Source organism: Salmo trutta, chromosome 32 (genome assembly GCF_901001165.1).
Source record: "Salmo trutta chromosome 32, fSalTru1.1, whole genome shotgun sequence".
Taxonomy (NCBI): domain Eukaryota; kingdom Metazoa; phylum Chordata; class Actinopteri; order Salmoniformes; family Salmonidae; genus Salmo; species Salmo trutta.
Genome location: NC_042988.1, coordinates 14,023,239 through 14,167,417, shown reverse-complemented (window position 1 = coordinate 14,167,417; position 144,179 = coordinate 14,023,239). Strand labels below are relative to the sequence as shown.

At 40.9% G+C, this 144,179-nt stretch overlaps 1 protein-coding gene across 2 annotated transcripts; it reads left to right on the top strand.

Annotated features, from left to right (window-relative positions):
• The first annotated feature begins 43,870 nt into the window (after window positions 1–43,870).
• LOC115171156 (protein ELFN1-like) lies at window positions 43,871–127,043 on the top strand. 2 transcript variants are annotated; one of them, XM_029727697.1, is made up of 3 exons: window positions 43,871–44,107; window positions 87,247–87,342; window positions 123,179–127,043. In XM_029727697.1, exon 3 carries the CDS (start codon window positions 123,568–123,570, stop codon window positions 125,974–125,976), a length of 2,409 nt encoding a protein of 802 aa, XP_029583557.1. In that variant the 5' UTR covers window positions 43,871–44,107; window positions 87,247–87,342; window positions 123,179–123,567; the 3' UTR covers window positions 125,977–127,043. The 2 variants fall into 2 exon arrangements, with proteins under 2 accessions (XP_029583557.1, XP_029583559.1); XM_029727699.1 differs by lacking the exon at window positions 43,871–44,107 and adding an exon at window positions 44,865–45,175.
• The last annotated feature ends 17,136 nt before the right edge of the window (window positions 127,044–144,179 follow it).

Below are 144,179 nucleotides of genomic sequence, written 5' to 3'. Positions count from 1 at the left end.
TTAACTCTTCTTAAACTGCACTGTTGGTTAAGGGCATGTAAGTAAGCATTTCACGGTAAGGTCTTGTATTTCGCGCATGTGACGAATAAAGTTTGATTTGATTTGAAACCAGCAGACCCGCAGGCTAAAGCTAGTTTGTCACAAATCACCAGATCAGAATTTGCGAAGAAAGATTATACTGTATATGACATTCTTGGAAACTGCTTTGCATCATTTCAGTTACTGTCAATAAGTAATTAGCACATATTTCAAGATCATATAACCTGCAGTAAAATAACCTAACCTATGACCCGATCCAACGTTAGAGACGCATATTAGGTCTAAAATCTATCGAGTCAAGATGACCCTTTTCTATGCTCTGGGTCCATTTTTGTGAAAACATTTTGACAAAGTAGGCAACTGCTGGGCATTGCAGCGAGGCAACAATATTGTCAAAAATACTATATTGGCATCGATATCCCCCTTTTTACCCAAAAGAGTCACCCTAATACCTTTAAAGTGGTATTTGATTCAAAGTTCACAAACATTTGAAACTGATCTAAAGGCATCCTGACCTTTTTTAGATGGTTTGACTTTATCTTTTTCAGATAAAACTCCCTTAAGGCTTGGCATTTGAGATTCATAGATTATATTGCTGCCTGTAACAATGCCAAATATTGTGATGATTCTCAGATGTTGGTATATGTGAAAGGAACCATTTGTGTTAAAAGTGAGACGTGAATAGTGTCTCAAGCTGTTTACATTTCACAGTTTGTGTGATGCAATCACAATACTACGGTAGTGTATTTGTTGTCCGAAGGTAACAAGTGATGTTGAAAATCCCTCCTGTAATTTGCATGGATGCTGTGTGGCACACAATATCAAGTTAACACTGTGCCAGGTTTCAGTAGAATAAAGTGTTTACAACTGTATATATTTCACTTGTTATTTTCAGAAGGGAATATAAGACCAAAACAATTCTAAAATCCTATAAACACATGCTTTATATACCTCGGTTCAAGAGAATAACAGGTGCAAAGTTTGCACCAGAGAAATGCAGGGAATCAGCCCCCACGGCTCTTAACATTTAATTAGAGCCCCTCAATAATAAAGCCACGCTCATGAATAATCCATTGCTCTTCCCATCTCATCTGCTATAGAATAAGATAGCACGCGCTGCCATCAGGAAGAGCATCAGTTATGTTTCTTATATTTTGTAGGCGATGCATATCACCCTCTGCTATCCACCCTCTAATACAATCTGTCTGTTTGTAATGGATTAGTTTCCCTACAGAAGTCTCAAGAGACCAATACGTTAGCATACAGCTTCTTGTCACTACAAATCAGGAGGACAGGTTGGAACTTGTGCACTCAAGCGGATTCCTATGGCCTTTTTTTTTATCATCTCAAATTTCTTCCGATTTTTTTCCCCCTGTCCCTGATAAAGAATCCAAAGGTTGAGGGGCCTACATGCCACATTTGAGAGCTTTCATCAGATAGTCCTGTATTTATTCTGACCCCATCACACCATGTGTGTAATGGAATGTCTGTTGCCCGCTCTTTTTTACCCATGTCTCATCTCAATACTCCGCTAATATTTTGTGATGTGTATGTTTTTTTCAATTTGGTATCCACGGAAGTTTTTAATTAGACCAAATGATTTGTCTTTGAAACGCTGAATCTGTCTCTGAGAGTGGTTATTATTATTATATCTCAAAGACAGCTGCATTACCTGAGTCCATTGCGTCAATGTGGGTTGTCTTGAATAATTTGGCATTGTCGACTGCTGCTGAACATACATGTTAAAAGATACTGAGTCATATGTGATAAGAATAAGTTAAAAGATGTGGGTTGCTATGGTAGTGGTAGAAATAACTCCGGTGGTAAACGCCTCAAAATAAATATATAATAGAAAGTTAAGTTGAACTGACGTAGGTGGATTGAACAGGTTCTAGCTTGTTCTCTGATGAGTCATGAAGATAACCATGATGAGGACCATGGGGTAGCAGAGGTTCTAGACCTTGACTATACTCAATGTAGCTACTATGATAACAACCCAGTCTGAACGCTAAGCAGATCATGTATTTTCATGGTTTAATGTCTGCCACTCTAAAGTAAAAAGATAGACAAGTCACATGCAAGCTGAACTGGGTCACGTTTATAGTGTTCCTATATATAAAAAAAGTACTTCATCACGGTTTATACTTTGGTACATTTTTAAAATAGTAGCTTAGTATCTATTTGCAAACAACACTCCTGCCTTCAGAGCCAATCTGTAAACTTAGTTTGTGTAACGGAGCAACATGGTGCTCCAATAAACGTTGAGATCAATAACTGCACACCCATCACATATTCTAAAGATGGACATTTACCCTGCATATGATTAGTAGCTTTAGTATATATATATATAAAATAATATAAACTGCCATATGAAAACAACAATTGACCATGAAAGAGATTTGCTTCTCTCATGTACCTTTGAATAAAGAATAGCAGAGTACATTTCTGTGTTTCCTCTCCAGGGATCCCTGCGTTAATTATTCAGTGAATACATAACTCTGGACACCTATTTCTTCCGCTCACTGAGTGTGTGTGTGCAATGGCGTACCGACACCCCGCAAGCCCCAGAAGGTGGGGGGCCCATGTCTGACATCGATGTTTATTTATAAATCATTTTGACAGTAACAATCCAAGTCGTTCATAAACCTTTTACGTTTCCATATTTACTAGGAAGCTAAGCATTTGTTTGTTGCGCTTCAAGAATGAGACTGATAAAAGTGCCTCAGGCCTTGGAAAATAAATAATTTAACTGATATTGGTAAACAAATGTTGTGTTCAAGGCTACGATGACGCCACTCGCCAGTGCAATGAGTGGAACTTACTCAGGTGTTCAAAAAAGCATATCAGACCGAGAGCTTAATGCTTCTTAAGTAGTTCTTTGTGAGTTTTAGTTTAGAGTGTGTTCGTAAATTCACACTGGAGTGCCAGAGTGCGCTCTGGCCAATCTTAAATTCAGAGCATTGTCAGATTGTCTGTTTGTAAATTCAGAGCTTTTCGCTCTTTGAACGTTCTGGACGCTCTGGCTGAGGAGTAGGGTTGATCCGAGTGTTCTGACCTCACAAGGCAGTCAAGCACCCAAGCTAGGTGGCCAAAGTTGGCTAGCTTGCTAGCTACTTTCAGACACAAATGAGAGAACACCTTACTCTGACCATTTTACTCGCCCTAGCAGAGCTGGTTAGGCTGTTTTCATGTTATTTAGAGTGTTTGTGACTAACTGTGCTGATGACAACAATTTAATTCCGTTTTTTTTTTCAGACGTTCACTGACACCGGTCATATTCAACAGGTGTTGCTCGTTAGTGAATTAATCAGTTATTCTGCGCATTGGCACACTCAGACGAGAGTGCTCTGAAATCGGAGTAGATAGCCTGAGTGAATTTACGAACGCACCCTTAAACAATTTCTTCGCAGAAGCGACAGTTACAGGGATCGTTAAAAACAGCTTGATTGCCATAGCAACATCAGGGAAACTGGGTAGAAGGAAGTGGTGCTCCAAATACTAATTATCCTTAATTGCCGGCCTCAACACGTTACGGAAAGAGATTAACTGTATAGGAAGCTATGGGACAGACCGTCTGGATACTGAACAGCCAATAAATTAGCAAATGCAAACAGATTATCATCTTTAGCCGACAACAGTTCTTGAGGGCTCAAACTAAAAAAGAGGTTTGCGATTTTGTTCATAATGGTGAATCTGCATTTGAGTTGTGTGATTGCAATATCAACAGTCCCTTATCTCTGGTAAATCTTGGCATGCATCATTCAGTTCAAATTGTGTGCAGTGCAATGGACATACAGTGCACAATGTCTCAGGAAAGACTGTCTGGGTTGTCAATACTCACTATAGAAAACAGTCAGGCCTGCAACCTGGACCTACAGGCCGAGGTGAAAACATTTGCACACAAAAATGCAAGGTGACGCAGTCAAATACTGTAGCTACTATAGGCCTCTACATAGAATAAAGAGAGATTGATATTAATAGACTGGTTTTACGCACAGCAACTTTCTATTCAAGCTGGGAGAGAGCGCGAGGACTGCTCATGTCATGCAGGTTCAGGTAGGCTAAACAGGACAGGTGTGTGTGTGTGTGTGTGTGTGTATACAGTGCATTCGGAAAGTATTCAGACCCCTTCCCTTTTTCCACATTTTGTCACGTTACAGCCTTATTCTATAATTCATAAAATTGATTTTTCATGTTTTTTTCCTCACAATACCCCATAATGATAAAGCAAAAACAGATTTCTGGAAATATACACTGCTCAAAAAAATAAAGGGAACACTTAAACAACACAATGTAACTCCAAGTCAATCACACTTCTGTGAAATCAAACTGTCCACTTAGGAAGCAACACTGATTGACAATAAATTTCACATGCTGTTGTGCAAATGGAATAGACAACAGGTGGAAATTCTAGGCAATTAGCAAGACACCCCCAATAAAGGAGTGGTTCTGCAGGTGGTGACCACAGACCACTTCTCAGTTCCTATGCTTCCTGGCTGATGTTTTGGTCACTTTTGAATGCTGGCGGTGCTTTCACTCTAGTGGTAGCATGAGACGGAGTCTACAACCCACACAAGTGGCTCAGGTAGTGCAAATCATCCAGGATGGCACATCAATGCGAGCTGTGGCAAGAAGGTTTGCTGTGTCTGTCAGCGTAGTGTCCAGAGCATGGAGGCGCTACCAGTAGACAGGCCAGTACATCAGGAGACGTGGAGGAGGCCGTAGGAGGGCAACAACCCAGCAGCAGGACCGCTACCTTCGCCTTTGTGCAAGGAGGAGCAGGAGAAGCACTGCCAGAGCCCTGCAAATTACCTACAGCAGGCCACAAATGTGCATGTGTCTGCTCAAACGGTCAGAAACAGACTCCATGAGGGTGGTATGAGGGCCCGACGTCCACAGGTGGGGGTTGTGCTTACAGCCCAACACCGTGCAGGACGTTTGGCATTTGCCAGAGAACACCAAGATTGGCAAATTCGCCACTGGCGCCCTGTGCTCTTCACAGATGAAAGCAGGTTCACACTGAGCACATGTGACAGACGTGACAGAGTCTGGAGACGCCGTGGAGAACGTTCTGCTGCCTGCAACATCCTCCAGCATGACCGGTTTGGCGGTGGGTCAGTCATGGTGTGGGGTGGCATTTCTTTGGGGGGCCGCACAGCCCTCCATGTGCTCGCCAGAGGTAGCCTGCCTGCCATTAGGTACCGAGATGAGATCCTCAGACCCCTTGTGAGACCATATGCTGGTGCGGTTGGCCCTGGATTCTTCCTAATGCAAGACAATGCTAGACCTCATGTGGCTGGAGTGTGTCAGCAGTTCCTGCAAGAGGAAGGCATTGATGCTATGGACTGGCCCGCCCTTTCCCCGGACCTAAATCCAATTGAGCACATCTGGGACATCATGTCTCGCTCCATCCACCAACGCCACGTTGCACCACAGACTGTCCAGGAGTTGGCGGATGCTTTAGTCCAGGTCTGGGAGGAGATCCCTCAGGAGACCATCCGCCACCACATCAGGAGCATGCCCAGGCGTTGTAGGGAGGTCATACAGGCACGTGGAGGCCACACACACTACTGAGCCTCATTTTGACTTGTTTCAAGGACATTACATCAAAGTTGAATCAGCCTGTAGTGTGGTTTTCCACTTTAATTTTGAGTGTGACTCCAAATCCAGACCTCCATGGGTTGATACATTGGATTTCCATTGATTATTTTTGTGTGATTTTGTTGTCAGCACATTGAACTATGTAAAGAAAAAAGTATTTAATAAGATTATTTCTTTCATTCAGATCTAGGATGTGTTGTTTAGGTGTTCCCTTTATTTTTTTGAGCAGTATATTTAATTTAAATCCCTGAAATATCACATTTAAATAACTATTCATACCCTTTACTCAGTACCGTGTTGAAGTACCTTGGGCAGCAATTATACACCTGTAGTTAGAGAGTTTCTCCCATTCTTCTCTGCAGATCTTCTCAAGCTCTGTGAGGTTGGATGGGGAGCGTCGCAGAACAGCTATTTTCAGGTCTCTCCAGACATGTTTGATCGGGTTCGAATCCGGGCTCTGGCTGGGCCACTCAAGGACATTCAGAGACCCGAAGCGACTCCTGCGTTGTCTTTGCTGTGTGCTTAGGGTCGTTGTCCTGTTGGAAGGTGAACCTTCGCTCCAGTCTGAGGTCCTGAGCGCTCTGGAGCAGGTTTTCATCAAGGCTGTCTCTGTACTTTGTTCCGTTCATCTTTTCTTCGATCCTGACTAGTCTCCCAGTCCTTGCTGCTGACAAAAATTCCCACAGCATGATGCTGCCACAACGTGCTTCACCGTAGAGATGGTGCCAGGTTTCCTCCAGACGTGACGCTTGGCATTCAGGCCAAAGAGTTCAATCTTGGTTTCATCAGACCAGAGAATCTTGTTTCTCATGGTCTGAGAGTCTTTAGGTGCCTTTTGGCAAACTCCAAGCGGGCTGTCATGTGCCTTTTACTGAGGAGTGGCTTCCATCTGGCCACTCTACCATAAAGGCCTGATTGGTGGAGTGCTGCAGAGATGGGTGTCCTTCTGGAAGGTTCTCCCACATCCACAGAGGTACTTTAGAGTTCTGTCAGAGTGACCATCGGGTCCCTGACCAAGGCCCTTCTCCCCCCATTGCTCAGTTTGGCCAGGGGGCCAGCTCTAGGAAGAGTTTTGGTGGCTCCAAACTTCTTCCATTTAAGAATGATGGTGTGCACTGTGTTTTGGGGGACCTTCAATGCAGCATAAATGTTTTGGTATCTTCCCCAGATCTTTGCCTCGATTCAATCCTGTCTCGGCGCTCTACGGACAATTCCTTCGACCTCATGGCTTAGGTTTTTGCTCTGACATACATTGTCAACTGTGGGTCCTTATATAGACAGGTGTGTGCCTTTCCAAATCATGTCCAATCAAGCTGTAGAAACATCTCAAGGATGCTTAATGGAAACAGCCTGCACATGAGCTCAATTTCGAGTCTCACAACAAAGGGTCTGACTACTTATGTAAATAAGGTATCTCTGTTTATTATTTTGATAAATTTGCTAAAATTTCTAAAAACCTGTTTCTGCTTCATCATTATGAGGTATTGTTTGTAGATTTCTGAGGAAAATGTTTTATTTAATTCATTTTAGAATAAGGCTGGAAGGTAACCAAAATGAAAAAAGTCAAGACCTTTTGCTATGAGACTCGAAACTGAGCTCAGGTGCTTCCTTTTTCCATTGATCATCTTTGAGTCCACATGTGGTAAATTCAATTCATTGGACATGATTTGGAAAGGCACACACTTGTCTAAATAGTGGCCCACAGTTGACAGTGCATGTCAGAGCAAAAACCAAGCCATGATGTGGGATGAACTGTCTGTAGAGCTCCGATTCAGGATTGTGTCGAGGCACAGATCTGGGGAAGGGTACCAAAAAAATGTCTGCAGCATTGAAGGTCCCCAATAACACAGTGGCCTCCATCATTCTTAAATTGAAGAAGTTTGCAACCAACAAGACTCTTCCTAGAGCTGGCCACCTGGCAAAATTGAGCAATTGGGAGAGAAGGACCTTGGTCAGGGAGGTGACAAAGAAACTGATGGCCACACTGACCCTTCCCCAGATCTGTGCCTCGACACAATCCTGAATTCCAGAGTTCCTCTGTGGAGATGAGGAGAACCTTCCAGAAGGGCAACCATCTCTGCAGTACTCCACCAATCAGGCCTTTATGGTAAAGTGGCCAGACAGAGGCCACTCCTCAGTAAACCGCACATACCAGCCCATTTGGAGTTTTCCAAAAGGCACCTAAGGGACTCTCAGACCATGAGAAACAAGATTCTCTGGTCTGATGAAAAAAGCCTGAATGACAAGAGTCACGTCTAGAGGAAATCTGGCACCATCCCTACAGTGAAGCATGGTGGTGGCAGCATCATGCTGTGGGGATGTTTTTCAGTGGCAGGGACTGGGAGACTAGTCAGGATCGAGGGAAAGATGAACGGAGCAAAGTATAGAGAGATGCTTGATGAAAACCTGCTCCAGAGTAATCAGGACTTCAGACTGGGGTGAAGGTTCCCCTTCCAACAGGACAACGAACCTAAGCACACAGCCAAGACAACGCTGGAGTGGCTACGGGACAAGTCTCTGAATGTCCTTGAGTGGCCCAGCAGAGCCTGGATTTGAACCCGATCGAACATCTCTGGAGAGACCTTAAAATAGCTGTGTAGCAATGCTCCCCATCCAACCTGACAAAGCTTTTACAATCTGCAATATTTCAATTTACAGCTTTAATTACTGAACAAGTAATTACTGCGACACCATATATAGCTTTGTGAAACGTTAGGCTTAACATGAGAAAATTGTGACCAAACTGGTCTACCAATAAACATTTACCCATTAGCTAAAGCAAAGCTACAGGCTGCATGCCACATGCTCTGGCATCACAGAAAGCCTATCATCGATTCAATACGCAGCTGCATAGACATGGACATTTCAGCACCATGGACAACGATTGGTAGTCTATATTTTGGGAGTGGCTGTCTTGCAGATGTATTAGATTTTATCGTGGGGGTCCAGAGAAACTGCGTTATGCCAGTGTGTGTGTGTGTGTGTGTGTGTGTGTGTGTGTGTGTGTGTGTGTGTGTGTGTGTGTGTGTGTGTGTGTGTGTGTGTGTGTGTGTGTGTGTGTCTAGCTGGCGCAGGACAGCAGATATGAGTAATCAACGTATTTTACTCAAAATACACAAATACAAAGCAATATAGCGAGCCCACAATAACGGACCAATTTACAACGAACAATTACTCACAAACAAACATGGGGGAACAGAGGGTTAAATAATGAACAAGTCATTGGGGAATTGAAACCAGGTGTGTAAGACAAAACAAATGGAAAATGAAAAGTGGATCGGCGATGGCTAGAAGGCCGGTGACGTAGACCGCCGAACGCCGCCCGGACAAGGAGAGGGACCGACTTCGGCGGAAGTCGTGTGTGTGTGTGTATAAGATAAGTGCAATGGAGTTGCCAATATTTTGTATACAGTGGGGGGGGGAAGTATTTGATCCCCTGCTGATTTTGTATGTTTGCCCACTGACAAAGAAATGATCAGTCTATAATTTTAATAGTAGGTTTATTTGAACAGTGAGAGACAGAATAACAACAAAAAAATCCAGAAAAACACATGTCAAAAATGTTATAAAATGATTTGCATTTTAATGAGGGAAATAAGTATTTGACCCCTCTGCAAAATATGACTTAGTACTTGGTGGCAAAACCCTTGTTGGCAATCACAGAGGTCAGACGTTTCTTGTAGTTGGCCACCAGGTTTGCACACATCTCAGGAGGGATTTTGTCCCACTCCTCTTTGCAGATCTTCTCCAAGTCATTAAGGTTTCGAGGCTGATGTTTGGCAACTCGATGTTTGGCAACTGATGTTCAGCTCCCTCCACAGATTTTCTATGGGATTAAGGTCTGGAGACTGGTTAGGCCACTCCAGGACCTTAATGTGCTTCTTCTTGAGCCACTCCTTTGTTGCCTTGGCCGTGTGTTTTGGGTCATTGTCATGCTGGAATACCCATCCACGACCCATTTTCAATGCCCTGGCTGAGGGAAGGAGGTTCTCACCCAAGATTTGACGGTACATGGCTCCGTTCATCGTCCCTTTGATGCGGTGAAGTTGTCCTGTCCCCTTAGCAGAAAAACACCCCCAAAGCATAATGTTTCCACCTTCATGTTTGACGGTGGAGATGGTGTTCTTGGGGTCATAGGCAGCATTCCCCCTCCTCCAAACACGGCGAGTTGACGTCAAAGAGCTCCATTTTGGTCTCATCTGACCACAACACTTTCACCAGTTGTCCTCTGAGTCATTCAGATGTTCATTGGCAAACTTCAGACGGGCATGTATATGTATTCTTGAGCAGGGGGACCTTGCGGGCGCTGCAGGATTTCAGTCCTTCACGGCGTAGTGTGTTACCAATTGTTTTCTTGGTGACTATGGTCCCAGCTGCCTTGAGATCATTGACAAGATCCTCCCGTGTAGTTCTGGGCTGATTCCTCACCGTTCTCATGATCATTGCAACTCCACGAGGTGAGATCTTGCATGGAGCCCCAGGCCGAGGGATATTGACAGTTCTTTTGTGTTTCTTCCATTTGCGAATAATCACACCAAATGTTGTCACCTTCTCACCAAGCTGCTTGGCGATGGTCTTGTAGCCCATTCCAGCCTTGTGTGGGTCTACAATCTTGTCCCTGACATCCTTGGAGAGCTCTTTGGTCTTGGCCATGGTGGAGAGTTTGGAATCTGATTGATTGATGGCTTCTGTGGACAGGTGTCTTTTTTACAGGTAATAAGCTGCGGTTAGGAGCACTCCCTTAAGAGTGTGCTCCTAATCTCAGTTCGTTACCTGTATAAAAGACACCTGGGAGCCAGAAATCTTTCTGATTGAGAGGGGGTCAAATACTTATTTCCCTCATTAAAATGCATATCAATTTATAACATTTTTGACATGCGTTTTTCTGGATATTTTTGTTGTTATTCTGTCTCTCACTGTTCAAATAAACCTACCATTAAAATTATAGACTGATCCTTTCTTTGTCAGTGGGCAAACGTACAAAATCAGCAGGGGATCAAATTCTTTTCCCCCCCACTGTATACTGTACCATATGGCAACTGTATGTACGAGTTGAAAGTCACAGTACAGCAGGTGCGTTTGCTTCTCTGGAACAAGAGGGTACTTGAATGAAGCATATTGAGGGTTTTCGTGGCACCCTGTTGTATACGAGTAAGTAATACATGACAGTTGAGCGGCTATTGACAATTACAGTGTAGCGTGTTGGTTTTAAGATTCCAGCTCTTCAAGGAAATAGACACATCATATTAGATGACATGCTGTGTTTTGGCCTATGAGTATGGTTCCCTTGTGTTATTTTAAGAATATAGAGGCCTCCAAAACAAACTCCCCGGCACTCAGAATGATTAGCTATTGCATAACCTGTAGCCATGCCAAAGGGTTAAAGCCCAGTTTTAATCTAGTTCATGCATTAATGGGTTTCAGTAGATTTGTCGGGCTGCAATCCAAGAGGACAATTTAAGAGAGTTATTGGAGACACGTTAACTTGTCAACGTAACCATTCCTTCCCCTGAAGGCCTGAAGTAACATGTTATTAAGAGGAGAGGTGTACCAGAGCCTCCACTGACAGCGGAGATAGTTGGATGTCTGGAATAAATAGGATAGAATGTGGATTATGCATTTGTTTACTGTGTTTTTTCTGCCACACTTTTTTCTTTCTTGTTTTGAAGATATTTTGGTCCTTTTTTATCTCACTGTCTTCTTTGTCAACATTTTTTTTTTATTGCGCTTTCATTAAGGATCTGGCTGTGTGTGTGGGTTTCCATACGGTGTCAGTTTGTGTTAATGATAGAGACAACATGCTCTACAGAGTAATCAATGATGCATCCTCCAAACCTAGGAGGATTCAGATCATTTCCCAGTTCTCTCCGTTGTTTATTGATCAGTCTCAAATCGCGCCTCAGCTTGACATCCATTACAGTTAATTAGTGATCACAAATTGTTGTGTTATGACATTGGCATGTTATGATGATGTCATGAAGTCTCAAAATGGCAAGGGGTTCTAAATAGTTTTGTATTCAAACTTTTTGCACATGGAGCAGTCTGTGCTTTATAACTATACAGCTAGTGATGGGACATATGTTCTACGCGAGATGTTTATGGAGACGAGCAATGCTGTAGCAACCTCATTGGGACATGATCATTCACTGCCAGTTATGTCCTCTGTTTATCTTCATGCTTTGAATACCATGCATTTTACACGTGCATGATAGGCTTTTATGGAACATCACATTTCTCTTTATTAACCAAATCCTACTTCCCTAAACCATATGTGAAAAATAAAACCATTTAGGCTCACACCGTTCAGTACAGCTCTCAAAAGACAGTATGTTTTATTGTCTGAATGTCTGTGTTGTGGACCAAAGTATGAAGCCTTAAATGGGGAATTATAATGTAGATAATAGAGGCACTAGTGGGAGTTCCCCATAATAGATGTTTCCAGATGATTGTTATCTCCCACACACTTGTGCTAAACACTGCAGTGTTTACTTACTGTATGCTTTTAAACTTACACTGGAACACATCTCGGCTGGATTTAAACATTGAAGCCTTTGAAGTCACTGTGGAGGAGTTTGATGGTTTAGTTCCCCTCGCAATGCACTTTCATGGAGACTGCAGTAAACTGTCATTGCAAGGCAAAATTATCTAAACTGAAAGTGTCACAAAGTGCAGCTCGTGAGTTCAGTTAGGAAATGGATGCCATGAACTTCTCCTAAATAAGGGGGCTGTTTATCAGAAGGGCTACTTAAAAAACATGAGTCTTCCTTTTGGGGAACTGGACAAAGTCTGGTAGAGTCTTCCGTAATGTAACTTGCAATCTTCTAGTCAGTATCTCATGCCTCCCACCCCCATCCCACCAACCTCTCAATCCTCTTTGATACAGTGTCCCTGGATGGATGAGGGCTGTGGAGGAAGTCAGACCAAGTGAGGGATTTGACAAAGAACCCAGAATCCATCTCTCAGGAGAAGTTATATTGGCAGGCCCACACCACCCACGGCATCCATGTTAACTTGAAGCTATACAGTATTATGATTGGATAGGGACTGATACCATAAAATAACATGTGTCCATGTAATTATTAGACTGCAGTATCTGGGAAGCCATGAGGGATCATGGAAATATTTAAATTCTTCTGATCATTCTGTAACACTGCTCTTAGTCTCCCTTCATTTTTATGTTCTTTTTTTAATACTATGATGTCTAAGAAGTAAATGACTGATATGTGGAAATTGTTTTAACAACATGATGAAATGTACAGCATGTGAGTTACACTAATTTTATATACACTGTATCAGGTTTCAGGTAAGACCCAGATTCAGACAGTGTCGAAGTAACAAGAGTTTATTACTAGAACGGGCAGGGAAATCGACAGGTCAAGGGCAGGCAGAAGTCAGTAATCCAGATAGAGTACAAAAGGTCCAGAACGACAGGCAGTCTCAGGGTCAGAGCAGGCAGGGTCAATGATCCAGTGTGGTGTGGCAAAGTACAGAACGGCAGGCAGGCTCAGGGTCAGGGCAGGCAGAATGGTCAAAACCAGGAAAAAGTAGAAAACAGGAACTAGAACAGACAGGTGCAAGGGGAAAACCGCTGGTAGGTGTCCCGAAACAAAACAAATCGGCAACAGACAAACAGAGAAAACAGGTATAAATACACTGGGGATAATGGGGAAGATTGGCGACACCTGGAGGTGGGTGGAGATAAGCACAAAGACAGGTGAAACAGATCAGGGTGTGACACACTGAGTCATAGCAGAAATGCCTTTGAAACATTCAAGAAGGAAGTAGGGCATGGATCCATCCATGTTTGACAGCGCAACACTGCGCTTGCCCTCTTACAGAAACCTAACAAAACATCCCATTTACAGGTCGATTAGCCACAATCTATATTCTTCCTACTTCATTCTGTACTTCATTCTGTTCCCTAAATGCATTAACTCTAATTAGCCGTCCTAAGAAAACACATTATAACGTCAAACAAACATTGAATTCATTATCAAGTTATGAATATTACAAGGACGATGCTCCAAATCCATTATGGACCACTTTAGTGTGGGCTAAGAGGCAAGCTAATTAATAAATCAATGAAACATTCAAAGTTTCTCACCATTAATGTAAAGGCTAATGTGTTTGTGTTAAGGGCTTGCTGTTCTGTCCAAGCTTTTTAGTAAAATAGCAGTGGGTATTGCAATTCAAACAATCCTGTGTTGCTGTGGTTCACTTTAAATGGGATTGATGCAATGCCAAACCAAGGGGGACATTACAGATACACTAGTAAACCAGATATGACAAGATTTACTGAGGGGCATACTTGCATTTCCTCAAAATATTCCTTTGTCCACAGATGATCAGTCAATGGGTATTTGACACAAACAGAAGGCATTTTCAGAAAATATGACATTAGTCATGTTGTTAGCATTCCCATTGACATTGGCTGAAGGTTTTTGTATGTTCACATTCTGTATCATAGTTTTCATTGTTATGGAGAGTTTTTTTAAGTACACAATATGCTTCCATATATTTTAGTAGTACACCAAATTTCATATACATTTTATTAAGGATTTTTTTATTCCAGGGACCTGAGCATTCATCAGATTCATCACGATGTAGTAGCCTGAACTCCTGACATTTGTTACCAAATCAAATGTTAAGTTCCATAACAGTAGTCAGTAAACCAGCTTAGCTCTTCTCTTGACTGCAGTTGAACATAATCATCAGTGGCGAAAGTACATAGTATATTTTCATAATAGTCTCTTGCTTGAGAAATACCTGAGGCACCCTCTAATCTCAAAGCAGCACGTGGTTCAAAGTAGGGATTTAATGCTTACAGGTCGAAATTAAATTAACTCTGCCAAGGGTTCCAACCAGGAATCAAAGACCTACAAAATACTGTATGTGTCCCCTTGTATGTTTTCAGTTTCCATTCTGTTTCATGTCAAGTCGTCTGATGTGTTGTCCATCCCAGCAACAGTCAGGGGAAGAAGTGGGAGGTCGGAGTTCTTCCCCTCTGTGGCAAGACCTGTTCATACCTGTTATATTCTGATAGGAATTAAATACCTCTGAACGTTTATCAGTCAACTTCAAACACCCCATCTGTTCTTAGTTTTAGAAATTGGCTATTTATTTGCTAAGGGACTCCTACTAGTGTACTTGTCTGATTCAGTGGATACTTATAAGGTTTGTTGTGTAACCCCTGTTGCTATGGTTGCTCCTGTGTAAGCCTCTTGTGCCATGTGTGTTATGTTCTGATTTCCTCCCTGGTCACATCCGGTGAGGTTTCATGTTAGTGGCCACGGTGTGTGGAGGTACTTGAACATATCTGAATCCGATCAAGATTGTATTCAGCATGACCACAGCCAGAAGTTGATGAGCAACCACAGGTCCATGTTCAACCCATTTTACTTGCAGCAGCTATGACTCAGATGACATTGGCAATAAAGTACATTGCTGTGGTTCTGAGTGAAGGCCTTGTCGGGAAATAGAGGAGCTGTCAAAAAAGCACTGTGTTCTTATTTATTTTTGTGTGTGTTTTCAGGCACCCAGCTGCGTTACCTAGGAGATGAAAAGGGGTGAAGGTAGGCAAAAGACATTTGAAACCGGAATAACCAAGTGAATGTTTGCAAAGGCAAAAAAATAAAGAACACTCGCACTTGACTTTTCTTACTAGCACTGACTTGGCTGATAGCTACCTATTGAGGGAAAATGTGCTTACTATGACTGTGATTTGTGGTTGTCTCTTATCTACCTGAGATGAATGAATGAAGAGCATCTGCTAAATTACCTAAATGTAAATGTAAAATGTACTCTGAGTTAAATGGTCTGTATGCATATCAGATAATAAAACATACACTGCACAGAGATGCTTGTTATCTTGTAAGTCAGGGAAACAGAGCCTTGAATATATGCTTATCATTCTGTAACCCGAGGTAAATGTTAATCAGACAAAGCTCATCATGGTCATACATTAAAATGACAAAATGTGTTTTTCCGCATAAAATTATCATTCTTAATACCTTCATATTCACAGACCCACTCACCCTGCTGACCCTCACAAAAGAGTAGAAATGCCCTCTGAATTTTAAAGCACCAATAGTAAGATCTTGTTGTGAGAAGGTCAAAAGGCTTCTATTTTCATTTACCAATTGAGTGAGTCCGTAATTGTTGCATACTGGCCAGCAAGTCATGATTCGAAAACCAACTTGAAAATAGTTGGTAATAAATCCCTAGTGCTATCAAATGTATTTGATGTCATTCATGGACCAAAACTAACTTTGGCTTGTTTTGCCAACCTATTAAGTATTTATCAAGTTATATTATTAATTTTGAATTAAATGTGTCATCTGTGTGATAAAACTTGCATGGCGTATTTATTGATTAAACAGTATACACAAAACAACCTTTGAAGTAAATAAGCCATTTTTAATGCACATACGTTTTCAGGATGCATGTCATTTTGAGTGAGCTGCATTGATATGCCATCTTCTTTGTGTAACTATCTTAATATTTTCAGCTGTAATGCTCCAGGAGCTGTGGTTAACTTGTTTCTATAGAGAAATCCCATGTTGAGCTGCAGTGAATGACAAAAATGAGTGTATGGTGATGAGGAAAGGGATAGAAACTGGGTTTTAAGAGCTATTCTCTTGCTGAACGGCAAATAAAAGATGCCCAACGAAAATTCTGTGCAGGAGCCAGCAGCAAATTTCAATTACTAATAATGTAAATTTACTGCCTAATTGGCAGCACACCATCTGTTTCTAAGAAAATAATGAGTCTGATTTTTTGGCCATTCAGAGAAAAATATTATCTACTTATTTTTGACAGTGCAAGCTCATTTTTCATTTGCTAGCTTTAAAGATCTGTCTTAAGCACTCTCTAAGGGATCCCTATACAGAGCATCCAGAGTTTCCAGCTTTGAGAGTTTTCAAAAGAGTGGGAAAAAGTTTATAGAGGAAAAAAACAGACAGACTCTCCAAACCGATGACAGACTGAGTCATTTCCCATCTGGTCATTCGGATCCGCATACTCTTCACTGGGGTTCTGCTGTGTCCTCATCCTCCACTTCTTAATGGCTGGCTGCACAGTTTGATTGTATGTAGATGAGGGGACCTGATGAAGTTATTACGTGTGCAGTCATACCTGCAGGGTTTCAGCTCTGCCACTTGAGTCCCACTTATTAATGATCTGTGGGAGAGGAATACTTACCTATCTATGCACTGAGCAATACTGAGCTTAATAGACTGCCTTTCTTTCAGAGGTAAAGTAATCGATGCAGCGAAGGAACGCAGGAACTGGTGGTTAGACTAGAATCTATGTTGAGTGTCAGGGATGTATGGTATCAGCGTTTTTAAATGTTTTGAGTTTTTGGATAACCATTAGCAATGTAATATGTTTTTGTTCGTTATTGAGGTTACATCTGTAGATATGTAGCTTCTAACTGAGGTCCTTTTAGTTTTTTTGCACCTAATTAGCAGACTTTACACAATGTCAAGGAAGGCAGTGGAACAATGCCTACTTGGTACTCTCCGGGGCTAAATACAAATATGAATACCTCAAGTAACCCACTGAGCAAAACAATAAGTAAGAGCTGCCAAGTACACAGCCTGCTCATTGCACTACTGATTTTATTGAAAAAGTGCATTTGAATTTTAGGCTGACTTTCAAAAAATACATGCCAAAATGTACTAAGACCTACAGTTTTGTTTTTAACTTACATGGTAACAATAAATATTAAAGTGTACTTTATGAAGAGTTTTTAAAATAACCTTAATTTAAAGTGTTACCATTTACTACATAAGTGATAGACCGACATTACAGGGATGATCCAAAGAAGTACATGATGTCACTTAAAGGGAAACTTCAAAATGTTCTACTTCATAGTCATCATCTCCAGGACCGCCCCAACATCAACATATGTGGAAATGGTTCATTTCTATGTTTTGTAGTAAAAAAAATAGAGGAAGATAAGGGTTTCCAATGACATCATCGGTGTGCATCGTGTGATTTTGACCAATTGTGAGTAGGCATTGCCTACAAATTGGTTGATGATGTCATTGGAAACACTTATCTTTCTCTATCTTTTGTACTACAAAACATAGAAACACACCATTTTCACGTATGGTGATGTTGGGGTGGTGCTGGAGATGATGAATATGTGGTCGAACATTTTTGTCATGTGAACAGTAAGACTAGAGGCAAACAACCACCGGCAACAAACGGACTACTGTGGTTCCTACAGAGAACTTTTAATTTGCATATTAATGAATGTTTATGTTTTATTGTGTGGTAACACTATTTGAACTGTCTTTGAAATGGATAGTTCCGGTGCTTTGTACCCCTGCCATTTGGCTGTTAATCATAGAGAATGACTTTGAGGTGACCAGAGTGACAGAAAAATAATGAATAACACTCTCTCCAATGCAGAACTTCCCATTAATTCATTTGAACATGTCTCTCCCTCTACTCCTTTGGAGTGTCACAGCTGATGGCAGCTGTGGAACACTACGTGGGTGCAACACTCGTTAACTGGGAGGAATAAAATCCATTCACAGTTGAAAATATCCAATACAATTTACACAGAAGTAAAACTAGGACAGGCATATATTCTCTCTCTGCGCTTTTCTTGTCAAAGGAACCATTGTAACAATATTGGAGTGTTGAATCAGACAAAATGTGTTTAAGTGTGTGAGAACTGAGTTTCAGATTTATCACTGCTAAAAATAAATCCCAGTTTGTAAAGTCTCGCATTTAGATAACTTTAGATTAAAATGTTAAATCGTACATTTAGATAACTTAATTTCTAGTCACACAACATAGCTGATCAACTGTCCAGTCTGCAGCCTCAGTGCCGTCTCCTGTTGCTCAATGTATTCAGGAAGGACTGCGGTTTGCCCTTGACCTCAATGAAATATTCAATGAAAGGCCACACACATTCAGCCATCCCTCTTTATTGAGAAGTACAGGCACGTCTGGCCCTACTTTTGGACGGTAACTATCGGACACGTTCATCTCCCGCTGACAGTGCTGTAGTCACAGGGTCACCGTTGTCCGACTCTGAACTCTTCCAAGCTGCACACAGACAGACCTGAATCATATGAATGGTCTCATTCACACATTCTGTCTCAGAAACATTAGAGAAAGGACTGAGATTTGCTCTGTCCCTGGACAGTGATATGTGTCTGGCTAGTGAGGTCATATTGCAGTGGTGTGTCTCCTGTCCAGTATCCAGTATCCAAGCTTGTGCCACTATGAGCAAAGCACCTGTAACCTACACCTAATGCTTTTCCATTATGAAAGAACACAATCAACACTACAGTGTGTATGGCCTTACAGTTCATTTAGATGCTAAAGCCCTCTGTTATGCAGCTTTTCGAAGTGCATATATTAGCCGTTGATATGTACAATTGTACTAATGCACTTACCAATTACAGTAGCAGCCCTGAAGAAAACACAGCCAACGGATATGTTATAGGAGCAGTATCACAGGTATACATGGATCAATACATACTTTGCATATGTCTCGTTTCAACCTGATTCAGTCTGCAGAACTCACAGCACTGCTTGGGTACTTGGAGATGTGATCTGAAAACTGAAACCCTTGAGTCTGCAGAATCGTGATGTACTGCACTGGCTCGATACGATTCAATTAAATGCATAACAACAAACGCAAGTATTTTTTGTTTATATTTCTTACAATTAAGTTTGATGTGATGTCATAACAATGAAGAATCCCTGTAAGTAGCCTAGTTCAGATCCATATGTCTGGTACGGAAACAGAGATCTGTGTCATCTTTGCTCAGGCACCTGGTTGGCTTTTCAGTCGACTGCCTCCATACGCTGTATTTTTCACACATGAGAGCCGCGGGCCTGAGACAGGACAGGAGCTGCTCTCAGCGGGATTGGCTCCATGCTGCCTCCTCTGTCTCTGGGGCTCCACCATGCACATATGTGAGGGCTAATCCATTCAGAGCACTGGAAACTTCTGCCTCACATACTGTACCACACACAGCCAAGAAGCATGTGTTTTCAAATCATCATACAACTGGCAGTACAAGGCAAAGAATAGGTTGTTGTGCATGTGTGTGTGTGCATGCACATTGTGTGTGCGTGTGAGTACTGGACAGGGGCCAAGGTCTGTCTATGTTTCTCTTTCTAAACTCAGCAAAAAAAAGAAACGTCCCTTTTCAGGACCCTGTCTTTCAAAGATAATTCGTAAAAATGCAAATAACTTCACAGATCTTCATTGTCAAGGGTTTAAACACTGTTTCCCATGCTTATTCTATGAACCATAAACAATTAATGAACACGCACCTGTGGAACGGTCGTTAAGACACTAACAGCTTACAGACGGTAGGCAATTAAGGTCACAGTTATGAAAACTTAGGACACTAAAGAGGCCTTTCTATTGACTCTGAAAAACACCAAAAGAAAGATGCCTAGGGTCCCTGCAGATGTGGCCTGCAGATGTGGCCAGGGCAATAAATTGCAATGTCCATACTGTGAGATGCCTAAGACAGCGTAACAGGGAGACAGGAAGTACAGCTGATCATCCTTGCAGTGGCAGACCACGTGTAACAACACCTGCACAGGATTGGTACATCCGAACATCACACCTGCGGGACAGGTACAGGATGGCAACAACAACTGCCCGAGTTACACCAGGAACGCACAATCCCTCCATCAGTGCTCAGACTGCGCAATAGGCTGAGAGAGGCTGGACTGAGGGCTTGTAGGCCTGTTGCAAGGCAGGTCCTCACCAGACATCACCGGCAACAACGTCACCTATGGGCACAAACCCACCGTCGCTGGACCAGACAGGACTGGCAAAATGTGCTCTTCTCTGACGAGTCGCAGTTTTGTCTCACCAGGGGTGATAGTCGGATCCGCGTTTATCGTCGAAGGAATGAGCGTTACGCTGAGGCCTGTAGTCTGGAGCGAGATCGATTTGGAGGTGGAGGGTCCGTCATGGTCTGGGGCGGTGTGTCACAACATCATCGGACTAAGCTTGTTGTCATTGCAGGCAAATCTCAATGCTGTGCGTTACAGGGAAGACATCCTCCTCCCTCATGTGGTACCCTTCCTGCAGGCTCATCCTGACATGCATGACAATGCCACCAGCCATACTGCTCGTTCTGTGCGTGATTTCCTGCAAGACAGGAATGCCAGTGTTCTGCCATGGTCAGCGAAGAGCCCGGGTCTCAATGCCATTGAACACGTCTGGGACCTGTTGGATCGGAGGGTGAGGGCTAGGGCCATTCCCACCAGAAATGTCCGGGAACTTGCAGGTGCCTTGGTGTAAGAGTGGGGTAACATCTCACAGCAAGAACTGGCAAATCTGGTGCAGTCCACGAGGAGGAGATGCACTGCAGTACTTAATGCAGCTGGTGGCCACACCAGATACTGACTGTTACTTTTGATTTTGCCCCCCCCCCCTTTGTTCAGGGACACATTATTCCATTTCTGTTAGTCACATGTCTGTGGAACTTGTTCAGTTTATGTCTCAGTTGTTGAATCTTGTTATGTTCATACAAATATATACACATGTTAAGTTTGCTGAAAATTAACACAGTTGACAGTGAGAGGACGCTTCCTTTTTTGCTTATTTTATATCGGAGCACCCTATTGTAAAGCTGTCAGGAAAATACTCTCTTAAAGGTGCAGACCCTATATACTGTTGCCTTGTAAGCAGCTTTGTGCTTTTACTTCAGCATTCAAGTATTCATCATTCAGAATGGTAGATTATGTCTCTCAGGAAAATTGTCATTTTCCACAGGCCATGAAATGCACAAAGCCAGCTGTGGAGAATGAGGGAGAGACTGCAACAAAGAGTGAGAGGGTATTTGAAAGACACATTAAAGTGGTGTTTCACAATAGCTGTAGACAATGAGTTACAAGGAGCAAGCAAGAAATGGTAAGGATTATCATCGATGGGAGATGCGTTAAGTGTCAGCTGTTTGGAGTCCTGATCCCCCAATCCAACCTCCTTACTAGACAGTGGGCTGGGTTGTAACATGGCATCTGTGGATGTGTTAAAATATAGGCTAATCTAACTATGTTGACTTGTTGTGTTATGTAAATGTTGTGTTCTAAGTCTCCATGTTGAATACCCATCCTCATCACCCATCCTCCTCAACATCATTATGAATACAATGCACTAAGATGTTCAATTACCTGTCATTTTTATAATGTGAGATTATTGAAAATGGTTAAGTATTCACAACATTTCCAAATGTCTTAACCTTTTGGGCTAAATCAGGGCCACACAGAGTGTTTCTTGGTAGTCTTAAACAACTCTATTTTGAAACAAAAGTACCCACCTCACACATATGATTATGGACTTTAGAAAAAGAAGACACCTGTACCATGTCAGATAAAGAGTTAAAATGTATTACATTTAGTTTGCATTCCAATATTACACTTTATATACATCCCAAAAGATTGAAATATAACAAAACGTTTTGACATAGAAACACCGGCTTTTCGGCAGCTTTTAAAAAATAATGTTTATTAATTATGAAATTATATATTTTTTAAATTTGCATTTCACACATGAGACCACTAAATAATTTGACTGCAGGAAAAGGCTACATATCGTTTATATGAAGGTTATGAATGTCTTTTTTGAGATCATAATTCTCCAATTAAATCAGTCTCTGATCATTTGCATGAGAACCAAAGGCATAGGATCGTTTTAAAATGCAAATTACTAGACATAGATATGTCCCCAAATGTCATTTCAATAATCTAAACTGCTTTAAAATATATAGTATTGTGCTCTTTTAGCCTTCACTTGCTTGCTAATGCTAATCAGTGCCATTGTCTCATAATGCAAATGTTTGTAGGAGGCCAGAGTGGAATTCATCCCTTAGATACCACACAAAGCCGATTTGTGTCAAAGCACCGGGGCGCATTACTTTGCAAATGAAATGCAGGGAAAGCACAGATTATAATCCAGTTACCAGGAGAGAGGGGAACTACATAATAATAACACAGCAGACACATACAACTGCACTAGTTCTCTCTAGCATTGAATGTTCTCTAGCATTGAATAGTTATCTCGCATTGAATGTTCTCTAGCATTGAATAGTTATCTAGCAATGAATGTTCTCTAACATTTAATATTCTCTAGCATTGAATAGTTATCTAGCATTGAATAGTTCTCTAGCATTGAATAGTTCTCTAGCATTGAATAGTTATCTAGCATTGAATAGTTATCTAGCATTGAATAGTTATCTAGTATTGAATAGTTCTCTAGCATTTAATAGTTCTCTAGCATTGAATAGTTCTCTAGCATTGAATAGTTCTCTAGCATTGAATAGTTCTCTAGCATTGAATAGTTATCTAGCATTGAATAGTTATCTAGCATTGAATAGTTCTCTAGCATTGAATAGTTATCTAGCATTGAATAGTTATCTAGCATTGAATAGTTATCTAGTATTGAATAGTTCTCTAGCATTTAATAGTTCTCTAGCATTGAATAGTTCTCTAGCATTGAATAGTTATCTAGCATTGAATAGTTCTCTAGCATTGAATAGTTCTCTAGCATTGAATAGTTCTCTAGCATTGAATAGTTCTTATGAAAAGAGTGGATTTCAATATGTTTCTTCAAGGCTAGTTAACAAGTTCAGCTGAGCCCACAGATATATGCATGTAATTAGTGTAAATCTCTTCAGTGTCATTAATCTATTGCCTGCCTGCCTGCCTGCCCATGGGCGCTCATACTAGTGGAGCTGGTAGATTGCTAGAAGCCAATCAATGGCTATATTTGGATATGTTCAAAAGCAGGACCTTTTTAGAAACAAGGTAAAAAGTTGAAAGTTAAGCGATGATGTGGAATGTGAAGGAACACACTGTGCATGTCCTCGAACTCATATTACATTTTTGAGTTTGTGGTGAATGCTCGAGTGAGATATTTCAAGATAAGGTTGTTATTTGTTGCAGATGTTGGGTATATCTTGGACCTTACGATATTGTGAATTTAGGGCAATTGTTTCCCAACTCCACAATATATGAAATGCGATATAACATTTACATTTAGCAGATGCACTTATCCAGAGTGACTTAAATTTATGCTTGATCCAAAAATGTGGTTGGAGGCTCCGTATGGAGGGTGTGACGTAATTGCTAAATGCAGAGGCCAAATCGAGCTCCATACCACTTCACCGTGCGCCTCCCAAATTCTTTAACAATGCTGAGGGCTGCGTATAGCTTCGCATTGACATGATTGGTTGACGGTAGATGGGGGCGGGAGGTCCTGTAGAAACACAAACTCGCTTCGTTGACAACTTCCTTCACAACAGCTCTGTACTTCAGCAGAGGCCATATCACCGTAAGTGCTGCACGCCCAATGCAGACGTCGGATTGACCATGCGGTGCCCTTTACAGTAATGGGTGCATATGACACGTGTCTTTTACAGTAATGGGTGAATATGTCATGTGTTTTTTACAGTAATGGGTGCATATGGCAGTGTCTTTTACAGTAATGGGTGCATATGTCACATGTTTTTTACAGTAATGAGTGCATATGGCAGTGTCTTTTACAGCAATGGTTGCAATTGGCATGTGTCTTTTACAGTAATGTGTGCATATGTCAGTGTCTTTTACAGTAATGGGTGCATATGGCATGTGTCTTTTACAGTAATGGGTGCATATGTCACGTATCTTTTACAGTAATGGGTGCATATGTCACGTGTGCCTGCGGCTCTATTTTGTCATTTTTATTTATTACGTTATGTGCTTTATTTTGAATGTATTAACCTTGAAGTGCTTTCAATATTTATCCTATCATGTAAATAAAAAATTAAACCAAATTTTGTATTGCTGATTCAACTTGTTAGCCAGGGTTCATGAAGATAACCAAGAATTTACAACTTTCAGATGAGACTAAATAAGGTGACGATTAAATATTGACTGCTACTGATGAAAAAGATTACTAGGTCTTTAAGAGTTTTTGCGGTAGTTAAAACCTGTCTGGGATAGGGGGCAGTATTTTCCCGGCCGCATAAAAAACGTACCCGATTTAAACTGGTTACTACTCTTGCCCAGAAACGAGAATATGCATATTATTAGTAGATTTGGATAGAACAACTCTGAAGTTTCTAAAACTGTTTAAATGGTGTCTGTGAGTAAAACAGAACTCATATGGCAGGCAAAAACCTGAGAAAATCCAAGCAGGAAGTGGCCTGTCTGCGAATTTGTAGTTCTCCTTTTGCTTCTCTATCGAAACTACAGTGCCTGTGGGGTTATGTAGCACTTTCTAAGGCTTCCATTGGCTCTCTAAAGCGTTCAGAAAGCGGATTGAGGCGTCTCCTGTCTCTGGGCAGAGTACAGGAGCACAGTTTGTCAGTGGACTGCCTGGTGACTAAGAGATTGGAAATGCGCGTTCACGAGACCTCGCCATTTTTTCTCTTCCTTTTTGAATGAATACAGCATTGTCCGGTTGGAATATTATCGCTATTTTACAAGAAAAATACAATAAAAATGTATTTTAAACAGCGTTTGACATGCTTCTAAGTACGGTAATGGAACATTTAGAATTTTTTTGTCTCTAAATGCGCTTGCGCGTTACCCTTTGGATAGTGACCTGAACGCACGAACAAAACGGAGGTATTTGCACATAACTATGGATTATTTGGAACAAAAACAACATTTGTTGTGGAAGTAGCAGTCCTGGGAGTGCATTCTGACAAAGAACAGCAAAGGTAATCCAATTTTTCTAATACTAATTCTGAGTTTAGTGAGCCCCGAACTTGGCGGGTGTCAAATTAGCTAGCCGTGATGGCTGAGCTATGTACTCAGAATATTGCAAAATGTGCTTTCGCCAAAAATCTATTTTAAAATCTGACATAGCGATTGCATAAAGGAGTTCTGTATCTATAATTCTTAAAATAATTGTTATGTATTTTGTCAACGTTTATCATGAGTAATTTAGTAAATTCACTGGAAGTTTTCAGTGGGAATACAATTTCTGAACATCACACGCCAATGTAAAAAGCTGTTTTTTGATATAAATATGAACTTGATTGAACAAAACATGCATGTATTGTATAACATAATGTCCTAGGAGTGTCATCTGAGGAAGATCATCAAAGGTTAGTGCTGCATTTAGCTGTGTTTTGGGTTTTTATGACATATATGCTTGCTTGAAAAATGGCTGTGTGGTTATTTGTGTCTATGTACTCTCCTAACATAATCTAATATTTTGCTTTCGCTGTAAAGCCTTTTTTGAAATCGGACAATGTGGTTAGATTAACGAGGGTCTTATCTTTCAAATGGTGTAAAATAGTCGTATGTTTGAAATATTGAAATTATAGCATTTTTTAGGTTTTTGTATTTCGCGCCACTCTCTTCCACTGGCTGTTGAATAGAGTGGGACGCTAACGTCCCACCTAGCCCATAGAAGATAACAGCTCTATAAACATTCTTTCATGGTGCCCCGACTTTCTAGTTAATTACATTTACCTGATTAGCTGGCATACGCAAAGACAAGACACCCCATTTTTTTTATACTAAGAAAATAAAGATCTGTAGACACTGACTGTCTGGTATTGAAAGAACTTACTGATCCCCCATGGGATTTGTACCCACAACCCTGGGTTTGCAAGCACCATGCTCTACCAACTGAGCCACACGGGCTAGATATAAGGCAACTTATTGGAAGCTTTAAGCTAAGGACTCCATGAGGAAGTCATTTTAGGACACATTAGCATCACTATTGCAGCGAGCTGAAAGTGAAAAGAGATCTCCTGGAGCCTATTAACAGTCACTGGGAGTTCATCCATCGTTGAATTTAGAACAGCATAGATTCAATCTTTTGGGGAATATAAATTGTAAAATTTCCCTTAAGCCGTAAAATATGGCTGTCAAAACATGGCAGCAACATTTTGAATGAAAAGTCTGAGTCTTCATATTGAGGGGAACCCAGCGTGTACAGTTTATATTGACTGAAGTAGGAATGTGCAGGGAACTCTACGACCACACATATGTAAAGAAACGTATCTAGTTCTAAAACAAAGATGAGCCAGTTAGTTGACAGATAAAAAGTAATGGGAGTCTTAGTAAATAATGGACAGGGTGAATTAAATTGTCATTCTCTTCTAGGGATGGGAATGATTTCTCCTAAACAGGAGATCATGAAAAGCAGACTGTATATAAAGGCAGGTAGTGATGCAGGCTTTTGTGAGGAAACGATGGACCAAGCCTTAAACTGAACTGGAGTGCTCCGTCAGCAGAACCCCTGGAAGCGGTTTCCCAGCCTACCTTGAAATGGATGAGGCTTGATACCTCCACAAACTGCAGGAGTGACGGTTGGATTTTTAATTATTCTTAATGTAATAAAAATACTGAAACTATGAACATAAATTGACTGTCAAAGTCGATATTCTGGACTCTTTCACTCCGTTTTGTGCACTGTACATGGTAAAGTGCACAGTACAAAGTAAATCTTAAGCATGCAAATCTTTACGTAATTGAGAATGTAAACGTTTTACTAACATGCTATTTTAACCCCTGACCATTTATTTTTGGATACTACATATTTATCAATCTTTTTTTTTGTGGCTGTGACTCAGAATGGTACACTATGAATATATACGGTTATGCCATGACACATTCACTACAGTCCAGTCACTCTGCCCTTTGAAAGCTTTGTTGTAAATATTGCATTTAACTGGGTAATATTTTAAGTACGGTTCAGCGCACTAAAATGTATTTCTGGGTCATACCTTACTAAAATATTTTGGTTTGATAAAAAAAAAGGCCCTGTCTTAATGTCAATCTTAAATCTGCCCGCCAAATGAATCATTTTGCATCGACCTTCAGCATGTTTTTGTGTTGCGTAATATCCATTGCTAACATTTTATCCCTGTTTAACGTATACCAAATTAATTTCAAACATACTCTAGCGCAGATGGTGTGAAGAAACACCGAGGTCTCAAAAGTATTGTAAAGAAAAGAGAAAACAGTAAGTCTCAGGAGTATTGTAAATAAAAGAGAAAACAGTAAGTCTCAGAAGTATTGTAAAGAAAAGAGAAAACAGTAAGTTGTGGTAAGAAAAGTCGATTACAACTGTAGACACATGACCTAATGTTGTCTGCAACATTCTACACTGACATAGTTCCCTCAGACTTGAGCAGCTGTGAAGCTATTAATATCATATGATTTCACAGCAGGTAGCTTAAAAACATTGTTTCTATGTCAAATCATCAGTGAGTTTCCTTATCCATCAGGAACATCACCACTAGCCTTTAAGATAGAGCTTTTGCACAACCGTTTTACTCTGAACTAAAGCAAACGACCCTTGAAAGCACATCAACAGACTACAGAAGATCGGATCAATGCAATTTAGAGATTTAATATCAGGCTGACATGGCACATGAATACAAAACGCCAGGAGGAGCCCAGGAATTTTTACCTGCATAAAGCATCACCTATTACTAAAGCTGTGTATACGGGAACACAGCAGTTTGAAGATGTGTTAAATTGTGAAGGACTGAGGTGGGAAATAGCTCATGCATCCTTGAGAGACCTCTGCTGAGAATGCGAAAAGGAAGCATTCATGTCACTTCACATCTCTCTTAGATATCAAGCCTCAGACAGAATCTCATTGATACAACTCTGGAATTTCAATTTCAGATGGGAATGGAAGTGTGTGTGGTGGTTTTGAGTTGGAGTGTTAGTCAGCATGGCTCTGGATGAAATGCAAGGAGACTCTCTCTGGCGTTGAAGGAGGGGGATGATGAGGGTTCAGGAGAGGAGAGGCCATTGTACTGACTGCTGTCTGTCCTGAGGACCATGTACCAGGACAGGAGGATTTCACAGCTCAGATCTGATGTGAAGGACTATCTTCCTATCCTGAGAAGCTAAAAGGGACTCTTCGGGATTTTGTGAATTGGAGGTAGCATATTGTTAGCAGCGGAATTGATGGAATTCTCTAGGAACTACTAGCCAGCTCCTCTCAAAAGCAGGGAAATAGAAATTCTAACTACAACAAAGCTGGGTGGTTGGTCATTTATAATCTTACAAAGTTATACATAGTAATCAATATTTAAAATATGTTTTAATATGAATAATAATCGTAAGAAACAAGATTCTATCCAGTTCTTCATATTTGGTCAAGTTGTTGCATAAAGATATAGAGATCGCAACATTATATCTGTCTCAATGGCGCTGCCCATACACATCAAACACATGGTTTCCATGTGGTTGATACCATTCCATTGACTCCATTCCAGACATTATTATGAGCCGTCCTCCCCTCAGCAGCCTCCACAGGTCTCTATACATCTTTATGCGACAATGGGACAGAATATGAGGAAGTGGATAGAATCTTGTTTCGTACAATTATCAGTAAAATTAACACATTTATTGAATATCAATTACTAGGTATAGCTTTGTAAGACTATAAATTAACAACCACCCAGCTTTGGAGTAGGTACAAGGTCTATTTCCCTGCTTTTGAGAGGAGCTGGCTTGTAGTTCCTGGAGAGTTCCAGCAATTGGGCTAAGCTAATGATATGCTACCTTCAACTTCCTTAAAACTGCACTCAGAGACATAAAACTGGTATCCATGAGTTCGTCTGACTCTGGGTAAGTAGGAAAAATAATTCCCCAAATCCCAAAGTATCCTTTAAGGCACCTCCATAACCTCTATGTGCTAACAGTCAAGTGCAGACATTTCCCTTCAATTTTCTACAGATCTAAATGGCTCAAGGTTATTTTTGTCTTGATTTAAAGGAAAGTGTTAAATTAGAGAGCAATCTTCTTCAAGTGTGTCAGTCTACCCTCGAGCATCTGTTACATAGAAGAAACCCAGACATAAATTGAAACTCCATTTCAAATCCGATGGTAAGGCTTGTCAATTACAAGGAATTATAGAAAATTAAACCAACAGTTTATAAATGGGTATATTAAATATAACAATTGTGTTTTAGTACCCTCATTATGTAACAGAAAGCACAGTCCATTAATTTTAATACACTTTAGTCATATGTTTTGCTCCCAACAACTCAACCGAGCAGCAAATTGTGACAAAAAGTAATTATTACAGCTTAGACTGAACAGCTTTGAAATATTAACATTTCAAACTGCAATTTTTAAATGAAGAAAGAATGTAATTATTCTGAAAAGTTACAGCCCAACAGGACTTCATAAATGAATTCATGTCTTAATGAACAGTGATTATCAAGGCAAGCTAATGCTCATGCGGAATTTAGAGATTGTGGTTAATGGACACATCAAATCCTGATTAAACTTTCAGCACCGTTGGATCACCTTCAGAGGATTACCAAACCACAACAAGAAGTGTTTGTGTGTGAGTGTGTGTGTGACTGTGTGCGTGCATGTGTGTGTGTGTAACCTGTGCATTAATCCACTTTGAACCTGTCTTAGCTGCTGAGAAGTAAGTGCTCCCAGGGCACAGGGTCAGAGACCTTTTCCTCCACAGGCAAGAAAGGCCTTTCAACTAAGTTGATTGAGAATCTTCTTTTACCAACAACGTATAGGCATTTATTAGAAAACAGCATATCACTTTTGTAGACCTAAAGTCGTGGGAGTATTCGAGTAACCCTTAGATATTCAACAACATTGCTTCCAACTTCCCGAGAGACATTGTGCAAAAACATAAAAAAAGTTGTCGAGAAAATGAGTCAGGTATTTTTCAAAATCACCACCCCCTCCCTATTATCATGCGCCACTCAATCTATTTGATTTTTTTTCTCTCCACTGCTTCGTGAGCTGGGAATCACTTGGCCAGCAAAGCGTAGGCGGATGTCCCTTTTGTTTGTGCACTGAGCGTCTGCGTGGGAGGCCTGCTGGGCTGGGCTCTCTCATGGAAGGGCCACAGAGAACCACACAATCCCAGGCTGCTGCTTCTGCTGCTTCTCACAGACAGATGCATACTGGTGGGCGCCCCGAAGGGAACTAACCGCCTGCAGTCAGAGACAGACAGAACCACAGTCCATGCCAATATAGAGTGATGTAAAGAAGCTCTGGAAATGGATATAAATATGCATGTGGATCTTTCTAACTCAAGCTTTGCTTGCCTTTTGTCCCCTGACCCCAAGTAGTAGCTAACGATATACGCTTCAGGTCTGGTATTTGTCTACAACGTCTGTGGGAGTAGAAGAATTACATGAGATGTGAGAGAGTGCACATTAATGTTTCATCTTAAAAAAACCTTTGAATGAGTAGCCTGCACTGTGTCAGATAGATTCCTTAGCAGTGGGTGTTCGCAGTGCACGATGAGTCTAACAGTACTTGGACAGGACTTTATTGAAGAGAACATCAATGTGGACCGTGATTTATGGTAAGTAAAATCACAATATCACAACCAGGTGCATCATGGCGATGTAAGAGAACATGTTTGAGAGATCTTTGGTAAGTGTTCACAGTATCACATGTGAAGCATTCACTATACTGTATATCAATAATGACATTTTCTAGGCCTGAATAATTAATCCAGTTTCTTTAACTCTCTTGGGCATGAATGAGGTGCCAGTATGTGTGCAGACAGGTGAGAGGATTGTGGACCGCATAAACGACTGCACTGGCAGGGAGTCAGAAGGTCCCATGGTTTCACAGGCATCAGCCAAGCTAGCTAATTAATGACTTGCTTCTTTCTAGCCGTATACCACGTTTAAATGCTGCCTGCTGCTTTCAGATTTCTATGATCTAAACCCCCAACATGTGAAGGCTTCGTCTTCCTTCTCGATTCTTGATCAGTATATGCAACATTATTATCCCTGCAACGACACAGTCAGAGGAATGATCTGAAACACTTCCTCGTACACTGCCTCAACTTTCTTGGGTACTGTATTTTACACTTGTCTTTGGAGATTTTACACCTTTACAAGGGTGTCAATTAATGTAAAGGAACCTGCACTAGCAAGCATTTCCCCCCTCAATTGTTACTGTTCACAAAACCCTCCTGCTAGCGAAACATTCCGTTTAACCCCTTCCTGCCAGAGACTCACATGTCTCTGTCAAATACAGCACATCTCAAGCCTGGACAAGTCAAATATAGACCCTGTAAATCTCTGAACCATGCAGGACAGGAAATTCTCAGCTGAGTTATCAGGGGATGCGTGAAATTTAGCCGTAGCATATGCCATATTTTCCCCCCTTTGCTCCACGGCTAATGGAGAGAGGGAGCAAGAGGAAGGTAAAAATGACCAAGGCAGTGCGCCCAGGCACTTGGCCAATTTTAATTATGTATGGTCTACATCCGCTGTCAAAATAACCATTCTGCTTGTTCCTTATAAGTGTATCAATCTGAGGCTGGCACTATTTCCAGACATGGAGTACTGCCCCCACCGGGAGCCCCAGCTCCTGCTTCAAGCTGCAGCCCAGAGGAGCTTCAAGAGCAGAAAGCACAGACGTCAGGCCGTTTCGGACGGTTTTCCACTCTCCATTTAAGCCACAAATAAGCCTTGTTCATGGGGTAGAGGCAGCATGTCACAGCTGTTTGAAAAGCCATGTGTCTTTTGCAAGGCTTGTAGTGTAGGTGGTGTGTTTATCCCAACGGCCAAGCCGAGGGAGCCACCATGGGGCCCCACTGTTCCTTACTGAGTGAAGTCTGACTGAGTTAGCCCACGCTCAGCTCTCCACTCCTGTCCTCTGAGCCGTCTACTCATGCTGTGCTGAAGCCTTCAAAAGCCTGTACTGTAAATTTACCGGGGAAAAAATTATTTGCACTAAATAATAGAGTGAGTTTCACCCCTGCTGATTCACTCAGGGTTGATGAATGATGATGAAAAAAATGGACACCTCCACTGTTTGATGCTTAGCATAGACATAAGCCATTTAAATAAATGTAAAGTATAATCCAGGAAACTATTAAGGACAATGCACTGTAGAAGGCAAGTCTCTAGAACGCTTTTTTACTCTGCTGTATCTTCTATATCAATGATGGATTGTATTGTCTACATGTTAAACAGTAGGGATAAACCATCTTGGGTTTGCATTTTGCTTGACAGATTTTCCTTGAAACAGAACCATGTAGCATCTCTTGTGTTTTAGTAGGTGAATGGATGCTGGATATTCTCCTCAGTGAATAAATTCCTTGACTAACTTAATTTAGAAACTTTTCTAAACTTATAGAGAGTGAAATGTGAGGTTAAATCTGAACAGAGACACTGTTGTTCATAGAGTCTATCACTTCAGACAGCATATTTAAATGAATTCAAATGGAACTCCCACGAAATAAACTGCTTTGGCTCTGTGTCTGAACCCAGCCCCACTCATTGTAATACCTAGTGTTTATGTAAATCATTCCTTGCACCTCATCTAACTACCCCAGAGTTAGTTGGCTCATTTCAATTCTTTGGTCGGCGTGGTAAAGGTTCCATTAGTTGCTGCATAAATCTTTTAGCCAGAGATTCCTATGTCTGTCTGTTTCTCGTTACCGTTTCATTGTGCACTTTGTAGACTACTTTGTAGTCTAGAATGTTCAATGAAGACACTTGAAATAACTCTGGTTGTCTCACTTTTTACTTGAAGCTGTTAGAGTACCTATGTTAGCCTGTCTGTGTCTCACACATCTATGTTTCCTGTTAATAATTCTTTAGAGGCCTCCCGAGTGGTGCAGTGGTCTAAGGCACTGCATCATAGTGCTAGATGCATCACTACAGACCCAGGTTCGATCCCGAGCTGTTTCACAACCGGCCGTGATTGGCAGTCCCATAGGGCGGTGCACAATTGGCCCAGCGTCATCCAGGTTAGGCGAGGGTTTGGCTGGGGGAGCTTTACTTGGCACATCGTGCTCTAATGACTCCTTGTCCTCCCGCAGCAACTGGCCCAAGCCCCCCCTGCTTCTCCTTCACCCAAATTCAGACAGCTGATGTTCTGATAGAGCTGCAAACTCTGGATCCCTACAAATCAGGTCTGTTCAACCTCTCTTTCGTATTGTCTGAGATTCCTAAAGATTGGAAAGTAGCCGCGGTCATCCCCTCTTCAAAGGGGGAGACACTCTAGACCCAAACTGTTACAGATCTATATCCATCCTGCCCTGCCTTTCTAAAGTCTTCGAAAGCCAAGTGAACAAACAGATCACTGACCAATTCGAATCCCACCGTACCTTCTCCACTATGCAATCTGGTTTCCGAGCTGGTCAAGGGTACACCTCAGCCACGCTCAAGGTCCTAAACGATATTGTAACCGCCATCGATAAAAGACAGTACTGTGCAGCCGTCTTCATCAACCTGGCCAAGGCTTTCGACTGTGTCAATCACCGTATTCTTATCGGCAGACTAAACAGCCTTGGTTTCTCTAATGACTGCCTCGCCTGGTTCACTAATTACTTCTCAGATAGAGTTCAGTGTGTCAAATCGGAGGGCCTGTTGTCCGGACCTCTGGCAGTCTCTATGGGAGTGCCACAGGGTTCAATTCTCGGGCCGACTCTTTTCTCTGTATATATCAATGATGTCGCTCTTGCTGCGGATGATTCCCTGATCCACCTCTACGCAGACGACATCCTTCTGTATACATCTGGCCCTTCTTTGGACACTGTTAACAAACCTCCAAACGAGCTTCAATGCTGTACAACTCTCCTTCATTGGCCTCCAACTGCTAGTAAATGCTAGTAAAATGAAATGCATGCTCTTCAACGGATCGCTTCCCGCACCCTCCCACCCGACTAGCATCACTACTCTGGACGGTTCTGACCTAGAATATGTGGACAACTATGAATACCTAGGTGTCTGGCTAGACGGTAAACTCTCCTTCCAGACTCATATTAAGCATATCCAATCCAATATTCAATCTAGAATTGGCTTCCTATTTTGCAACAAAGCCTCTTTCACTCATGCTGCCAAACATACCCTCGTAAAACTGACTATCCTACCGATTCTTGACTTTGATGTCATTTACAAAATAGCCTCCAACACTCTACTCAGCAAATTGGATGTAGTCTATCACAGTGCCATCCGTTTTGTCACCAAAGCCTCACCACTGCGACCTGTATGCTCTTGTTGGCTGGTCCTCGCTACATATTCATCGCCAAACTCACTGGCTCCAGGTCATCTATAAGTCTTTGCTAGGTAAAGCCCTGCCTTATTTCAGCTCACTGGTCACCATAGCAACACCCACCCGTAGTCCTCACTCCAGCAGGTATATTTCATTGGTCATCCCCAAAGCCAACACTTCCTTTGGCTGCCTTTCCTTCCAGTTCTCTGCTGCCTATGACTGGAAGGAATTGTAAAAATCACTGAAGTTGGAGACTATCTCTCCCTCACTAATTTTAAGCATCAGCTGTCAGAGCAGCTTACCGATCGCTGCAGCTGTACACAGCCCATCTGTAAATAGCCCATCCAACCAACTACCTACCTCATCACATATTTGTTTTGGTTTTTCTGCTCTTTTGCACACCAGTATTTCTACTTGCACATCCTCATCTGCACATCTATCACTCCAGTGTTAATTGCTAAATTGTAATTACTTCGCCACGATGGCCAATTTATTGCCTTACCTCCTTACTTCATTTGCACACATATACAGTTTTTTCTATTGTGTTATTGACTGTATGTTTGTTTATCCTATGTGTAACTCTGTGTTGTTGTTTTTGTCACACTGCTTTGCTTTATCTTGGCCAGGTCGCAGTTGTAAATGAGAACTTGTTCTCAACTGGCCTACCTGGTTAAATAAATAAAAATACAATTTTGGCGGGCCGGGCACTTGCAGGCTGACCTCGGTTGTTAATTGAATGGCTGGCTTCCGGGTTAAGCGGGCGGGTGTTAAGAAGCGTGCTTTGGCAGATTATACTTCAGAGGATGCATGACTCGACCTTCACATCCCGAGCTCATTGGGGAGAGACAAGATCGAAATTGGGGAGAAAAAGGGGGTAAAATAAAAAATATTATTATTTAGAGTTGGGGGGGTGATAAGCTAACATAAGGAAATGTTTTAAGATGGTCATAGTATGGATCATTTAGCTATTTGATTTTGAATTTTAGGACCCCTTTAGGTATAAAAAAATATATACACTACTACACTACTACATTCTAGAATAATAGTGAAGACACCAAACCTATGAAATAACACATATGGAATCAAGTAGTAACCAAAAAAGTGTTAAACAAATCAAAATAGATTTTATATTTGAGATTTTTCTGATAGCCACCCTTTACCTTGATGACAACTTGCACACTCTTGGCATTCTCTCAACCTGCTTCACCTGGAATGCTTTTCCAACAGGGATTTCCCACATATGCTGAGCACTTGTTGGCTGCTTTTCCTTAACTCAGCGGTCCGACTTATCCCAAACCATCTCAATTTTGTTGAGGTCGGGGGATTGTGGAGGCCAGGTCATCTGATGCAGCACTCCGTCATTCTAATTATTGGTCAAATAACCTTTACACAGCCTGGACGTGTGTTGGGTCATTGTCCTGTTGAATAACAAATGATAGTTCCACTAAGCCCTAACCAGATGGGATGGCGGATCGCTGCAGAATGCTGTGGTAGCCATACTGGTTAAGTGTGCCTTGAATCCTAAATAAATCACAGACAGTGTCAACAGCAAAGCACCACCACACCTTAACACCTCCTCCTCCTCCATGCTTTAATGTGGGAAATACACATGCAGAGATCATCCGTTCACCCACACCGCGTCTCACAAAGGCACAGCGGTTGGAACCAAAAATCTCAAATTTGGACTCCAGACCAAAGGACAAATTTCAACCGGTCTAAAGTCCATTGCTCGTGTTTCTTGGCCCAAGCAAGTCTCTTCTTCTTATTGGTGTTTTTTAGTAGTGGTTTCATTGCAGAAAATCGACCATGAAGGCCTGATTCTCCTCTGAACAGTTGATGTTGAGATGTGTATGTTACTTGAACTCTGTGAGACATTAATTTGGGCTGCGATTTCTAAGGCTGGTAACTCTAATGAACTTATCCTCTGCAGCAGAGGTAACTCTGGATCTTCCATTCCTGTGGCGGTCCTCATGAGAGCCAGTTTCATCATAGCGCTTGATGGTTTTTGCGACTGCACTTGAAGAAACTTTCAAAGTTCTTGAAATTTTCCGTATTGACTGACCTTCATTTTTTATTATTATTTTTACAAAAACATTTCACCTTTATTTAACCAGGTAGGCCAGTTGAGAACAAGTTCTCATTTACAACTGCGACCTCTGACCAAGATAAAGCAAAGCAGTGTGACAAAAACAGCAGCACAGAGTTACACATCAACAAACGTACAGTCAATAACACAAAAGAAAAGAAAAATTGAAAAATCTATGTACAGTGTGTGCAAATGCAGAAGAGTAAGGAGGTAGGCAATAAATAAGCTCTAGAGGCGAAAATAATGTCTTAAAGTAAAGTTGGACTGTCATTTCTCATTGCTTATTTGAGCTGTTCTTGCCATAATATGGACTTGGTCCAAACAGGGATATCTTCTGTATACCCCCCTACCTTGTCACAGGACAACTGATTGGCTGAAACGCATTAAGTAGGAAATAAATTCCACAAATAAACTTTTAACAAGGCTTTACCTGTTAATTGAAATGCATTCCAGGTGACTACCTTATGAAGCTGATTGAGAGAATGCCAAGAGTGTGCAAAGCTGTCATCAAGGCAAAGGGTGGCTACTTTGAAGAATCTCAAATATAAAATGTATTATGATTTAACACTTTTTTGGTTACTACATGATTCCATATGTGTTATTTCATAGTTTTTATGTCTTCACTATTATTCTACAATGTAGAAAATAGTAAAAATAAAGCAAAACCCTTGAATGAGTAGGTGTGTCCAAACTTTTGACTGGTACTGTAAGTGAATTTGTCCCAATACTTTTAGTCCCCTAATGGGGGACTATGTACAAAAAGTGCTGTAATTTATATGCGGTTCACCCAATATGGTTGAAAATACACTTCAATTAAAGCTGACAGTCTGCACTTTAACCTCACAGTATCATATTGAGGGATGGGAATGCTCTGTAGTGGTTGTTACAGATATTGTGCACAAGGTTTCAGTGAATGTTAGGAGAACATTCCAAGGATATAACCAATGTTTTTTGTGAAAAAAATGTTCATTTAAATATCCTTGGAACGGTCTCCTAACATTCACTAAAACGCTGTGCAAAACATATGTAACAACCACCACTGAACATTCCCCAAACGTTCTCATTAGGTTTCCAGGTTATTTACAGACAAAATGTGTTCTGAAAACACAACATCAGACGAATGTTTTATACAAATATTGTATAATCATCAGCACTACTGGACAGTTTTTGTGTAAGGGGAACATTTGCCTCACCCTGACGAATGTTTTGGGAGCTATCACATAATGATTTCCATTGTACTCGTTAGATGGTCTGGAATCTGCAATATTTTTTTCATGTTAGAGTACACATTCATTTTCTATTAAAAGCACTGTCAGTGTCAAACAAAGATATGCTTTGGTTATATGATTTTTTTATGTATCTGGATTAATAGCTTTATCTAGCTTTTTCTACACTTCCATTCGTATTTACATATTAACAAAGGCAAACATTGTTTTATGCTTATGAATACTGTCATACTAGGCCAGTGCATAATTCATGTGATTTTCATAAGAAGAAGAAGGGAATGTCAGGACAGCAGAGTGATACGTTATCCTCACTGACTTTACTGAGCAATTATGATTTAGGTTGGATCAGATGGATTACTTGTGTTGGTCCTTTAAGTGAAATACAAGTTTGAAAATGTCAAGGGTTATGCCCCTCTGTATAGAAAGACCCTCCTTTAATCTGTTGCATTTTTATTTTTTTATCCAGTGAGATTTCCATTCCTAAAAAGAGGCCTTTTGGTCACAGGGCTCAAACCCTCTAATCCTCTAAACATGGATTTACTCAATCCAGTTTAGACAATACGCAATACTGTGGGGCAATGAAATCAAATATCACTCATTTAACATTTAGAAAAGGGCAAATATCATTTTTGGTTGCTCCCACTCTTTTACGACGAGACAATCCCATCCACTTCAAAACCTGAATCAATACATTCTCCACTGGGCTATATCAAAGGCGTCGTAGTACTTCATCTGTTACACCGGATTAATGCTTTAATGCAGAGACAATGACAACCATGTTACAGGGGGTGTTTAAACAAACAATTCAAACAACCTTCGAGTTCATGGGATCTCATTTACCTTGACGCAACACCATCAATAAGAGAGCTGCTGCAGTAGGCGTCTGTCCTAGCGACCAGATGTTAAGATGGATCTGGAGCATTCAGTGTCAGCAGATGCTCCACTATATATTTTTATTTTATTTCACCTTTATTTAACCAGGTAAGCCAGTTGAGAACAAGTACTCATTTACAACTGCGACCTGGCCAAGATAAAGCAAAGCAGTGCGACAAAAACAACAACACAGAGTTACACATAAACAAACGTACAGTCAATAACACAAAAGAAAAGAAAAATAGAAAAATCTTTGTACAGTGTGTGCAAATGTAGAAGAGTAGGGTGGTAGGCAATAAATAGGCCCTAGAGGCAAAAATAATTTACATTTAGCATTAATACTGGAGTGATAGATGTGCAAATAGAGATACTGGGGTGCAAAAGAGCAACAGGGTAAGTAATAATATGGGGATGAGGTAGTCGGGTGTGCTATTTACAGATTGGCTGTGTACAGGCACAGTGATCGGTAAGGTGCTCAGACAGCTGATGCTTAAAAGTAGAGAGGGAGATATAAGACTCCAGCTTCAGAGATGTTTACAATTCGTTCCAGTCATTGGCAGCAGAGAACTGGAAGGAAAGGCGGCCAAAGGAAGTGTTGGCTTTGGGGATGACCAGTGCAATATACCTGCTGGAGTGCGTGCTGCGGGTGGGTGCTGCTATGGTGACCAGTGAGCTGAGATAAGGCGGGGCTTTACCTAGTAAAGACTTATAGATTACTTGGAGCCAGTGGGTTTGGCGACGGCTATGTAGTGAGGGCCAGCCAACGAGAGCATAGAGGTCGCAGTGATGGGTGGTATATGGGGCTTTGGTGATAAAACTGATGGCACTGTGATAGACTACATCCAGTTTGCTGAGTAGAGTGTTGGGGTCTATTTTGTAAATGACATCGCCGAAGTCAAGGATCGGTAGGATAGTCAGTTTTACGAGGGTATGTTTGGCGGCATGAGTGAAAGAGGCTTTTTTTGTGAAATAGAAAGCCGATTCTAGATTTCATTTTGGATTGGAGATGCTTAATGTGAGTCTGGAAGGAGAGTTTACAGTCTAACCAGATACCTAGGTATTTGTAGTTGTCCACATATTCCAAGTCAGAACCGTCCAGAGTAATGATGCTAGTCGGGCGGGAGGGTGCGGGCAGCAATCGGTTGAAGAGCATGCACTTTTTTACTAGCATTTAAAAGCAGTTGGAGGCCAATGAAGGTGTGTTGTATGGCATTGAAGCTCGTTTGGAGGTTTGTTAGCACAGTGTCCAAAGAAGGGCCAGATGTATACAGAATGGTGTCATCTGCGTAGAGGTGGATCAGAGAATCACCAGCAGCAAGAGCGACATCATTGATATATACAGAGAAAAGAGTCGGCCCGAGAATTGAACCCTGTGGCACCCCCATAGAGACTGCCAGAGGTCCGGACAACAGGCCCTCCGATTTGACACACTGAACTCTATCTGAGAAGTAGTTGGTGAACCAGGCGAGGCAGTCATTAGAGAAACCAAGGCTATTGAGTCTGCCGATAAGAATGCGGTGATTGACAGAGTCGAAAGCCTTGGCCAGGTCGATGAAGACGGCTGCACAGTACTGTCTTTTATCAATGCGGTTATGATATCATTTAGCACCTTGAGCGTGTGTCACAGGATCCAGCGAAAGTGGCGCCTCTCCTCGGTCGGGCGGCGCTCGGCGGTCGTCGTCGCCGGCCTATTAGCTGCCACCGATCGTTGTTTCTGTGTCTTTTAGTTTTGTCTGTCTGTTCCGCACCTGTTTTGTGTCTGTCATTATGCACATGTTGCTGCAGGGGGTGCTGAGATGTTGGCCAGGGTAGGGGTAGCCAGGTGGAAAGCATGGCCAACCGTGAACAAATGCTTATTGAAATGATCGATTATCGTACATTTATTGGTGGTGACAGTGTTTCCTATCCTCAGTGCAGTGGGCAGCTGGGAGGAGGTGCTCTTATTCTCCATGGACTTTACAGTGTCCCAAAACTTTTTGGAATTAGTGCTACAGGAAGCAAATTTCTGTTTGAAAAAGCTAGCCTTAGCTTTCCTAACTGACTGAGTATATTGGTTCCTGACTTCCCTGAAAAGTTGCATATCGTGGATGTTTTTGTGCTGGTCAAGGGCAGTCAAGTCTGGGGTGAACCAAGGGCTATATCTGTTCTAAGACCCAGTACGCACACAGGCAATGAAGCAGTGATCGCTCAGATCCTGGTTGAAGGCAGCAGTGGTGTATTTAGAGGGCAGGTTGGTCAGGATGATAACAGCCGGGGTGTTAACCATGTCCCAGTTTAGGTTACCTAACAGTACGAACTCTGAAGATAGATGGGGGGGCGATCAATTCACATATGGTGTCCAGGGCACGACTGGGGGCTGAGGGGGGTCTATAACAAGTGGCAACGGTGAGAGACTTGTTTCTGGGAAGATGGATTTTTACAAGTAGAAGCTTGAATTGTTTGGGCACAGACCTAGATAGTATGACAGAACTTTGGTAGTTCTATCTTGTCGGAAAATGTTATAGTTAGAGATGGAAATTTCAGAATTTTTGGTGGCCTTCCTAAGCCAGGATTCAGACACGGCTAGGATATCCGGGTTGGCGGAGTGTGCTAAAGCAGTGAATAAAACAAACTTAGGGAGGAGGCTTCTAATGTTAACATGCATGAAACCAATGCATTTGCGGTTATAGAAGTCAACAAAGGAGAGCACCTGGGGAATGGGAGAAATGCTGGGGACTGCATGGCCTGGGTTAACCTCTACATCACCAGAGGAACAAAGGAGGAGTAGGGTAGGAGTATGGCTAAAGGCTAAAAGAACTGGTCGTCTAGTGCGTTCGGAACAGAGAGTAAAAGGAGCAGGTTTCTGGGCGCGGAAGAATAGATTCAAGGTATAGTGAACAGACAAGGGTATGGTAGGATGTGAGTACAGTGGAGGTAAGCCTAGGCATTGAGTGACGATGAGAGAGGTTTTGTCTCTAGAGGCACCATTTAAGGCAGGTGCGGTCACCACATGTGTAGGGGGTGGAACATAAGGGCTATAAGGCATATTGAGCAGGGCTGGAGGATCTACAGTGAAATAAGACAAGAATTACTACCAAAACAGAAATAGACAAGGCATATTGACATTAGGGAGATGCATGTGTAGCCGAGTGATCATAGGGTCCAGTGAGTAACTAGGTGAGCTGGAGGCATGGCGATTCAGACAGCTAGCAGGCCGGAGATAGCAGCAGGCTAGCAGATGGGCCTCAGGGGGACGTCGCAACAGGAGAGTCTGTTGAAACCCCCTTTGACGGTTACGTCGGCAGACCAGTCGTGATGGATCGGCGGGGCTCCGTCTCGGCAGCAAAGGGTCCAGGCCAATTGGCAGAAGAGGTATTGAAGCCCAGGAATTATCTGATGGATACCAACTGCGACTCACCATGTCCTGCCCTGAATTATAACTAGCCCTGTCGTCTCTTCTCCTCAGCCCCAAACAGGCTTAGCCAGTAAATGGAGGATTTGAATAAATAACACCCGACATTCCCACCTTGGCCTGCTTCGCCTTCTTTCCCCCAAACTCCATTTACTGACATTAAAATATTCTCTTTCGCATTGAAAGCTACTTAAAATATTTAATGTTGGTTTTACATGCTTAATAAGCAGTTATTCCTAGAACCTGTACTGTATTCCTCAATGCACATTGGTGTCAATGTCCTGAACTGTAGGTTTTGATGGACTGTGCAGAGATAACAAACAGAATTGGGTATGTGGTTTGTGGTTTGTGTATTAATTTTCTATTGGGGGGCAGAAGTCATCCCAGGTTCAACCTAGGCAGGGTACAACCTAAATTAATTATTTCTGCCTGCTGAAACAGAATAAATTGTTTTTACTGGAAGCCAAGGGAGGATAGAGGAATAACCCAAATGTCTCAGAGAGAGAGAGCTGTAGCCCCTGATGCCTGACTGAGGAGTGGGGCGTGTGCAGCTGCTGCACCAGGCCCAAAGACATCCAGGCAGCTAGGCAGCACTACAACAGCCAGGGCCAGGGAAACCCAGCCCAGCCCAGCAGCAGGCTTCCCCCAGTATCATAAAGATATTAGTGAGAGTGACACAGTGCTCCTGCCAACCCCAGTGCTGCAGAAGCAGAACCATGCTGCCCTGCCGTCCGCCTGCCTATGTCCAGAGCCTGAGTGCTGCAATGAGACAGGGGCAATGCAGCCTCCTGCGCCAGCTCCTCACAAGCCCACTTCCTCACTCTGACAGACAAGCATCTGCAGCCTGGCCAGCCGGCCGCACCGGTCATCCCCCATCCAGCCTACGTCACCATAGAGGACATCAGTCTGCACTCTCTATAAATCAAATGTAAGAGCTCTCATGGGAATCAAGGGCTGACAATATCCAGCTTCAGGAGTTGAATGACCTGTGGTTGTTATAGCATGGCCCAAGTAGTACTGGATGATCTTAATGTACAGTTCATTTCAACCTCTTTATATCATTTTCAATAAATGTATGTTTGTATTTTGGAAAGCTATACCAGCTTATCTTTCTGACAAGTTGACAAACACAAAATTAAGGGAAAATATGATGTAATTAATTTATAAAAAATATATACTTACTACAAAACAGTGTCCCTTTAAGTATTTAGTAAAATAATGTACCTCAGTATGAATAAGCACCATGTTTGCATACAAATGAACCATGCCTATCAACATTATCTTGAAGTTCCACCATAGAACAAATATGGTGATAACATTTTTCTACATGAACATGTTGTGAGGCCAGGTTAAATATGTAGGCCCTATAATATATATGGCTGATCTATACTATATTTAGAGGTGCAATGGCACACTTCAACAAAAGGATTTACAATTACCCTCCAGACTGTGTTGAACTCCACCATTTATAGCCTTGCGGTGACAAACAATCTTATTATGAGATTTATCTTCACCCCAACTGGGCTTGAGGATCAACATGCTTCTTCTCCTTCTCCTGCGCTTCCCAACTGAAATAATAACCCGCCGATTATGGTTAAAACGTGGTGTCAGACCCGATATGATTGAAAAAAGAGCCCTGTCGCGGCATAATGGAAACTCTCGACTCCGGTTCGGGAATACATAAAGGCAAGGAGTGAAAGAGATTTCGATCAGGGCTCTCTGGCTTGAATTAATCACTCACTGTTTAATGGATCTTTGAGGCTTGTGCTTGACGCAGTGAGGAGCTGCATTTCTTGTATTCCCGAGACCAACAGAACCCTGGATTTTTCATCAGAAATCTGCTGCCTCCTTGAAAATGTCTTGGGGTTCATGGTGACATAGGGTTCCAGTTTTTGATCGGGAAAGGCAAGAGGGATTCTGCTCCGCTGTTGTAAGCAGGTAAGCGCTTAAATGTTTCTGGTTAGTGGAGGAATGCTGTACTTTAATACGCTTCAATGCCGCAGCAAACACAATACGACTTAATTCTCTAACATATTCAATGTGCACGTTTTAGTCGTGTCTTTAAATATCGGCACAGTACATGAAAGTCAACGATGTAAAAGTGATTGCATGTTATTAGCAAGAATAGTTTTCACACATGAGCCATATTCCAATGGCTACGTGTATTGGCAACACATTGTAGCATATCACTTATCCTTGAGTTAGCTGTAGAAAATGTAGAACTGGTTTGAAGTTGCATATGCATGCATAAAACTTAAACACATTTTGCACATGCCTTTATGGTGACATGCACAGTTTAAGTTGTTTGGAATGTGTTTATTTTATCCGTGAACGATCAAATCTAGGCATTTAAACTGTAGCACGTTAAAAAATTATATTCACGTAGAGTGGTTTCGAAGTTATTTAATATAGCTAGCTTTATAATAATCTGTCCCATATAGAGAAATACACAACCATGTTGACTAAATAGAAAATCTGCTTTTCCATCCTTCCATCCTTCCATCCTTCCATCCCCCAAACATCTTGATCTTATCCAATGTCATGTTCATTGTATGTAATATGCAATTGTAATGCAAAAGTAAAAGGGACGCCAACATAGAAGTAGCCACTATTGCCTGTAATGCATTTCAGCACCATGGACAGCGAACGGACACTCTTTACCGCTAGAGTTCGCCTTGAACCATAGAAGATATTTCTCTCATGGCTTCGCTTCATGGGTTTTCTGAGAATTATATGACAACTGTGTTACTTTCCTATTTAATTAAATTATGAAAAATGTGCTTAATGTACACTGGTGCGCAGATCCTTGCTGACGTCAAGGCGACACCTTATCGGATAATTTCTCAGAGGTTTTAAACGTTCAGAATTTGAGTTTGCGTGCAGGATGGTAGGTTACAGAATAAGCAACATACTGTATGACATCCAGAGTACAGCCCGATGTGCTAGGCGCGCCAGGGCCGTGAGGACACGAGGAACTGACCCAGTCAACAGGGCTAATCTGTACCGGTGAGTCTACATGACATACCCTACAGTACACATAAATACTTAGCCTACTGTAACATATTCCTGCACCATGTGCAGTTAAATATCGCAGGTATAATTAATCCGTGACTATGTAGACTCTTGGTCGCATGCCTTTGAGCATGGTAATACATTTTGTAATTCATGTGAAATAAGGGTTGGTGACGTGTATAAACACCCAGGCAGGCTAAGTTTGGGTTTGGATTTATCCCCATAAAAGTAACATCCGATGATTGAATTATCTCAGAGATTTTGGAATGCAGTTGATTTTATTCAATGACAAATATTTGTTTATATCCTGTGATTCATATCCTATGCCACAAATTCATATGGTTGAAGTCAGACCTACACAAACAACAATATGACCCTCTATGGATATAGGCAGAGCTAGTGCATGGGACAGGGGGTGCAGCCTACATCTACTTGGTTGAATATAAGGCGTCTTTGCTATTCATCTTGTATGCAAATGTATATTGTATAGCCTAGGTGTTTGAAAATATTGTTAACAAATCTTGTTGCAATATCTGTCTATCCGTGTTTTTTTGTGCCAATCTTCTTCTTTTTTTACCAATATGCAAATATTGTATATTGTATTATTTTTGTGGATCAATTGCACCACTTTGATGAATGTGTGACATTGATAATGAAATTCTACATTGATTCACGATATTGAGTAGGCCTTATTTGCATGAGGGCTGAGAAAGTGGTGGTTCGCTTACAAAGGTTGCCATGACAAGAGCCTAATGCTCAGCTGACACTCAGCCAAACATATTACGACAACAGCTTGAGCTGTTGCGTATAGTGGTGCGTAAAACCCTCGGCTTACACAGTTGACAAGTAAAATAAAAGGTATACTCATCTATTACGCGCGCACCTGGCACTTGGCACAAGTGCTATATCAATATGTTGAACGAAACATGTATGCATAAAGACAGTTGGCTACGAAGACAATAATTAAAACAAATCGATGTTTTTTTTCTTCCTCTTGTTTACCCCTCATTTTCATGACACCATTTACTTTCCACGTCTTTGTAAATGGTGGTGGGATGAGCAACCTAACTTGATATTTGCAGCTAAGCCGGGAGAATTTTGACGATTTTAAAACATCCTCACACAGTTTCATAGCTGCTGTCGCTGGAGCTTTGCCTCACATTAGCATCCCACATCTCCCCTTTCCTGTCCCCGTTTTTCTTATCTTGATTATGCAGCTTGAAGATTGAGTCAGCTATTTTGTATGCACGTTGCCTTAGCTTGGTTATTTGTGGTAGAGAGTTAGATCGTGCTGCGGATACTGAAAAGAATTACAGCTTCTCATGACGGTAAGGAGTGGAGGAGACGAAGCTGTCCTGTTCGATATTGCCATTAGAAAAAGACATGCAGTACCTTCAAAAGTATTCACACCCATTGACGTTTTCCACATTTCGTTGTGTTACAGCCTGAATTAAACATGGATTACATTTTGATTTTGTGTCACAGGTCTACACACAATAACCCATAATGTCAAAGTGGAATTAGGTTTTTTGAAATGTTTACAAAGTAATACAAATGAAAAGCTTGTGTCAATAAGTATTCAACCCTTTTGTTATGGCAAAGCTAAATAAGTTCTGGAGTAAACATTTGCTTAACAAGTCACATAATAAGTTGCATGGACTCACTCTGTGTGCAATAATAGTGTTCAACATGATTTTGTACCTGAATCTGTGTTTGTGAATTTCAAACACAGATATAACCACAAAGACCAGGGAGGTTTTCCAATGCCTCGCAAAGAAGGCAACTATTGGTTGAAAAAAAGCAGACATTGAATATCCCTTTGATCATGATGAAAGTATTAATTACACGTTGGATGGTGTATCAATACACCCAGTCACTACAAAGATACAGGTGTTCTTCCTAACTCAGTTGCTCGATAGGAAGGAAACCGCTCAGGGATTTCACCATGAGGCCAATGGTGATTTTAAAACAGTTACAGAGTTTAATGGCTGTCATAGGACAAACTGAGGATGGATCAACAACAATATAGTTAGTCCACAACACTAACCTAAATGACAGAGTTAAAAGAAGGAAGCCTGTACAGAATAAAATACTCCAAAACATGCATTGTGTTTGCAACAAGGCACTCAAGTAAAACTGCAACAAAATGTGGCAAACAAATTCACTTTTTGTCCTGAATACAAAGCGTTATGTTTGGGGCAAAACTAACAAAATAAATTCACTGAGTACCACTCTTCATATTTTCAAGCATGGTGGTGACTGCATCGTGTTATGGGTATGCTTGTGATCGCCAAGGACTAAGGAATTTTTTAGGATAAAAATAAACAGAATAAGCACAGGCAAAATCCTAGAGGAAAATCTGGTTCAGTCTGCTTTCCAACAGACACTGTGAGACAAATTTACCTTTCAGCAGGACAATAACCTAAAATACCAGGCCAAATCTACACTGAAGTTGCTTACCAACATGACATTGAATATTCCTGAGTGGCCTAGTTACAGTTTTGACTTAAATCGGCATTAAAATCTATGGCAAGACTTGAAAATGTCTGTCTAGCAATGATCAACAATCAACTTGACAGCGCTTGAAGAATATTAAAATTAATAATGGGCAAATATTTTACAATCCAGGTGTGCAACGCACTTAGAGACTTACCCAAAAAGACTTACAGCTGTAATCGCCACCAAAGGTGTTTCTACAAAGTATTGACTTAGGGTTGTGAATACTTATGTATTCAGGCTGGAACACAACAAATGTGTAATAATTTAGGGGTATGAATACATTCTGAAGCCATTGTAAGTAGTGATGCTTATGAGGATGATGATGAGGATGATAATGAGTCTACTGGTGGTGATAGGTTGTCAATTTAGTCGTAGAACCAAAGTAAACTCATGCATTACTTTGTGAGGACATAGTACCTTTAATCCGGCATGGTAACTGGTGATTTCCTGGACAAGGCAACAAAGCATTATTCTCTTGTTGAAAAAAAGTGATATAAAGTACTACACAATAAGGAATCATACTGAAGATAAAAGAAAACATGACTGTCTTGTAGAAGGCGTCCATGCTTTGTTTCAGAATTGATTGCAGTAGATGCGCTGCATGTTGTAGAGAAGTTACCTAAGCATGACATACTGACGTGCTCAAACCCAGATGCTCTGGGTATATGGTTAACAATGTGTAAAGTGTAATCAAAGAGACCAGTCATGCTTTGTAGACAGAGCTAAGAAACATATGGTACAACAGCATGCCAAAATCTGCAGTTACAATACCACAATACTGTAGCGGCCCAAGCATCAGTACGACATCAGTATCCTCCCCAATAGGGCCTCTTAGTGGAATGTCTTAAGCTTCTACACACCACGCAGACGCAAGATTCAGTATTGCAATGCCGTTTTTCATCACAAAAGGGGAAGCTCCTTGTAATACATGAAAATTGAGAGTGAGACATGCCTTATTTGACATGGAGAGGTGGGAAGCTAAAAAGGCTAGCTAGCTTGCTATGTTTTTAGCCAGGCTAAAGTCAGCTAGCCAACTACTACTAGCAAGGGAAGGCGACTCTTTCTTGCTTTCACAAAATGAAAATACAAAAATAAAAAACTTTGCTATCGCTCCCTTGTGAATGTGAGTGGGAACGGCAAGGATTTCATGTTACCAAAAGGTTTTCGCTACTCCAAATATCCCACTCCACCCACGTGTATGCACGTAGACCAACGGAGTGAAGCGTGTAGTAACCTTTAGGTGTTGGATTGGCAGCTGCGAGGTCATGGAGTCCCATTTGGTCTAACCCTACTAAGAAGTGGGTTGGTGCTGCTGTGAGAGCATCAGTACGGGGCCTTGGCCTGAGGGACCATCACGCAGAGAAGCATAGGACCTGCAGCGATCACAGCCTCAATACAACACCAACGATCTTGTCAAGAGGTTAAGACCTGTTGGTATTATAGTTTATAGTACTGATCACTTTGAGTCCAGTTATGGCTACAATACGATGTCATGAATAGTGTTTGCATTGAGTATTGACTAGTATGTGGACAAACCAAGAGGTTTTGAGTGAGACCAGCATAGCCCAAGTCAGCCTCATCACCAAGAGGTGTCTTGGTAAATTATGCAGTAACACCAGCTGGAATCTATAGGAATCAGATTCGTTTTTTCCATATTAATGCAGTGGGCATAATACGTTGTTCGCTTTACTTTGCATATTTCATCTCACCTCATACGGATGAGGAATAGGATTAGGCCTGCTATGGAAAATAGATATCTGAGCAGCTATCATGTGAAACATGTTACGTGGCAGGATTATGAGAAAAGTTGGTGTAATTGTGAAATAATCATCTTTAAAATTCAGACAAGATAATTAAATGGCACATGCGAGGGAAATGTCTGTGGTGCTAATAAGATATCAGCTTGAAGTAGCATATGTGCTGCAATTCCTCCCTCTCCTTTGGGATAACAAGCATCCCACTGGGCACACTATGTCATTTCAACGTGGGTAATTGGGTCATATTTGGTTGAGACGTTGATCAATGAAATTACAACCTATATTCACCCGTTCAAAAAGACAGCCAAAAGTTAGTTGAATGTCCAATGTGTTATCACTATTCTTTCAACCATCTAAAGCACAACCAAATTCAAATGGACCACAATGTCGGATTTGTGGTTTAGTTGTCACCTAAATGTCTATCCCTGTGCTTTCAACTATTATTTAAACCAATCATTACATTTGAAATCAACCAGAGCTTGACTCTGAAACCCTAGGCCTATTGTATTGTCTATTTCTGGTTGAATTCTGGGTTGAAATGAAACAATTGCTGTTGATGACTTTGCAAATGCTATATAGGCCTAAATAGCATCATTGATGATATACTGTAAGTGATAAAGTGTCGTCACATTTCATTTGCTCTGTTAAAACCTACCCTATGGAATGACTTTGACAGCAACAGTGAATCTATTCAGTTTGAAATGTTAGAGCTTTCAACAATTATTCTCAAAATAGCACATTGACAATGGTCAGTGACACATATCTTAGCTAAACAGGGCTGGGCTTGGTTTAAAACCTGGATGGGAGACCAAAGAGTCGCTGTAGATATATCAATTCTCTTGTAGGAGTTATTTTTTTCTGATAGTGGATATAATGCTGAAGATCTGACGTTGTTTTAAAGGTGAACATGACGTGTTTTAAAGGTAAACATTAAATATATTTTATCAAAGGTTTGTCTACTCTGAAATGCTGTTTACCATGATGACATAATCACTCTCAAAACAACCGCTTTGATGACTTTTTCAAATCCAATGTATTTTCCATGTCACAATACGTTGACAAATTACGTCGAAACAACGTTGATTCAACCAGTTTGTACCCAGTGGGACGTGCCTTTGATAAATGTCTCTCATTATCATACGCAGACTGTAATCTGTTTGTTTGAAATGGATGGAAATGATTGGTGAATTAAATTGTAAATGTTGACAGTGTTTAAAACCCCTCCATTATAGTCAACATCAAACCCTGTCTCTTGTCATTTAAAGACAATGAACACGGTGACACAGGCATTGTACCACACTGTGGTGGCATTTGCTAGAGTGAGCCACAGTTCTGTAGTCAAACTGCATCCGTTTAAATGAGAGGTGAGATTCCAGTTTGCAAATCCCAACTGAAGAAACTGCGTAGTTCTATACTATAAAACACAAGTTCAACATTTCATTGAAACATAAAGGGTCTATAAATGCCTCTGATTTGAAGGACATGTTTGTCATATAGGCATAGTCTGAATTGTATCTCGGGACCATTGAAATCCAAAATAAAGTCTATTGACAGTCCCTGAGCATTCAGTGGCAAGAAACAATATGACTGAAGGTTGAGGACTTTCTGTATCTAATGGAGCCTGGAAGTTGCAGATAAGCTGGAAATACAACGCTGATGTCCTAAAGCTGGATGGTTGCCCTTGGGTGCTGTCGTATTTCAATCCTGCAAAACAAAGATGGCACAATTGCCGAGATAGTATCTTTTAGAAAGCATACAAAATGGCATTCGCAAACTTCACCTTGAATCAGCAGCTTGTTTGACTCATTAACTGTGTATGGCGTTTACTGAGCTGTGACCTGGACCCGTCCTAAGAAGAAATGTGTCGGCGTTTACTTAGGAGACTTTATTGAAGGTGGCAGAGATGGCCATTTAGATCCCTGATACATTTAGAAACAAATGGGACCAGATGATGCAAAACATATTTTGCTTCCTGTGTCAGTTCAGAGTGTTGTTGGGTTGACGATTAAGTGCTGTCTCCAGTTCACAAAGGTCTAATTTCCTCAAGATCACTGTTGTTTAAAAGCAGTCGAGCCCCTGATCATGCTGTACAACCCTGCTGAAGAAGAGTGTCCATGTGAAAAGGAGACAGATAAATTATAACAGGAGTCTAATTGTTGAGAAGATTTCCTTCGCAGGGGTTGGCTCGGGGGGTAATTTTAATCAGTCACAACTCATATACGAGTGCACAAAGATGAAAATCGTTCTGGTGTGCCAGGCATGTAGTTCCTCAGCCTCATGCTGACTGCTTTATGACGGAAGAAAACCTTTAGCAAACAAGCATCACACAAGTGGCACGGCAGCGAGGCATATTGAACGTCCCTCTCCCCCTCCCCCCGTCCCCCTCTCCCTTGCCATCTTCTCTGCAAGTAATTACAGGGCAGGGCTACAAAATACCACGGGGGCTGTATACCTGCAGGCTGCAGCACCGCACGGGTTGATGAATATCCTGTGCATGAGAACCCATTAAAACTGGCGATACATAACGGGTTTGTCAATGTGCTCACTTCAGAGGCTTTCTTATTGATCTGGCTTTTTTGAGTGAGAGTACAAGAAAAGTATTTCCTTCCTTCACTGAATGACATACTCTTGGATGACGGAATGTGCATACGAGGCACACTGCAGAAATTCAGGGTGAAAAGGTCAACCGCATCATACAGAGGAAAGATAAAGCAATGTATGTACATGCCAAGAAACTGTCAGAAATAGTAACAATAATAGCAAATGTATTCTTTTAAAAACATATTCAATCAGGCATAACAATACCACATAATCTTTTTTGTTCAGTTGTTTTAAAAACCTGTCAAAAACATTTTTCTTCAATACATTATACAGTAGTCCTATGCATACATTTACAAATGACATGACCATTGCCGTTTTGAAACAGCACACTGTCTGTGAAGTCTCTGCCCGAAAACATTGAGTTGAAGTTGAAGCCAAATATATTGATGTTGTTCATGTTGTTTGGTTGTATAGCAAAATATGTGTTCCACTAGGTATGATGCTTGAGTCTATCATTCACCCTTAAGTGAAGGTGGGACCAACACACACACACACACACACACACACACACACACACACACACACACACACACACACACACACACACACACACACACACACACACACACACACACACACACACACACACACCAGCACCATCCTGTTCAATGAAAAAACTGGATACCAACCACTTTATTTAGAACCTCTGTGAAATACAAACCTCAGGAGTAAGACCCACAAGGTCCAAATAATTCTGGTTCCTCTGTAGCTACGAAATAAATTGCATGAATGTATTAAAGCGGCAATATGTGACTTTTTCACATAGAAGTGTGTGTTATAGATCTGTCATTCTCATTGAAGCAAGTTTAAGAAGCGATATCTGTTCTATGTGCGCTATTTCGTTTTTGAGTCTTTTATTTTAGATTTTGTACACAAGCTTCGAAAAGCTGAAAATGTTATTTTTGGTTATGGAAAATATATTTCACAACGGTTTAGATGGTACAATGATTCTCTATACTATACCTGCTTGTTTTGTCACATAAACTGAAATGAAGCGACTTTTAGCAACCACAAAAAAAGGTTAACTGTAAGTAAGTCTTAAAAAAATGTACATTTAGAAATGCAGTGAATTTGCTATGTCTTACTTCAGGAAAATATATCTGTATTGACTGAAGTCTAACATATCCACTTTAGATGAGATTGGATTCATGATAGTTTGATAATTACAGGAAATGCATGTATGGTATGAGGTGTGCGAATCAGAACTGTAAACATATTATTTAATATAGTCTATTGTCTTTACAAAGCAGCAGTCTCTCAGCAAGATCATGTAATAGATCATTAAGATAAACACTTGCCTACCTAGATGGATTTTCCATACAGAGTTCCAACACAGTGTAGGTGGGTGAATCACTTTGCAGTAATGGCTGAGGTTCCAGCGGAGAGGTGAGTGTGCACTGCCCAACCCCGTGCTGCATGTTTTTACTGTAGCCGCCTCAAGCCGTGGAAGTGCCAAACCCTCCTCACCATAATCAATACTTATCTCTCTCTCTCTTTGAATGTCAAGTGATCACATTGTCTCAAATCTGCCCCTGTGCATGCTAATGCTGTGGATAGATGCTTGTCTTTGCCTGAGAGAGATTCTATGATGGATCAGATTGACAGTGCTTTCAGTTTTTAAGTGAATTATTAAGAGATGAAATGCAATGTGAAATCCATGCAATAGCATATGTCTTTGTGGTGTTTAGTATGGGTCTATGTGTGTGGGCTTTTGATGATACACACCCTGTAAAGCAATTGGTATCTGTTTTTTATGATGCAGAGCATTACTCCCATTGGTATGTACAGCCAAACAGCTGAGACAACAGGTATGTTTTAAAAAGTGAAGAAGTGAAGTCAATGGAACAACTGTGATTTGATGGAGTCAGCCACACTGCCATCTGCAATGAAATACTTCCTGCCCCTTGGATTGTCTAATACCCTGCTTATCTAATTAATAATGTGCTTGTCTGCTAAACAGACAAGGAAAAGTTGCCAAAATATGAATATTACACACTGTAATTCTGTCTATTCTACTGTGGGAATTCAAGACAGCGAAGGAGAAACCGAATTGAAAGGAACTCATTGCCTTAGAGAAAAGTCCAAATTGGCGCTGCCGCCGCCGCAGCACAGCAGCAGACAGACGCGGTAACGTTTTCCCCCTTTTGATATCATGTAGCTGTACTTCCACCCATATGTAAGGCTCATTTACACATGTTGAGCCTGGCTTGTTTATCAGTACAAATTATACTTCCGCCCCATCTAACAAATCACAACGGGTTATTCTTTCAACCTCCGTTTTGCATCTTTGCACGGCCATCGCTGATGGGTAATCTGGCGCCTGTGACTATGAAGAAAATACTCTCCCTTTGATTTCAGAAGATTTCTTATCTCGCCGTCGTCAGGGAATGAAAGGTAATGCTTTACCCATAAGGGATCGTAGACGGATGATTGACTTAGTTCATTGCCCTGCACATTTAAGTACCAACAGAGAAATTCAAGGATAACTCCTGGATTAGGGACATTAAAAGTCAGGAGATTTCAAAGATGTTGGTTCCTTCGGGACAGTGGTCACAAAACAATGTTATTTTTCCTTTCATGAAGCTGTGCCATATCCAAGTCTCTAACGTCTTCATTTGAATTGTGTGATTGCTATATTTAAAGAGTTGCAGTTGTTGATCCTAGATGGAACACATCCCTTTGTATCAAAGTGTTTTATTATGAGTTAAGCATTTAACTGGATTAGTGCGTTTTCCTAATGAAGAGTAATGCTACACAGGTGGCTGTTGGTGATGAACCATTTCATCCGATGGCAAATGCTTGATTCCTCCGATAGGCCACAGTGCGACTGTCGAGGCAGCTTCAATCTGGCAAAAAAGAGAATAAATCATCAACATCTGCTGTGCGAGGGTTAAGTCCAGCATCTGTTCAACTACTGGGAGCCCTCTGGTGTAGAAGGTCTAAGTGGTTTTCCCTCTCTCTTAAAAATGGATCTCCAAACAAAACAAAACTATGATTCATGAATATTCATTTGGAGCACCATCAATAGTGTCTGTCCTGGTCCAGTGAGGTGTGGATGGGCGTGTGGCTAGATGAGCACCCCTCTGATGGATGAGGTGAGGTAGGAGGCATGGCAGTGAACAGTGGTGACAGCGCCGCTAGAGCCATGCCATCATCAGTCATAGGTAATGTGAGCAGGGTCGTGAAGCATGACTTCTATGTTGAGCCTCTATGAGTGACCTTTGACCTCAGACATAGCATCAGTAACCACAGTGTCCCACCAGGCCAGAGAAGGGGGATGACACTTGACATCAATGCCTACGTCATTTGAAGAAAGATGATTGATAGCTTACAAAGCCATGGACAGGGAGCTACGTTTTCATGTGCAATATCCATGTTCTCAATTCAGCCCCATTTTTAGGGGCACCATTTAGGACCAAAAGTCCCTTTTTAAGGCAGTGAGATAATTAAGCAAAATGTATTTTAAATTATATTGACTGCAGACTGGTAATCAGCTGTAGCTTTAATGCATCTCTCAATTTTTAAGGGTCTCTAAGCACTTCTGTCAAGATGCACCATAAATTAAAATTCTTGCCCGCTGAGGCTTCGCAATTACCTAAGCTCAAGTATCGATTCATAATTAAAGACTTTTAGAGTTTTAAAATCATTCATGCAATGTCCGCATTTGGAGTTAAGATAATCACTGTTCCCCCCCCCCTCCCCCCCTGCCCACCTAGACCCCCCCCCCCCCCCCCATGGACATTTCTATTTACATTTATTTGTATTATTATCCATGTTTCTTTATATATATATATATTTTTTCAATGCATTGTTCGAGTTTGGCGCTCAAGAATTACATCTGCAACTATATACATGTGACTATTAAACTAATCTAATCCAATCTAATCTAAACTCAGGATTTCCATCAGTATTACTGGAGGAGTCTAACGGATTGTCAACAAGAGAGTGAAGAGATAGCATTGTTACCATAGAAACTGCCTCTAAACATACTAGCATCTACTTATTAAAATGTGCCAATATTCACACCGTTTGCTGGCCACAGTGTATGATAACAATTATGTTGGAGAGCATGCTTTACTTACTTGTCCTCCCTCTTCCTTATACTGTGTGTATGGAAAACATGTCATTACATTATAATGTAGTCGTCTTTCAACTGCATTTTGCCATTGGTAGCGCATATGAAATAAAACATGATTTGCACATGAATTTGTTTGTAGAACAGTAGTGCTGTCATGATTTGCAGTACTGTCAAGTATTGTGTGTTGAAACCCTTGAAAAAAAATGTAAATAAAACTTAACTTTGGAATAAAGTAATACTTTTTTGTCCTAGTTTAGAAACAGTTTCTGTTGTCACTATTGTTTTGGCTGAGGTCTTTAAGAGCATGTAGACCACAGCCTAGTCATTTCCAAAGAAGTGGCCGCCCAGATAATGATCGATTGCAGAGTAATGAAGGTGGACACAGCATTGGGCTTTCAGGGCAACAACTTCACAGCAACACCAAATGAATGAAATACATTTAGCTCACTATATGTTGTGTGCCCTGAGCAATGAAGTCGATCCCTTGCCGTGCCAAGTTTGTAGAGTGGCGTTGCACAGAGCCATGCATCATGATTCAGATCAGACTCCAGATTCCTCTCAGCAGTTGCAGGGCCTAGTGAAAGCCTACCCACCCCTTGCACAGTCTTCACATTTTGCTGCCGTGAAATGTTACCTTAGGAATTACATTCGATTTATTTCCTACCGATGTACACAACCTACTCCACAAGTGAAATAACTATTATAGAAAATTGTCCAAATGAATACAAATAATAAACATGTATTGATTACTTATATTAGTACTTGGTGAAAAAAACATTTTGCAGCCATTACAGCTGTGATTCATTTTGATGAAGATCCTACCAAATTTGCACAACTCTCAGGGCAACATATAACCATTGTTTTGGTCAAAATTGCTCAAGCTTAGTACATTTGGTTGGGAATCATTGATGGACAGCAATATTTAAACATTGTCTCTGATTTTCAAGTCAGGACTGGGACTGGACCATTCAGGAACACTCAACACCTCTTTATCATTACAATCTGTGTAATTGTCCAGATGTACCTGTACAACTCTATCCCGGGGTTAGGTTTTCAGAAGACTAGGGTGGGTTTTCCTCTTTTTACCTGGGCTTTGTTACTTTCATATTTATTTTGATTCTGAAAAACTTCCCAGCCCCTGCCAGTGACGGGCATACTGTATGTATAACATAATGCTGCCACCACAATACTTTAAAATACAGAGTATCAACCACATTGCATTCACTCCACATTACTGGCCTCCATGACAATATCAAAATAATGAATCCCCTCCAAATCATCTGTTCTGTTTGCAACAAGGCCATTAAGTAATACTGCAAGACAATTTGGCAAATAAATACATTTTTGGGCCTAAATTAAAAACTACAGGTTTGGGACAAACCCAAAACAAGACAACACAGAGTGAAAGAATTGTGGTGGCAGCATCATGTCAGTGACAGGACGGGAGTTTTTCAGGATTTCAAAAAGTTAGAGGAAAACCTGTTTTAGTCTTCCAAAAACATAACCCTGAGATAAAAATTCAAAATATCAGCGGGACAATTATTACATTTACATTACATTTAAGTCATTTAGCAGACGCTCTTATCCAGAGCGACTTACAAATTGGTGCATTCACCTATAATATCCAGTAGAACAACCACTTTACAATAGTGCATCTAAATCTTTTAAAGGGGGGGGGGGGGTTAGAAGGATTACTTTATCCTATCCCAGGTATTCCTTAAAGAGGTGGGGTTTCAGGTGTCTCCGGAAGGTGGTGATTGACTCCGCTGTCCTGGCATCGTGAGGGAGCTTATTCCACCATTGGGGTGCCAGAGCGGCGAACAGTTTTGACTGGGCTGAGCGGGAACTGTGCTTCCTCAGAGGTAGGGAGGCGAGCAGGCCAGAGGTGGATGAACGCAGTGCCCTTGTTTGGGTGTAGGGCCTGACAAGGGCACTGCGTTCATCCACCTCTGGCCTGATCCAAATGTTAATGCCAAAGACACACCAGAATGGCTTTCCAAGAGGTGTTGAGTGTTCCTGAGTGGTCCAGTCTCAGTCCTGACTTAAATTAGATTGAATATTGCTGTACATCAATGATTCCTAACCAAATTTACTGAGCTTGAGCTATCGTTGCATAAACAATAAACATATGTTGCCCTAAGAGTGCAAAGATGTTAGAATCTCATTCAAAATGATTCACCGCTGTAATGGCTGCCAAAGGTGCTTCCACCAAGGTGGTGTGAAGACATATGCAATCAAGACATCTTCGTTTTTGTGTTATTCATTTTGTAATAAAATAAAAACAAATCTTTCACTTTAAAATTGTGGAGTAGGTTATGTAGATCTTTAGAAAAAACCATCTAAATGTAATTCCTTTTTAGATAACATTTTAAGGCAGCAAAAGACTGTGAAGAGTGTGCAATCGGTGTGTAGACTTTTACTAGTCACTGTAACTGGTGCATGTTCTGTAGACAGGAGCCACACACATTTCAATATTTACATGATGCAACCGCCATGAGCGAAGCCATGCAGTGTCACTTAACCAGAGGAAGGAACAACATCTCTATGTATATAACTTATTTTCCTTCCCGCTCATGTGATGCAGGAATAGACAAACATCTTGGCAGCATGCTAGGTTCTTTGCAAAGATCCCTTTTTTAATGATTATTATTCAGGCCGACAGCTGGCAAGAATAGTGGTGCTTCCACAGCTGCGGCGCATCAATCTGACGGTCCACCTGTTGTCTCCTCACTCACACGCCCTGCGCTGCTCGTTAAACAGTGCTGCCTTTCAGGCTGCATCAGCTCAGCCTGGTGATCACCCACTGTGAGACCAGAGCACTGAGAGAGAGGGAGAGGAGAGGGAGAAAGGAGAGAGAGAGGGATCTGGGGTGCCAGATTGCTGAGCCTGTGAGGTGTTATCCCCGAGATAAATGTGGAGATCTGTGTAAATCCTGCATGTCAATTATGCCATCCTACCTTTTTAGCAAGACCACGTGAGTCTTTGTGCCGAGCCAGTGTGAGATGGGGAAGAGAAATATAGACGGATATGTCCAGATCAAGGGGACATGGAGATAGATTTCTAAACTATTTTGCCTTGCAAAAATATTAGAATTCACTCGTAAACTCTCAGCTAAGAACTTTTTGAACTTCAAATGATATTCTTAATTAATGTACACCAGTCTGGTTTTAGACCTGGACATAGTGCCATTGAAGCAGCTATGCTTGTCTTAGATTCTGTGTTCAATTTCTTATTTCATAGGAATCACTATGCTGCCACATTTATAGACCTATCTAAGGCCTTTGATACTGTCGACCATCCCCACTCATTCAAAGGTTGTCTGAAATGGGCCTCAACCATGTGTCTTGCAAGTGGTTTGGGAACTATCTGTCAGACAGTACACAATGTGTGCTTTCCGATGGTGTCAAGTTACCTCGATAGTAATAAAGGTGTCCTGCAGGGGTTGATTTTGGGACCTGTCCTCTACTGTATATAAATAATATTGGTCTAACTGCAAAAACAAGCAATATTCACCTGTATGCAGATGACACTGTTATGTACGTTATTGCCCCTACTGCTGACCAGGCTATGTTAGACCTGCAATCTGATTTTGCTGCCTGGAAGAAAGACCTTGCTGATTTAAAATTGGCACTTAATGCGGAAAAAACTGAATGTATGATGCTATCTAATTCTCAGAGAAATATTTCAGATGGTTTACACATTTATGCCTATAAATATCTAGGCTTTTTGACATTTAAAAACATACGGATGAGCTAGTTAAGAAGCTGCGATTTATAGAAATAGATCACGCCTCTCTCTAACAGAAGGAAGCAGGTTGTACAGGCAACCTTCCTGCCAGCTCTTGATTATGGTGACACCACTTATCAGAAATCAGCAGCCACTACTCTAAAACCCTTGGATACAGTGTACCATAGCGTGCTTATCACAGGTGACAGGTTTAGTACTCATCACTGCATCCTTTATCAAAAGGTCAGCTGGACCTCTCTAAATTCCTGTAGATCACTTCATTTCTCCCATTTTGTTTACAAAGCTCTGCTGCAAACGCTTCTAAAATATGTCACTTCTCTGTTAAAGTAGAAAACTTCGAGGCACCAAACCCACTGACAGGGTTGGTTAACTCTCGAGGTCCCTCATGTCTCTACCAACCTAGGTTACCAACCTACAATCCTCATTACATCTTCAATCCCTGTTGCCAATAGTGTCGTTTAGAACGAGGAATGAATTCACTGTGGTTTGCGAGCATTTTGGTTGATTGGAATAATTTATTTGTGTTGTTGAAATGTAGTGTATCTGTTGTATTTTGTAGTTTCTTCTTTTTTTCCTGTTTTATTGAATTATCATGTTGATTTGTAAATTGTTCGTTCTCAGGGCACGATTGAGAATGAGAATGCAAGTTAAAAGTTACATTTATGAAACCAAATCCATTGGGAATCCACATCTGTGTTAGAATCAGCCTTCTTAAATTAAACTGCCCCCCCTGCAGTTTCCTGTTTCCTTATTAGTATTATTGCAGTGACTGGACTGAACCTTTACTCTTTGTAGCCACGACCAGTAACCCAATGGCCATGTTGTAGGTTAACAACTGCACACCATAATCACATTCCTGGATCATAATTAACCATGTCTGATTGCATTTTCTAATTTAATTCACTTAAATATTACCAGATTAAAGGATGTTTGATCTTTGAATTAATCATCAAGTAGTATTATTTATTTATCCACAACAGTATCAATTACGTAATGTGAGGTATGTTTTCCATTACTTCTTTCCAGTAATAAGAGTGTTAACACATCCCTAGAAACACAGAAGTAAATAAGGGCATCTAAAGTGGTCTGTAATGCATAAATTAAGTTGACACATTAATCACACCATAGAAAAAGGCTGAAAATCCAATTAATTATCTTTGATACTCCTTTAAGATCTGGAGCTGATTATCAACTGTAATCCCTTCTGACCACCATGGAAAGCCACATTATCCACACCCCAAACACTGGAACCTGTTTCATCCTGCAGGCCAGAAGAAAGTAAACCACGGCCGATGCTTGGCTTTGGCCCCTGTTATTTCTGAGATTTAAGCTCAACAGCTGTATCCTTAGATACTGTCTAATCTGATGTTCACGGCTAAACGCTTATCCTGGGTGTTACGTGCCCATGCCTTTTTACTTTTAATTAGGCCGGTTTTGGGCTTTCGCTTCTCATTACCCTGCCTGTTTAGGGAGCTCCAGCATTATCAGCTGTGCTGAGACATGGCTGGGTCTACCAGGGAGAGATAGCAGTGCCTCAGTATTTATAGTATACTGCTGGTCTCAGCTTGCTAAGAGCATATCTGAATCCCGAAGGCATGCCGAATAGTGAACTGCATGACCAATGGAGGAGCAGCTATGGTGGTTAAATATGCAACAGGCTCTGCTCTCCGACTCGTTTCCACAGGATCAAGAACCTATAGGCCTTCACCTGCAGTCTCTCTACTGCGAGGAGACATACTGTAGACACACGTTGCTTTGAGCATACCTACCTTTCCACTTCGAATACTCCTCATGTCAACTTCGTTGGCCGTGAACCTGTCCAACAGAAATGAGCAAAGGCGTGTCATGTGACACATTCATCTTTTATTTAATCACTGTTAAAGAGGGATGGCGCTGTGCTTTTCCTCACACACAGTGTGAGGTGTGCAGAGCAACGTTCTCTTTCATTCAAAATGAAACATGAGTGCGTCAGTCTATTTACTTCGGCAGAAAATAGTGGGACTTGAAAGCTTTTCATGCGTATTTGTGCGTCATGGTCTCTCCGGGTAGAAGTGGCAAAGTCAGTGGGTTTAAGTGTGTGTGGACTACACTCTTAGAAAAAAATCTATCTATCAATCAATCAATGAAATGTATTAATAAAGCCCTTTTTACATCAGCCGATGTCACAAAGTGCTATACAGAAACCCAGCCTAAAACCCCAAACAGCAAGCAATGCAGATGTAGAAGCACGGTGGCTAGGAAAAACTCCCTAGAAAAGCAGGAACCTAGGAAGAAACCTAGAGAGGAACCAGGCTCTGAGGGGTGGCCAGTCCTCTTCTGGCTGTGCCGGGTTGAGAAAAAATTGTTATTCGGCTCTCCCCATAGGATAACCCTTTTTGGTTCCAGGTAGAACTCTTTTGTGTTCCATGTAGAACCCTCTGTGTGAAATGTTCTACATGGAACTCAAAATAGTTCTAGCCTAAACCAAAAAGGGTTCTTCAATGGGTTCTCCTATGGGGACAGCCGAAGAACCCTCTTAGGTTCTAGACAGCATTTTTTTTCTTCTAAGAATGTAGGTGAGACGTCCAGACTGTGAGCCCTGGGGCTGTAATGGAACTACTACAGTCATGGGGGCTACTGTCCTTTTCTTTGTTATTTCTCCACCTAGCAGACTGTTTGTGTTCATACCATGCACAACATCCTTGTTTTTGTTTGTCTGGTTGCAGGTGACACTGTCCTAGATTTGTATGGTTTGACAATGGTTTGTGTCATTTCATGTCCACCTGTGTTAATTTCATTATGTATTACCAAGTAAGAGCTTGAAAATATTACTTTGAAAGATATGAATGAATCCAGTCTCTTTAGATACACAGCCATAGGGGGTGAAATGTGTCACTCTCGCTGCACATTCACAAACATGAGATATTCATGTCCTTAAAACTGCATGGGGCAGTCAATAGAGATCCTATCTAATTCCTAATTCTGTGGGGTAGTCTTTCTATCTCATATGAGGATGAAAACATGTCTTTTTTTTGTTGGGGAGACAAAGTTGTGCGGCATGATGCACCAACATACATATGCTATTTTCATGATCAGCAGACATTTTTCTTGTGTGCCAAAATGCTTACTTATCCAAATCTCCTGGGTGTTTATATATTTCCTGAGATGTTTCATTTACTGTCTGACAGCATCAGAATCTCAGCCTTTTGAGACAACATTCTTTTCTTTTTTGTGGATATTTTTTTTGAATACCTGTGTGTTTAGAACAAAGACAATCTATGAAGCGTTTTTTTTTGTTAGGTGTTAAACAATGTACGTCCTTGAGTATTTTGTGGTTTGACTTCCAAATATGGAGCCCTAGTCTGTCTATTGCTCTACCTGTGATGTGAATGTTAAAATCCTAACACTCTTGGCTTCATCCGGCTTCTCAAACACATTAACAAAACGATGGTCTCTGGCCTGATGTTTTTTTGATGCAGGCATTTTTGGTGAATTGGCAGCACAGGTACATAGGACTGTACTGAAAAGCAATAGCCAAGTATCATAGAAAGAGGCTCTTGTGGAATTACATAACGGTGTCTCTCTCACAACCCTGGAGCAGTGCCAGTGACAGCCGTGAAACACCAGCTAGGCTGGGCCTCTTTTCTCTCTCTAATGCCCTCAGGATATACTCCGGCAACAACCTCCCCTAGTAACCCGTCCTCCATTTTCCTCCATTTGTTGTGGCCCCTATTTAGAGATGTGCTCATTCCAATCGGTTAAGCTGTTAGTGTACAATTCTGGCCTTGACTCATTCTGTACACTGTGTTATTTGCACTGGTTTAATACAGCTGATGTAGCGTATGATTCTACATCGTGAATGTAACAATTATACCGTCCTTAGGAGCAACTAAGGAGTTCTAGGGCCTATTGTCAGTAGACATCATGATAGACGCTACAGTGACAGTCACAACATTACGTTGGAACATTTGGAAGGCAGCTGAGAACCCTGCAGAGCTTTGGCAGAGTCAATTGTTATATACCCCTCAAACCTAACTCTGGACCTCGAAGCCAGTTCCACTGTGTTTTTTCATTGTTTCCCTTTAATCAGACACTGATTTAGACCTGGGACACCAGGTATGGATAATTCATTATCAGGTAGAACAGAAAACCAGCAAGCTCCAGACCTCATAGGGTAAGAGTTGAATACTCCTGTTATAGACAAACAACTTCCTGTGAATGTTCAGAGTTTAGTGGTGGAGATTTTATTCTCCCATATTGTTAGTACCCTTAATGTCCACTCATGTGGTTATTATATATTACATAATGCTACCCATTGTGGTCTATAATAGAGGCGCAAAGTACTCCTGAATGAATTGCCGTGGCGGAACTTGAATGAGTGTGAGGGGGGCTCTACGTCTACGAATGCTCTGCTGAGGCTAGCTGCAAGCTGTAAGCTCTCCCATGCACTCGTCTGAATTGCCTGTCGGCATCGATTAGAGGGAGTCAGCATGGACGGTATCCTGGATTTTCTTGCCTTCAGAATTAAGATAATCTCCCGCCGCGCTGTTTGTGATGCCCCTTGTTGACCCTCCTTGAGAATGTGATGTGAGGTCTGTTTGCTCTGCTGTTGGTCCCCCAGCGCTAATATCCTGCAGCCACACACAGCCAATCTCTCCACCGCACACACTCATCTGTTCATGTCTCCACTCTGCCCCAATCCTCATCTCCTCTCACCTTATCTTTCACTTCTTATTTTCAGTTATTCTTATCTCCCCTCCCCTCTTTTACCTCACTTGTCACTTTTCATTCGTCCTCACCTTTACTTTCCACACCTCTCATGCTCTCTCTCTCTCTCTCCCTCTCTCTCTCTTTCTCTCTCTCTCTCTCTCTCTCTCTCGTAGAATGGTAGATACAATATGTTGGCAGGGAATTCTAAAGTGTGCCTTTTTACCATGCAGATGCAGACGTCTAGCTCGTTTCGTACATGATATTGGTTTGAAAAGGGTCAAATAGCTCAATTGAAAATGGTCAATTAGCATTGAAGTGCAAAGTCCAAATGTAAGTGTTTAGCCGGTAGCAAAATATCACAGTTCATGGTCATTTTTCAGGAAACAGTCATTTTAGCTCTATATGAAACACTAGTCTTGTATCTAACCTGAATTGAGTGTCAAGTTAAAATGGTGTGCAAAGGTTGATTCGATGTTACATCATTATTCCTATCCTGCCGTCTTCTCCTTTCAAATCAGCAGACTCCAGTGGCCTCTTGCTTTGCCATGACTTCTTGTCTCTGTCTGTCTGTCTGTCTGTCTGTCTGTCTGTCTGTCTGTCTGTCTGTCTGTCTGTCTGTCTGTCTGTCTGTCTGTCTGTCTGTCTGTCTGTCTGTCTGTCTGTCTGTCTGTCTGTCTGTCTGGGTGTGACTCAGCCCCTTAACATTCTGCAGACGGACTCTTAGAGCCTTTATCAACTGGATTCAAACACAGCACAGTTGAATGATAGTATCCTCGTCAAGCCATTTTGTTATTGTGTTTATCATTCCTAATCCCCCAGGTAATCCCATCGACTGGCTCCATTATGCCCACACGGCCTATACCTTCCAGGGGGAAGGAACATTGCTGGACAGCTAACTCCCTCTATCTCTCCCTCTCTCTCTCTCCATTTAACTGTCTGGCTCAGATAGGAGTTCATTAGCACTGGATGGTGATGGTCAACAACTTTTCATTGTCATTCCCTGGGTGACAAACTGTCCCCAAATGAATAACTCTGTAGATTCATGAGGTCTGAGAATAACACTCCCTTAATTGGATTCATTTACAGATGATCATCGTCCTCATTAACACCATTTCTGCACAATGATGTAGACTCATCCTTTTATTGCCTCTCCTCCCTCCGGAAATATACAATTATCTTTTTTAAATTGATTTCTGCCACATCCAGAGTTATAACAACTCACACATGCCCACATAAAACTGCTCCGGACAGAACACACACGTGCCACACGCACACTAGGTTTATCTCCCCTTTGCATGCACATACATCTAGGTTAGAAGGAGGTTCAGAACATATGTCTCTTTTCATGTTTGTCTGACTCTAATCCACTCTAATCCGTTATTTGTCATGCTTAGCTGTAAGTATTAAAGTTCAGGAGGAAAAGGAGATCATGGTGGGACTGGAGAACAGGACTTGGGGCCCTCTCTACTGCAAGCTGACATTATCACAGTCTACAGTGCCTTGAGCAGATCCCTCCCCCCAGTACTGTCCATTGATCTTAGATTTCCCAAGATCCCTCTGAAGGCTGGTGCCTCAACCAACTGTCCAGGAATTTAGGGAGTAGTACACAGAAGTAATATTATACAGGACACATTTCCCTCAAACGGCCACCGCCCTGCGTCTAACCTTCACTTTGGCTCCTTGAAGTGGTCAAGAGGCTGCATTGGCTAATGCCTCTCCATTTCCTACAGAGCATCGTAAATTAGGTTCTCAGCATGTCGTGTTGGCACAGAGTTGGATAAAGCGCAAGACTGTTCAAACCAAGTGAGCAGTATTCAAATTACACTGGGATTGCTTTCAATGGTAATTCTTTCCTCTCCATTATTTTCCTGGAAATTGTCAGGTAATCCAATACATATTATATATATATATATATATATATATATATATATATATATATATATATATATATATATATTGGTCTACTAAATTATATTGTATTTTATATTTCAATGTTCAGTATAAACACATTTGCATGGTTCCTTTAACTATTTTAGTTGTTATCTTGAGGTCTCCATTCAACATTAGGGCGCAAACACAACATGCCTTTCCCACAGCCCTCAGGGATTCTTCACAGTATAATACAATGAAAATGGTCATCTGCTCTGCTCAAATGCATGTTAAACATATTCATAGACTGTAGCTTCGCTATGACATTTTGTCTCACCTTTACCGGATCACTTTCTTTTAACCCCAATTTTTAACCATACCGCTCTAGAATTCAAGATCTGAATTCCTGTTACATTATCTGAATTCAGTCAGCCAAATGAAGACATCTAAGCGTAGTCGTATCACTAGCAGCACCTCAACAGTGAGGTGCAAAACGACTAGCTATTCATGTTCAGGAGTCTGACTCATTTGTGAGCGACTCATGGTTATCAGTCAAACAATATGACATTTTCATCTGGGGATAATGTGTTAAGCAGATCCCTCTTCCCCGAGGCCTAGAGAAAACGTATTCTCAGACTGAAAGGTACATTTGTCACACTGAGAATTTGATCGGATTTGTGAGTTCCAGAGGTGAAACTCTGACCTGCATGCAGAGATAACAAGATACTTATGCTGGTTTGGGGCAACTTTGGATCCACACTGAATTTTGCACAGAGGAAGAGCTAAGGCAGAGTAAGAAAGAGAAGGCGTGGGAGAGAGAGAACAAAAACAGACTACTGCTCTACTGACAGACTGTTATAGTACCTTTCCAAAAGAAGGCTCAGTCAATCATAACTCAAGGCAGAGGGGAGAGGGGAGAGAGGACGACGTCCATCTCTGGGCTCTCATTCTCCGCGGTGCTCCTTTAACACATTAGAGTGATGGACGTGTGTCAGCCAGCGTGGATCAGGGAGGTGACGTACCGGGATAATTTGCTGTCACGTCTCAGCTGCTTAATGGAACCCAGTGGCAGGAGAGCTGAAGGAGAGGCACGGAGAGTGTGGAGATACAGTTCACCAGGACAAGCTGTGCTACTCACTGCTTCCTAAAGCTTACCTGTCAAACACTTCTCACCTGTATGTACAAGCAAGGGTTCAGTTAAAACACCATGTACAAGGTCAATTTACAGTAAAAGCATTTCCACACCACTTTAGAGATGTGTAAAAACATTTAAATAAAAGACAAAGTACTGGTAAATTTACATGACTATAGCATTCAATACCGTTTTGCCTGTAATTAAATTGTAGCACAGAATAATTCTGAATAATAATAACACATTTAAAAAAGTAATGTCAGCTTGAGTAGTGAGGATGTATTTCTCTCTAGACAGAAAGGAAAGATCTGCTTTGTAGTTGTTTGTGAAACCAAAAGGCTGTCCTCTTCCCTCAACAATTTGTTCAGACTTGCCTTTCCCACATTGCGTCTCACGTTGTGTTCCTTTTCCCTCGTGTAAATTGTCTTTCTGTTAACAGGATAGGCTGCGTCATAATACAGATCAATGGCACGCGTCAGAACATCAAAGGAGAGTACTAAAAGTGTTGTGACTGGACCATGTTTACAGAGAGATTATAAAAGCGCAGTGGAAGCTTATTCTCTGTCTATTGTTAATTAGCTGTGCTGTGAGATAGCTGAAATAAGAACAATCTGGAACAAGTCGTCAGGCCTTTATTGTTCCAGCTTGGAAAAGGTCAAACATTCCATTCCCTGAAATTTACTCTCGGGGGCTCGGAGCTAAAGCAAACAACCAATAAAAATATCTTCAAGGGGATATTTAGTTCACATTATTATCTGGGTTGGGTAAATTTCAGGCTTATTTACTGATTGCAGACATGGGAGAAATAATTAAATGAAAGACACCAAATGGGCAGTCATTAGGGACGCAAGCCATTTGTGGGCCTGTGGATCGTGCATTCTGCTGGCTCCTACAGGACAGAGCATCCTCATGGAATCATTGTTCTAATGAGGTTGGCACTATGTTTCCCCGTGCCAGCACAGTGACAAATCACTGTCAAGCTTCCACCAAATGAGGCGTTTTAAAGACAAACAGTAAAATGCCCACCACACGCATTACATTACAGATTGATGTGTGTGTCAGGGAATGGTGCACTCTTGTTTTCTGTCTGGCGGAAAGGGAAGTAGACATCTCTTCTCTAACTGAACTTTTCTAATCCATTAAAGGTTACCCCCTTTGAATCAACACAGCTCCCTTGTTATTTGAACGTTATCAAAGTATTCACGTTGCATTAACATATTGAGAGCTTGAGACTATAATGTTCATAAAAGAGAATTCTTAGATAATTGGCTTTAACATTTTCGAACCCTCATTGGTTTGAAAGGTATCAGCAATTTTGATCTAGAATTATTTTGAACTTCACATGAATTGGGGTACAGTATTTACAGTACTCTATAGGTAGAGAACAATGAACAGAACAAGGCTACGTCAATTACACATTTTTTACAAAAATGCAGATAGAACCTTATAATCCCAAACTTTTGATATTATGTAGAAAGTTGATTGAATTTGCAAACATTCATCTACAGTTGAAGTCAGAAGTTTACATACACTTAGGTTGGAGTCATTAAAACTTGTTTTTCAACCACTCCACAAATTTCTTGTTAACAAACTATAGTTTTGGCAAGTCGGTTAGGACATCTACTTTCTGCATGACACAAGTCATTTTTCCAACAATTGTTAACAGACAGATTATTTCCCTTAATTCACTGTATCAAAATTCCAGTGGGTCAGAAGTTTACATACACTAAGTTGACTGTGCCTTTAAACAGCTTGGAAAATTCCAGAAAATGAAGTCATGGCTTTAGAAGCTTCTGATAGGCTAATTTACATCATTTGAGTCAATTGGAGGTGTACCTGCGGATGTATTTCAAGGCCTACTTTCAAACTCAGTGCCTTTTTGCTTGACATCATGGGAAAATCAAAAGAAATCAGCCAAGACCTCAGAAAAAAAATTGTATACCTCCACAAGTCTGGTTCATCCTTGGGAGCAATTTCCAAACGCCTGAAGGTACTACGTTCATCTGTACAAACAATAGTACGCAAGTATAAACACCATGGGACCACGCAGCCGTCATACCGCTCAGGAAGGAGACGCGTTCTGTCTCCTAGAGATCGTACTTTGGTGCGAAAAGTGCAAATCAATCCCAGAACAACAACAAAGGACCTTGTGAAGATACTGGAGGAAACAGGTACAAAAGTATCTATATCCACAGTAAAACGAGTCCTATATCGACATAACCTGAAAGGCCGCTCAGCAAGGAAGAAGCCACTGCTCCCAAACCACCATAAAAAAGCCAGACTACGGTTTGCAACTGCACATGGGGACAAAGATCGTACTTTTTGGAGAAATGCCCTCTGGTCTGATGAAACATAAATAGAACTGTTTGGCCATAATCGCCATTGTTATGTTTGGAGGCTTGCAAGCCGAAGGACACCATCCCAACCGTGAAGCATGGGGGTGGCAGCATCATGTCGTGAGGGTGCTTTGCTGCAGGAGGGACTGGTGCACTTCACAACATAGATTGCATCATGAGGGAGGAAAATTATGTGGATATATTGAAGCAACATGTCAAGACATCAGTCAGGAAGTTAAAGCTTGGTCACAAATGGGTCTTCTAAATGGACAATGACCCCAAGCATACTTCAAAAGTTGTTGCAAAATGGCTTAAGGACAACAAAGTCAAGGTATTGGAGTGGCCATCGCAAAGCCCTGAACTCAATCCTATAGAAAATGTGTGGGCAGAACTGAAAAAGCATGTGTGAGCAAGGAGCCCTACAAACCTGACTCAGTTACACTAGCTCTGTCAGGAGGAATGGGCCAAAATTCACCCAACTTATTGTGGGAAGCTTGTGGAAGGCTACCTGAAACGTTTTTATGGATGGTGGCAGTATTGAGTCACTTGGATGACTGACGTGCCCAGAGTAAATTGCCTGCTACTCACTCCCAGAAACTAAGATATACATATTATTAGTATTTGGATAGAAAACACTCTGAAGTTTCTAAAACTGTTTGAATGATGTCTGTGAGTATAACAGAACTCATATGGCAGGCAAAAACCTGAGAAAAAATCCAACCAGGAAGTGACTTTATCTAGATTTTCTATCTAATCCCTGTTCAAGCTACAGTGTTAGGTCATTTTGCACTTCCTAAGGCTTCCATTGGCTGTCAACAGTCTTTAGAAACTTGTTTCATCCATCTACTGTTAATGGGCAGAGAATAGGAGCTCAGTCAATCAGTGGATTGCCTGGGAGCAGTGAGTTGTTTACTGCGCAGGCACGCTTGGAACGCCGCTCCTTCTTTTTCTACTGTAATGAATACGCTGTTGTCCGGTTGGAATATTATCAACGTTTTATGTTAAAAAGACCCTAAGGATTGATTGTAAACATCGTTTGACATGTTTCTACGAATGGTAATGGAACTATTTGACTTTTTGTCTCTGGTTTTACGCTCACGCGTTATGCCTTTGGATAGTGATCTGAACGTGTGAACAAAACGGAGGTATTTGGACATAAATATGGAGTATTTCGAACAAAAATAACATTTCTTGTGGAAGTGGGAGTCCTGGGAGTGCATTCCGATGAAGATCAGCAAAGGTAAGGGAAGATTTATAATACTAATTCTGAGTTTAGTTGACTCCAGAACTTGGAGGGTAACTGTATAGCTTGCTTTGATGGCTGAGCTCTGTACTCAGAATATTGAAAAATGTGCTTTCGCCGTAAAGCTTTTTAAAAATATGACACAGCGGTTGCATTAAGGAGTAGAATATCTATAATTATTTTCAATAACTGTTGTAAAGTTTATCAACATTTATGATGAGTATTTTTGTAAATTGATGTGCTCATTCACCGGTAGTTTTGGTGGGAATACATTTTCTGAACGTCACGCGCCAATGTAAAATGGGGTTTATGGATATAAATATGAACTTTATCGAACAAAACATACATGTATTTTGTTACATTGAGTCCTGGGAGTGTCATCTGATGAAGATCATCAAAGGTTAGTAATTCATTTTAGTTGTATTTCTGGTTTTTGTGACAGCTCTCCTTGCTTGGAAAATGGCTGTGTGGTTTTTCTTGTTTAGGTGCTGTCCTAACATAATCTAATGTTTTGCTTTCGCCGTAAAGCCTATTTGAAATCGGACACTGTGGTTAGATTAAGGAGAATCTTATCTTTAAAATGGTGTATAATACTTGTATGTTTGAGAAATTTTAATTATGAGATTTTTGTTGTTTTGAATTTGCCGCCGTGCACTTTCACTGGCTGTCGTCATATCCATCCGCTAACGGGATTCAAGTCATAAGAAGTTCAACAATTTAAAGGCAATGCTACCAAATACTAATTGAGTGTATGTAAACTTCTGACCCACTGGGAAAGTGATGAAAGAAATAAAAGCTGAAATAAATCATTCTCTCTTCTATTATTCTGACATTTCACATTCTTAAAATAAAGTGGTGATCCTAACTGACCTAAAACAGGGAATTCTTACTAGGATTAAATGTCAGGAATTGTGAAAAACTGAGTTTAAATGTATTTGGCTAGGGTGTATGTAAACTTCCGACTTCAACTGTACAATACACAGTTTTCTCTGACTGTGCAAGATCTGTCTCATGTGTATGAAAGCCTCCTAACAGCAGCATTGTGTAGGAGCAGTGCAGGGGGAGCTACATGTACAGTGCTGCTAGTGTAACATTACAGTTGTTTTTGCCCCAATGGCATTAGTACGGTTCATAAGCCTGATGTACAGTCACATTAGCAGAGCCACATCTCCACTGACACGTAAAGGGCAGACCCGGGATTCGAACTGCAAACCCTCCGGCTGCTGGCTCGCCTCTCTTACCTCTAGGCTAATTGCCGCCATAATGGTCCATAATGAAAATGGTGCCACCATGGTCCTCTAGAGTGTGTCCCTGGAAGCTACGGTAGGCTTGTTTTGCACACAGTCGTTTGCAGAAAGGAAAGTCATCCTGTGTAGCAACGTACCAATGTCCCATCAGTACCCTGATGGTTGTCTAGGTAAGAGTGTTGGAGGCAAATCTCTCGCATCCCATCCTCAGAACAGTGCTACAGTATATGCAACACGTTACTCTCTCAGGTGCACACAATTTCTGCCATGATTTTCAAAGGTTTCCATGAATAATGCAATTGTTTCAAAGGAAAACATTTGAATTACCCAAAAGCAAGGACAAATACCTTTTAAGTTCCATTTCATGTTACTTACTTCGGTTGAATTATTCATTTTCTGACGTAGGCTCATGTGGTAACCATGTGAACTGTGAATCTGAGTCTACTTTATACTCAGGCACTTATTACATTTCGATGAATCCACCTCTCGGTTCAGAAGGTATGGTACCTTTATGGCATAGAAAGGCGTGGTCAAGACTTCCCTAGATAATGTGGACGTGTCCTTAAAAGCTAGAACCTTAAAACCTCAGTTAATACGGAGGGAAATGGCATTATGTCGAGTGTGTGTGATTGCCTAAGGCAGCACATCTTGGTTCTTTAATATAGCCCATGGCTGTTGAATGGTGGTGAGGAGATATGGGTGTTAATGGACTGCTCTTCTGGTTATCAGCATAGAAACAGTATTACTACTACTAAGTGCTTATATAACCATATTAAGCACCATGTCACTCAGGCACGTACTGTTAGAATGTTTAGCTGGTAGAGTAGTGTGCCACTAGTGCTAATAGTGTTTCCAGTCCATTAGCACTGGAATAATAGAAAAGAGAAAGATATATACAGTACCAGTCAAAAGTTTGGACACAGCTACTCATTCAATGGTTTTTCTTTATTTTTACTATTTTCTACATTGTAGAGTAATAGTGAAGACATCAAAACTATGAAATAACACATGTGGAATCATGTAGTAACCAAAAAAGTGTTAAACAAATCAAAATATATTTTATATTTGAGATTCTTCAAAGTAGCCACCCTTTGCCTTAATGAAAGATTTGCACACTCTTGGCATTCTCTCAAACTGCTTCATGAGGAATGATTTTCCAACAGTCTTGAAGGAGTTCCCACATATGCTGAGCACTTGTTGGCTGCTTTTCCTTCACTCTGCGGTCCAACTCATCCCAAACCACCTCAATTGGGTTAAGGTCGGGTGATTGTGGAGGCCAGGTCATCTGATGCTGCTCTCCATCACTCTCATTCTTGGTCAAATAGCCCTTACACAGCCTGGAGGTATGTTTTGGGTCATTGTCCTGTTGAAAAACACATAGTCCCACTAAGTGCAAACAAGATGGGATGGCGCATCACTGCAGAATGCTGTGGTAGCCAAGCTGGTTAAGTGTGCCTTGAATTCTAATAAAATCATAGACAGTGTCACCAGCAAAGCATCGCACACCATCCCACCTCCTCCTCTATGCTTAACTGTGGGAACCACACATGCGGAGATCATCCGATCACCTACTCTGCGTCTCACAAAGACACGGCGGATGTAACCAAAAATCCCACATTTATTCATCAGACCAAAGGACAGATTTCCACTGGTCTAATGTCCATTGCTCGTGTTTCTTGACCAAAGCAAGTCTCTTCTTCTTATTGGTGTCCTTTATTAGTGGTTTCTTTGCAACAATTCGACCATGAAGGCCTGATTCACACAGTCTCCTCTGAACAGTTGATGTTGAGATGTGTCTGTTACTTGAACTCTGTGAAGCATTTATTTGGGCTGCAATTTGAGGTTCAGTTCACTCTGTGAACTTATCCTCTGCAGCAGAGGTAACTCTGGGTCTTCCTTTCCTGTGGCGATCCTCATGAGAGCCAGTTTCATCATAGCGCTTGATGGTTTTTGCAACTGCACTTGAAGAAACTTTCAAAGTTCTTGAAATTTTCCGAATTGACTGACGTTCATGTCTTAAAGTAATAATGGACTGTTGTTTCTCTTTGCTTATTTGAGCTGTTCTTGCCATAATATGGATTGGTCTTTTACCAAATAAGGCTCTCTTCTGTATACCACCCCTACTGTACCTTGTCACAACACAACTGATTGGCTCAAATTCATTAAGAAGGAAAAGAAATTCCACAAATTAACTTTTAACAAGGCACACCTGTTAATTAAAATGCATTCCAGGGGCCAGATTCACAAAACCTTCTTAAGAATACATTTTTTCTTAACTGCCATTTCTTCCTTAACTATAGACTTAAGAAGAAAGTAAAGCAAAGTTGCTATTCCTCAATAAAATAATTGAAAATGTTCTTAAGGTTTTTCCTAAGTTTCTTCCTAAGAAAAACCTGAAGAAGAAATGGGATTCTTGAAAATAATGTTTTAGGATTTCTTCTTGGAAATGTACTTAACTTTAGGACAGCTAAACCCTTGTCTTGAGACGAATGGATACTTTTGTAACCATGAACGTTTTCTTGCACCACAGACACAGTTGGCTACCGGATATTTAAATACAGTAAGAATCCAAATTAAACACGCATTATCTAGCTAGCTAGTAATTAACAATATATTACAATATTCTAGAAGTGTTAAATAGCTAGCGCTATCTCGTCAATTTGCAAAGAATAACTTTTATCAAGTCTCCCCAACAGCAACCTTTTCCTGGCTGCTATTTCCTTCACCATCACTTCAATCTCTTTTCTTGGTTACCCATTTTTGATTTTGATATAGCTAGTCTGCTATAATGTGTGAAAAATAACAAAATAACCAAATCCGATCATCCCTGTCACATCGGCTTATTTATTGATTTCAAGCACGTCACTAATGTCAATGCCACATAAGAAGATATTTACGAAGTTCTTAAAAAATATATTTACAAAGTTCCTAAGAAAACTACGAATTCCTAAGAACATTTTCAGGAATTGCATTTCCGAACTATCTTATGAACTTCCAATTTTTTCCTTCTTACGAATCCAGCCCCAGGTGACTACCTCATGAAGCAGGTTGAGAGAATGCCAAGAGTGTGCAAAGCTGTCATCAAGGCAAAGGGTGGCTACTTTGAAGAATCTGAAATATAAAATATATTTTTATTTGTTTAACACTTTTTTGGTTACTACATGATTCCATATGTGTTATTTCATAGTTTTGATGTCTTCACTATTATTCTACAATGTAGAAAATAGTAAAAATAAAGCAAAACCCTTGAATGAGTAGGTGTTCTAAAACTTTTGACTGGTACTGTATATCGGTCAGAGAGCAGCTTTCAAGCAATAGGTGTGATTTCAAATAAATACAGAGGCATTAACTCTGCTGGACTGTACTCCAGAGGCAGTAACACTACTGTACACCAGAGGCAGTAACACTACTGTACTCTACACCAGAGGCAGTAACACTACTGTACACCAGAGGCAGTATCGCTACTGTACTGTACACCAGAGGCAGTAACGCTACTGTACACCAGATTCTATAACACTACTGTACTGTACACCAGAGGCAGTAACGCTACGTACACCAGAGGCAGTAATGCTACTGTACACCAGATTCTGTAACACTACTGTACTGTACACCAGATTCTGTAACACTACTGTACTGTACACCAGAGGCAGTAACGCTACTGTACACCAGATTCTGTAACACTACTGTACTGTACACCAGAGGCAGTAACGCTACGTACACCAGAGGCAGTAATGCTACTGTACACCAGATTCTGTAACACTACTGTACTGTACACCAGATTCTGTAACACTACTGTACTGTACACCAGAGGCAGTAACGCTACTGTACACCAGATTCTGTAACACTACTGTACTGTACACCAGAGGCAGTAACGCTACGTACACCAGAGGCAGTAACGCTACTGTACACCAGATTCTGTAACGCTACTGTACTGTACACCAGAGGCAGTAACGCTACGTACACCAGAGGCAGTAACGCTACTGTACACCAGATTCTGTAACACTACTGTACTGTACACCAGAGGCAGTAACGCTACGTACACCAGAGGCAGTAATGCTACTGTACACCAGATTCTGTAACACTACTGTACTGTACACCAGATTCTGTAACACTACTGTACTGTACACCAGAGGCAGTAACGCTACTGTACACCAGATTCTGTAACACTACTGTACTGTACACCAGAGGCAGTAACGCTACGTACACCAGAGGCAGTAATGCTACTGTACACCAGATTCTGTAACACTACTGTACTGTACACCAGATTCTGTAACACTACTGTACTGTACACCAGAGGCAGTAACGCTACTGTACTGTACACCAGAGGCAGTAATGCTACTGTACACCAGATTCAGTAACACTACTGTACTGTACACCAGAGGCAGTAATGCTACTGTACTGTACACCAGAGGCAGTAATGCTACTGTACACCAGATTCAGTAACACTACTGTACTGTACACCAGAGGCAGTAATGCTACTGTACACCAGAGGCAGTAACGCTGCTGTACTCTACACCAGAGGCAGTAACACTACTGTACTCTACACCAGAGGCAGTAACACTACTGTACTGTACACCAGAGGCAGTAACACTACTGTACTGTACACCAGAGGCAGTAACACTACTGTACTGTACACCAGAGGCAGTAACACTACTGTACTGTACACCAGAGGCAGTAACACTACTGTACTGTGCACCAGAGGCAGCTACAGTAATAGTAGTGGTGCATAGGAAACAAAGCATTTGGGCTTGAGGGTTTAGCTTCACCTCTTGTAAATTGTAGTCGTTTACTTGTCTATGGTAATTAGTCGAACCTTTCTGTTACTGCGGGCTAACAAACAGCAGTCCACTGAAAATGAAGGATGCTGGAGATGCTGGTACAGAGCACAGCTTGTGGACATGTTTTTGCCAATTACTCCAATCTGTAGCTACTCCTTGTCTGCACTCCAGGTGCAATACATGTTGCACCGTTGAAAGGCGAGCTCATCAATCTATTTTGGGGCATTGACTGGTGTTTCTTTGCTTGGAGATTGTAAACGGCTCTGTCCCCTTGTGCTGCTGTTTGATTGACATGGCAGGAGTCCCAGTCTGGGCTAAGCCTCAGCAGGCTCTCAGAGTGTCTCTCTAATGAAGTCCTCACGCTTCAGGCACATGAACACAATACAACACAGAGCCCTGGAGCAGGCAGGGGGGCAGGGAGGTGTGGCAACAACAAGCAAACAAAGAATTGCGTGAATTTGCCGAGTCACAAGTCACTTGTGGAGTGTCTTGCAGCAGTGTTAAAAAATGTATAAAAAATCAAGACTGGATCATTGGGCTCAAGCTTTGAGTGAGCCAATATTATTATTTGAAACTAATAATTGAATGCATAATGTTTTCCTTTGTAAGCACTTATGTGCAATTCCATCATGCTTCAGAATCATTCTAGATACATGACATTGACCCAAAAGATATAGGAAGATTGTTTCGTGTCCCATTTTGTTTTGTGTCCTCTAAAATAGCTGAGAATGTGCAATTTACTTTAATTTGGCATAATTATCATTCAATTAAATTTAAGAAAATGAGTTTCTGCATCTTAATAGTTGAATGGCATCTACCCCTTGTATCAAGCATAATTAAATAGGCTAGGGTTATTAAGGATGGTTAACATGTCAAGCAACTGTTTAAAGAGGTCCACAAATCTTAGAAAATACAGTCTTGATATTTTCTAATTATTGCATCAAACCTGTATGGTGTGAGCTATAGAATGCTAGACCACAGCTGTGTTTGGAACATGTTTTTGCACTGAGATGCTCTGGATTCTAAACTACAGTAGACGTCGACACTGTGGCTTTATCAGACCCAAAGGCACATTACCAGCTCTCTCAGGCCCTTTAAAAAATCAACTGTGACAACAGTCATTAATATGAAGACGTGTAATGCTTAGAGTGCAAACACTTAGCTACTGAATCTTTCCACTATTGAGCACTCTTGAAGTAAACTGAAAAAAATCAGCTGCGGGACAATTTTATTACAATTTGTCCGTTTCTTGATTTAAGAATCCATTTGTGTTTGATCACTTAGAGAATCCAAGAGGCTCATCGTTTTAGAGAACCTAGTGTGTGATTTTCTGCAAAAACGAATGCTCTCAAGGCTAAAATAGTGTCAAGAATTGGTCCAGCAATATGTGCAAGGCTATTGACATTGGCCACCCAGCTCTTGTGAAAGATCCAGGTTATTGTGTGGTTATTTATTGAGCTCATACTGCAGCCAGAACAAAGTGCCCTAACCTGGCAAGTAGGATGTCGTGGTGGTGAGTGATTTCCAGAAGCTTCAGTGGGCCACATTGCAGCAGAAGCCCAGTGTGCTCTGAATGATAACATGCTCATAATGGAATCAGAAGCAGCAAATTGATTTTCCACTTTTAGTTTTATCAATGTTGAATATTTGAATGGGCATACATTAACAGTGTGGGAGGGCTTGGCCGGATGGCTGGATGACTGTTAACATTCACAGATTGCTTTGGAGCATTGGACAAGGATGTGTTTAAAGTACAGGGCACTTCTCTCTGTTCCGTAAAGCAGCTAGGAGATGGTGTCTCGTAACATAAGCTTGTTAAACAAACTCCTGAAGCAGGAGCAGAACACTTGGCCCGCTACCATTCCTCCTGTAGAGAGTACTGGATGTGTGCATTGGGCTAGTTCAACACAGCCCTAATGATTGGTGCAGCCCTACAGTCAGCCACCCTCAACATTGCACGTCCTTACCTTCAACTCGATACTTTAAAGGAGTTAGGTGAAATAGGGGAAAGACAGCCTGGGTCATTTCTTCATTGTGGATTGTCCAGAAGGAATGTACAAACCTCTCGCATCGTTCACTACAATACAATTCAGTCAAGCCACAGGCACACCACTAGTTAACGCTCTTCAAGTCATTTGCAATCTGCAATTGTTTTGTTTATGCATTTGGAGAGGACAATGTTATTTGTTCCAGCGTCATGCCTCAAGCTTGCTGAAAATGTGAAGGACATCAACATGCAGCACAGGGTGCGGAGACTTACACCTCACAGTGCTCTGCTTCCATCAATTTGTGTGCAACTGGCCTTAATGGGGGGCTCACTACACAGTATCCTCATGGAATATCATTCCTGTTTACCCTTTACAGGCCACATCCTTCATTCAGATCTACATGCATAACTTAATTTCACACAAAAGGGAGGCATTTATTATACATGTGTAAATGAGAAGATATTTGTTTCCATGGTGCTGTAGCTCATTATTCTGTGGTATTGTGCGGTCTGACACAATACATCTGCAGGCCAATGTCACCAGGAGTTCATTTTGGATTCGCTAGTTGTTCTCCAAGTCTAGAATAGTACATTTTGAATATGTCCAACTTACTCTGATTAATATTCTTCTCAGACAGAGAGAGGAACTTTATGACTCAGCACTGTGATGCTCTGCAGTGCTCCAGTGATCCTGCTCAATGTCCCCAGAATTCCACCGAGTCCAAACCCACTAATGGCACTGATGACAATAGTTATCTCCATCTTTTTCTGGCAGGGAGAGTTGTTGAGAGACCAGGAGGCACTGCAGGCCTTCTCACTCTAATTTCAAGCTTGGGCCATATCATGAGATGATCTACCCCTAACTGTTTTGATGTTTTGCTGATATTCTCTGGATGAGATCTTGGACATATTTCTGTTGTGCCTCCAGAGTTTTGTTAACAAATCTGTTCCCACCTGACTTCCTTATAACATTTACTTGAATATACATTTCAGTGAGAAGTGTCGGTTATCGACGTTCTTGGTTGTGATCCAGGTAGCAGGCTCAGCTGTATCCCTCAACGAAAGTGTACCCCGCGAGGACTGTTAATTAGCCTCACTTTTGTTTTCTGTTTCCTGATTAGCCCGCTACAGTACTCCAGCCCTGTAGCAGGGGTTACAAAGGAAATGAAATCTTCCACATGGAAACAGATACATAAATATGATGTGTTACTTGATATGTTTCATTAATAACTGAATACCAAGAGCTGGTTAAAAATAGATGTTCTTCAGGCTGCTGTATTGTGATGAAAAATGCATCAGGCACCAGTGAGCAGGCTACTCGTTTCATGGTGTTGTGTTCTAGTTTCACTGGATTATCTAAGAATTATTTCAACCCGACTTGAAAAAGACTTCACACAAGGAGGTCAGTTGTTTGCGTCAGCATGTTGACTTGTGGTGTTTCAGAAGTTTACAGATGGGTTAAGAGATTTAATGACAACTATTCTAAAGCTCATCTCATCACTGATCTCTTCTGTTAATTATAGCGGGTCACACTTATAACAAACTACACTATGAACAAAATATCTGTTGATAAGCAACTGCATGTTAAGTTTACGTTTAGGTTTAGGGTTAGGTTTAGAATCAGGGTTAGGATACGGATTAAGGTTAGTGTTAGGGTAAGTGTTACGTTTAGGGTTAGGATAAGGGTCAAGGTTATTGTTAGAACTAGGGTCAGGGTTAGTAGATAGTTAGCTGGAATGTTACTGATCTATCCAAACAGTGTTACCTTATAGTGTACCGTTCATGTTCGAACAATACCCAATCCATCAGTCACTTGGTGTCTTCATGTAGCTTCGTCTTTATTGTACTGAAAGCACACAATGTTGGAAGAATCCTTTCTATTCCTGAAAATAACCTCTATCCATTAGTGTCTTAAGGGTTACCACACTTTCCTTTTTGTGCCTCAGAAACAATCCTAGATTACCATTATACACTGGATTTCCATGCAACTCTCCGTAGCTTTTGACGCCCCGGAGAAAAGCTGCTCAAAGCAATAATAGCCCCAGAGTAAAAAACACATGCAGCGAGCTGTTATACTGTCATGCTAATCTTTCCACCCTACATATCCAGTATAATAACAAATTATTGCCTGTGCCACTTAAAAGATCCTGTTTTGATTAAGTATAAAAGTCATTATGGCCTTTTAGAAATCTCTATGAAGATGCTCTTGGTGAATGATTCTTGAGAGCAAAAACAGGCAAGGGAGTACATTCATCTCTTTGTCACATCTGTGTGTATGAGGCCATTCGCAGGAGCACATTACTATTCAGACACAGAGCCTTCCCAAAGAGGCAAAGATCAGCCACTAAATGAATAATTCCCCCGGCAAAGTACACAGAAACCCCCTGAGTGCATGTCATTTAACAGCTTCCCCTAGCATTCCTCAGTGTACCATTCAGTCCTCTTTGATTTTAGAGCAGAACAGCCATGTTCACACCCACCAGTCCCTATACTCCATTTGAAAGTCAATGTAACAAAAGATGTTGAAATTCAGCCTTGCACAGATCTGCATAGCCCTCTTTTACAGGGCAAGAGTTAAGTGTACAGCTTTTAGGTGTTATAACATTGAGCGCGACATTTGTTACATTGACAGATTGAAGCATTAACTCTCCATAATGGAATAGTGAGCAGACATCATATTTGGACATGAAGAGCTTCTAATAGGACAGTGGGTGGGGGGTGGGGGGGGTCCATACAGTCATGACGTGATGACATTTTAGATGGCTCATGAATGTTATATGAACGTTAGCATTTCAACTGACAGGTCGGAAAAGGTGAAAGCCATCAAGTAATGATGGGATGTTATTGTAAAACAGTTTACTTGAAGAGTTTCACTCTTTTTGTAATTGTGGCGTTTGTCAGAGGATTAACATTAGCAAACATGTAGGCGTTACAGTACAGTACACATTACACAAATGCGCCACTACACCTCCAGAGTCCAATTAAGACATAGTGTGCATGATGCCAACATTCGCTGCTGCTATCAACTCATGCAGCCCTTTCTAGAGTAGTCAGTCAACCTCACTATTACAGCTGGTCATGAGCATTAAGCTGAAAAATGAGTTTGTGAAGCTGACCAAAATTTCTGACAAAAATATCAAATAAAAAAACTTTGAACTGTGCTCCTCCCTTGTGTCCTGAGGTCCTTCCTTTAACTAAGGTAGTGCGTTAATAAGCATGTTGTTATGATTCGTTTTTAGCTTATTAGCATTTTGGTGGTTGGTTCAATGAGATCGCCTGAAGATTCCAGCTCCCCATGGACTAAAGAAATGTATCTGACACGCGTTGTGTTGGTCTCACACTTCTTTCAGTATAACAACTCATCTTAACATTCCAAGTACACATGCTTGTACAATAATGCCATATACCTTCAATATTGAACCAGTAAACTTGTAGTAAAAGTATCTGGAAACCAATTTTGTTTGAAATGTGTTTGGAAGGGCCAGAGAATATATACATTGCCTGATGGTAGACAATAATACTGTATAATCTATTTTTGGCATGTTCATTTCAAGGATTTCGGTGTGTTTTGTTTTCCTAGTGGCTTGCTGTTTGCAGGTCCATCAGAAAAGTCCTACTCTCTCAGTCTCCCTAGTGGGAACTAACCGTGTGGCTCCTCGCTTCCATGCCTCCAGGTCTAACGGAGAGACTGACTCACTCAGATGTGAAATCAAGTTTACAAAAACAGGGTCTGCTTTCCTACTGGATCTTGTGCATAGCCCAACAAAGTGAGAATTCAACAAATACGAAACAAATAGTTGCCTCTGAATATTATCCACATGGTCTTCCTGTAATCAGTCTTTTCCACCCAAACTTAACTTAATTGAGTGAATCCATTGTTTTTATTAGCTTGGATGCACTGCATTTAGAAAGGTTGGTTGCATTGCACCACCACAGATATAGTCACTTTTCAATCCAACTGATGATTAATTGTGTGGTCTAAATATTTCCATTTTAGAAACCAGTATAATGATGATTTAAATGGTTTGACTATCCAGATCTGTTTACACTTGATTGATATCCAGATACAATGGATCCCTCCGGAGGTAGTCAGGAAGATCTGATCACAATCAGATCACTATGCGTCTTTTAATCATCTATACCCGTTTAACAAAATGTGTGCACAATCACAATGTTGACAAGATCAGGACAAAGGACCCATGTTAGAACCAGGTGTAAACGGGGCTTCTGTTTCCATCATGTGGAGGCTGTTCTTTGTCATAGGGTGTCCCCGCGATGATTGCCTAAGCATAATCCCAGTGTGTGCATCTCAGCCCATCACAGAGAAGAATTATAGGGATACTCATGAATGCACGACTGCATACTTCTTCTCTTAAAATGACCTCCAAGACAGCCAGCCGCAAGAGGCAAAGCCCTCAGCCCTCTCTTATGGTGGTCTTTCTTTTAAGACTCCTCAAATCAAATCAAAGTTTATTGGTCGCGTACACAGTTTAGCAGGTGTTATAGCAGGTGCAGCGAAATGCTTATGTGACTAGATCCTAAAAATGCAGTAAAACCTTACATCATCCTTATGGTTTCACTGTGTGTTACTGTGCTGTGTAGTGCTGCATTTGTCTCCAACTCTGCCTTTTGGGAATATTCCCTTGGAATTATGCTCTTGTACAAAAATCCACCGTACTTAGCAATTCATTTTCTTCTTCTACAAAGCTTTTGTGAGCCTATGGCATTTTTTCATACCTGGAAGATTATTTGAGTTTTTATCTCATTTTTGTATTTGTATTTTCTGCAGACCACACATTATTAAATATAGGATATTTTCAGAGCAAAGATACACATACTAACCCACATTTTCTTTCTGTTCAAAATGATCTTTCAATTAATTGGCCAGGGGTTCTTTTATTATTCATGGTATTCTTGGGGAATTCCAGTGCTCTTTTTGTTTTCAGATGGATCCATCCATTCCATTGTGAAATCTCTCATCCCGTCTCTGTTGTTTTCTTTGTACAGTCGTTAAAGTCTCAGCCTTAACCAAGCACATTGAGGTCCCTCAGAGAAGGGTTGCAATGCAATACTAAGTTAACAATGGAATTACCATCGCTATTTTATGCTGCACTGCTTTGAAGTATTAAACATAGAGGGGAATACACAACAAAATGTGTAATTGGGAAATGTTGGATTTCCACATTAACAGCCCCAGTTTTATTTTCTATTGTTCAGCCTTGTCATGTTCTTCTTTAGTACAAAATTAATTGTATTTACTTGTCGACAGAACGAGGGAGTGGAATGGACAGATGGTTATCTCACAACTAACTAGCAACATCTTTCTATTACACATCTTCCACAGTGAATCTAGTACAAGAACAATCGAGTCAGACAAAACAATGTATTGGGGATCCATATTGTTGACATTCCATCCAAGATATAAAATCGATGTGATGCGTGTAATTTGTGTGGTTTGAATCCCGGGCCTTAACTTAATTCCAGAACCATGAATAACCAATGCCATGACATTACCATTACTTTCTGTCGTTGCCTTTATAATTTGTGTGATATTTGACATTGAACAGATTGTAATGCAATCTGTGTATCTTGGCAGACAGAATGTTCTACGTGCAGTATCTTCATAGCAATAATTTATTAATGGTCTAGGAAATTCAACCCCATACTCATGGGGAACATCATTAACTTGAGACTGTAATACCTAAGGACTTCACTAATCGCGTGTAGCAATGTCCTGTAATATTGCTATCATTATCACAAATTGAAACAGGGTATCCAGGGTGTCCTCAATAATGAATACATTAGTATATTATTTCAGACACAAAGGGAATGCATTTCCAGTGCAACATAAAGCTTCTTTTATGGAACACTATCTTGGAGGAAAGTGCATGCCAGTGATTTGTGAGCAATTGCTTCAAACTGAAGTGGACCACAGCAGGGCTATTTTGGTCCACATACCCCTGTGTGCCCCTCTGCACTTGTCAGCAGCTGAGCAGAGTCAGTCAGTCAGATCGGACTGAGTTGATGCCCAGCCTTCCAGTGCTCAGGGTCAGTGTGCCGGTGATGTGCCATAAACTTCTGCTCTCTCTCTCCAAGGCCATATGGGGCCTGCACCTCCTCCTGGGCTCCTGCTCCCCCCTGCGGCCCGCACCCCACCCCCCACCCCACCTCAAAAACACTTACATCACAAATAGGTCAGAATCCTGTCAAAACTACATGTACTGTCTGAGTCGAGAAGAGCATCAGCCTCTGAGATAACATGGGGGGAGGGGATGATTCTGCTCTAATAGGAGATGTGATGTGATTCCTGTTAACTTGTCATTTTGTTTCCTTCATTTAGTTACTTCATTGATTTTTTACAAATATGTGCAGGAAACAACATTTACTTACATTTGAAATCCCCCTGGAGTTTTGCGCTTCTCGTCCGTTTATATTTTTTTCTCTGTTGACATTTTTTCTCTGGAAAATAATGTATTGAGTTACGGTTGTGTTTAATAACAGTGAAAACCAATGTAGACGTGATGTTTTTTATGTCAATATTTGAGAGACCCTTGTATTCCCCCAGGGGTCTGAGTCGAGGGAAGGGTTTTCAGTTCTGCAGTGTAGGCTAGCTAGGGCAGCTAGCTGGGGCAGCTGCAGGATCACTCCTGCCAAGGACACAGGGCTTCCCAGGCCTGTTCAATGCCATAAAATGGGTCATTGAACAGCTAAATGGAGTCATTATGATGAGTAATTAAAAGAATAGCGCCCAAGACTCCTCAAACTCTTCTTTTGGTTCTTGTTTCCGCCGTTTTTTTTGTTTTTTTTCATAGGCCCGTCTGCGCTATATGGCAGCTGCCTCGGGGCACTCAAACTATCACCTCTTTCAACAGAATGCAAATTGCATCCTTACCAGCTAATTGAATGGTGTTATCTATCGTCCTCGGATTTATTGATATTCTAGCAGTGTTTCAGATTTCCATTAGCTACTGTTCAACATTGCATTTCTGTCTGTTTTTCCCAAGATACTGCATGTCACGCAAACAGTGGATCACAGGAGAGGGGAATAGAGAATCATTTCATTTCAACAAGAGTACTAATATAAATACTGATAGCGCACTCATCTGAAGCTTGAGTTAATATGTATGTAGGTGTCTCTATATAGGAACTTTTCATTAGTGCAGTGTTGCAGAGAGACTTCATAAACAGGATCATACCAACATGAGTAAAGACAACAGCAAGGCTATATATATATTCTATTTAGCTAACAAATGACATATACTGGGTACAAAGCATCCGTTTCTCATCATTGTCTTGCCTTTCCGTAATATGAACAGAGAGAACACCCATGTTCCCCCTGGGCAGTGAGTATGGAAAATAGTCATTTGGTTTATACGGGAAGCCATTTAGAGGGAGGAAAGCAAATTGAGTTTTGTTTAATTAGTACGAGCAGTTTGCTGATCACAGGAAATTGCATGGCCAGAATAGGGTATACAGGATTTCATTAGCTTGTTCCTGTTAATTGAGGTTTATAGAGTGAATCAAATCAGTCCTTTAAAAAAAGGGTTGTGATATTGGACGTGCTCATGAATTGCTATTGCAGAGAGCCCCGGCAATGATAGGTCATTATAGGTAATACGGGTCACCCACCTAAGATGAATTCCCCTAATCAATCCTTTATGACAGTGGGACGTAACTCTGGTGCTGGAGTACATCCTACAGTATACATTTCTGTTGAAGCCCCAGACAAACACACCTCGTTCTACTTGTCGAGGGGTTGATGATTAGTTGATTAGTAGAATCAAGTGTGCTTGTCTTGGGCCACAACAGGAATGTATACTGTTGGGGGGTACTGGAAGACCGGAGTTGAGAACCACTCCTTTATGAGCACTATGAAAACCAACGACCCTGTTCTGAACCAAAACAGCAGTGTGAGCTGGCTAGATACTAAAATATGGATTTCTACATGGATTTCTATCTTTGTTTGAACAGAAATGTTTTAAAACCACTCAGACGTTATTAAGAGATTCATTGACACATTGCACTCTGCCATATGTTTTCCTGTGCGTAGAACTTAAAGAAGCTGTTTGATTTACCCTTCGATTATCTGTGTGTTTCCCCAGAGGACCAGAAGAAGGATCCATGAGGACTGGACTGATGCTGCTGGAGGATCCAAGAGATGCTTTTACTTATCGGAGACATTAACCCAGATAGCAGAGGTAAGTCCAGTGACTGGCATGGATTCAACCTTAGCATGACTCCCTCCAGGTGACACGCTGCCCTGTAAAGTGTATCCCTAAGAGGATCCCGGGGAATCTCTCTCTAATCTGCCGGTCACAATACGCATGGATAACTACATGAGACAAGACAAGCCCTCACAGGACATGGCATTCTCCAACAAAAGAAAATGAATGGTCAGTTCTAAATTCACTGCGTGGAGGTCATAAAAATAAGCACCCCCCCGCCCCAACGTTACAAATATTTTCTCTTGACCCTCCCATTGAACTGTAAAAAGAAAAATGCACACCGTCCACCCTCATAGAATTGATAAGAAATTATGTTTATGACCACAAATAACAGCAACTGTAGCAACCCTGTGTTTATAAACGTGGATAAACATCAACTTTGCCATAGTGGCATGTTTTTGTGACATAGTCGATGCCACGCAGGGCTACGGGCCAGAAGGTTGAGGGTTCGCAGACCACCACGGACGAGCTTGCTCTCCCTGCTTGTTTCACTAGGCCTACACTACGACCAGAGCTGACTGCAGACCATGATAAGCTAGGGAGAAATCAGATTTTCTACATTTTGATGCCATATTTATAGTTATATATAATATATGCAACAAATTTTCCATGAACAGGTTTCTGTGCCAATGCACAACACAGCCAATTAACAAAGCATACCAACTTTGGGCGCTAAGAACAGCTCCTGGTCGTGGTATATTGGCCATATACCACACCCCCTTGTGCCTTATTGCTTAATTGTTCTTACCAGGTAGACTGTTATATTTAAAACAGTTAATATTACAGTCTCTGGCTCTGGTATTTTTCTGGTGGACAGCTCTAACAAATAATAAATAGTTGGATAGGTACCTGGGGGCTGAATCTGTGATAATTCTGTGGACCAGGCCAAGTTGAATTAATACTAGCATTTTTTTCCACAGATAGCCAGCCTAGCTGCTTAAAATTATTGACCTCCAGATGAGTATGAGAGGGTAGTTCAAGCACAATTCTTACAAGCTTGTTTTGGCTGGTCTGTAGCTTATTCTTTAGATGTTTGGGGCTGCTGTTGAACCTTGATGTGCAGGCATAATCAAAGTGACACTGGATTAGAGCACTTGCCAGAGTCTTTATGGTGTTTATAGCTAGGTTTCCATCCAATTGGCAAAAGATTTTCATGCAAATGTTCAAACATTTGCATAAAAACAATATTTTCCCCATCCAACACAATGTACAAAATGTATTTCAGCAGATTTCGTGCATTTTTGTGTGTCTTAAAAAGACACACATTTTTATGCGACTTCATTCAGAGGAAAATACATTTTGGGGAGGCAAACTTCGGAACAATGTTTTGAAAGTTATTTGAGCAATGCATGATGGGCAATGGTATTCTACACTACCTTTTTTTGTTTCCCATATTTATTTACATATATATACATATACAGTGCCTTCGTAAAGTATTCAGATCCCTTGACTTTTTCCACATTTCGGTATGTTACAGCCTTATTCTAAAATGTATAAAAAAAATGTAATACTCAGAAATCTGCACACAATACCCCATAATGACAAAGCGAAAACAGGTTTTTAGAAATGTTTACAAATGTATTAAAAAACTAAAACAGAAATACCTTCTTCACATAAGTATTCAGCCCCTTAGCTATGAGACTCGATTATGAGCTCAGGTTCATACTGTTTCCATTGATCATCCTTGAGATGTTTCTACAACTTGATTGGAATCCACCTGTGGTAAATTAAATTGATTGGACATGATTTGGAAAGCCACACACCTGTCTATATAAGATCCCACAGTTGACAGTGCATGTCAGAGCAAAAATCAAGCCATGAGGTTCAAGGAATTGTCCGTAGATTAGCACAGATCTGGGGAAGGGTACCAAAACATTTCTGCAGAATTGAAGGTCCCCAAGAACACAGTGGCCTCCATCACCACCAAGACTCTTCCTAGAGCTGGCCGCCCAGCCAAACTGAGCAACCGGGGGAGAAGGACCTTGGTCAAGGAGGTGACCAAGAACCTGATGGTCACTCTGACAGAGCTCTAGAGTTCCTCTGTGGAGATGAGAGAACCTTCCAGACGGAAGCCAATCCTCAGTAAAAGGCAGATGACAGCCTGCTTGTACTTCGCCAAAAGGCACCTAAAGACTCTCAGACCATGAAAAACAAGATTCTCTGGTCTGATGCAACCAAGATTGAACTCTTTGGCTTAAATGTCAAGTGTCACATCTGGAAGAAACCTGGCACAATCCCTACAGTGAAGCATGGTGGTGGCAGCATCATGCAGTGGGAATGTTTTCAGCGGCAGGGACTGAGAGACGAGGCAAAGATGAACGGAACAAAGTACAGGGAGATCCTTGATGAAAACCTGCTCCAGAGCGCTCAGGACCTCAGACTGGGGTGAAGGTTCACCTTCCAACAGGACAACGACCCTAAGCACACAGCCAAGACAACACAGGAGTGGCTTCGGGACAAGTCTCTGAATGTCCTTGAGTGGCCAAGCCAGAGCCCGGACTTGAACTCGATCAAACATCTCTGGAGAGACCTGAAAATAGCTGTGCAGCAACGCTCCCCATCCAACCTGACATAGCTTGAGAGGATCTGCAGAGAAGAATGAGATAAACTCCCCAAATACAGGTGTGTCAAGCTTGTAGTGTCATACCCAAGAAGACTCTAGGCTGTAATCGCTGCCAAAGGTGCTTCAACAAAGTACTGAGTAAAGGGTCTGAATATTTATGTAAATGTGATATTTCAGTTTTTAATTTGATAAATTTGCAAGCATTTCTAAAAAACAGGTTTTGCTTTGTGTGTCACGTCCTGACCAGTAAAGGGGTTATTTGTTATTATAGTTTGGTCAGGGCGTGGCAGGGGGTATTCGTTTTATATGGTTCGGGGGGTGTGTGTGTATGTAGAGGGGTGTTTGATTTATGTATTCCGGGGTTTTGGTCATTGTTCTATGTTTGTATATTTCTATGTCTGTTCTAGGGTGTTTAGATCTGCGTTTAGGTAATTGGGATTGGGGCCTTCAATTGGAGGCAGCTGTCTATCGTTGCCTCTGATTGAAGGTCCTATAATTAGGAATGTGTTTGTCATGGGAATTGTGGGAGGTTGTTCTTTGCATAGCTGTGTGTTGCCTGCAAGACTGTTTGTCGTCCGGTCATTGTTTTCGTGTTTTATTTTGTAAAATAAACATGAGCATTCACGTACCCGCTGCGCCTTGGTCCATTCACTACGACGACCGTTACATTGTGATTATTGGGTATTGTGTGTAGATTGATTAGGGAAAAAAACAATTTATTTCATTTTAGAATAAGGCTGTAACGTAACAAAATGTGGAAAAGTCAAGGGTTCTGAATACCTTCCGAATGCGCTGTACGTCGAATTTTATGAGGGTTGCCAGATTGGAGAAAAAATACAGATTTTCTTTTTTTTGTGGTATCGATGAAGATATTTGACTAGGGAATATGGATACAATTTTATGTAGGGAAATTATATAATACACACCATTATACACTTACACACCAATAACCATATACACACAACTTTTTTTTTACTCATGTTGTAGCCAACTCTTGACTTTTGTATTCATCATTTTTAATAAAATATTTGTATCTAGTTATCATGTATTCATTATCAAATCAAATGTATTTATATAGCCCTTCTTATATCAGCTGATATCTCAAAGTGCTGTACAGAAACCCAGCCTAAAACCCCAAACAGCAAGCAATGCAGGTGTAGAAGCACGGTGGCTAGTAAAAACTCCCTAGAAAGGCCAAAAGCTAGAGAGGAACCAGGCTATGAGGGGTGGCCAGTCCTCTTCTGGCTGTGCCGGGTGGAGATTATAACAGCACATGGCCTAGATGTTCAAATGTTCATAAATGACCAGCATGGTCAAATAACAATAATCATAGTAGTTGTCGAGGGTGCAACACGTAACTGGTTACGTGTTTGTAGTTTGCATGTTTCAGTAATGATTAACATGGTTAAATAGCCCTAAATCTCTACCTGATTTAGCTTTTGGTATATTCTGCATTTTTATACATATTCTGTATTTCTACTGAAGAAAGCAATAATGAATCAACACGCTACTGTAAATAAATGGACACTACCTGTAATAAAACGGAAATTGCTCTCCATAAATAAATGAAGCCATTCGGCTATGGGTTTCACAGCCCTATAGTAATGATACAAGTTGTATCAGCTTAAAAAGGGTTTATTCACAACCTATGGGGTATAACATGTTTGGAAATGTGGTCTAGGAGAGTCTGGAATTAATTGAATAACCTAACCTTAAGCTATGTTCAATGTCAGCAGCAATTTCCAGTGAGAAATGCTCAGTCTGAGCCATTCGGCTATGGGTTTCACAGCTCTAATAATAATCATACAAGTTATATCACCTTAAAAAGGGTTTATTTACAACCTCTGGGGTATAACATGTTGGGCAAAGTGGTATAAGAGAGTCTGACATATTTCCCCTAATTTGAGTTCAGCCTTTGCCAATGAGAACCAAGAGAGGCCTAGCTTCATCCTTCATGACTGGGAAAGGCCTCGATTCTAGGCCGTAGAAAATCCTACATCCAACTCATTAGATCAGAACAGGATGGATCAACAGTGATTCATATTATTGGTTTGCATCCTAAAAAAAGGATAGTTGTGTTTTGCTGCAGAACACACTTACATTATCTGTCTACCCATATGATGTGGATCATTGTCAGGTTATTAGATGTATAAGCTTTAGTAACACTTTAAACAGGTACTTTGTAAAGGTGTAGAATGTGTTTGTTTTTACCACACGGGTAAGTTAACTTATGTAAATTAGACATACAGAGGATTTTCTTCTGAATAACTGGTCAGGGCATTGCACTTTCCGTTCAGCTTCAGGCAACTTTGATGTAAGGCTTGATGATACCTGTGGTGACTACTTCTATCCGTCACGCCCATTGTTGCTTATCCATTGTTCACTAAATATACTGCTCAAAAAAATAAAGGGAACACTTAAACAACACATCCTAGATCTGAATGAAAGAAATAATCTTATTAAATACTTTTTTCTTTACATAGTTGAATGTGCTGACAACAAAATCACACAAAAATAATCAATGGAAATCCAATTTATCAACCCACGGAGGTCTGGATTTGGAGTCACACTCAAAATTAAAGTGGAAAACCACACTACAGGCTGATCCAACTTTGATGTAATGTCCTTAAAACAAGTCAAAATGAGGCTCAGTAGTGTGTGTGGCCTCCACGTGCCTGTATGACCTCCCTACAACGCCTGGGCATGCTCCTGATGAGGTGGCGGATGGTCTCCTGAGGGATCTCCTCCCAGACTAAAGCATCCGCCAACTCCTGGACAGTCTGTGGTGCAACGTGGCGTTGGTGGATGGAGCGAGACATGATGTCCCAGATGTGCTCAATTGGATTCAGGTCTGGGGAACGGGCGGGCCAGTCCATAGCATCAATGCCTTCCTCTTGCAGGAACTGCTGACACACTCCAGCCACATGAGGTCTAGCATTGTCTTGCATTAGGAGGAACCCAGGGCCAACCGCACCAGCATATGGTCTCACAAGGGGTCTGAGGATCTCATCTCGGTACCTAATGGCAGTCAGGCTCCCTCTGGCGAGCACATGGTGGGTTGTGCGGCTCCCCAAAGAAATGCCACCCCACACCATGACCGACCCACCGCCAAACCGGTCATGCTGGAGGATGTTGCAGGCAGCAGAACGTTCTCCACGGCGTCTCCAGACTCTGTCACGTCTGTCACGTGCTCAGTGTGAACCTGCTTTCATCTGTGAAGAGCACAGGGCGCCAGTGGCAAATTTGCCAATCTTGGTGTTCTCTGGCAAATGCCAAACGTCCTGCACGGTGTTGGGCTGTAAGCACAACCCCAACCTGTGGACGTCGGGCCCTCATACCACCCTCATGGAGTCTGTTTCTGACCGTTTGAGCAGACACATGCACATTTGTGGCCTGCTGGAGGTCATTTTGCAGGGCTCTGGCAGTGCTCCTCCTGCTCCTCCTTGCACAAAGGCGGAGGTAGCGGTCCTGCTGCTGGGTTGTTGCCCTCCTACGGCCTCCTCCACGTCTCCTGATGTACTGGCCTGTCTCCTGGTAGCACCTCCATGCTCTGGACACTACGCTGACAGACACAGCAAACCTTCTTGTCACAGTTCGCATTGATGTGCCATCCTGGATGAGCTGCACTACCTGAGCCACTTGTGTGGGTTGTAGACTCCGTCTCATGCTACCACTAGAGTGAAAGCACCACCAGCATTCAAAATGGACCAAAACATCAGCCAGGAAGCATAGGAAATGAGAAGTGGTCTGTGGTCTCCACCTGCAGAACCACTCCTTTATTGGGGGTGTCTTGCTTATTGCCTATAATTTCCACCTGTTGTCTATTCCATTTGCACAACAGCATGTGAAATTTATTGTCAATCAGTGTTGCTTCCTAAGTGGACAGTTCGATTTCACAGAAGTGTGATTGACTTGGAGTTACATTGTGTTGTTTAAGTGTTCCCTTTATTTTTTTGAGCAGTGTATATCAATGTAATTACACCCAACACAATGTTGAAAAACAGAATGCTTCCCACCACTAGATCACATAACTAGATGTGAGCTGGACGTGATCCCAACGCTGCCACTAATGTAGCGGAAGAAAGTGAAAGCTGCAATGAGGACTCTAACCAGGGCTCATACGTGGCAAAGTGAGCTGTAACAGCCGTTGTCATGAAAGCTTAGTAGGCCTCTAGGCCGAGGCAGTAGGTCTACAATGCTGGCATATGCCTTGTTACAACAGCCTAAGTATTTAACATGATTGACACGACCATAATAATCATTGTGAAACGGCCTTGGAAGTGCCATAAGTGTAAGTCAACATAATTCATTATTTTACATTAACCTGTTTAACTGCATTGATATGGCTTAATTGATCATAGTCCAGACTCATTATAGTTGCAAATGCCATGCAGTTGCACCAGGGGAATTTAAACCAAACAGATTTTTTTGTGGGTCTTCTGTTTCCCCACACTTATTGGTTATTTAATTTCCCATCATGATAATGTATCCCCATTCCCCAATCAAATACCTTCATCGATACCACAAAAAAAAACTGACAAATACAGCTTTTAACTCCAATCTGGCAACCCTCATAAAATCCGACATAGCACCAGATTCCCAAGTATTAAGCAAAAACAAGCATAGAAAACAATATCGGTATTACTTAAAAAAAACATTAAACCTAAGGCTACTATTATATTGTAAGTATTTCAGTGACTACCTGGTTGATATTTTTTATACATTTTTTTGATTTCACCTTTATTTAACTAGGCAAATCAGTTAAGAACAAATTCTTATTTGCAATGACGGCCTACCGGGGAACAGTGGGTTAACTGCCTTGTTCAGGGGCAGAACGATGTCAGCTCGGGGATTCAATCCAGCAACCTTTCAGTTACTGGCCCAACGCTCTAACCACTAGGCTACCTGCCACCCCTGATTAACAATATTGGGTTGTTAACACCTTTGTTTTTTTTATATAAATACATTTGGGATACAAAAAAAGGCAGTGTAGAACACCATTGCCCAAAATGCATTGCTACAATAACTTTCAAAAGATTGTTCCAAAGCTTGCCCCCAAAAAATGTATTTTCCTATGAATGAAGTCACACAAAAATGTGTCTTTTCCTACAAATTATGCCACACAAAAGCGCACAAAAACACACAAAATCTGCTGAAATACTTGTTCTACATATTTGCACAAATTGAGTGTGAGATTGTGTTGTCCCATCAGAGTTGTGTTTCCATCTAATTGAATTTGTTGCAGATAAAATTGTGCATAAATACGTAGTGCACATAAAAATAACTTTTGTGGTTAAATTCTCATGTACCGAATAAAAAAATACAAGTTAAATGGATTTCCATTGCATTTTCAACTCTAGGTCTACTGGTTTTGTTTCCAAAAATGTTGTGTATGTATAGTGAATGTGTCCACTCTGGTATTGGCATGTGTGCTCTAGACAACAGCACACAGACACAGTGCGGGTATAGGCTACATGATCAGATTATTATGCACAAAAGTGCAATATTATTTGTATTTGTTAAACTGCAGCCAAGCATAAGAATAAGAATTATTGAAAGGCACATCAAGCTCATCACTGTGCACTTTCACCACCCTGTGAAGTTCATCATTATTTCATCTGTAACGTAATAAACTGTATGCTTTCCCATGATGTCCTGACATTTTTCATACAACATGTACTTTCCTCGCATAAAAAGGTTGGATGGAAACCTAGTTAACGTCAAGCCATTTTGAGGATGCTGAAATGATATTTTGGATGAACGTGAGCATGCCTACAAAATAATTTTGAAGTAGCCTAATCCGATTCAAACATTGTGACTAGTTGTGTTTCTGCCACATATAAAAAGTAATACATTTTAATAGTTAAATTAAAAATATTTAGGCTCGGGTTGGAGAGGAGGCAGAGAATGTGTTAAGCTTTCCTGAATAACTGGGACTGCCAGGAACGTATGTGGCCACACTATTATAGGACTTGGGAGAATGATGATCTGCAACAGACAGCCCAGCTTATAAAATAGAAAATAAAACAGAAGTAAAAATACACCCAGACTGGCTTGCTACTGTTCCTTTCTAGACCTTATAAACTGAAGAGAGAAGACCCACAACTGATCCACCGATCCCATAGGGCGGAGCAGAATTGGCCAAGCGTCGTCCAGGTTTGGCCAGGATAGGCCGTCATTGTAAATAAGAATTTGTTTTTAACTGACTTGCCCAGTTAAATAAAAGTAAAATAAAAACTTTTTTTAAATACAAATTGAATGAAACATTGAAATTACAGGGCTTTTCCGCTGTTATTCAAATTACATTTTCCCTGCAGCCTAGAGTATAATAATGCAATTATTAATTGTATTGTGGTGTTGTAGACTACTATAGGTAGGATACTAGTAATGTCCCTAAACAAGATCAATAGGAAAGCTTTTTGAGCTGCATGTCTCGTGTCTTCATTGTCCTTTCATGCGTAATTATGCACCTGGTTTCTCTGCTGCCTATCAGCTATACCTATTTGTTCTTGTGGATTCATATGGAAAATTGATGAAGCTTTGAATGCTTTTATGTGTGGTATGATTGCTAGTTAGCCTAATGCAGATGTGGACAAACGATCCACCTACCACTATTGTCACTATGAATGGTGGATAGAATACAGGATAGACAGTTAGTCTGGTAGACTTTATACAACAGATGGGTCTAATCCCGAATGCTGATTGGTTAAAAAAGCATTCCAGCCGGTGTCTATTCCACCAGCTAAATCTATGATGTTAAAATGACTATTTACTCTGTTCCATCTTACTGTGCTATCCAGTGTCTCATCAGCCCAACCAGGCAATTTATAAACTTGATTTCCACTATAAAAAGCATCTAGACATTACCTTACATTTCTTTTAGACCAACATTTAGTTTTCAACAGCGGAGATGTGTATAAACCTTGCTGTCTCTCCAACATTTCCAACATTTTTCCCATATTAAATTTCGATCTCCAGCTGTCCCATAGTAAAGAAGGTGTAGGGTTCGGGAGTCGGGACGAGACAGACAGCGATTCCCAGCCAGTCGAAATCATGAATCAGCCGGCATCATTCTCATTGATATATACAAAGAAATGTCAATTGAAGAAAGGTAAAACAAAACGAAGTACAGGTAGTTTGCAGTCTTTCCAGCTTCATTTTGAAGTGAAATTGTTAGCTGTGTTGTTGGCTAGCTCCTCTGAACAACAGTGTCCTGATGAGAGAGCACATTCTCTATGCCAGGCAAAATCTTGCCTCATTAGCTCATTGTTATGGATATATCCAAATAAATGTCACAAGAAAACAGCTTAAACAAATGCAAATGCAGCTACGGTTGTTATTCTGGCTGCACTGTTTGATATGACTGTAAATTAGCTATAGTTGGCTAGCTAGCAAGCAAGGGATAAGAACGTTGCCAGCCAGTATGGCAATGGAACATTTAGAAAGAACGACTGGGTCGCGTCCATAGATACAGAACAAAAAGACTGAATGACAGGGTCACGTCTCTGGCAACCGAACCGATAGAACGAACGACCAGCCGGCTTGGGTAGCAACCCTAGATTTGTGTCGGGACTAAATCTGGTGGAAGGATTAAATAGAATGATTCAATTCATTTAAAAATATATTTTTATGAAAGTATTATTTGAATATGTTGGTAACCCGTTGTATAAAAGTGATAATGCCCTCAAAACCGTTGTTTGGAGGATATATTGGCACGGTTTGTGTCTAGGATGGCAGAACATATATAGTAAGACCTGCAAAAGAGTGAATGTAAACCAGGGAAGAAACACACTACCCTCCCCTGTGCCCAATATAAAAAACACAACCCTCCCTATGCTTGAGTACCAGCTCTAGAGACTGAATGGTGATTCAAACGGGTCAATCTTGAAATTATTTGGTGGAATTTCACTAAAATACATACCACTACTATGAACATATTCTCTTAGAACTTGTAGTCAGTACCTCAATTGTCATGTTTTTCACATTGTGGAGAATCTGAGGGCAGTGGAGAATAAACAGCATGGCAACAGGAATTTAACCAAGGTTTACTGCTAGAAAGCCTCAAACTCTCCTTGTTAAACCCTAAAGGGATGAAATCTGTTGGTAGAACCACAGATAGCCATGCTGTCTGCTGCTAAGGTAAAGGCTCAAATCTCTGTTGTTTTTTAACAAAATACAACACTATCAGAACTCAGGATAAGACCCAGATGCAGATAGCTAGAGTCACAGATGTTTACTGACCCAAACAGGGGGCATGCAAAAGACAGGTCAAAGGCAGGCAGAGGTCCGTAATCCAGGGCAGAGACAATAAGGTACAGAACAGCAGGCAGGCTCAGGGTCAGGACAGGCAGAGGTTCGTAAACGGGTCAGAGTCAGGCAGGTACAGAACATCACGGCAGGCTCGGGGTCAGGGCAGGCAAAATTGTCAGAACCGTGGAAACAGAACGTGAGAAAGCAGCGAGCCAGGAAAACACACTGGTAAGACCTGACAAGAGAAGATGAACTGGCAACAGACAAACAGAGAACACAGGTATAAATACACTGTGGATAACGAGGAAGATGGGCGACACCTGGAGGGGGGTGGAGACAAGCACAAAGACAGGTGAAACAGATCACGGTGTGACGAACACATGGTGGTATGATGCTCTCTGTCAATCTTCGAAGAAGGCATCTAAGAACTTACACAATTGTGTATGGACTGAATTGTAGATACTATGAATAGCAATCTTTCCTGAGTCAGTAAGGTCAAACCATCAATAGTTATAATATGCTCACCAATGCAAGGGTCACTAAAATATGATATTCATTATGCACATCCAGAGCAGGATTAGAACTCTTAAATCTATTAGTCTTTCATGTTTTAATGATCATTACCTGTTACAATTTTTTATTATAATTTCAAACTGGAGCTAATATTGACACTGTTTCCTTTTGATTTCAAACAATGTCAGTGTCCATGGCAACTAGATTTCAATGTGAGTCAAATTGGCTTTTGATGTGTCTTTGTCAATCACGAGCGAGAGTGGCACATTTGGAAGGACTTCAAAATGTTATCACAGTTGAACACATCAATGTGAACGCCTGGATAGCTAGATCAATTGACTTGCGTTGATTTAATCTCTCCAGTATAGACAGTGGTGATGTACTGCCCTCGGGAGCGCTACTTTAGCAAAAAGCAACATATTAACTTCTCATCTGAGGATGATCCAAGGGGTCAACTTCAAGTCCATGCACTCATTCTATTTAGCTCCTCTAACTGAGCCTTGGAACTGAGAAGACAATACAAAGACTGCGAGTATGGTTTTTAATGACCACTTTGAACCTGTGATTGACACTTTGCTTTGACGGATGTTGAGGACGTCTGGAAGTTGAACAGTTGAAAAGAGGTGAGGGCCCTCTGTGCCAAGCTGCTTTCTTTGACACGTGTCACAAGGGACAGAGCCTGTCCAGAAAGAATGCTGTGGTAAAACTATGGAACATCGCCTATTGTTCCCATGGTACTGTAGAGGCCATTGAGATCAAGATTCACTGTGGCATTATGTGCAGAAACCAGTATGGCAGTGTTTAAAACATTTACCCTCTAAGTTATAGAGACAGGGGAGGTTTTATTTGTTTTTCTTTGTTCTGTACATCCAGGCCCTTTCATTAAAGCCCCAGTGGGGACAGTAACTCTTCCACTGCTAGTGAGACTAGAGGACTGAGAACCCCCCCTCGAAGACATGCTCATGACATCAGAGAACGATGACTGACATAGACTGGGAATAGCCTTGAATCACATAGAGGCTTCCTATTTATTGTTTGTCTCATATGTTTGTGCTGCTAATATACTATCCCTCACACATATACTGTGCAGTAAGGTCATTCTTCCTCAAAATTGCATTTATCTGAAAACAAAAAAAACGTATTATAAGAATATCATACTCTGTGAAGGCTACTGTATAGGTGAACTTATTGCAAAATACCTCAAGCAAGAATTGAAATGATGAGATCCGTCGCTGTCCTGTAGGGCTGTTATTTCTCAAGCCACATGCAGTATGTCTCACACAACAAAATACTGTTTGTTGTAAATATGTTTCCTACTGTGTCATGAATGCTGTTCTGCAGCAAAAATCTGCACATTTGCATATGCCAAATGTCACAATTTCCATCATCAAGGGGATCCCTGGTGCTTTTCCCTCACATGGCCATTAGCTCCCCTGCACAATAATTTTATCTATATGAGTCATTTAAAAAGAGTAGAGTAGGTCTGTGCAGCATCAGCTTTAAACTGATTCTCATCTCTACTGACTGACATTTAGCACCGTAGTGCCACTGCACACTGGACGGTGAGAATATGAAGAAACGCCAATCACACCTCTGATAAGGTTTAGTTTGTGAAAGCTTATCTCTATGTTAACCTCTAATGGTGAGAGGAACAAGAACTATCAGCCTGGTCTCATAGACTACACGTAACATTGTAAATGTAAATCTGGGACACTCAAATTAGTATGATATGTTACGTTTGGTTTGGTTAGAGCAGACGGTTGGTTACTTAAGGCTGGTCGAGGTGGATAAGTGGGTGTATAATGCAAACGTCTAGCAACCCAGAGGTTGTGAGTTTGAATCTCATCATGAACAACCTACTTTGTAGGTACTTTGTAACTTCTTAGCATGTTAACTAACCCTTCCCCTAACCTTAACCCTTTTACCTAACTCCTAATCTTAACCCTAACCATAACCCTTACCACTAACCCCTAGCCTAGCTAACGTTAGCCACCTAGCTAGAATTTATAACACGTCATAAGTTTAGCAAATTCATAACATATAGTACATTTTGCAAATTCGTAACATATTGTAAGTTAAGCAAATTTGTAACATATAATACGAATTGGAATTCATAACATATCATACAAAATTTGGGATGGACATCCACAAATGAATACATGCCATATATGAGGGATACGATCTTCCCAGCTCTGCTGATTTTGCTGCGAGGAGGCAGAGTCATTAGATCATATATTTTGGTACTGTCCATACTGTATGTAGCTCGTTTTTTGGTAACAGGTCCAGGAATGGCTGAAGAATTGCAACATTTACCTAAAACGAATTTGAAAAGTCAGAGTCAATCGATCAATAATATAATAATTATTTTAGCAAAAAAATGTATCTTTAATTTACAATCTGTAGAAACTATGAGAATAGAAAGGTTCAGTACTTTTGTGAAGAATAGTCGAAAAATATATGGCAAATAGAAATCCAATATGGATGGTGTTAAGAGATAGATGGGAGGGGTTGAATGGAGCTGAAGGGTGGGACTAATAACAACAAGATAACAAATGTAAAACATACGGGGTCTGTAAAATGAATACAGGATCAGAACTTTTGTGAAATAGCACAGTTACAAATATATGGCAAATAGAAATCAAACTGGATGAACATCAAAAATAGAGGAACGCTAGGACAAAAAAAAAAAAATATATATAACTATTGTAAAATAGATTGTGTCTGTAAAATGTGTATAGTATGTATAAGCCAGCAGTAGAAGCCTAAGTGTTATTGTTTATTAGTTTACTCCAATTGGGGGAGGGGTGGTAGGGTTTGCGGGGAATAATAAAGGAAGGTATATTCTAAAAAAAGTGTGTATGTGTATATATGTATACATGTATGTGTATATATGTATACATGTATGTGTATGTATGTATATATGTGTATATGTATGGATGTTTATTTATATATATATATATATATATATATATATATATATATATACAGTATATATGGGTATGTATGTATATAGATATATATATTTACCCCCCAAAATATATGGGGGATTGGAAATGATGCAGACAATTACATTGATGGAAGCAACAATCTGTACGCAATATTAAAGCTTTAAAAAAAAGGAATACATGCCATACAAAGCATAACATATCATACTAAATGGAGAGTATTGGATTTACATACAGAATAATATGAAATGCACTGAGACCAGGTCGGAACTATCAGATACCAGTCATCTGAGTAGATTTTTTTATATACAGTACCAGTCAAAAGTTTTGACACACCTACTCATTCAAGGGTTTTTCTATATTTTTTGTATTTTCTACAATGTAGAATAATAGTGAAGACATCACAACTATGAAATAACACATATGGAATCATGCAGTAACCAAAAAAGTGTTAAACAAATAAAAATATATTTTTTATTTGAGATTTTTCAAAGGAGCCACCCTTTGCCTTGGTGACAGCTTTGCACACTCTTGGCATTCTCTCAACCAGCTTCATGAGGAATGATTTTCCAACAGTCTTGAAGGAGTTCCCACAAATGCTGAGCACTTGTTGGCTGCTTTTTCTTCACCCTGCGGTCCAACTCATAATAAACCATCTCAATTGGGTTGAGGTCGGGTGATTGGGGAGGCCAGGTCATCTGATGCAGCACTTCCTCATTCTATTTGGTCAAATAGCCCTTACACAGCCTGGAGATGTGTTTTGGTTTATTTTCCTGTTGAAAAACACATGATAATCCCACGAAGCGCAAACCAGATGGGATGGCATATCGTTGCAGAATGCTGTGGTGGCCATGCTGGTTAAGTGTGCCTTGAATTCTAAATAAATCCCTGACAGTGTCACCAACAATGCACCCCCACACCATCACACTTCCTCCTCCATGCTTCACAGTGGGAACCACACATGCAGAGATCATCCGTTCACCTACTCTGCGTCTCACAGACACGGCTGTTGGAACCAAAAATCTCCAATTTGGACTTTCCAACGGTCTAATGTCCATTGCTCGTGTTTCTTGGCCCAAGCAAGTCTTTCTTCTTATTGGTGTCCTTTAGTAGTGGTTTCATTGCAGCAATTCAAGCATGAAGGCCTGATTCACTCAGTCTCCTCTGAACAGTTGATGTTGAGATGTGTCTGTTACTTGAACTCTGTGATGCATTTATTTGGGCTGCAATTTCTGAGGCTGGTAACTTTAATGAACTTATCCTCTGCAGTAGAGGTAAATCTGAGTCTTCCTTTCCTGTGGCGGTCCTCATAAGAGACAGTTTCATCTGGCTGTCATGGTTTTTAGCGACTGCACTTAAAGAAACTTTCAAAGTTATTGAAATGTTCCGTATTGACTGACCTTCATGTCTTAAAGCAATGATGGACTGTTGTTTCTCTTTGCTTATTTGACCTGTTCTTGCCATAATATTGACTTGGTCTTTTACCAAATAGTGCTATCTTCTGTATACCACTCCTACCTTGTCACAACACAACTGATTGTCTCAAACACATTAAGAAGGAAAGAAATTCCAAAAATTAACAAGGCACACTTGTTAATTAAAATGCATTCCAGGTGACTACCTCATGAAGCTGGTTGAGAGAATGCCAAGAGTGTGCAAAGCTCTCATCAAGGCAAAGGGTGGCTACTTGAAGAATCTCAAATATAAAATATATTTTGGGTTACTACATATGTCCATATATGTTATTTCATAGTTTTGATGTCTTCACTATTATTCTACAATGTAGAACATTGTCAAAATAAAGAAAAACCCTTGAATGAGTAGGTGTGCCCAAACTTTTGACTGGTAGTGTATATATTTGGCACCCAGAGAAATTTGGCACCCAGAGAAATTTGGCACCCAGAGAAAGACAAATGGCATCTATTTTTTGTAAGTTTCATACATAACTGATACAGGTATCAATACTAAATTGATACTGTGGGGGCAATGTATTCAGTGTTGAGACAGGTTAAGGTTGGAGGCATAGGAGTGACCTTGTGATTTATTTGAGGTGCTTTTATCACTTTCAATGAAGCAAACATATGTAACATTTCCCCAGTGCAATCCTATCCACCCGACAGAGCCTGGATTGAGAGAACAACATTTTAATCAACAAACAGGCTTGAAGATGCCAATGTTTTTTTCCTGCAGCCTGCTAAATGTGATGCGTTGCGATTCATATAACTACAGCCTGAACTCGAGAAAAAACACAGTTATGAGAATTCAAATGAAAACATCTACAAACACCTGTGAAAAGGCCAGGGCCCAGTGGTGCTCAATCAACACAATTGATTTTCCATGTTCTATATTTAGTCTACAAGAAACAGCCGTCAAATATCCTTGAACGTAACAGCTGGAGTTGAATGTAAAGCAGCAATGGACCTACAACACCATACACTACCCATTACTAGCCACTAGAGATGGTGGTCAAGACGGCTCCAGTCCTAATGAGTATACAAAACATTAAGGACACCTGCTCTTTCCATGACATAGACTGACCAGGTGAATCCAGGTGAAAGCTATGATCCCTTATTGATGTCACTTGTTAAATCCACTTCAATCAGTGGAGATGAAGGGGGTGAGACAGGTTAAAGAAGGATTTTTAAGCCTTTAGACAATTGAGACATGGATTGTGTGTGTCATTGAAGGTGAATCGGCAAGACAAAAGATTTATGTGCCTTTGAACGGGGTATGGTAGTAGGTGCCAGGCTCACCAATGTGTGTCAATAACTGCAACACTGCTGGGTTATTCACACTCAACAGTTTCCTGTGTGTATCAAGAATGTCCCCTCGTGTACTCCCTGTTCACCCATGACTGCATGGCCAGGCACGACTCCAACACCTTCATTAAGTTTGCCGACAACACAACAGTGGTAGGTCTGATCAACGACAACGATGAGACCACCTATAGGGAGGAGGTCGGAGACCTGGCCGTCTGGTGCCAGGATAAGAACCTCCCTCAGTGTGATCAAGACAAAGGAGATGATTGTGGACTACAGGAAAAGGAGGACCGAGCATGCCCCCATTCTCATCGATGGGGCAGTAGTGGAGCAGGTTGAGAGCTTCAAGTTCCTTGGTGTCCATATCACCAACAAACTATCATGGTCCAAACACACCAAGACAGTCGTGAAGAGGGCACGACAAAGCCTATTCCCCCTCATGAGACTGAAAAGATTTGTCATGGGTTCTCAGATCCTCAAGTTCTACAGCTGCACCATCGACAGCATCCTGACTGGTTGCATCACTGCCTGGTATGGCAACTGCTCGGCCTCCGACCACAAGGCACTACAGAGGGTAATGCGTACAGCCCAGAACATCACTTGGGCCAAGCTTCCTGCCATCCAGGACCTCTATACCAGGCGGTGTCAGAGTAAGGCCCCCCCCACCTCCTCTTTTACGCTGCTGCCACTCTCTGTTTATTATCTATGCATAGTCACTTTAATTCTACCTACATCTACATATTACCTCAATTACCCCAACTAACCTGTGCCCCGGCACATTGACTCTGTACCGATCCCTCCTGTATATAGCCTCGCTTATTTTACTGCTGCTCTTTAATCATTTTTTATAAAAATGTTTTACTTATCTATTTTTTTACTTACTTATTTTTCTTAAAACTGCATTGTTGGTTAAGGGCTTGTAAGTAAGCATTTACATTTAAGGTCTACACCTTTTGTATTCGGCGCATGTGACAAATACAATTTGATTTGATTTGAATGGTCCACCACCCAAAAGACATCCAGCCAACTTGGCACAACTGTGGGAAGCATTAAAGTCAACATGGGCCAGCATCCCTGTGAAAATCTTTCGACACCTCGTAGAGTTCATGCCCCGACGAATTGAGGCTGTTCTGAGGGCAAAAAGGGGGGTGGAACTCAATATTAGGAAGGTGTTCCTAATGTTTGGTATACTCAGTGTATATACCCATTGATTCTTGAAGAATAGAACTTATACTGTCAATGCCTCATGAGCTTAGTTCAACAGTCGTACCCCATCAGAACCCAGAATACAAGCTTATTTTACTCCAATGTTTGTAAACAATGTAAATGTAAACAAACACTGTATAGCCTTAAAAACATTGTTAAAACTATAATGTTGATATCATGGATGGTCAGTCCTTGCATCCACATCTCTGTCTATGAATTTGAGAGTGGTTACATTTCTCCAGGCCCTCCCTCAGCTTTTTACCAAAACATGGGCGGGGTGACGCTTTGTTATTGCTTCAATTAAGGATTCTAGCTTTAAGTGCCTCAGTTCTAGTCCACCTGGACCAGTAATTCATTGAATTGAAGAGTCATTTGAATGGATTACCACAGACCATCTATGATTAGCCTATGAAAGATGGAGTTCTAGAGGGAGCCTTTAGGTGGACACATAAAGTGATCATAAAACAACATTATAGAGTCAGCCATTGATGCTTCGCAAACTCAGCAGAGAGGGGATTTAACCCTTTCTTTCCCATTCTTCAAAGGCATGCTCTCATGCAAGCTGCTGTTGTGACTTGCAAACTGAAACATATATAGGCCTTGTTCCTGTGGTGATTATTCCGTCCCTGCGTTCCAGTAATGCGAAGATAGAAATGATCAGTGCTCTCAAGGGCGGAACGAAATAGAATGCCTGTTTATTTCTCAGTCATCCTATTTCACTCAGCCCCGAGAGCAGTGATCAGACCTGCTTATGTGCTCTGCAGGCACTATTAATGATTGGGTTAGCGCCATATCACCATGGTAATGTCTTAAATGCAGTGTGACATCATAAAACCAAAGTGGGATATCGTTGCTTACTATTTTACTGTGACCTTGCCACAAGATGGATGAAGCATGCCATATTCCTCATGAGGGGATCGTCCATATTGAAAAGGGTAAATGGTTTGTTTGCACTTCATGATTAATAATGAGTGTGATTAGTGTCGCGATGCAAACTAGCTTGTTAATAGAGGCTGGCGCAGCCTGCTCCGCAGCGAATTAGCATTGAGAGAGGCAAAATAAATGTAAGTTAAAACAGGGAGATGGATGCCGTGTTGAGAGACAGCTGTCACCCATTTATTACAGACACCCCTGACGATTCTCTCCTCACCGCTGACAGTAAGCTGTGACTAGGTTGCCCTGCGTGGAACTTCATTTGTGCTCTCTGTTCCATCACATCCCATTCACGTTGAAGCCAGCTGGACACCCCAGTTGACCTTCAAGTCATGTCAAGCTCCAAGATAGAGATTGAACGGTTGGTTGGGGGGTGGGGCTTTGTAATATTGTGACAATTGGAAATCCATTTAACATATGAATATCTGATGCTCTGATTCACATAATGAGTGATGGATTGCACAAGGAATGTTTTATTCACTCGCATAGTACATGAGATTGAAGAAATGCCTTCACTTCACTTTGTAGCGTACTCAGGCGAGGAAAGGAACGGTACAGGCTTTGGTTTATCTTTTACAGCTCACAACAAAAGCTTAGACCTGAGGCCACTCACCTTTAAAGTAGGATCTTTGACCATCTGTTTTTATGCCTCCCCTCCCCCACACTCATCAAGAGGTGCATTTCCTTTGAAGATGTATTTTTAACATTTACTATTCCATCTTATGTTGTGAGAACACAGAATCGTTCTGCTGAAGTCGTTTGTCAATTTCGTAAATGCTGAGACTGTGTATGAAAACACATTGAAGGAACAATTGGGCATACCTGTACTTAAAACCATGAATAATATTTTGTGAGACCCTATTGGTCATAGCTGCTGCTGGTGACTATTGGTACTATTGTCTCAGACATAAACCACTGTTAAATAAGTCTGTTCTGTAAATAATGTATGGCAACACTGAACATGACTCAGAATGCACGGTTCTCTGAAGGAGAACATTATTCTCCTTTACTGCCTGAGAACAGGCTATTGACCAGACGGAGAGATGTGTGTTGGTGTTTTCTAATGTAATGTGATCTTGCGTTGAGAATTTCCTTGAAATAGCTTGAAAGGGTTTAAAAAACAATTTTGAAAACGGCTAGTGCTGAATGTACAGTACTTGAAGAAATAACATATCATAGACTGTCTCCCTTTTACAGGCTTCATTTTACATGTCTAGGCTGCCGTAGTAATGGTTTTCAGATGTTTGCAGTGATCTCAGTGATAACCGGATTGTGGGAGGTGAGATAGTAGACCGTGTGAAGTGGGAAAAGTGCCATCTACTGGCAGAAGAATCCTTTTTAGCTTTGATTGAACACTGGTTATGCTACTCCATTTTTCCTCACACCAGGGCTTAGTCAACCCTTGGCACTAACAATGGCTTACTATTTTTTGGCAAACACTTCATTGTAATATGTAATATGCCTTTTCAGAGTTCTCACTGGTTTGAAAGACTACATTTCTACTGTCCAATCTTTACATACTGTAGTTAGCTCATCAATGTAATATGAATGGCTGAGTACAGTCATTCCGTGTCTAAATTCAATTCAGCCTAAATCCTACCACATACTGTGCTGTATATCAAATCAAATCAAATCAAATGTATTTATATAGCCCTTCTTACACCAGTAGATGCTTACCCCCAAGGGAGACTCTTGTTTGGAATAATACTAACGATCAATGGAAGAAAGCTACAGTTCAGGCTTCTCATTTCCCTGCAGGTATTAAACCTGCATCTTGAATGGGTCCTGGATTATTTTGATGAGGATGACTCAGTTCACAGCTCTTTCTTTTAGAAGTAGCCTAAAGGCACCAGTCTCTGTATCCCATCCAATCCGTATTGGATGAGGGTCCATTAGGCGTGACTAATTGAAACCTTAATTAATTTGGGCGAGTGCCCCGTCTGCTCAAAGGATTGAGTCTGGGGCAAAGTTCAGAGGAGAGCGCTCTGACTGAGTTAAGAGGACCTTAGAGAGGACTCCCATATTTCTCTATACGGGTAATTGTGTCAAAAGTAATTAGAGAATGGCATCCAATTTAGTCTTGATCTTTACATCTATACCTGAGCCTCTCCTTCAGAATAGATTAGATTATAGTTGCTGACTATAAGCCAGCATTCTCCCCGCTGGAGCCTCCCTACAACACATTCTGCACTGTAAGCTGGTTTATACTTCATCAGACATGCACTACAGATACATGTCATGACTATCAACTCTAATCGGATCATCACGTCAACCGACAAAATAAACTGCTGTCAGACCATCTAGGAGTGTGTCGACATACATGTGGATTTTTTATTTAAGTGGCCCCCGCCATGGAGCCATCAATCCTAGCATTCTGTGATTATTCCAGCGAATGTGGAGGGAGTATTCAAGAAAATAACCTGTCTTTTCTAGTCTCTTTCTGTATCTGCACCTTCTTGTCTCTCAACTATTTATGTAACAGGCAAAGACCTTGAATGTGTCACTGTGTGAACAAAACAGCTATGGGACCTGAATGTGCAACATGTCTCTGCAGTGAACCGTATTATAACTCGGTTCAAGGGAACTCAACAAAGATACTCGATAGCTAATTAAATTCAGAACATTATGAATCGAGGGTTCATTATAGCACATGTACCCTTTGTACACTTCCTAGAGTATTCATATTTTACAATGGACGCAGCTCCCGGATACACTTTATTATTAATGTTGTTGAGGCAATTATTAAAGAGGGAGTCTCAAAATTACAGAGCACTGCGTTTGATTGAATCTTTTGTGAAGTTGGTTTAGATATAGTTCAGTATTATGGAGACTCTTTTTTTTGCTTTACATAACTCAAAATATTCAATTTTACTCTACTGCACAAAAGTAGCCCTCCTAACTTCATATTTTGATGTGAAGTAACTCCAGTAAGTGCATGAACATTTCAGAAATATTAATACATGGCACTACTGTATGTATAATTGTTAGTGTGAGTAGCTGTGAAGCTGTCAGGCCATGAAGGCACCAGCCACTGGGAATATACTATGGCATCACACCTGCCAGTGGAACACTTGCCATTGGTTGGTTGGGTATTGGTGACTCCACCATCCTTGTTTGTGTGGGAACCTGTGGATCACTGTGGGTGGGCGGATGGAGGGTGCAGCTTCCACAGCAAGGCTGCTGCTGTGGAAGAGGACATGCTGCCAGGGAAAGGAACTGCTGTAAATCGAACCAGAAGGGTGCCGGCATAGCTGTGACATTACTTGGGAGGGCTGAAACTTAAGCACTTGATTCTTTCATTTCACAGGGAATGTAGCATCACATTTGATGTCTGTTCTGCCTTTTAGGTGAGGTAGCATCTGCTCATACACAGCCTCGCAAAATGCTCATCCCATTATCGGTGAGTTTTTGAGAGAACATTCAAATGGACAATAGCAATAAAAATGCAAATGCTGACAAGTTTTATCAGAACATTTTGTGCCAGATAAATTCTACCAGCAGTCAGCATTTAAATGCTTTTCAAACTGTTGCATCACTCCCACCTTAACTGAGATAATATCCTTACCACCAGCATGTTCTTGCCTACCTCCCCTCTCAGAGTATAACTTTACTATTCATTTTTTGTGATGCTGTATGCCAGACATCCTACCCGTCAGTTCAGTATAGCTTAACTAAAACCTTTTTTCCCTTCCGTATTGTCCTCTCTGGAATATATGCCATGTCAAATTCTTTCATTTCAAAAGACGAAAACAATTTTATTCCCAAACATAGCCATCTCACTAGACAGCTTTCAATATTTCCATTTTGCCTCCAACCTTTCTATTTCCATCGCTTTCTCCAGCCGAGAGTCTGAGGCTTTCTGTATAGATCAAATGTGGCCAGTGGAATAGTCTGACAAGCCCAATGTCCTTGCTGCCACTGTGCCTCTCAATGATTGATTCCATTCCTTACTATCTCATCCAATCCTGAAGCTTTCCTTCATTCCGTTGCTGACTGCTCTCATCTGCTACTCATATCTTCTATGTTTGGGAATGGAGGTTAGAGATATTGTACAGTATCTCCATAGTGAAAAGGAGGTGTAGCCTATCATGCACAGTCACAAACAGAGATTATTCTGAACATGCTTCTTGTACTGAAATGACTACAGTACCCTAGCAGAATGACTAAGTAGATTGTATTTCCTTATCTGTTGGTTGCTATGTCGGAGAATAGAGTATATTCAGTAAGCACTACAGGTATTTTCATCTTCAACTCTACTGAATCAGATGTCTGCATCGCCAAGTATTGAGGAGTTATACGACAAGCTGCAAGGAAATGCTCATATCATTATTTAAGAGAAGTTGAAATATACACAAAGTAGAAAATACGAGCACTGCAGAATACTGTATGAAACCAAAGTAAAGCAAATAAATACATATAATGGCTCACTACCTGTAGAGTCTTATGCTAATGCTTCTATGTTCCACTTCTTAACTCCCAAGCCAACTTTAATAAAGATGCATTAAACATTATGGCGGCGGCTGCAGGACCATATGTGTTTATGATACAGCTGCCACAGCACTATTATCAGGCAGGCTAGGTTTTCTTTATGGGTGATGTATTGGAGAGGGACGGTGACCTCTGAGGGCTGCCAAGGTCCGAGTGAATCAGATGTGCCATGTCTATTATTGGCATAGTTCCTTGTCACCACAGACTGGGAGAGCATTGGGGGTTGATATGTGTAATGCAGTTCTCTGGTTCTCTGGAGCTTTTAAAGCTGAATAGTGACTTGCAACAATTAGCCTAAGAGTCCAGACTGCAGTTCCATTATTGGCGTGCATATAAAACATAAACAACCACACAAAGCCATTATCATAAGACATTCTGCATGAAATATTCTGTCAGGGAATTGTGGTTAGCATTTAAAAAGATAAAGAAGAGCAATTTTCTGGTGTATTCATATAAATAAAAAGATATAATATATATTTTTTCCCAAACCAACAGTGCTTTTGCCTTGAGCATTATGTACTGTTTTTTAACGTCTACAAATCATCGACCATAGATTGCCGAAGTACCTTCCTTATCTCCCAACATTCCATGTATTAATCAATAGTTAAAATACCACAACTTAATATGTACATTATATACAGTAACTCCACCGAGTGCTGATAATGTAAAATGCTTGGCACAAGGACTACAGACTGTGTGCGTAAGATTCTGGCAGAGGAATGATTCAAGGAAACAACAAATACATCTCTGAAATAACCCCTACATGTTGGCTGTGAAATAGCTTTTCCCCACATTCTGCAATGTTATGTTGATGTAGGTACTTGGTCCTTGGGCAGGTGAGTCACAGTGTCACAGACATACAGTGTGCTCTGCTGTAGTGGTTCCAGGTGCTGTTGGGATTTCAACAGAGAGAATCTCTTCGCTAGGTTAAAAGTCCTGAACAGTCATTCTGAAAAGTTCTGAAAAGTACTCATGGCTAACTACCAGGAAGTTTGAAAAGACGAGTGGGCGGAGAGTTTATATTCATGAGCTCACCTTGACTGACAGCTCTTTGAAACGCCTATGTCAAACAACTTGGATGCAGTGAGCAGTGTTGCAGTAAAATCATCTCAAGCTAATGTGGTGATACACAAAGCAACTCAAACAACATTGAAATTGCATCAATGATATATATATATATATATATATATATATATATGTTTTTATACATCTCCCATTTGGCATGTTTCTTTTGATGCCGTTCACAGCAACACTGACAGATGTGTTGACTTGACAACTGTGTCTGAGTTTTGAACGACAACCTCCATGTTGGCTGAAGACCTAGTTAGTCAGTAACTAGCTGACACCAGATACAGATGAAACATATAAGTATCTTTGCCATAGATGAATAGGGTAAACTCTTAATTAGATTTGCTGACACCCTAGTCAAGCTCTATAAACCACGCCCCTCTGCAAACACACCGATGTTGGTTACAAGCCGGTACTTATTTCAATTAGGTAAGAGAATATCAAGTTACCATTGGTGTATTAAAATGAGAGTTAAGGTGATGTCACCTTGTCCCCTTAATGATGAATCAAAGTGTTTGACATGTGGGAGGGGACCGGTAACTTTATGATCAAACTTTGTCAATGTAGAAGCAATTGTCATTTTTCATACTTCGGTCATCATATTTTGATCTGGTTACCTTCAAATATCATCCAATTTCATGAAAAACATGATTTTGACTGTTCGTGACCTTTAAGCTCAGGCCCCCAGGTGTTCTCTGTCTCCCACCAATCTGTTTTTGGCCACGCTGACATTTGTTTTTGGCCTAGCTGGATATCACACAGTGTCAGTGTTCTGTCCCTAAACACGCCATGTAACCTCACAGGTTCCTGGACGGATAAAAATGTTAATGTGTAATTTGATGAACTTGAGTGGAGAAAAAGGAGGAGACAGTGAATCATTCTGCTCATATCCTCTTAATGAGAGTGCTGAGGCAGGGTTCGCTGTCACTCAGAACCCTGGTTCTCTCCCACAGCATAATTTGATTGAGGAACTCCACTCGGTTTCAGAAGGTTAATTGGTGGGGTAGAAAGCTGCGTTGGCAGAGCAAAGTAATTGACAAGAAGAGGAAATTAGTGCCGTTGTTCCTGTACGTGCATAGTTAGCATACTTGAACTTTAGGCACTGATTTTACCTCACAGACAGCCCCTATATACAGTATGACACAACATGTACTGACAACAGCAGCAGGACGGTGCAGCAGGCAAACGGAACATATCAATACAAACACTCAGGCTTTACAATATGTGCTCCGTCTAGTGTGACACTTAAAGGGATAGTTCACTTAAAATACAAAATGACACATTGGTTTTCTTACCCTGTAAGCAGTCTATGGACAAGGTATGACAGTAATCCATGCTTTGGTTTTATTTCCCTGGTACCATTTCTAAATGCTAACCTTTTAGCATTTTTAGCACAAATCCCATTCAAGTCATGGTACCGATATTAGCATTTTTCACGCATCATGTCCAAATCCCCCGAAAGTATCGAAATTGATTATGAAGCTTAACAAAGTCACATAGATTATTTGAATGTAATGTGTGAAAAATGCTAATATCAGTACCATGACTTGAATGGGATTTGTGCCACAAATGTTAAAACATTGGAAAGAGTGCCAGGGAAACTAAACCAAAGCATGGGTGGCTGCCAAACCTTGTCCAAAGACTGCTTACAGCGTAAGGAAACCAATACGTCATTTCGTAATTTGGGTGAACTATCCATGTAAGACTGTACAGTAGATCCCAGTTTAGTCTGCCATGTCTTGAGTCAGCAGCAGGAGAGGTGTCGGCATACATCCTCCTGCCCACCGGCAGCTGGTGGGCACAAAGGCCAGAGTGATGGTCTGGAAAATTGCAATAAAACCTGCAGGTATTATCCCAAGTTGTATCTTACTCTTACATGAACAAAATTAAATTAAACTGTAAGTGTTGGTTGTGCTCTCCCTGTTCTTATGACAAATACAGGCTGTCTACAACCTAATTGTTTTCTCATTGGATTCGTTCTACTGTTGTTGGTTAAGACAATTCTGACAATACCTCAATTGGTTTGTCGGTTTGGAATAGGCCTTAGTATAATTGAATTGTCTACAAGTTTACTCAATACAAGTCTGTGGCATAATGCACAATTATTGTTGGGACAAATCCATAACCTTTTAGTTTGTTTATGTTGCAAATCAATGAATGTTGTTAAAGGAAGGTTTTGTATATTAGATCTACAGTTTCAGATGATTAGATTTTCTTTTTTTGCTCATTGTACCAACTGAGCAAACTGTCTTTCATACCGCAGTTCCCAATAACTCCACTTTGGATATGACTTTAGCTCTAAAAGCTCTATCCATTAAGGCTACTGTTTCCATCAGTGCACACTGTAATTCTAAGCCATTCTCCATGGCTTATCATCTTTTTTTAAAGGGCCATCCAGAATGGAGTTTGTGCTTTGTAATACGATTTCTTGCTCCCTGGAAAGGTGAGAATCGTACTAGGTCATCAGCCTGTTGAAGGACTCGATCCACTGAAGAACAATTGAGTGTGGTATTGGGAATTTACAAGAGATGCCAGAGCAGTAAGTCATTTAAAGTTTTACAAAGCATCACACCGTCAGGAATACCAAATAGCCTGTTGTAGAATAGAACATTTGTGTCAAATTCTAATTCTGGAGGTCTGGACTTGCATAGTTGGCCTCAACCCTTGGCCCTCAAGCTCTTAATTAGCCCAATCATTCACTATTTAAGCAAATTTTCTACCTTCAAAATGACCAAATACACTACACTTAAACTAGATTTATGACGGAGGTGGATGTATGAAATGCTAATATATGTGGCTAATTGGCTATTTAGAGTAATTAGCTGGGGGAGCTGGAAACAGGCATGCAAAAGGGTGAGCACAGTTTCACCCTCATTTGGGTGGGCAAGTGGAGCTGTTTTTCAGAATGCCTTTCAGCAACTTAAAAAGTGCTCTCCCAGCAAATATGCATTTGAAATAGATTCCGCACAAATGGTCAACATTTACATATATTAGAGTTCATCCTGACGAAAGGATAACTGTTGCTCTTTAGGATTCCCCCTGTGGGGAAGAGTTGTGTAACGCTGCGTTTACACAGGCAGAACAATTCTGATGTTGTTCCACTAATTGGTCTTTTGACCAATCAGATCAGCTCTTTGCCAGCAATTGGGCAAAAGATCAGCATTGGGCTGCATGTGTAAACGCAGCCTTACTTCCTTCTACCAGCACTTCATACAGATGCAAGATCTTAATTTGATCACTCAGTTGCAGGAGAACGTTCCTGCAATGCAGAAAATGTCAAACTCGTAGTGTATTTAAGGTTTAAAATTGTAATTGCCACTTAGAAATTTCAGACTTGATTTTCCCTTACGAAAAATGTATCAACCCCTACAAAAATATAGATGAATTATAATCCACATAATAATTCACATTTCCTGTTACTGCAGGATTATGTTCTTGCTGTAGAAAACTGACTCAAATTAAGATCCTACATCTTTATGCATTGGTTGACCTTTTTTCCCTTGCTGCTGTCCATCGTGCTGAAGTCGTTAGCTGGTTTGTAGTGCACTGTCCATACATAGTGCAAGCGTGTCATTCCACCACAACCACCATCCCCCAACACCACCACAGGATATACCGTATGTGACAACACTGAAAAGCAATCCAGCAAGACATTAAGAAAACTGGTATAGTTCTTGCTACTCCTCCTTTTCTGCCTCTGCTGTGGAAGGTCATGATGTCTGTAGAATATCTGAAGAGCACGTTGAGAGCACAAACCTGGAAATTGTGTGCATCTCCACATACACAACTTTATCATTACGTATTTCCTTTATTCGTTTTCGTCACGTTTTTGATCACTGCGGTGACATACATTCGCCTCCATTGAGATAAATACCATTGTGAAAGCTTTTCCTGACTGAATTTAAATGAGGCGATTCCAATTGTCATGGGGAAAGAAAAGTGCTTTGTCTGAAAAACAATTCAATGCACAGAGCTGCGGCACAATACCCCTCACTTATCAGGGAAGTAGAGTTAGATAAAAACTCATTAGTGTGCAGTGGCTTGCAGCTGTCTGTGCTCCTGTACGAGGCCCTTTTTCTGAAGAGGACTGGCATGTCCACAAAGTATGCCATTGATGCCACAAAGGAAGCAAGCACATTTCCAAACAAACTGGATTGGGGGCAAGAGAGAACATTCCATTCAATTCCAGGCAATGTTCCTTTTAGTAATTAATGCATGACTTTAATATCCTTGGATATAGCTGAAGCATGCATCCACCTCCTCCCTTTCTCTCCAAAGCAATTCAGTACCTCAGTAAGCACAATGTTTTCCTTCCCCAAGAGAAGCAGTTCCATTTCAGCTCAATTGATTCTCCACTTCTAGTCGCCCATCTTTACCTTTTTCATTCTTTACCAGCAAGAAGCGCATGCATTTTCAATGACATCAAATAAAGGCCAGTCATTGGGAGGGATCAGGGGACTGAGGCACCTTCACCATCCGACAGAGAAAGACGGAGCAAGATATAAAGACGAACCGCAGAGATGGGGGGGGGTGAGGCCTTGGACACAGACATGAGAGGGAGATAACATGACTATATATATCAGGACAGATATGACCAGATTAAACTGAGAATCCAGTCTCGCTGTGTCCTTCTGACCAATACAGGCTGTCTAATACAATTTGCAAATGTGTGTTTTCCTCCGAGAGAGAGACAGAGACAGAGACCGAGAGAGGGAGAGACAGTGAGAGTCAGTGAGAGAGACAGAGACAGTAAGAGAGAGAGAGAGATTGAGATATCAAATCAAATCAAAACAAATCAAAGTTTGTTTGTCACGTGCGCCGAATACAACAGGTGTAGACCTTACAGTGAAATGCTTACTTACAGGCTCTAACCAATAGTGCAAAAAGGTATTAGGTGTCTGAGAGCCGTTAGATAGAATACAGTATGACAGCTTTACATACAGTATACCTCATTGGGAGACAGTTGCACTAGTTACTGTATCTGTTTCATCCACGAGGCTTATGGGAGATTCTGTCATGTCTTTGCCTTGAAGCCCTGGCTCGCCGCTGCGGAGGAGAGAACCCCAGAGGCTCCGCATATGAGAGCAGAAGCCTGTCTCGCAATCACAGACTTGAATTCAGTGCATTGAAAGACTCCCCTCAAGGTAACATGAGCTCTCAGCTCCCGAAGCACCCTCGTCTGCCCCCTCCTATGAAACAGTAATACTAGTTGGCCTCACAGTTACGCTGTGTTATGTCAGTTGTCAAATGGTAAACATTGGGTCTATGTATTGCCCCAATATGTTTATTGTAGGCACTTTGAATGCAACTACTTACAACGAAGATCAAATAGAATCTACACTCTGAGTTAAACATCATTTGAAAGAAGTATCTTTCCTCAACGTTGACTGCTTATGGAGAATACAGTAGCTCTCTCAAATAAAATCCACCAATAATATATTTAATGCAAAAAGTATAGCTATGTAAGTGTATGAAAGTGCCTTGAGCAAGCAAAACAGTGGGAATTTACAACAATTGAATGTACGATCATTGAATCAGGGCGTCATTAGTTGTTCACAGGGGATGACAAGAAAATCCATCATTACCCTGTATGCAGCAGGGCCCCAATGGGAACAAGTAGACTGGGGAATGGCTGCCTAGGCTGCCTGGGGGTCCACTGGGAGAGGAGCTTGGCTCTGACGCCCTGGGTGTTCTGGCCTACTGCCCTCATGGCTACACTACCATTGGACCAAAGAGATTGCTGCCAATGGGGAAAGAGTCCAGGGCTGCAAATAGACCTATAGGCTCTTCTGAGGACGAACATGCCATACTGCCCTAACTGTCTTAAGCTCATTTGCAGTATGTGACACGTTTTACAAGCATTTCGCTACACCAGCAATAACATCTGCTAAACACGTGTATGTGACAAATAATAACATTTTATTTGATTTCGGTGAAACGAATGCATACACATGGATTCCAACATTTGTTGTTCTTTTCCCACCATCTCCAAGCAGTTTCATCCATGAGGCTTATGGGAGATTCTGTCATGTCTTTGCCAGTTAGCACTGTCGGATTTGTTCGTTAAGCATATAGGCACCAGGATGGCATTAAAGCACTCGGAGCCACTAAACCTGAATGTATGATGAGAGGTTTGTTTATGCAAAAGGTAGTTTACTAAATCACTAACATGCATATGCAACAGCGGGTTACTCTAACAAGGCGAACTAGCAGGGTTGTAATTTATGCTGTGGACCGCAGTAGCGGTGGTGAAATTGATGCGGAGCCCACTGGAGTGAGTCACAGCGGACAAACAAACCCCTCTATGCATTATTAATGAGGGAAAATCTTTTCAGGTTTAACTTCAACTTCCATTTAACACCTAAAGGGATCCTGCAACAACACCATGCTAAGAGAGAGCCAAGGTCGGGTCAGAACGTCTCTCAGACACTGCCAGCCGGTATTTACGATAAAGGTCAGAGAATGAGGGGACAATGGTAGGAGAAAATGTTCTCTTTAAAAGTTTCGCCTCGCCAGATATTTCCCAGAGCCATACTTTTCATATTCATTTCATGGAACATTTGGTTTGGGTTCCCAAACAGGAACCTTCTTTCTTTCAGAGGGTTTAAAAAGTGATTATATTTGAATGCCCCTTGGTAAATGCACTTTTGTGGTAGGTGGTTTTGTAGTGGTAGCCTTTGGCATTTCCTTGCAGAGCGTTCCACACAGTGCATGGAGGTGCACAATGTAATTCCTTGTTCTATGTCTAGGTTAGCAGGTGACAGAGTGATTCCACCCATTTTACCATGCCCATGATATAGTGGGAACTAGGTATACTAAACTAAATGTCAGATGCCATCCATGTACTCAAAAAAGGCCGTCTTAATGTGTTTTTAATTCAAATCTGGGCCACATGCATTTTTCAGCCAACGGACACAGTCCTCTTCAGTGCGAACAAAGTCCTCCAGTTTCAACGGACAGACATTAAAAGAGTGCTCCACATAAAGTGTGGCCATCAGTGGTGCCTGGTGGGAGGAGCTATAGGAGGACGGGCTCATTGTAATGCCTGGAATGGAATCAATGGAACGGTTTCCACATGTTTCATGTGTTTGATACAGTTCCACTACTGTATATAGATAGCCTCACTACTGCTTTTTTTCACTGTCTTTTTACTGTTGTTTTTATTTCTTTACTTATCTATTGTTCACCTAATACTTATTTTTTAAGTAAGTAAGCATTTCACTGTAAGGTCTACACCTGTTGTATTCGGCGCATGCGACAGATAAACTTTGATTTGATTTATTCCATTCCAGTCTTTACAATGAGCCCATCCTCCTATAGCTCCTCCTACCAGCCCCCTCTGGTGACCATGTCATACAGCAGTAGAACTCAGTGATGTGAGGGGGCCGGCATGGCCCCAGCCTTATAGAAACCTGTCAAACCCAAACATCCACCTAACATTTTATGTTGAGCAGCTCACAGCATTACTGCCTCAAGACATCCCCAAGCTCAATGGAAACTAAGTAAATTATTGTAACTGCTTCGAAGTCCCCCACAAAACACATGTAGGATCTGTGGTATGTGTGGGGACAGACTGTGTATGGGAATGGTGAGTTTGCAGAAATATGAGAACGGGAGACAACCCAGTTTGCTACTGTGCTGTATTACAGTGTGCTTCCTAATTTAGTATTCAAATGTATCGGGTTTACGATTCACACATAACACAGGCACGAGTAGACAAAGCTGGGGTTTAGATGTATGTGTAATCTCTCCCTCAGGGCTCATACAAATCCAAGCAAAACAAACAGTCCCTCAGTAGGTTACTTCAGCACTGCTCCCTCTGATCCAATGGTACATATTTACTGTCAGAACTCATCCATAGCCACAGTATGCTTTCCCCCCATACAAGACAGCTCTATGAATGGCTCCACTCTTTTGTTTTTAGTTAGGCTTAAACATCTCCATTAAAATGGAAAAAGCATATTACTTGTAGAAGTAGCTTGACTCAGTGATTTGAATGAAAGGTGCTAAGAGTATAATGAATCATTGCACGGATATAACAAATGTTCTTTTCAAGGTAGAGCATATTTAGAAAATGAAAACACTGGAACTTTTCCACTGACTGATGACTGTGTCAGTAATACATAGTGATTAATCTTAGCCTCAACAACCCTGTTTCTGTACCAATCAGCACTTATGTGCAAACATGCTGACCAGTGTAGTCTTGAATAGGTTTATGTTGAACAATGGACATACTTCCTCTATTATCAGTGATTCCCATTAGAATCAAGCCAGCATCATGTACACTGTGCAGTAAGAGAATACTAAACAATGGAAATTGTATTCATATTGTCCTTTAGTTCGTGGAATGTGGACAGTTTTGTTTTTGAATATGAACAGTTCAGTATTGTGCCCTAGAGATCATGGTATGGCTGTTAGTTATTTTGACTTCCTGAAAACATATGCTCACTTCCTCATTGATGATAGCAATGCTAGATGGCAACACAACATTTGTTTAGGCCTAATTGGTGCGTGGTGGGCAGACCACACAAAAGGTCAACAGACTTCTGGAATGACCTTAGGTCCACGGTTCCAATTTGAGGTGTATTCCCTCGGCAATAAACTGTCACAATTATCCTGTTGTAGCAACATGATTGTCCCCTTTATGTAAAGGCCTATGTCCTCTACCACCTAGGGACCCCTTTTTTCTCACCCTCTGTGGCCTCCCACAAGGCAACGCATCCACTGGCCTGTGTCAGCAGATGCATCAGAGGGCTAAGAGAGGCTAGTGATGAGGGCGCACACCACATACCTCTGGGTTTAAAGTATTCAACTGCTGTCCTCTATGATTAACCTATCCATCACTTGTGTTTCCAGCCCACTTTCATGGTCAGTCACTCCCACACCATTCACAATGAATTAATGGCTGTAATAACACAGTCCCCGGATCTAGAAGAGTTGAATATTTGATGTTACTTAAGGGAAGTCCACAAGTACCATTTCTCGAACAGTGACTTGCATTTCTAATATATTGGATTAGATTGGATTAAAATTTGATTTGCTTTCTTCTTAAAAAAACAGCAGGAATCCTTCCAGGTCTTAATATGAATAATATGTATAATATGAAAAAGAAATGACTTCTCCTCATAAACATAATTTTCATAATCGAAACATCTCTCATTGGCTTTGTTAAATTATGAATATACACAAATCCCTCTCTGTCTTTGCAGGTTAGAGGTTGGTTGTCTTCTTGATTCTCATTGTTCTTAGAAATGTTCAAGTGTGACAGCAGTAAGCATGGTAGACGAGGTACTAGGTGTTGTTCTGTACAGTAGCCTACACATCTCTGTGAGGTCTAAACAAATATCTCCCTCAGAGATGTCTGGGCTGCTTTAAGTGGACCGGAGAAGAGAACATGTAATTCATCGCTCTGAGCCAAGACCCCTGCCTTGGTGGTGAGCATTCCTTCTGTGGCTATGTTTGCCATCATATTGAATTTTAACAATGAAAAATGAATAACTGACTGAGTCCAATCTGATTTGAAAGCTAGTTAAGTGGCTCAGGTCTGGATAAAAAAGCAATACTAGGTGCCACTGACAATGAAGTATACTGTAGGCCTTGGGTCAGCAAGATGTATTGACTACACATTAGTGAATGCAGATTAAATGTTTCCCCTCTCACTCAGAAATGTCTGGCGTGCAGTAAATCATTTTCATTCCTCCATGGGCATTTTGTAGCCTCAGTTCTTATTATCAAAAAGGAGAACAAACACTTTTATGTTTGGCATGCAGTCATAACATATAAATCAATATCGTAATTGGCACGTGCAATAGCCTATCCCATATTTTTTTTATTTTCAGCACAATGAAATCCGTTAAGAAATGGAAAAAGCATAATGATTTAGTATGGTGGGAATATCAAAGTTATAAGGTAGTTCTTTGAATGGAACTAGTGTATGCAATTCATAGTCCAAACACAAAAGTATTGTTCCAGGAAGATGAAGTGTCTCAGTGTTCCTCGCTGGCCACTGCTGCTGATTATGACCACGGCTGTGCTGGTCGACTGTGGTGCAACTTATTACCTAAGACTATTATGAGAATGACTCATATACTTAAACATTTGACTTTCATTCCTCTCAGCACCTCCCATGCTGAGGTCACCTGCTGTTTATGACTAATAATTCATTAATACCTCTCCATAAAACCAGGATCTATAGGCTACACACCCAGCTCCAAGGTTTTCTCCTGCAGCTATCAACTTTATTCAGAAACCTTGGGCTGTTGATAAAATTGATTGGGTCCAATTATTTAACCAGACCCAATGGAACACTGCAATTTCCCGGGGGAACTATCTGACAGGGTTAAATTGACAATGAACAGCTTGCTATTTTTGGTTCACGGTTTGTATCCTCAGTAGTTACCGTAAGATGTTAAAGAGACACATCCATGGCACTGAAAGCCATTAAGTTCTATTTCTGTTGTCAAATTAAAACATCTAGAAGGTTCTTGAGAAGACATTTTAGTATGGTGCAGAGTAATTCATTAATTGAATGCTGCATCTAAACATTAGTTGGACTCAGTTGTGTTTGACAGTCCCCAGGTTAATGGTGTGAAAATAGGGACCCTGCTTTCCCCAACCTGTCAAGTGGTAATTGGCCAAAGGTTTCCTTTAATAGCAATATGCCACAGGGAACGCAAAGCACCTCTGAAATTGTGTACAAAATAATTGGATGGCAATGAAAGAGGGAGCATACACATTAATCCTATTTTGCCTTTAAAATGATATTTGCTATTTTTACTTAACGTGTAAAACAAAATGTGTCTTGATTATTTGGATCCATTTGTGCAGTATACATGACAGATGATTAGAATGTAGAATATAAAATACAGATTGGGTAACATGTTATTTGACTGCTACAAATGGTCTATAGAGGAGAAATATCATTCTACTTGTGCAGCATGGCATGTATTTTGAATATTTCTGGCCCAAAAAATATATACTTTTTAAACGAAGTGGTGTAAATGTGGTTATATTCAAATTGCAAACCTCACATTCAAGCAGTTGTTGATTCCCCTAACGTGTGCCTGCTTCTCTTTTCTTCACAGGGAGTTCCTCTGAGCCCATGAATGCGACCCAGCAAGAAAGACAGAGGAAGAAACAATAGGATGAGACCGATCAACGATGTTATCCCTGGGGAAATAAGCACAAGACAATCTGAGGTGGTGAAATACTGAATCTCAGCGAACCATCTCTAGAACTTCACTCCAGGTTAAAGTCATTGGATGGATGCTGGTCTAAATGCACATGCCCAACATCTTTTTGTAAATGGCTGGAACATTGGGACCGAATTATCCTTCCCTGGACAGAAGGCCAATATATTGATTGTCCTCGCTGAGGAGAACACTTGAAAGTCCAGCTAGATTACAAAGAGTTCAGTTCAGCATCTTTAGAAACCACAGTGGTGTTCCCGTCTTAGAGCTTTTGGGCCCTGCCCATGACATCAAGAGGAGCACCAATGGCCTGCGGTGGAGCTATGGTAATGAGTGCCTTTTTCTGGTCTGTGGCCATAGTATATTTGACCCATATAGGCAGAGTCAATGGGGACTGCTGGCTCATCGAAGGCGAGAAGGGTTTTGTGTGGCTGGCCATCTGCAGCCAAAACCAGCCTCCATACGAGGCCATCCCCACGCATATCAACAGCACCATTGTGGACCTTCGGCTCAATGAAAACAAGATCAAAAGTGTCCATTTCTCTGCCCTCAGCCGCTTCGCCAACCTGACCTACCTAAACCTGACCAAGAATGAGATCAACTACATAGATGATGGGGCCTTTTCTGCCCAGTTCAACTTACAGGTCCTTCAGTTAGGCTTCAACAAACTCCGTAACCTTACTGAGGGCATCCTCAGGGGTTTGGGCAAGCTGCAGTACCTCTACCTCCAGGCTAACCTGATTGAGACTGTGACACCCAATGCCTTTTTGGAGTGCTATAGCCTGGAAAACATCGACCTCTCCATGAACCGTATCCAGCAGCTAGATGGGACCACGTTTACCAGCCTGACTAAACTGACTACCTGTGAGCTGTACACCAACCCTTTCAACTGTTCCTGTGAACTACTTGGCTTTGTGAAGTGGCTCTCTGCATTCCCCAACAGGACAAATGAACGGATGGTCTGTGACTCCCCATCAGGTGTCTCTGGCTACAGTCTGCTCAGCCAGAACCCTAACAACCCGACTTTTCGGAATGCCCTCCATATGCTCTCCACTGTGTGTACAGACGACTATGTGACGCCGTACATACCTGTGCCTCCTGAGAGCACCACACTCCCACCAGACTACACTCCCTGTGGGCTGGAGGACTGTCCCTCCGGAACTGAGCCAGATGAGAGTATGAGTATCAACCCAACGGTGATTAATGTGGATGTAAAACCCAGTATGAAGCTGAAGCAAGTCTCTAAAACAAGCGCCACCATCACTGTTCAGATCCCCCATCCCTTCAAGAAGATGTACAGCCTGGTTCTCTACAATAACAGCTTTTTCACTGATATTCAAAACCTCAAAATTCAGAATGAGGACATTGAACTTAAAAACCTGAAACCACATACTGAATACACGTACTGTGTCGCTTCTATAAAGAATAATCTTAGATTCAATCATACTTGTCTGGCAGTCTCCACAGGACCCTGGAATGGGAAAGAGAGATCACAAAACCATGCAACAGCTACCCACTACATTATGACCATCCTAGGTTGTCTCTTTAGTATGGTGATTGTCCTAGGGGTGGTCTACTATTGCTTGCGTAAAAAACGTCAGCAAGATGAAAAGCACAAAAAGGCAGGCAGCCTAAAGAAAAGTATAATTGAACTAAAATATGGACAAGAGCTCGAAGGGGGAACCATTTCCAGGATGTCACAGAAGCAAATGATGGGTGGGGAGAGTATGTCCCGCATGCCATACCTACCATCTGGTAGTGAAATGGAGCAGTACAAACTGCAGGAGATAAGAGATGACACGCCTAAAATGGCCAAGGGAAGTTACATAGAGGTGCGAGGAACCGGGGACCACCATGAACGCAGAGAGTGTGAGATGTCCATGCCTGGGATGTCCATGCCTGGGAACAGCCAAGGGTCAGTAGCTGAGATTTCAACCATTGCAAAAGAGGTGGATAAGGTTAATCAGATCATTAACAACTGTATCGATGCTCTGAAGTCAGAATCCACATCTTTTCAAGGGGTGAAATCAGGAGCTGTGTCCACCCAGGAACCCCAGCTAGTCCTAATATCAGAGCAGCCGCAGAGCAAGTCTGGCTTCCTGTCCCCAGTGTATAAGGACAGCTACCACCACTCGTTACAGAGGCACCACACCTCGGATGTCCCGCCAAAGCGGCCCAGCACTGCCACTGGAGGTCCAATGCGGAGCCCAAGGCCTTACCGCTCAGAGTCCAAGTACATAGAGAAGACCTCGCCAACGGGTGAGACCATCCTCACTGTAACGCCAGCCGCTGCCATCCTTAGGGCAGAGGCGGAGAAGATCAGGCAGTACAATGAGCACCGGCACTCCTATCCCGACAGCCACCAGCTGCAGATCGAGGAGCTGGAAGGGCCCGGAAGCCACAAGCCCTCCATCCTGGAGCCCCTAACTCGGCCCCGCCCCAGAGACATGGCGTACTCTCCGCTCTCACCTCAGTACCATAACCTCAGCTACTCCTCCAGTCCTGAGTACTACTGCAAACCTCATCACACTATCTGGGAGCGCTTCAAACTCCGTGGCAAACGGCACAAAGACGAGGACGAGTACATGGCTGCAGGGCATGCTCTACGTAAAAAAGTGCAGTTTGCCAAGGATGAGGACCTGCATGACATTTTAGACTACTGGAAAGGTGTATCTGCTCAACAGAAATCTTAATCTCTCCAAGTATTTTCTACTGGACCACAACTTTCAGAAATGACACAGAAACCTTATATGTGAAACTCACTATTGATTGGATGGATACTTCCATATTGCGATCAACTACTTAAACGTATATATAGCAACGTATTTTGACTGTGAGTAAAATAGGAAAAGAACCTTGGAAATGACCATCTTGGAAATGACCATCTTAAATTTGTCACATTATGTATGGAATTTATGGGAATAAACTGTAATCTAACGTTTCAAGAAGAAAACATATTGCAAATTAAGAATATACATATTATATGTTGCAATGGATTATAGGTATTTGGGTATCGCATGGCCAAGTCCTGTGACAGTGGATTTGCTGTTGTGTACTTTGAGAAAATACTGTAACAAATATTGAAAAACATGTCTATTGAATCCTCAATATTTTTCTTGAAGAACTACTGAACAATCATACGAAAAAGACCATTTTTTCTCCCCACATATATTTCATTCTACAATGGAACTATGTCCTGATACAGTTTCTATGTCTGCAATGTTTTCTGTTAATAAGATTTCAAAAATTATGTTTGATTCAGGTTTAGTCCATGGATTTCAAAGACAGCTACTTTATTTGTTTTCTAATGATTTCCGTGTCCTAACTGATAAACGTTACACTGGTCAGATAATTGGTATTATGTTACCCAGACCACTTAACTTTCCCTTCCCCTATTTACAGCACTATCACATAATACATTTTAGAGGCCACTAAACAAACTGCACAATATTAAAAGGCTGGAATTTTCTAAATGTAATATTCCACATAAGACAGTTCATTGTATTATTCTGATGCTGATGGTCTGTCTTAGGCATCGGCATTGTGAGCCATTAGTCATATCTTTAGAACCAAAGTAGAAAAAGCTGAAGTGTTTACATTTTCTTTCTGCATGGTCTAAGAAAGTGTTTCCCAACTCCGGTCCTCGAGTACCTCCAACAGCACACATTTTAGTTGTAGCCCAGCACTAAAACCCCTGATTCAACTTGTCAAGGGCTTGATGATTAGTTGATAAGTAGAATCAGGTGTGGTTGTCCAGGGCTACAACAAAAATATGTACAGTTGGGGGTTGGGAAACACTGGTCTTAGATATGTGTGAACATAGTAAATCAGGTTCCATATGCATATAATTTGAATTTGTTCTACTGTGTTTCAAAGAGCCAAAACATTTTAAGAGTTACTTTTGTTGAAAGTGTAATTGACCATTCATCTTTATATTACCAATATTTTCCACAGAAGGCACCTTTAGTTTCCCACCTGTTGTTTAGGCAGAATGCTGAGAATGCAGTTCACATTCTCTACTGGAATATCTGTCCTATAGCCCGATGGATGAATGTACAATATAGATGATGAAATCTGTATATGGCAGCTTTTCATTTTATTTCAGAGATTTTTTTTATTTGCTATTTACAACCATAATCTCCAGTTTCCTTTGTCTCTACATCTATATCAATTAATATATTTCCCATAACTTATCATATTTTATATTTGTCTGCAATTCTCAGCCAACAAAGTAAAAAACAGCAAAGTTGTTGGTTTCACTGAAGGCTCATGTTGAAGGATATTTTCCTATATTGTGTGGCTGTTATGACACTTTTGTAAATTAGACGTCACCAATCAGAGGTATATCAACATGCCATGGTTAACTATTAAATAATATCCCATGAATGCCTGAACTAAACTTCTGCCGCTGGATTTGTATATTATCAATACACTATTTTTGAGTGGATACAAGAGGTAACTTGGCTGTCTGAGTTCTTATTTCAACCGCCTTAAACTTCTGGGATATGTGTGCGACTGTAATTTTCTTTATTTTCCTTTCAGTGTTGATATTGTTGACAAGTCCTTATTTGATGTAATTTTTCTAAATGCATTTCAATAGATTCCAAGAGCTGTCAGATTTCTAGATAAATTAGCAAGTAAGCTACATGTTTTTATACTGCATATTGTAGCACTTCTGTGGCTCATACAAGTTAGAATTGTTGGGAATCCGGTGGAAACAAACAAGAGCACAATAAAGTGTTTTTATTTCATTTCTTAATACTATGTTACCTGCTTTCAGACAAAGTACTGTGAAATAAAGGGAAGGGTGCACCCATCAGTATCTTCATTATGTTCTCTTCTTGTTTTTGAAATCTGAATCAAGATATGAATCCTGAATGTACGGAATCCTGAATGTATGAGAAAACTTGCTTATTTGTATCACACACATCATTATCATGTTTTTATGATACTTTAATGGTTCTACCAAACTATGAAATGTTCATAATATTCTGTAGTCCAGCAATTTCAGCAACTTGTACCATTCTTCATGTATAGCTAAATATTCAAATGTAGGCTATCCTGTAATACAACACCTTTTCCATCGGAGTATTGGCAGTGTTTCCAATGCTCTGCTGAACATATCCAAGCAACTGCTTATGAAGACGTGACTGCATGCATTTATCTTGGGAGCGGAAGATATTTATTATGTTCACAAAATGCTGAGGGTTCGATTCAATACGTAGCGCTGAAGACCTACGCTGAAGCGCGATATACATTTAATGTAATGTTCCTTCGTTCACGGAGACTGCATTCACGGTAAACGCTACATGTCGTCTCAATCGGAAATTACCTTTACATTTCAATCGCACTACAGCGCTTATCTTCAGCTGCATGGATTGAATCGAGCCCTAGGACTGCCTCTCCTTTGAAAAACAAACATCAATTTGTCTTGTCCCCAATGGTTGTCAGATATCTTAACCTTAAAATTGCCAACTGTGGAACACTGAACTTAAAAACCTGAAACCCCATACTGACTGCACATACTGTGTCGCTTCTATAAGCAATGCTCTTAGAGTCAGTCACACTTGTCTGACAATCTACACAGGACCGTGGAATGGGTAAGGAAACCAATACGCTTCCAAAACATTCAAAGCAAAAGCAGGTTGGCATTTATTGTCATGAATCTTGCCCTGAAGAAAGAACTGAGCAATTTTCCTCTATATGGGCAAGCTGCTAAGTCAAAATTGCCAATATCATAAAAATTCATGAAAACAAAATATAAGGTTAGGCATTAGGGTTAGCAGTGTGGTTAAGGTTAGGGTAAGGTTTAAAATCCGATTTTATGACTTTGTCGCTGTGCCAGCTAGTGACCACTCTGCAGAGCTGCCTCCAGGGAAGATTCATGACAATAAATGCCAATCTGCAAAGCAAAATCTAAAGCATGGATTGCTGTTATACTTTGTCCATAGACTGCTTACAGGGAACGGAAACCAATATGTAATTTCTAATTTGGGGGAACTATCCCTTTAAGTGTATTTGGCTTAGAAAGTGATATTTTAATTTACCTTTTGAGGTTATGCAAATATTTCAGCAGAAGTGAAGGGGTAGTATTCAGCACATCAAAAACAAGCAGGAAACACAGTTATTGCTTTTCTTGAAAAATCTCTATAATTTCATAAAATGTAAGGGTCACCTAATACATATATGTATTCGATTTGTTTGTAGGTTAAAACAGCACTTCTATTTGAAATGTGTGAGGAATGATGGGAAAATGTATCTTCATATCTCAGATAAGATTTCAGCATCTGAAACTGACTGGAAAGTGTCCAATAGATAAGGAGTCAGGAGATTGTTAGCAATTGTGGTACCATTTGAAAAAAGCTATTTCCTTTTCTCTCAGACATGATGTAACTGTCTCCAGAGAATCTCAGATGTTATCAGATTACAGAGCATTCTGAAAATATTCAGACCCCTTGACTTTTTCCACATTTTCTTACATTACAGCCTTATTCTAAAATGGATTAAATAAATAAAACATGTCATCAATCTACACACAATACCCCATAACGACAAAGTTCGAAGACATTTTTTACTTAAGTATTCAGTCCCTTTGCTATGAGACTTGAAAGTGTACATCCTGATTCCATTGATCATCCTTGAGAGATTTCTACAACTTGATTGGAGTCCACCTGTTGTAAATTCAATTGATTGGACATTATTTGGAAAGGCACACATTTGTCTACAGTGCCTCCGGAAAGTATTCAGACCCCTTGACTTTTTATACATTTTGTTACATTACAGCCTTATTCAAAAATTGATTAAATAAATGTTTTTCCTCAGCAATCTATAGACAATACACAACCAAACAGCTTTTTATAATAAAAAAATAAGTATTCAGACATTTTGCTATGAGACTCGAAATTGAGCTCAGGTGCATGCTGTTTCCATTGATCATCCTTGAGATGTTTCTACAACTGGATTGGAGTCCAATTGTGGTAAATTCCAATGATTGGACAGGGTATATTTAAGGTCCCACAGTTGACAATGCATGTCAGAGCAAAAACCAAGCCATGAGGTCGAAGGAATTGTCCATAGAGCTCAGAGACAAGATTGTGTAAAAGCACAGATCTGGGGAAGGGTACCAAAAAATGTCTGCCACATTAAAGGTCCCCAAGACCACAGTGGCCTCCATCATTCTTAAATGGAAGAAGTTTGGAACCACCAAGACTCTTCCCAGAGCTGGCCGCCGGGCCAAACTGAGCAATCGGGGAAGAAGGGCCTTGGTCAGGGAGGTGACCAAGAACCATATTTTTGTAATTTTTTTATTTAACCTTGATTTCACTAGACAAGTCAGTAAAGAACAAATTATTATTTACAATGACGGCCTACCCCGGCCAAACCCGGACGATGCTGGGCCAATTGTGCACCGCCCTATGGGACTCCCAGTCACGGCCGGATATGATGCAGCCTGGATTCAAACCAGGGACTGCATTGACCCCTCTTGCACTGAGATGCAGTGCCTTGGACCGCTGTGCCACTCGGGAGCCCAGATGGTCACTCTGACAGAGCTCTAGAGTTCCTCTGTGGAAATCGGAGAACCTTCCAGAAGGACAACCATCTCTGCAGCACTCTACCAATCAGGCCTTTATGGTAGAGTGGCCAGACGGAAGCCACTCCTCAGTAAAAGGCACATGACAGCCCGCTTGGATTTTTCCAAAAGGCACCTAAAAACTCTCAGACCATGAGAAGCAAGATTCTCTGGTCTGATAAAAACAATGTTGAACTCTTTGGCCTGAATGCCAAGTGTCACGTCTGGCGGAAACCTGGCACTATCCCTACGATGAAGCATGGTGGTGGCAGCCTCATGCTGTGGGGATGTTTTTCAGCGGCAGGGACTGGGAGACTAGTCAGAATCGAGGCAAAGATGAACGGAGTAAAGTACAGGGAGATCCTTGATGAAAACCTACTCCCGAGCTCTCAGAACCTCACACTGGGGTGAAGGTTCACCTTCCAACAGGACAACGACCCTAAGCACACAGCTAAGACGTGGCTTTGGGACAAGTCTCTGAATGTGCTTGAGTGGCCCATCCAGAGCCCGGACGTGAACTCGATCAAACATCTCTAGAGAGTCCTCAAAATAGCTGTTCAGCAATGCTCCCCATTCAACCAGACAGAGCTTGAGAGGATCTGCAGAGAACAATGGGTGAAACTCTCCAAATACAGGTGTGCCAAGCTTGTAGCATCATACCCAAGAAGACTAAAGGCTGTAATCACTGCCAAAGGTGCTTCAACAAAGTACTGAGTAAAGGTTCGGAATACTTATCTAAATGTGATATTTCAGTTTTTTTCTTTAGTACATTTGCAAAAAATTCTAAGCCTGTTTTTGCGTTGTCATCATGGGTTATTGTGTGTAGATTGAGGAGGAGGAAAAAAACAATTTAATCAATTTTAGAATAAGGCCGTAATGTAAGAAAATTTGGAAAAAGTCAAGGGGTCTGAATACTTCCCAAATGCACTGTATATAACACACTGACTTCTGCATGTGATATCATGTTCTCTATTTCAGAAATTAAAACTGAAATGCTAGCCCTTGCACGCTTCAGCAGCTATACAGATAATACTATATGCAAAAGCAAAGCTAATAACCTTGAATAATTTATCTGTAATACACACCTGCCATCTCCTGTTACTATTGTGATGGAGTGAGAGGCCTCTTATAAGTGTTGAAATGAAACTCAGTGTAAACCAGACAACAGTTTCTTAGGTAAAACTAAAAACACATGTACATTTGCACATTTGTGTTAATTAAAACAATAAAGTAATGTCTACTCTGTTCAAACTCAACTCTGTATGCTCATTGAAAATGTTAAAACATTTTTTCTCGGGCTCCTCTGGTTTAAAAAAAGGAATAATGATAGATAATGATATTTAAAATAGGTTGCATGTGGGCTGCAAAGACTTCTAGATTAGACTATGTTTAAATGTATTAATAAATCTATTAGCCTATACGGCTTATCAGACTCATGAAAAATGTTCAGATTCGACTTAGAATAATATTTATATTACCCTGCGTATAGTACTTTCAGAAAGTATTCACACCTCTTGACTTGTTTCCCATTTTGTTGTGTTACAGCCTGAATTTAAAATGGATTAAATTAAGACTGTTTTGGCAGTGGCCTACACACAATAATCCATAATGTCAAAGTGGAATTATGTTTTTAGGAATTTTTATACATTTAAAATGAAAAGCTGAACTGTCTTGAGTCAATAAGTATTCAACCCCTTTCTTATGGCAAGCCTAAATAAGGTCAGAAGAAAAAATGTGCTTAAAACCTCTTAAGGATTAACCCCTTTTTTTCAATTTTCAAACTAAATTGACATACCCAAATCTAACTGCCTGTAGCTCAGGCCCTGAAGCAAGGATATGCATATTCTTGGTACCATTTAAAAGGAAACACTTTGAAGTTTATGGAAATGTGAAAGCAATGTAGTAGAATATAACACAATAGATCTGGTAAAAGATAATACAAAGAAAAAAACAACCATTCTTTTGTATTTTTTTGTACCATCATCTATGAAATGCAAGAGAAAGGCCATAATGTATTATTCCAGCCAAAGTGCAAGTTACATTTTGGCCACTAGATGGCATCAGTGTATGTGCAAAGTTTTAGACTGATCCAATAAACCATTCCATTTCTATTCAAAATGTTGTATCAAGACTGCCCAAATGTGCCTAATTTGTTTATTACTTCTTCAGGATCGGTGTCCCTTCCACGGGACGGTTGAGCTAACGTAGGCTAATGCGATTAGCATGAGGTTGTCAGTAACAAGAACATTTCCCAGGACATAGACATATCAGAAATCTTAAATTCTTGTTAATCTAACTGCACTGCCCAATTTACAGTAGCTATTACAGTGAAAAACCTACAGTGAATGTTCATGCGAGGCCGAGTTACAGTTTTGACTTAAATCTACTTGAAAATCTATGGCAAGACCTGAAAATGTTTGTCTAGCAATGATCAACAACCAATTTGACAGAGCTTGAAGAATTCTTTAAATAACAAAAGGCAAATGTTGCACAATCCAGGTGTGGAAAGCTCTTAGAGACGTACCTACAAAGAGTCACAGCTGTAATTGCTGCCAAAGGTGCTTCTACAAAATATTGACTTAGGTGTGAATACTTGTGTAAATGAGATATTTATGCATTTAATTTTCAATAAATGTGCAAAATATGTTTTCACTTTGTCATTATGAAGTATTGTGTATAGATGGGTTACAAAAATAATTAATGTAATCAATTTTGAATTCAGGCTGTAACACAACAAAATGTGGAATAAGTCAAGGGGTATGAATACTTTCTGAAGGCACTGTAAATGTTTTCATAAGAAGGTAATTATTGGAAAGTATCATTCCGGTGCTTCGACCTGCTCCTAATTGTTGCGATTAGCCAATGTTATTAGAATCAATTTGTATCAGAAATCTAAGTCTAACATGAAGGTGTTCTTTGATTGCTCAGTCAAGGGCTAATTATGTTGACTTGATAAGCATTTTGTTGTTGGAGGCTTTGAAGGAATTTGAAAAATAACACTTACGAGTAGTTAACATATTTCCTCAGTGTGATACAGTTAATAAACTCACTTATACTCCTCTGTAAATCCCCTGTCAATATCAATCTTGATCCAATTGATCTAAAACTAGAGACTCATATCTCCAGGAAGGTATGGTACTTTTGACAGCAGAAATAATAGGATGGGTAGTGTCATCAGAGATTATGCTGGAAAGAACTGATAAGTATGGAACCATTGCTTTAGGGCTTTATGGAAAATAAGATAAACCAGGCCCTCTTTGAAAGCATCCAAGCATCAGCTTCACGCTGCCTTTAATCTAGCCAGGCTCCAGTTTTTTAAAGGAATATCAGATTTGAAAGTGCACTGTCAGGGAGAGAGCACACACCCAGCCTTAGGGTTCGCCCAAATTAATTCAGTAAGCTGAGTCTTTTTTTGCAGTAATTTACGGTATGAAATGTACCTTGCTAGTAGTAGTATATGTACAGATATTGCAGCATTTAACAAGGAAGTCTAAATAAATAGTTTGGTCTAAGATGTTCCGATATGGCCAATTCAGATTTCTATTCATTGTGTTTACTGCTTTTAACCTTATGCTAAATGAATCATTGATAAAGTGAAACTTCACACATTAAATAATTAGTCAGCACATGCCTTTCTTCCACCATACCATATCCAGGGAAAGGAATGAGGTTTTACTGGCAAAACTTTCAAAAGGTAATTTAAATTATGTGGCCTATGTCTCTAAGCACGAAATGTCTTATTAATGAACTACAATTACGTGTCGACAGCTAGTTGTGTGAGGAGAAGCACTGTGTGTGCACTACCGTACGCTGTCAAACTTGTTTCAAAATCTCTTAAGCACTTACAACCCTCACATTATCCATTGTCAAATAGTAAAGAGCTGGTGGTGCAGAGCTGAGTCACTTCTTTTGAATTGTGAGTCTCAAAGTGGGGATATGCCAACTAGGCTGCACAATGGCTGTACATCATAGGCCGGTCTGATCATCATTCATTTGAATTCACAAGGTTATTTTAATGGGAAAAAACTAATTGGAATATATAAGTTGTATTAAGGCTACAATGGGCTAAAACAAACGTTTTGTCTCGTCAAATCCTTCCCCACTAGGGAAGATTTTTCTCCCAGCCAGCCTCTCCGTCATCCCCCACTAAAGTTAAGAGATGGAAGCCAACGAGTTTCCCCTGGACATGGTGGAGAGCGCATTAATCAGCTGTAGACAGAGCGTGACTAAGGCTCAGAGAGGAAAAGTTATGAAAAGTGGAAAAAGAGAGAAAACACCAAAAGTTCCTCTCCACTCTTCAGAGATGTAGCTAATGTTTAATAGGATATGGGTGATCAAGTACAGAGTATACAGGATCTACAGTGCACTTCCAAATGAGATCGCCACTGGCAAAGCTCAAAGCTCAAATGGATGGTATAATTACTAGGGCGTGTCCATATAAAACTCTTAAGAGAAGAAGAAAAGCTAACAGATGAAGGATGTGATGATATTCAGAAGATTACATACAGTATAGCTAGCTATACAGCCTCACTTAAAAAGCTTTTAGAAAATATCAAATTCCACGGTGTGATATGTTTGCACTTCATAGATTTGCTTATAGCTAATTTGATTGGAAGTGCTTAAGTCAAGATCAGGTCTAAATTAATCTGAAAATCCCTTCCACTTTGTATGATGCAAAAAAAACACAACCGTTCTAAAGTAAATTAGTCAATCTCGATACATTTGCTGCCTTATGCAAAGGTATCTATCCATGAGTCTATTAGGTTATTATTACCAAAGGGGCGTCTTGGCCTGTGATGTATGAGTGTCTCGATCTTGTTGGGTTGAATCCCTCCACTCTAGTTAAAGAAGATGGATGTTGATGGATGTTGCAGAAGGAGCCAGGACCTGCTCATTAATACAAGGCACTGCAACCAGAGTGAAGCCCCAATGACAAGCAGAGAGAGCGAGTGAGCCAACCGTCAGATGAGCGCTGTGCAAAGGCAGGTCACAGGGACCGCCAGTCAACACAAGTGACAGGTAGAAAGAAGGGGAATCGCTGAGCGCGCCATATGTTAGAGCAGGATTAAACCGTATTGCTCATTAAGATATAAAAGAGTGAGCAAATCAAAGAGCCTTCACACCGCAGACAGGAGAAAATAAGAAGAGTACCCACACAAGTCACATGACTTTCTGTTCCAGGAACTTTTGCTTCTGGTGATAATGAGCACGCCTGTCTCCTCTCCACATCTCGGTCCTAATTTTTATTTTTCACCAAACAAAGACTCTTCTGATCATAGATCAGAGGAAGCTGGGGGAAGAAATCAATGGCTCCATTCTTGTGGAAGATAAACAGCTTTTAGGCTTTAATTATGTCCCCCTTGTAGCTTTATAAAATTGCTTACAACTCAATGCAGAGGTGAGGGCTCCCCTGCAAATACTTACAATAGATGAAATGCTTTTCCTTTCAAAAAAGACATTAAATAGTACAGTATATTAGGGATAACTCAGGTCAGTACACTCATGTTCTAACAACATTGCCCGCAGATATGCACAGATCATGTACTGTGGGCTACTACACAAAAACAAAACTTCTCTTTAGGAAATCAGGAAATTAATTACATTGTATATCTGTATATCTTGTATATCTGACCCACTTACAACGATAGCGATTACAGTAAATGCAAGTGTTCACAGTTAAAGTGCTATGAATGTAAAGGACTGTCCCCAGGAAGAAAAAAACGCAATGGCTGACACGTGGGTAAACATAGCAAGGAAACTATCCAATCTACTGTCTAGCAGGCAGGTTGAAAACACTTCCTCAATGCAGAATCTCTCCACTATCAAGACAACCTCTCTATTGACTATCAATCAATACACCTGCAATTAGGAGTCTGAGATGGTGCTTCATGCCATAAACAGAAACACTGTCAAAATATAAAAGCCGAAGGCAAATGTTCTCATTCTCTGTTGTTATAATCATAATTGTATTTTTGGCTTAAACCAATGGGTTGTTGAGCACCCTCCTCGAACAGCTACTACAGACCTTATATTGTTGTGGTGTGTAAGTGATAATATATCAAACACTGCAATCATAGACTTTATTTGGACCCTACAGGAGTTCATTTGTGATTTCTGAGGCACTTGTTCTTTCCTTCCTGGCTGAAGCCTGATGCACATGCCAAAATCTACTCTTCAAGTTCGTCCAACAATCAGACACACCGACTGAGTGTCCAGAAGCTGTCACTGATTGCAAAGCAGACAGTGTAGTGATTGGAAGAAATTATACCTTTTTGAGGATGATCACGATAACTATTAATTCACTCTGAATGTATGATGGCTATACCAGCCTGGCCTCAGAGCCATACGAAACATACTATACGTATTTCTGAGCACCTCCAAGATGTATGATACCTACTAATGGTGTAGTTACTTTAGAAAGAAACAAAAGTAGGGAGATTGGTCAGGGACGATGGGTGAGCATAATCCGCGACCATCTAACAATCCAAAGGTTTTGTGTTAGAGTCTCGTCAAGGACAAGTGTAACATTTTATTTAACCCTTAATCTAAACTTAACCCAATTCACCTAATCAGCTAAGTCAATTCCCCTAATCTTTGTCGTTTTAGTTCCCTTAACTTTCCACGTAAATTATCCTAACCTTTGTCATTAGTTCACCTAACCACCAAAGTAAATTCTCTCCGTAATTCTCCTTCGTTGTTAAATCCTTCAAGATGTATGATAAGTTACATCATCCAATTCGTTATTCTTTTGTATGACCGGGTAAGACGCATGATACTATACGTCCTCTAATATGTATGATACTGTATAACTGCTATTCCATTCATAATGTATGTAACAAAACATATCCTCCAAATGGAGTGTCACAGATTTACATGCAGAACAATATGAATTGCCGTGAGACCAGTAGTCAAAATTTAATTAGTTTGAGTATTACTGTTTGGGACCAGGAAATCATACATAATATGGCTATCATTACTACTTATGCATTCAACAATGCTAGCAACGTCATTGTCTTGGCAAATCCCCATCTTCATTGTTGGTCACAATATTTTCTTCCTTATGGAAGGGAAAATGGAGGATGACTTTGCCATCTTAGAACAGACAGATCTTTGGTTTGTATGGCAGCTAGCTATCTTTGAAGCATCCTGCAGATCAGAAATGGCTTCCTATTGAATAATACACTGTATTTGTGCAATGATGAATGCAATTCACTGTGACTTGGGGTAGGTATCCTACTGAGATATCTATGGTACTGTATAGAACGAAAGCATGAATTAACATATCAAACCAAAATTGAATTCATTTTGTTGCTATTTACATAGTAAATACACTTTTTGTGGTGCGAATAAGATTCAAGCAAAGAGGAAGAGACTCTGGGGTTTGAGTTGATTGCAATCCATGCTGAAATTGCAACACACAATAAAGACTAATGACTGCCTGGGCCATCTCCAGGATCTTATGTACAGTTGAGGGACATCTCTAAATTTCCCTCTTTAGTCTACAGTGCCTACTTTAAGTCAACTCTGATTCTCTATTCTCTCATTTCTATTAGCTACTGAAATCTGCTCACACCATCAGCATATAATAAGAAGCAAAATGGAGAGAGCTTGTCAACAAAGACAGCAGTTTGAGTCACTCAGGAAATGAGAATACTGTGCATTTCACTGCTTAAAACCCTCATCTTTGAGACGGGTGTATCCTCTTAAGTGACACAGCTCCCTCTGTGCAAATAAATGTTACCATAAAGCTGCCTCTCCATAGCGATAAATACTGTTGCTCTTCCTCTCAGTTCTCCCCTTCATTTTTATATGGAAATGCGACATCAGAGTCTGGCAATAGAACTGCTGTGGGGTAGGAATGATATGGAGGATCGGAGGGACATGAATAGAACATTTGCCTACAGTATATTAATTGTCAGATAACTAATGTAGTTTTACTTGTCACCGGACAGAGTAGTTTGAAAGAGATAGTTCTCCCAAATGACTAATTTGTTTCCTTACATGTGTGACGTGTCACATCTACACTACCAGTCAAAAGTTTTAGAGCACCTACTCATTCAAGGGTTTTTCTTTATTTGTACTATTTTCTACATTGTAGGGGTTTCAGAAGATAGCCCTATTTGGTAAAAGACCAAGTCCATATTATGGTGAGAACAGCTCATATAAGCAAAGAGAAACGACAGTCCATCGTTAGTTGAAGACATGAAGGTCAGTCGATACGGAACATTTCAAGAACTTTGAGAGTTTGTTCATGTGCAGTCGCAAAAACCATCAAGCGCTATAATGAAACTGGCTCTCATGAGGACCGCCACAGGAATGGAAGACCCAGAGTTACCTCTGCTGCAGAGGATAAGTTCATTAGAGTTACCAGCCTCAGAAATTGCAGCCCAAATAAATGCTTCACAAAGTTCAAGTAACAGACACATCTCAACATCAACTGTTCAGAGGAGACTGTGTGAATCAGGTCTTCACGGTCGAATTTCTGCAAAGAAACCACTACTAAAGGACATCAATAAGAAGAAGAGACTTGTTTGGGTCAAGAAACACGAGCAATGGACATTAGACCGGTGGAAATATGTCCTTTGGTCTGGAGTCCAAATTGGAGATTTTTGGTTCTAACCGCCGTGTCTTTGTGAGACGCGGTGTGGGTGAACGGATGATCTCTGCATGTGTATTTCCTACCATAAAGCATGGAGGAGAAGGTGTTATGGTGTGGTGGTACTTTGCTGGTGACACTGTCTGTGTTTTATTTAGAATTCAAGGCACATATAACCAGCATGGCTACCAGAGCATTCCCATCTGGTTTGGGCTTAGTGGGACTATCATTTGTTTTTCAACAGGGGACAATGACCCAACACACCTCCAGGCTGTGTAAGGGCTATTTTACCAAGAAGGAGAGTGATGGAGTGCTGCATCAGATGACCTGGCCTCCACAATCCCCTGACCTCAACCAAATTGAGATGGTTTGGGATGAGTCGGACCTCAGAGTTAAGAAAAAGCAGCTAACAAGTGCTCAGCTCAAGACTGTTGGAAAAGCATTCCAGGTGAAGCTGGTTGAGAGAATGCCAAGAGTGTGCAAATCTGTCATCAAGGCAATGGGTGGCTATTTGAAGAATCTCAAATATGAAATATATTTTGATATTCCATATGTGTTATTTCGTAGTTTTGATGTCTTCACTATTATTCTACATTGTAGAAAATAGTCAAAATGAAGAAAACCCCTTGAATGAGTAGGTGTTCTAAAACTTTTGACCAGTAGTGGAGACAAATTTAAGCCTGATGCACCTCCTTATCAGAGTGCTGAGTTTGCCTTGTAAAATACCAGTGTTTCTCTGCGGCCATCTGCTGCAGCAGATTCCTTTTACCTGTGAAGGTTGACTGACATAAAGCACTCTAATATCACCTAGTATACACTGTGCAAGAAAATGTGATGAATACAAAGGATGAAACAGCTCTTTGGGATTCCCTCACATCTTCATAGGATACTGTATTGTAGAATGTCATGCTTCCTTTCTTTCCCTGAATAAGAAGGTAGATACTCACGTATTGTCTGTGGTTAAAAGAACAAGAGTTTCCCCTCTTTAGAGAGACAACATACAGGAATCAAATAGATGTCTGTTTATACTTGGCAACCAGTTCCAACACCTACATAATCACAGTTTTCCCCCACTGCTCATTGATATCATTTTGAGTTTGCTATTTTAGTCAGTTACCTTAGAGACAGACACAACTCACTTCTGGTGGCCAGTCATTTTGGGGTGATTCAGAGTTCAAAAAACATGCTCTTAGACTCTTAGGGCAAATCTGCTCTGTCTGGGGACTAAAAAGCTAAGTGCTTCAAAGTGTTGATGGAGCAATCATTACTTCTTGGCTATTAAATATGTGTCATAGCTAACCTCTACCACTGAATGTTTGGGCCAGCCGCTCTACCCTCTGCCTCATCATCACCTACCATTGTGCTCCTGGGCACTTGTGAGAACAGATTTGACCCATGTAGATATTAATGCACTGTCAGACTACTTCACAGTGGCTGCACTCAGGACAGAGGATCATCAGTCTTACACCAGGGTTTGCAAATTCTTCAATGACCTCCTTCGGCTTGCAGCATTTCAAGAGTTTTCCCCAGTAGCTAATCTAACTTGTTCAGTCAACCCTACCAACTCTGCATAATTCACTAACTTTTTCAAACGCAGCAGCGACTGTTATGTTTACAGATAGGAATATAAACAAAATTGTAATAATATGGGTTTACTTCAAGGCAACTTACCACATGAGACATACTGTATCATGTATATTATTATAAACTGTTCGATGCCTGCATGCTGATTGGCTGAAACCCGTGGTATAGCAGTCCGTATACCATGGATATGACACAAAATTGCTTGTTTACTGTTCTAATTACGTTGTTAACCAGTTTATAATTGCATCAAGGCACCTTGGGGGTTAGTGATATATGGTTAATATACCATGGCTAAGGGTTGCATCCAGGCAATCCGCATTACGTCGTGCCTAAGAAAAGCCCTTAGCCATGTTATACTGGCCATATACAGTTGAAGTCGGGAAGTTTACATACACTTAGGTTGGAGTCATTAAAACTTGTTTTTCAACCACTCCACAAATTTCTACTTTGTGCATAACACAAGTAATTCTTCCAACAATTGTTTACAGACAGATTATTTCACTTATAATTCACTGTATCACAATTCCAGTGGGTCAGGAGTTTACATACACTAAGTTGACTGTGCCTTTAAAAAGCTTGGAAAATTCCAGAAAATGATGTCATGGCTTTAGAAGCTTCTGATAGGCTAATTGACATTATTTGAGTCAATTGGAGGTGTACCTGTTGATGTATTTCAAGGCCTACCTTCAAACTCAGTGCCTCTTTGCTTGACATCATGGGAAAATCAAAAGAAATCAACCAAGACCTCAGAAAAATAATTGTAGACCTCCACAAGTCTGGTTCATCCTTGGGAGCAATTTCCAAATACCTGAAGGTACCACGTTCATCTGTACAAACAATAGTACGCAAGTATAAACACCATGGGATGACGCAGCAGTCATATCGCTCAGGAAGGAGACGTTTTCTGTCTCCTAGAGATTAATGTACTTTGGTGCGAAAAGTGCAAATCAATCCCAGAACAACAGCAAAGGACCTTGTGAATATGCTGGGGAAAACAGGTACAAAAGTATCTATATCCACAGTAAAACGAGTCCTATATCGACATAAACTGAAAGGCCACTCAGCAAGGAAGAAGCCACTGCTCCAAAACCGCCATAAGAAAAGCCAGACTACGGTTTGCAACTGCACATGGGGATAAAGATCGTACTTTTTGGAGAAATGTCCTCTGGTCTGATGAAACAAAAATAGAACTGTTTGGCCATAATGACCATCATTATGTTTGGAGGAAAAAGGGGGAGGCTTGCAAGCCAAAGAACACCATCCCAACCGTGAAGTACAGGGGTGGCAGCATCATGTTGTGGGGGTGCTTTGCTGCAGGAGGGACTGGTGCACTTCACAAAATAGATGGCATCATGGGGGAGGAAAATTATGTGGATATATTGAAGCAACATCTCAAGACATCAGTCAGGAAGTTAAAGCTTGGTTGAAAATGGGTCTTCCAAATGGACAATGACCTCAAGCATACTTCCAAAGTTGTGGACAAATGGCTTAAGGACAACAAAATCAAGGTATTGGAGTGGCCATCACAAAGCCCTGACCTCAACCCTATAGAAAATGTGTGGGCAGAACTGAAAAAGCGTGTGCCAGCAAGGAGGCCTACAAACCTGACTCAGTTACACCAGCTTTGTCATAAGGACTGGGCCAAAATTCTCCCAACTTATTGTGGGAAGCTTGTGGAAGGCTACCCGAAACGTTTGACCCAAGTTAAACAATTTAAAGGCAATGCTACCAAATACTAATTGAGTGTATGTAAACTTCTGACCCACTGGGAATGTTAATAAAGAAATAAAAGCTGAAATATATTATTCTCTCTACTATTATTCTGACATTTCACATTCTTAAAATAAAGTGGTGATCCTAACTCACCTAAGAAAGGGAATTTGTACTTGGATTAAATGTAAAAAATGTAGGAAAAACTGAGTTTAAATCTATTTGGCTAAGATGTGTGTATCACTAACCCCCAAGGTGCCTTAATGCAATTATAAACTGGTTAACAATGTAATTAGAACAGTAAACAAGTAATTGTGTGTCATATCCATGGTATACAGTCATATACCACGGGTTTCAGCCAATCAGCATTCAGGGGTCGAACAGTTTATAATAATACACATTATATGTCTCATGTGGTAAGTTGCCTTGAAGTAAACCCATATTATCACAATTTTGTTTATATTCCTATCTGTAAATATACAGTCGCGCTGCGTTTCTAAAAGTTAGTGAATTATGCAGAGTTGGTAGGGTTGACTGAACAAGTTAGATTAGCTTTGTGGTACATGGCCAATATACCACGGCTAAGGGCTGTTTTATGTACGAAGCAACTTGGAGTGCCTGGACACAGCCCTTAGCCATATACCACAGACGCCCAAGGTATCTTATTGCTATTATAAACTGGTTACTGACCTAATTAGAGCAGTAAAAATAAATGTTTTGTCATATCTGTGGTATATGGTCACCACAGCTGTCAGCCAATCAGCATTCAGGGCTCAAATCACCCAGTTTATAATGGCCATCGTGTCCAAACTATCCGGTATATAATTAAGCAATAAGGCACGGGGGTGTGGTATATGGCAAATATACCACTGCTAAGCTCTTTTCTTAGGCACAACGTAGCGCGGATTGCCTGGATACAACCTTTAGCCATGGTATATTTACAAAACGTATTTTTACTGCTCTAATTGCGTTGGTAACCAGTTTATAATAGCGATAAGGCATCTCAGGGGTTTGTGATATATGGCCAATATACCACGGCTAAGGGCTGTGTCCTAGCACTCCGCTTTGCGTCATGCTTATGAACAGCCCTTAGCCATGGTATATTGGCCATAAACCACACCCCCTCTGGCCTTATTGCTTAAATATACCACACCCCCTCTGGCCTTATTGCTTAAATATACAACACCCCCTCGGGCCTTATTGCTTAAGTATACGTTGCTAACTACAATACTCCTATCCTTTCCCTCAATATACCATTCTACCATTCTGCTCTGTCACTGAAAACACATAACTCTGCACTTAGTGAACTTTTATATAGCCTTTGCCCCCCCCTGTTTTTGTTGTCAGATTAACTCCTCATATGCTTACATGGTACATTGTGGATTTCTTAAAATGTTCTTAACATCAATATACATTGGAACAAATGAAAAGAGGCC

What these genes read in the sequence shown, in the direction of transcription:
- LOC115171156 (XM_029727697.1), top strand. Translation starts at nt 123,568, where the DNA reads ATGACATCAAGAGGAGCACCAATGGCCTGCGGTGGAGCTATGGTAATG.